General features: G+C 35.6%; 1 protein-coding gene across 2 annotated transcripts; it reads left to right on the forward strand.

The window, feature by feature from the left end:
- The first annotated feature begins 11665 nt into the window (after window positions 1-11665).
- On the forward strand, window positions 11666-116798 carry Irbp (Inverted repeat-binding protein). Of its 2 annotated transcripts, none has more exons than XM_081735500.1 (13): window positions 11666-11863; window positions 35751-35931; window positions 58968-59145; window positions 61379-61475; window positions 66385-66577; window positions 82201-82391; window positions 83519-83600; window positions 91817-91894; window positions 99069-99204; window positions 101981-102169; window positions 106011-106208; window positions 113297-113490; window positions 115942-116798. In XM_081735500.1, exons 2-13 carry the CDS (start codon window positions 35761-35763, stop codon window positions 116068-116070), a joined length of 1836 nt encoding a protein of 611 aa, XP_081591626.1. In that variant the 5' UTR covers window positions 11666-11863; window positions 35751-35760; the 3' UTR covers window positions 116071-116798. The 2 variants fall into 2 exon arrangements, with proteins under 2 accessions (XP_081591626.1, XP_081591625.1); XM_081735499.1 differs by having other exon boundaries at window positions 11669-11833.
- The last annotated feature ends 2018 nt before the right edge of the window (window positions 116799-118816 follow it).

Raw genomic sequence — 118816 nt, forward strand, 5'->3', positions numbered from 1 at the left:
AGAACGGGTATTCTGCTAGTCTGTAATAATAACTAACGGAAGTTTCACATACTCAACCCTTTAATATATTTCTCGCTGCTCAAATTTACTTACTTGTGTGTACAGTAGAATTAAAACCTGTTGCTTTAAGTATTTTACCGTTAGCGAAATACATTGTATATACAGTAGGACGTCGATAATCCTAACGTAAAAAATCCGAACGCGCTACCTAGAAGCTTTTTACATTTTGTCTTACCGCTAGCGATAAACAAACAATAGCGTGTCCGTCGACGTTATGTGAAGTCAATGTTTTTAGAAAAGTTCATTTATATGTAATTGTTTGTCATACATACTTTTATTTTTATTTTTTCTTAGGCCTATAAGTTTTAAGTGTGACTTACAAGATCAGTGTTATTTAGAGTACAAGCAGGTTCTTCAGAAACATTAAATGTAAGTAGCATTACGTATGGTATTGTAATTACTGTATGTACTGAATAACCACTGTATCGATAGAACAACATACCGTACAGATATGTAAGCCTAAATGGCATTTTCTTGGCCATTTTCGAAAATCGGAACTACCTGTGGTCCCAATTAGTTCGGATTTTCGACTTCCCACTGTATATGTTGCAGACATGTTACAGCAAATAAGATTACTAGCATCAGGCCAAGAAATAGTTTTTAAACTATATTTTCTTGTTTTTGCCAATACTTCCGAACAAATTATTTTTTTCTAATGGTTTCAAAATTTCCGGAATTTTACATAGAACAATGAAGATATCTCTATGAAATATATGTTTGATTTAATATATTAATTAGAATGATTCTGTGATTAACTAAAATGATTATTCTGATAATACCCAAATTTTCCGTTTTTTTTTCCTAGCTCGGGAAAACCGTAAAAAAACTGTTTTTTACCCAAAATTTTCGTTTTTTTCACAGGCCTTCACAACACTAGTCTGAACACACAGTGCACCGAACACTCCTAACGATGGGCCTCCGCAGCCGACGACCCATTCATGTGCGAATGTAACACCACGACATCGGCAACTACGACTGAAATGAACACGTGACTATCGCCACTGGACCTTGGCACTATGGCAGAGCGTTGCATTGTCTGATGAATCCCGATATCTTCTTCATTATGACGATGGGAAGGTGCGAATTCGTCGTGTTCCAAGGGAACAGCTCCTTGACATCTGTACTGCGGGACGGAGACAAGCTGACTGCGGTTTAATTATTATCCGGGGAACATTCAGGTGAGCATCCGTGTGTCTAGTGGAGCTCGAGCAAGGCACCATGACGGCCGTGGCGTATCGCACGCTGCTTGCAGACTACGTACACCCATTCATGATGGCCATGTTTCCCATCGGTAGTGGCATTTTTCGACACCATGTCACAAGGCCAGAAGTGTGATACAGTGGTTCGAGGAACGCAGGAGCGAGTTCCAAGTGATGTGCTGGCCCCTAAACTCTCCGTATCTGAACCCAATCGATCACATCTGGGATATGATTGAATGTGACGTGAGAGCGCATCACCCCCTCTCCGGAATTTACGGGAATTAAATGACCTGTGTGTGCATATGTTATGCCAACTCTCTCCAGCGACCCACCAAGGACCATTGCGACCATGCCAAGACGAGTCGCCGTTGTTATCCGTGCCAAAAGGTGGACATACTAACAATTAGGTAGGTCGTCATAATATCTGGCTGATGTGTATGTATATATTTCAACTCGTATATTTTGTCTCGACTCGAATTTCGAGACGTCTCGACTCGAATTCGATACGTGTCGAGACAGAAACGTATTTTCGAGTCGAGACAACATTTTCTCGAGACGAGTCGAGACAGGCTTAAATCTCGACAAGACTCAACTCGTGCGCATCCGTACCCAAGTATAGTAATGTAAAAATCCATAATTTTTGAAAGTTAACAAGTTATTAGATCTCCATGCAAGCGTAACTAATTGAAATTGAACCAGATTGTTTATCGATGTTTGATCGCGTTCAATTACCGAGAATCATTGTTTCACCACCACACATAATGACCTCACAAGCATAAATTTGTAGAAGGAATTAATAAGTTCACTAGTAAGCTACAATGGAATCAAAATTGTTCGGAATTAGGCAAGAACGGTTGACTGTCGTTTCATAGTCAATAATTGTCGTTTGATTGCCGGCATAATGCGTACAATTCAGTAGGAGGCTAACAAGTTAACCTGTTAGCTCTCTTCCACAATGAATGAAAATGTTAATGAAGTTAATGAAAAATGTGCTGCATCGTTCCATTCTGTGTGTGAACCTGGCAGAACCCATTTTCTGAAATAAAAAATAAACCATGTAGGTAGTTTGTTCGCGAATGTTCGCACAAAATTTTCGTTTGTTAACGATTTATAAACAATTTATACGAAAAACAAAATGGGCGGTGTCAACTCACGCACCTGAAAAATTATCGGAAATCGAAAAGAAACCATGCAGATCGTTTGTTCACGATTGTTCACATAAAATTTTCGTTTGTTCACGATTCATAAACAATTCACACGAAAAACAAAATGGACGGTGCCAAGTTCACGCAGAAGAACCCATTTTCGGAAATCAAAAATAAACCTTGTAGGACGTTTGTTCACGAATGTTCATACAAAATTTTCGTTTGTTCACGATTTATGAACAATTTATACGAAAAAGCAAAAATGGCGTGGGACTGAATCTGGCAGAACCCGTTGCCGGAAATCAAAAATAAACCATGCAGATCTTTTGTTCATCGTTTGTTCACGAATGTTCTCACAAAAGCTTCTTTATAGACAACTTATAGAAAAACAAAGTGGGAGGTGCCAACTTCACGTACCTGAAAAATTTCGGATATCGGAAACAGACCATGCAGATCGTTTGTTCACGATTGTTCACATAAAATTTTCGTTTGTTTACGATTTAAAATCAATTTATACGAAAATCAAAATAGGCAGTGCCAACTTCACGTACCTGAAGGATTTCGGAAATAAAAAACGAACGGATATCAGAAACGGATAAGATGCAGATCGTTTGTTTATCGCTTGTTCACGATAGTTCAATAAAATTTTCGTTTGTTCGCGATATATACACGATGTATACGAAAAACAAAATGGGCGATGTCAACTTCACGCACCGGAAAAATTATCGGAAATAAAAAAGAAACCATGCAGAATGTTTGTTCATCGTTTCTACACGATTGTTCATATAAAATTTTCGTTTGCTCAGATTAATAAACAACTTATACGAAAAAACAAAAATAGTGTGTGCGTGAACCTGGCAGAACCCATTATCGGAAATCGAAAATAAACCATGCAAATCGTTTGTTCATAGTTTGTTCACGATTGTTCGCACAAAATTATCCTTTGTTCACGATTTATAAACAATTTATACGATAAACAAAATTTTTAGGTGCAACTTCACGTACCTGAAAAATATTATAAATAAAAAATAAAAGATGCTGATCGTTTATTCATCGTTTGTTCACGATTGTTCACACAAAATTTTCATTTGGTCACGATTTATAAAAAAAAAAAATATATATATAAGAAAAAATAAAAATGGCGTGTGCTTGAACCTGGCAGAACCCATTTTCGGAAATCAAAAATAAACCATGCAGATCTTTTGTTCATCGTTTTTCCGATTATTCACATAAAATTTTCGTTTTTCACGATTTATAAACAACTTATACTAAAAACAAAATGGGCGGTGCCAACTTCAACTACTTAAAATGTGTCTGATATGGAAAATAAACCACGCAGATCGTTTGTTCACAATTATTCACATAAAATTTTTGTTTGTTCACGATTTATAAACAATTTATACGAAAAACAAAATGTGCAGTGATAACTTCACGTACCTGAAAAGTGTCGGATATCGAAAATAAACTATGCAGATCCTTTGTTTATCGTTTGTTCACGATTGTTCACGTAAAATTTTTGTTTCTTCACGATTTGTAAACAATTTATACGAAAAAACAAAAATGACGTATGCGTGAACATGGCAGAATCGATTTTCAGAAATCGAAAACAAAGCATGTAGATTGTTTGTTTATCGTTTGTTTACGATTGTTCAGATAAAATTTTCGTTCGTTCACCATTTATAAACAATTTATACGAAAAACAAAATGGTTGATGCCAACTTTACGTACCTGAAAAATATTAGAAATAAAAAATAAAAGATGCAGATCGTTTGTTCATCGTTTGTTCACGATAGTTCACATAAAAGTTTCGTTTGTTAACGATTTGTAATCAACGTACACACACACACACACAAAAAAAAAGAACAATAATGGCGTGTGCGTGAACCTGGCAGAACCCATTTTCGGAAATCGAAAACAAACCATTGCAGATTGTTTCTATATCGTTTGTTCACGATTGCTCACGTAAAATTTTCGTTTGTTCACGATTGATAAACAATTTATACGAAAAACAAAATGGACGGTGCCAACTTCACTTACCTGAAAAATGTCGGATATCGTAAATAAACTATGCAGATCGTTTGTTCAATGTTTGTTCACGATTGTTCATATAAAATGTTTGTTCACGATTTATAAACAATTTATACAAAAAAACAAAAATGGCATGTGCGTGAACCTGGCAGAAATCATTTTCGGAAGTCGAAAATAAATCATGTATATCGTTTGTTTATGATTGTTCATATAAAACATAAAGGGAAAATAAAGTAGAAATTATTTTAAAATGAATATGGGCTGTGCCAACTTGAGTGAAATGGAACTTATTAGAAAATGAATAGTAAACCATGCTGATCGGTTGTGGAGATTATTTTTTGTTTTGGTCGCCAAGGAGAATTTAAAATTGTTTTGTGGGTACCCTTATAAACAATGTTATATTCCGATTTTGACGGTAAATTTTAAAACAGTCACATAATGTAGCAGAAGACATTAGGCCTTATTACACATTTATATTTACTTGAAGAAGCCATGCTCCAATTTGAAGACTAGAAAAAGAAACCGTGTTAAGGGCATATACAGACGATTCTTAAAAAAAGAAAAAAGAAAGAAAAATCTTTCTTAGCTCTCTTGTCAATCTGTACATCTTTATTATACGATTTAGTTTTTCTCCTGAATTCTATTTTGAAAAAACACAGAAACAAACACTATGTGGCAAATATCAGATGCATTTGATAAAGAAAAAAAAATCCTTCCTAGTTAACGTCAATAAGTTACTTGAACCATTATAGGCGTTATTATTATTATTATTATTGTAGTAGCAGTAATAGTTATTGTTATTCTTGACTGGTAAGAGCAATAGCAGGATTACTTGAGATTACGTTACAAATTAAAAAATTACTGCAACATAAAACAGGTAAAAACAACTGCGAGGCATGCCAAAGCTTTTTGGGTAAGATTACGAGTTTAAAATTGCATGAAAATTTCATCATTACAAGAAACGAATTTTATATTTGAAATGACCGATAACAATACATGTAGAAACAATTGAAGAATATGCAACACAAAAAGAGATTGAAAATATTTCCCTGTGCAGATTTTATGTTCTTTGTGGAAGAATTCGGTTAGAATTCTAATTGCACTGTAAGTTAACCTCTCACTGAACCTCGGAGTAGAAAAGGGAAGTTATATTCGAAATGATAATAATTGCAATAATGAAAATATACGAGTAACCCATCTAAAATATTTTGATTTAAGTCTTTTTCACCAGTAAAGCTACATGAGATTTGAATCTACGGCTTTACGTGAGATCCAAACCACATGAACTACCGCCGGAAATGGAACACGGGTCTCCCATGAGAGAGGAGAGTTTAGCCTTGCGTTACAAAGTATGACATGAGGGAGGAAGCAGTTAACGTCTTCGTTTCGTAACGTGTTTTTTTCTGTAATATTTCTTTCTATTCATAGATTTATATACAATCTTTTAAACAAATAATTTTATTGTTTTTTTCTTCATTTTTATAAATATTTATATTGTTTTGGAAAATTGAGTACATACTACCTAACTAACTACCTAACTCTATGGCTTATGGAACACAAAGGTTCAATGCCGCGTTCACAAAAGCTCTCCACTGACTTCTATCCTTAGCTAACTTCATCTAGTTTCTACATTGTATTCCAATCTCTGCGAGATCCATCTTAATATTGTCCTCCCATCTGCACCTAGGTCTTCCTAATAGTCTTTTTCCGATTGGTCTTCCAGTCAAGACTTTGAAAGCGTTTCTACTTTCTTCCATTCTAGCTACATGACCTACCCATCTAAGCCTCCTAGACTTGACAACCCTAACAATGTTGGGTAAACCGTATACATTATGTAGTTCCTTGTTATGAAGTTTCCGCCATTCCCCATTCCCGTTCCTCTTGGGTCCGAATATTCGTCTCAGGATCCTGTTCTCAAATACTTTCAGTCTATGTTCTTCCCTCAGACTAAGCGACCATGTTTCGCAACCATATAGAATAACAAGCATAATTATCGTTTTGTATATTTTAAGCTTCGAATTCCTCGACAGAATTCGCGACAAGAGATTTTGAACCGAATAGTAACACGAATTCCCTGCTTTCAGTCGACATTTAATTTCTTCGTGAATATGATTTTCGTCTGTTAATATTGATCCTAGATATTTGAAACTATCCACTTTATATCAAAAGTATTATTTAATATTTTAACGCATCCATAATTTGCTGTATTACGGTCCCGACGCACTTTCATGTATTTAGTTTTCTCTGTATTTACTTCTAAACCCATGTCCCTGCAAGCGTTTAGTAAGATCTCTGCATTTCTTTCTATTCTTCTCCTATCATCCCCTATATAATTTACATCATCAGCATATGCCATAACCTGGTGAATACCGTTCAACTGTAGGCCCTGGTTGCTATCTTTGATTTTCCTTATAGCGTATTCCAGACCGAAGTTGAATAATAATGGCGACAACGCATCTCCTTGTTTCAGGCCATTTTCGACGTGAAAGCTCGTGGACAAAAATTTTCCTTCCCGGACTTTACTTTGGGATTCATTTAAACATATCTTAATTAATCTAATTAGCTTTCTCGGTATTCCAAGTTCCGTAAGAACGTTGTATAATGTTTCTCTCCTAACCGAGTTGTACGCCTTTCTAACATCAATAAATAGTTGATGTACCGGGGTATTGTATTCCTACTTTTTTCGAGTATTTGGCGAATGTTAATATTTGGTCGATAGTTGATCGATTTCGTCTAAATCCACACTGATAATCTACAATAATTTCATCTGCGTATGGGGTCAATCTTGCTAATAGAATATTTGAAAGGATTTTATAGGATGTTGACAGAAGAGAAATGCCTCGATAATTATTAGTCAGTTTTGTCGCCTTTCTTGTGAATTGGAACAATGATTGATTCTTTCCACTCTTGTGGCAATTCTTCCTTGTTCCAGATAAGGAGAATGAGTTTGTGTATCTTGTTCCACAATTTTTCGCCTCCAGCTAAAATTAAGTCAACCGGAATTTCATCTACACCCGGAGATTTGTGTTTCTTTAATTTCTTTATAGCGGTTTCTACTTCTATTCTGTTGGGTTTTGGAATATACGGTTCTGCGGTGTGTATCTCCTTTTCTCCACGCACACTAGCTTTTGGTTGCGTGTTAAGCAAATCGTCAAAGAAATCTTTCTATCTATTTAAGATGCTATCCGCATCAGTGAGAACTGTACCGTCAGATTTCTTTAATATATAAGCACGAGATTGATAGCCTTTCTTAAATTCACTGATCCCGTTATACATGTCCCGGATGTTTTTACTTTTAGTATTATTTTCAAGCTCCTTAATTTTAGCTTTAAGAAAATCGCGTTTCTTTGTTCTAAAAGTTTTGGAAGTTTCCCGCCTGATATCTGCGAAATTTTGTGTAGTTATTTCATTCGAATTTTGTAGCCAGTGAAATTTTGCCTGTTTTCTTTTCTCTGCTAGCTTAATGCATTCCTGGTCGAACCATGGTTTGTTCCTACGTATTTTCGCGTGTCCCAACTTTTCTTTTGATGAAATTTTAATGCTATCTCTAATTTCAATCCAGGTGTCCTCAACACTAGTGCACTCCGAATCTTCTAAAGCCGGGAATCTATTCGAAACTTCAATCTGGTATTCCTATCTTACCTGGCTCTCTTCTAATTTCTTTAAATTAAATCTCTCCGTTTTCGGACATTGAACCTTACCACTATTCAACGATAATCTCTCTCGTATTTTCGCTGCTACCAGGTAGTAATCAGTGTCACAATCAGCCCCTCTAAACGACCGGACATCAATTATGCTAGATTGCCTTCTTGTATCTACTAAAACGTGATCAATTTCATTATGTGTTTTTCCGTCTGGTGATATCCAAGTGTATTTATAAACGTCGCGATGTGGGAGTTTTGTACTCTTCAGGATTAGGTTCTTGGATGTTGCAAAATTCACGAGTCTAACACCGTTGTCATTACTTTCCATATGCAGACTTTCCTTCCCTATAATCGGTTTGAAAATATCCTCTCGTCCTACCTTCGCATTGAAATCCCCTAATAGAATTTTCATGTGGTGTCGCAGGAGTTGGTCAAATATCCGTTCCACTTCTTCGTAAAAACTGTCTTTTATATCGTCATCCTTATCTTCAGTTGGGCATGTACATTTAAAACAATAATATCACACCACCGTCCCTTAAGAGTAATAAAAGAAAGTCTGTCAGTAACAAATTCAACCCGTTTATTTGCTGGTAGTATTCGTTTGTGAACGAAAACCCTGTTCCTAACTGGTGATTTTTATTTCCTTCCCCGTAAAAGAACGTAAAATTTCCGGAAGTCACAGATCCATTTCCTTCCCACCTAACTTCCAGAACTCTTACTAGGTCCATCCTGTATTTCTGTAACTAATTCGTTACGGATTTTAACGCGCCTGCCCTATAAAGACTTCTAGTACTCCATGTTCCAAATCTCATGTCCATTTTCTTTTGCTGAGGTCGGGCCAAGTTATGAGTCGTTGTTCGAGGCTTTTGTGAATATTTCTGAACAATTTTTTTTTTTTTTTTTTTTTTTTTTTTTACAGGATGAGGTTGTTAGCCTTACCCAAACCCCCAAGTTGGAAGACCACTCCTAGTGGGTTGTCCGCGACTGCTTATTCAATATATTCGCAGCTAACATCTATATCTAGAGTCCTTCTCCTGGATCCGCAACCTGAGGACGCGCCATGCCGTGGTGACAGGAATCCACGTTACACGGAAATTGAGAACATACAGCCTGTATAAATTTCAATCATGCAGAAGGTATTTGAAGTCGATACTATACACCAGGATGACTGGTAACGAACCCTGCGTGTATTACAATACAATAAAGGTCTGTTTTGTGGCTATCGCCGCAATGCATTTACAGTACACGATTTTCTGGAGTTAGTTGTTAGCGATCGTAACTACAGCTTAAAAATGCCCTCGTATCACTATTAGTGAGAATAGATTTGAATAGAACTTTTGATTTGATTCATTACCCACTCCATTCTTCCAAGGGGTTTTGCATGTGAAACATAATAAACCCTTTTTCGTGAAATAATATTTTCCGCGACAGAACTATCCAAGCAAAATAAGGTATTAAAAACTGAATTCGTCGGATATTCATCTCATACTGATTATTTTATCATTAGATTTCAATATTCCAAAAGAAATCGAGTTTATTCGCATTCTGGCACTGATTTAGGACAAGAAGAATTTGAAAAGGGGTAAACTGAAGTCCAAAGAAAATAGCCAAAAGCTTGTTCACAAACAAGATGTCCCTGTTCCTTCACGTGTGCAGGCACGTCGAATCCGTGATCTACGGGGAAGAGAACTTCTTTGTATCGTCGGCACTGGGAAACTTCAAATACAAGAAGCATCCTGGATTCCAGAAAAAAGAGGTCAATGTCAATTCTCTAGATCCTGTTTCACCTGCATCTTTCTGCAGCACTTTCTTCTTGCCAAACATCGGTGACCTAAGATGTTGGGTGCGATCTCCTTGGGAAAACGACAGTATGGAATTTCGAAAAAATAAGACTGGTTAACTAATCAATCTTATGCACTAAGAAAAATGATTGGGTTAAAACGTGACCACGCGGTGTGGTTAAAAAATGTTAAACCAAATTGGGTTGTTTGTCAACGATGGGTGATCACTTGCAACCCAATTGTATTAACCGTTGGGTCAACAAAATGACTATGTCACTGAAGAGTATTTTAAACCAACACTTTCGTCATACCTTTGTTAACGGAAAGTTTCATGATGTGTGAAACATATAGTCTAAAGGTAGCTGATTAACGTGGACAATGTAATACTACAAAAATTACAACATATACTATGTTTGTTATTTGCTATCTATTTAGTCGAAATTATACAGAGTTATATCTTGGAAGAGCACGATTACTATAGCAACGTTAGCTCCGGCGCAAGCAGAAGAATACAGACGAATAAAATCGCACACACACACACACACACACACACACACACACACACACACACACACACACACACACACACACACACACACACACACACACACACAAAAGAAAGAAATTGCATCGAAGCCACAATGCATGAACAGCAGTGCTGTCATCTTTTTTCCTTATGTTATTCTTACGTCCTAGCACATAAGAACAACGGATGGCACGACTATTATTCATGTAACTGTTGTTAGACTATTCACAAGTTTGAAAAACTATTGTTGTGATCAATTGCAGAAAACATAGAACATTTTTTACTTTGCATAAATGCAAAATATACTGCGAAAAGCTTTGATATACTACTGTGAGCAATGCAAATACTCAAAGCCAGTAAATAATTATATCTGATATGCTCAGGAGGCGATATCGCTCGTGTTGAATAAAGCCCAAGTGACACGCTTAATGAGTAGTCGTTTAGTGTTCGCTCATCTTTCTAACCAACTGACAGTTTAGCATTAACCGCATGTTGCGTTACTTCCCGTAATGGCGAATGTGACTTTGACTTTTTTAAACCCATTATTTGGTCACGTTTTAACTCCACCGTGGTCAATTTTACCTCATGGTTGGGTTATTTGTATTCTCTCCCTTCTATAAGCGACCCATGAATGTGGTAATTTCTTACCGCACGCTTGTTCAACTTTTAACTACTTATTTCAAGTTATTTCAATTATACTGTATCTTTCAGTGGGATGCCATCTCAGTCAGTACAAGATTATGATCTTTGCATTTCTCTCTTATTATTGCCATTCAACAATCTTGTTTTGACATGGCAATAATATCCTTTAGCAGAATTCATTGATGGTAGTCTCTCTTTTCTCTTGTTTTACTTCAATTATACCACGGCACTCAGAAGACGAGTTTCACAGTATTTATATAATGTAATACTCGCACTACTACTCAACAATGCCATTTATATGTTTCTCCTATTTCTTTACTTCTTCCGTTTAAGTATTTTCAGCCGTCATCTATTTCCTCTGCTATAAAAAAAATTTTTTTTGGGGGGGGGTACGCGTCCCCTTGTTCCCCCCGCCCGTATATGTTACTTCCTACGTGCGAGAAAAGGTTCATCTACTTTCACGGTCCTTCGGGGTCCTCCTATTTGGATGTTTTTAAAACTTAATTTTTAAAAAGAGCATTTTCTTGATTTGGACTATTGGAAGAGGGGAGAGTGTTCTAGAACTTCACCTCTTTTAGTTTCGTGTTAGGGAGACATGTATCACACTGGCAGAGCGGTTTGAACACTGGTATAATGAATTCAGCCCCTTCTGATTCAATTTGGTACTATTTTTCAACCCACTCCAGACTCCAGAGCTAGGACTGTGGCAACACTGTAAGAAGTTGAAATAATCTCGTGTGCGGGAGCAAACAAATTTTATAGCAGAAGCATTAATAATATTTTTCAAAAACACGAACTCCAGTGAATAGTGAGTAAACTAAATTAATAATATCATAGGGTAAATATATTCCTGATTATTAATAATTATTATTAATATTAAAGAAAGATAGCTTTCCAGTCTGACAGCTATAGAAGATGTAAGTACAAGGGAAATTTTACAATTGAGTACTTGCAGTAAGAAAATTAATGGTCATGCAAATAAAGGAAGTGCTATTCCAGTTTAGGGGAACGTAAATTTAATAATGTACAGTAGAAATATCTAATGTTATTTCAAAAGAAGAATATGCAAGTAATCAAGGTAAATGGGAATCTTATCTGTGACATCCGTAATAATGTTGAAAAATGTAACGTACAGGCCAAGTTTAGGCACACTACTATAAATAATTGTTGAAAATATAATTCTTTTACTAATTACCTTCTTATGTACTCCAAGGTCGACATGACACTACTCCCTTTTCTCAGATGAAATTCAAGCTGGCTACTGGAAGTAGTTACTGGAAAATTGGGTTAACTGCCGCAGATGGCGACCCCGAAATACAAAATTTACGGAGAAATGAACAGAATCAGACAAAATGCGATAATGAGAGTAACAAACATTAGAAAGGTCATTACTGTAAGGCAATTAGTAAGAAAGGAAATGTAAGTTAAATTGTGGACTGTATTTGTTCGCGGATTGATGCGATATGAGATGAGGAGACAGTAGAACATAACCTGAAAGTGGTTTTACGGGTGGTATAATAAGGTAGAAGTACGAAATGGAAAGTGTGCTGTGCAAAACGTTGCGACACAATGAATATGTGTTATGTCGTATGAAGTATTTTTCCAATATTCTCATTTATAGGTATACCCACCGTGACTCACGCGCCTCCTCCCTCCAGATGAAACCCCTATTTGCCTCCCCTGTTGCGCTCTTGCCCTGACTCAGTTACATACCATTCGTGCTCTTTTGGTGGCCATCTAGCACAAGCAAGGTTGTTTTGTTATAACGAATGATTAAAAACTTTTTTAAACATTTCTTTTGTTTAAAATAAATTTAGTATACGTTTTAAACATTTTGTTTTAAACACGTGTATTTTTTAAAAGTTGTTTTAAACATATGTTTATTTCTATTTTATTTTATTATTGTGAAAAAAGAAAACTCTGCCAGAGAAAGAAAATTGTCTGAAGTATTCCCCATTCAGACGAATCTTTTCTTCCCATGTAAATGTTTTGATTTCCCGTGGCTACAGCAGGTCAATGTGATGATCTACAGCTTATTTTGTTTCTTTTCCCTCTTGCTTTTAACGTTTATTGTATTGTTTAAATGCTTATTAGTTAACTTGCGAGAAAGTGTCGTAGTCGAGAGTTGAACTACTTGTAGAACTGATATTAAAATAAATAAATAAAAGAATTATCATCAGGGGTGTAGCCACGGGGGCCCTATCGGGGCCAGGCCCCCCAAATAATTTCCTGCCCCCCCCCCCAAATGACCAGCTTTTAAAACATCATTGTAGGATTACCTCGCTTCAGTCACTTAAAAATAACAAAGTTTACATATAATTAATAATTTACGGTAAAAAAGAAAGTATGAAAAAATACTATTTTAGCATACCAATCGAAAAATAGTATTGTATCTCCTCCTTATACCAATCAGAAAACAGTATGGTTTATTTTTATTTTTTACAGCAGATTACACAATTTACTGCAATTCATATTTGACACTTTGAAGACAAGCGTTTCAAAAAGGTACTTTAAATACTACAATAAAACAATGGTACTAAACTGATTTGTAAGTAGGCCTTCATTACATTTTTTATATGCTGTAACTAGTATTTAAAAATATATATATCAGATGAAAAATTTGGTGAAAAACAACGTTTTTCAGTATGGATTTCAATTAATCGGTAATTTTCAATTATTTTTACATGTCAGCATCCCCCTTAGGAGAACTAATGGGGATTGAATTTGGATTTAAACGGTATCGGAAGTCGCATGGGATTCCCCAAAGGAACGAAGTGATTCCCGGACATGCTGTAAAGGAAAGAAGTGCTAATACCGTGCGCACACGTAACCTAGCTACGTTTTCAAATATGCATTTTTCAATAGAGTAGGTATGACTTTCTAAGTGACGTTTCTAACGGCATTCTCCACGATGTATTGCTTTTAAGTTGTTGGCCTCTGAAGTTCCTGTTCCAACGCTTTTAACACTCTGTCATTCCTAAACGGAACGGAATTTCCCCCATGTTCACTAGGATTTTTATGCATTTTTTAAGGTGTACTATCACACGTCCAAGTACGTCAACGTGGTTACCGTTTACCCTGTATATATAGATAGATAAATAAATAATTACATTATTTCGGAAAGTTGCGAACTATAGTCTATATAAATTGAATCATACAGAAGTTATTCGAAGACGCACTAGACACCAGCATGACTGGTGAAGAACCCTTGTGTATTACAATACAATAAAACTCGGTTTTGCGGCTATCGCAGCATTTCATTTACGTCACACGATTTTGTGAAGTTAATTGTTAGTGATCGTAACCAGCGCTTTAAAATTCCTTCGCATTCTCACTTGTATCGCTATTTCTGAGAATATTATTTAAAATTTCTGATTCGAATCATTACCCACTCTTTTCTTAGAAGAAATTTCTCTTGTGAAACAAAAGAAACTTTTTTTTTCGTGAAGTATTTTCCGCGACGGAACAATGCATGATTTGCAGACCTAAAGATATTAAAAACCTAATTCGTCGGATATTAATGTCGTACTACTTTATTATTATTATTATTATTATTATTATTATTTTAATATTTCTGAAGAAATCAAGTTTATTCGCGTTCTCGCACTGATTTGGGAAAAAAAGAATTTGTAAAGTGGTAAACTGAAGACCGAAGTCCAAAGAAGATGCTCAAAAGCTTGTTTACGAACGAGATGTCCCTGCTCCTTCACGTGTGCAGCCACTTCGAATTTGTGGTCGACGAGGAACAGAACTCTGCATCGTCAACACTGGCGAACTTCAAATGCAAGGAGGATCCTGGATCTCGGAACAAGAGGTCGATGTTATTTCTTTAAATCCTGTTTTAACTGCATCTTCCGCAGTACTTTCTTCTTGCCAATCACCAGTGACCTAAAATGATGGGTGCGATCTCCTTGAGGAAACGAAAGTAGTTTTGAAGAATTAGGATTGGTAAATTAAACTACCTTATGGGGATAAAAAATTATTACGAGTCTACCATTTTCTAATACTTTGATTTGTTGGCGAAAAACGCTACAAATATATTCGCAATAACATAAGCACTTTGTAATAACCCCTAAAATAATCGAAATAATGAAAAAACAAAGATCGAAAATTTTCGTAACAAAGGGGAGGGGTTCGGCCTTGCGTTACGAAGTGTGACAAGCAGGAGGAAGGGGGTAAAAATTGGTCAAAAATAGCGTTACGTAATATGTGGACGGCCCCTAAAACAGGAAATGAGACATAGATGTAAATAAAATAATTATGTTTTTCTTTTAGTCACGAATAATAAATTATTATTTTTGTCAGGAAATCTTAAAGAAAATAAGTGAAATTTAAAGAAAATCAGCCTTATGTAGATAGGTTATGTGTACAACGGCTTAAACTAAAATAGTTACTCACAAAGGTATAACGTTTGGTCCGGGACAGTAATTATTGGTTAAACATAATAAAAACTACCTGGAATATAATTTATGACCAAAAAGCAGGGTGGATTGATTTAAATCACTTGATTTTTTAAATAAAAATCGTTGATTTAAATCAGATTCCGAAATAATTTAATTTCAAGTGAAAATAAGTAAAATCCAGCCTCTGTTGTGTTATATCAATTATAGAAGATAATCATAATACAATAAGATGCAAATGTATGTACAGCACAGTATGAAAACGAGTGTTTCATGCAGAGGATGATTAGGGAAAATCCCGTTTTGAACGGGTAACGGAGGAATTCTGCTTTCTTAACTTCGTAACATAAGGTTTTTAAATCGTTAACTATTCCAACGAGAAAATCACCATGGACATTTAAGACGAAAATTCTTTTGTATGCGCGTCTGTTCATTTGTTCCCAGATAATAGGGGCGTATTTATAAAGGGGTCCGATTCCCTCTCCGAAACTTATTTATTTTTTTTTTTTTTTTTATAACTTTAGACGAAATTTGCGTATTTTATATGTATTTCGTGCCGCAAGGTAGGTTTTTTTTATGTATGCCCCTGCCAAATATGAGTAACTTTTGTGAAAAAAGTATCATGTTGATAAATGTCGCCGTGCTTTTTCATTAGTACTTCAGAAACATTGTTTGGGATTAGAGATGCAAAATAGCCGGCTTTATTTATTATTATTATTATTATTATTATTATTTTACGCTAGAAGCCTGCTTTTAGGAAAAAAACGGAAATTTTGGCTTCTTTCATAGTTTTAGCTTTCTTATAGTATACTCTATAGTTAAACAAGATTTCATGACCTAAATGCTATATTTCCCTCTAGAATTCACCATCATGATGAATGGAGCACATGCTTTATGTATTAAACATTAAGTACGTAGTATTTAAGAGCAATTTTAGAGGCTATATAACTTTATTTTAACTTCTGAGTTATCGATATTTTTTTTTCTTCTTTGGATCATTTCATTTTAGTTATTCGTGTTTCATTTATTAGAGCTTAATACTCTAGTTTCTAGCACATAGTTAAACTTATGTTTTTCAATATATCCGTCAGAGCATACTTCCACATTTCTGTTATACTGTAGCTGTGTAATGATGTAGCAATTATCTTCCGGATGCCACCTTGAATACCATTTTATACAAATAATCAGTACGGATTTAGAAAAGTGTTTTGGGAGGGTTTTTTTCTTATTAATGGTTAGTTTTTTCTAAAGCCTGATTTTCATTTGAGGGGAGCTTGAAGTTTATGAGTAAAAACATTACGGAATTTCTAAAACAAACGAAATTTTAGTTATTTCGGAGAACAGGCTTCAGTCCGAAAGACACCCTCCTCACCCTAACCCCTTTCGCAAATCCGTCATTGCAGGTAATTAGTAATAGTAACAATTTAAAACATAAGAAATGAAATCAGCCAGGAATCACAGTACATGCACTATCTCTACATTCACAGATGAAGTTAAGGACTTTTGTCGGAATGGTCGAATGCGGGACTGAAACCCGGATTTCCCAATACAAGTGGGAAAGCTAACAACTCACTTATGTTCGTTGTGCTTGACTTAAATGTATTTCGTAGTTTTTTTTTTTTTTTTGGGGGGGGGGGGGCAAGTTCCGTAATGATGTGTTGAATTCTTGTCAAAAAATTCAGAAACCTTCAGGACTGGGTAAACCGTGATGGTGGTTATATATTCCAGAGCCTTGGAAACCAAACGCTCAGATGAACAGTATTACGCATATAATAATTCATGAACAGAAAATTCTGTACTTTCCTGATAAAGATGCTTAAGGAACAGTCAGTGCATTACAGAATTTGGGACTTTACCGATTTTGCAGGTCCGAAACACCTGATAGGTAATAATAGATTGTTACGTGTGTAATAAATGAATAGAAAATACATTTTCAACATTTCTGTTCCACTTCAAAGAAGTTTCTGTAGGGGTATCAAAGGCGGAAGCAAGAGGTGCATTAACAAATTAGGTGATTTTTGAGCATCCCATACAAAGATTGCATTTTTTCAGTCTTTTAAAGTAATACGTTGAATTATAATAAAATAATGATTATTTTTCATTGTTACTCTAGTACTCTAGTAATCTAGTAGGTTTTGTATTATGAAAGTCTCGGAAGTCAGACATAATAAACTTATAGGCTATAACAGATTAACGAGGGAATGATATTTATTTAACAATCAACAGATGCAGCTCAGAGGCTATTTTATACTGGATATCTAACATGGAAAGGATTTGGGAAGGTATCGGCCAGGGCCTGTTTTAGTAGGTACCATCCCGGCATTTTCCTGGTAGGACTGAGGGAAACACTGGAAAACTCCAGTCAGGATGATCGGCAGCGTGAATCGAACCCATGACCTCCCGAATGCGAAGCCTACGTTGTACCACTTGAGCCACTTGATATATGTAATGAACAAAGAGAATAACATGCTATTTTTGAGAAAGCTACGGTGTCGAAACTTAAATTTGTTTTGTGCGTTTGTTCAGTGAATATATTATTGACTGAACAAACAGGCCCATCTTCCCGACGTGTTATTTGTTTGAACTCACACACATAGTATAATAAATTCTGTATGTCATGTAACAGTTTTTGTATTTTTAATTCACAATAAAAAAGATATCGTTTATAATGCATATGAAAGTTAAAACTTAACTGTAACTTATTATATACATGAATTATTTTTTTGGGACTCATAATAAAAATGTGTCAAGAATTAAAATTGTTTGAAATATGTTTTCCAAATACATGTTTATTTTCGAGGTTTTGTATTATTATCTGCATCCACTACTACTTAAATGAGTTTTTGTATTGTAGAGAAGCGAAACAAAACCTGCTTTATCAATTTAAAGCAGAATTTGAAAAAAAAGCCCAAAATTTTCCAAGCAAAAAAGCGAAGCAGAAAAAAAAACGAGTCCCCCTCCAAAAAAGACTTTTTTTTCGAACCCTTGCATCTCTATTTGGGATTGAAATTAGTTAACGACTGGCGATCAATTCAAAATTCAAGCCCAATACTTTCACTTAAATGGCATATTAATATTTAATATTAATTCCTAATGTTTTGTCTTTAGTTCGTGACTTGTATTACACGAGAAGAAAGATTTGATTTAAATCAAAAAAATCGATTTAAATCAAAAAGATCAACAAAAATGATTTTTTTAAAAAAATCATGATTTTTTTCCACCGTGCCAAAAAGCAAATAATAATAATAATAATAATAATAAGCTAGAAACCAGTGTTTTTAATTTCCCGGAAGGAAACCAAAATTTGCCGGTTTTTTTTTTTTTCAGGCCTCAAAAATACTAGCTGCAACATAATTTCTTTTGGCTTTGTAACTGCCCCCCCCCTAAAAAACGACGGGCCCCTCCTATATAAAGCTGCTGGCTACACCCCTGATTATGATGGAAACAAGTTTTGTATTTTGAAAACAAACAAAGGATTCTGCTAAATTGCGATTCTGAAATTAAATATCACAGGCATTTGTTGATACAGCATATGTTGGTTCTCAGTCTCCGTACAACTTGGAATTGTTTAAATGAATTTTACGGAAAGAAAAAGGCATTATTTGGGGCAAATTTATTAAAGTAACTCAACCTCCATCAGATAAGAAAACGACCATACGAGCTCGTTGGAAAGAAATGGTTGATTTAGTTCAAAGAATGAAGAATCATTATGAAAAATGCAATGCTGTGAAAAAACTAGAAACCCAAACAAATGGTAAAAGTGTTGTCCCGAAAATTCCTTCTGATGATTCTAACGTCAGTGATGTGTTTGAGATGCAACTGGAAACTTCAAGAAAGAATTAATTTTTTATCGACATTATCTTTTTCATTACATTTTGAAAATTTTATTTCGTCCCTCATCCCCACTTCAGTTCTAAATTTTCGTTAAAAATACTTTACACCTTGGCATAGCTTATATCAAGGGATGAGGCGAGAAAGCGCAAGGTATGGTAGTCACCTGCATAACTAGCCATTAAAGCGTGATACGTATTGTAACATCAGTGACGAACGTCAGTGTCTGGGACAATTTGATCTCAATTTGTTCGTCTGTCGGTATGTATGCACCACGCTACAGGGCGCAATTTTCGGTCTTTTAACATTAAATTTTGGGGGTAGAGGCACGAGATATCGGAATTTGTTGTATAGATTTTAGCTGCGATCCGACGTAAAATTTCAAAATTAGTGATTCGGATCCCACTTTAAACAAAAAGCCCTCTCTCATATAGCCTTGCTACTGGTGCAAGACTGTAATCAATCAAACCAAACAAACTAGTTTTATGCGTTTCGAACAAACTTGGGTTGCAGGATAAATTTAGCTCCAACTCAGCTTTTATAAAATATGTTTAGATATGGGGCGTTCAGAGCACAAGTGATCCAAGTCCATTTTCAGAAAGGTTCACTTTTGCTCAGCGAGCGTAGTATCTTTGCTGGGCACGAAATAAATGAAACAAAAGCCACGTGAGTGGGTGTGGACTAGAGTTTCATATGACAACCGCTAGACAAGGGCGTTGATGGAATGGGGGAGGAGGGTTAATTTCCCCTTCCTTTCTCATAAATTTAAGATATTAACATTATATTGTGTACGCTGCAGCGTGATAATCATTAACAAGTCAAGCTCCGAATGCCATAGTCAATGATGCATAATTACGTTATATAAATGCAGGGTGTGTCCAAAAGTATACACGGACGGAAAACGTCATATTTTCACAACCACGAATCAGAAATGAAAGAAAGAAAAGCTACATGAAAGATTCAATCTAGAATTTTATATAATTGCCGCTAGAGAGGGGTGTTCTTTAGAGGTCATTCGCCCCTATCTCACGCCATTGGCATGGTTTTAGTTACATTTGTTTTCGACTTTGGCTGAGAAGATATTATGTTTTGAAATAAAATTCATTTGCTGAGCAAAACTGAACTTTATTGAAAATGGATTTGGATCCATTGTGCTCTGAACGCCCCTAAAGGCATAACTAGAAAAGTTTTTAAAAGCGGTAACTCTGAAATTACTTGCTTTAGAGCTAAAATATGCGCACAACCGTATTTCTGGTAAAATCCTAGCCTTAAAAACATGTAACATGACTCCCTTTGCATTTGAAATTTCAAATACCGATCAAAGATGTCCGCCATGATGCTTGATAGCACCATCTGATGTGTCAGACCACTTCCAAGTTTCATCATTCTCCCTCAACCCGTCCTGAATGCACGATGATGGTAAGGACTTTTGTTTGCCACGTATATTAATAGATTGTGTGAAATCTCTATAGTAGATAGATTTTAAAATCTACCTAAAAAGCTTATTACAACCAAGAAAGCACTTACGAGAGTCACTGGCAAGAGGGTGTAATAGAAGGGGGTCGTAATATAGGTAACATTCATAAGTCCTAAAAATATAGGCACTGGACCTAAATTTTAGGTCTTGTGCCGTTTAGGACTAGTGCCGCGAAATGATTTTTAGGTCTTATGCTTTTTTCATTCACCTGCTTTAGTTTTGAAATTCGAGACCACCACACGAAATTGCGACGATGCTGTAATTAGTTAGCAATAATGTTACGAACGTAGCTAATTCTAACGGTAACAGCTATATTTGTACTACTAAAATTATTATTTATCATTATCTGTTCTGCAGTTATATATAAATTACATTATATAACTTATTTCATTCTAAGAATTAATTGTATAATTGATTAAGAAATTCGTTTCTTTCAAATGGAGATACGAGAATCCCATGACAAATTCCTAAAAGAGAATTAAATAAAAATATTTAAAAAGCATATTTTACCATACTTTTCGGAAGCCAAACAAGCATTCAGAATTGCAATATTGGAATGTATTTTATTAAGAGTAGGACAAAAATCCATCAAAGTCTGCTTAATGAGGAAAAAAGTCCACAAGTGAACACTAAATACCGACTATTAAGAACGCAGACAGTTACTGTAATTCACAGGTGTTTTGTTTTGATAGAGTTGATATGTATAAACCAGAAAAAATCAACGACTAACGCTAAATTACTAATGTAATATGCAACACAATATGTTTGAAGAAACCAATACATAGTCATTTAGGGGTGTAGCCTGTAAACATTTCTAGGGTAGTGAGCTTTTTAACATATGAAGCAAACCAAAGGTATATTTCCAATTTACGAAAGCTTCAATAAGACAATAAATATATACATATTACACACGTACATAAATACATACATATATTATTATTATACTTTCAGTCAAGGGCGCCGATCCTGGAGGGGGGGCCGGGCCCCCCAAAGCTCATGTGGGCCCCTGTGTTGTATTTACGAATATACAATATTTTGCATAATTTGAATGTAATTTGTCTTAAAATTCTCATATATATTCCTTCTGTATCTGAATGAACCCCCCCCCCCCAAATTTACAAAGAAATCGGCGCCCTTGCTTTCAGTTTGTTACCTTTTTGAAACCTTGACAGTGCGTGAATTTAAAACTACAGCTTGTGGAAAATGTACGAATAATTTAAGTCAAAAGAAATCGGAAACTGTTTATGAAAGTCAATGAGTTTGACTGTGTTTATCTTCTGTACTCTTATAAAAGAGTTAAAATAAGTGACTTTCTGGGCATACTACAAGTACAGTCGTTAAATTTTAATTTTAAAAATTATATTCTTACGAAAGCAGGATATAAGAAAGAATTTTTGGAGATAAGTATCGTAAAAATGGTGGGGTAAGAGTTTTTTAAACGAGTAGTGTATCTCGTAAATCTCTGAAGCTAGTAAAATGAAACTTGGCATATAAACTTTCCACTGTAAAACAAACAAACAAAAAACAAAAGAAACTGATTATTCAACACATAAAAGGGAATGAACAAAGGGTGAACTTTCTTTAATTTTCGAATTTTCCAATACTTATTCAGAAAATATTTATAAAGTAAAGAAGGATTTGCTTAAGCTGGATGCGTGAAACTCGGTATTTCAACTTTTAACTAAAAGTAATAAAATATATGTTATGATTATTTCTGGCACTAGTAGTAGAAGAATAAGAAGAGGCAGAAAATTTCCCCAAATCTGAAGAGAGAAGAAAAGAACAATTTTATAATATTCAAATTTCCAGCTTTGATTTTTTTTTATTTATTTATTTATTTATTTTTTTTTTACACAATGATTTCCCTTGCCTGCAGTTGGTTACTTCAGGTTTTGCATTGGACGGTTGAGAAGACTCCGATGTCCATAGTGTTTCATTATTTCATTAGTATATTATTGATTTAACTATATATACGTCAAACTCAGCTTGGGGAATTTTCACTTGGTCTCCCGAAATGACGGCCTTGCATGCACAAAATATTAATGAATTAGTTTCTCGGATAACCATCTTTTTCATATTGCTTTCTATTTAGTTTGTGCTATATTGGAGTTTTAACATCCTTTTCGACACCAAAATTACACGAGATCTGAACCAGGGGCGAACTGGCCATAGTGGAGTTGTGGAACTTTCCACAGGGGCCGGTCCAATACAATTTTAAGGGGTCGGTAGATCTAGAATACTTTCAAATAGTACAAATGACCATATCAAAAGATGTAGGCTATATCTGTAAAACATTTCAAAAATGAAAGTCTATTGAACAGTCAAAATAATTAACTTCTTAATTTCCAATTCAAAAATTGATTCCTTTCCGGAGATAATAACCTCGAAAACAACCCGAAACAACAATCTAATGCCACCAGACACTAGACGAAAAGTAGCATCACATAAAGAGTACCTACTCAAATTTGAAAATATTTTGGCGGCGCTTAGTTTTTATTTATTTTATTTTATTTTTATTTATTTATTTATTTTGTACATTTTTGACAACACATCAACTCTGTCTAAATATTTACAAACAAATAGTTTGAATATAATGAAAGCATTCAACATGGTGAAAATGGCTTCCAAAAAGTTACAGGAACTGAGAGAATGTTTTGAAACAATCAAGAACGAAGCGAAATAATTCATCGAATGGACATAAGCTAAGTTACTTGAAGATGATCTGATCATTGATGTTACTACTATTGTCCCACAGAAAAGACGAAGGAAATGAAAATGATGCCTGGAGAATTAGCACCTGATGAACTTCTATCCGATCCAGAAGACGCCTAAAAATATCAAGTTTTTAATGTTATTGTAGACTCAGTAAACACAAGCTTGTCAAGGCGGTTTGATACGAACAATAGTGCTTTCTTTTGCTGATCTAAAATGTTATTAGAAGCAGAGGACTTCAACCACCTGCACTTGAACATTTAGCTAAGACATTGGCATATTTTAAGTCGTATATCACAGCAGATCTATTAAGAACGGAACTGACCAGTCTAGCTAATCATTGGGAGATACTGAAACAGTCCTCTTTAGATGAGTATGATGTAATGGAATTAGAAGAGGAGGTTGAAACTACACATGTCTCCGGATGACTTTATTTTGAAGAAAAAGTGTATTCGTTCATGTTAGGAATGTTGTGTATGGATAATCTTTTGACAGGAACTTATTGTAACATAGGATTTGCCTACAAGTACATGCCATACTTTTACACAGGTTGGAATATTTTGCACTTTGCGAGTACAGGTGCGGCATCATGAAGATAGCACAGCAAAGAAACATGGGTAATAGAATAAGCTTTACAGAACTAGGGAAAGGAAAGCACAGAAACTGAAAAATGTAAAATAATGTGAATAAAATTGAACTGGGAATTTAGAAAGTAAAATTCAGTAAAGACAGGAACTATACAATGGACGTAATGGGGCCTCGACGTTCCCCACATAGAAATATCTAAATATGTAGCAAGTCACTGTCCAATGATTGAAGAATATGATTAATTATACTAGTAGAGGTGAAACTCTAACCCGCTGAGTCAAATAGCTTCCCATTTAGCTCACGATTTTGATAGAAATTTAGTTGGAGTATGAAAGCATTCTTTGTTCTAGTCGGTCCCCCTCAAATTTTGTTTTGTATGAAGTTGAAAATAAAAAAGCTAAATACACAAAAATCTTTCTCTTGAAACAGTGGAATACCTATAGTATTGTGACGATTGTGTGCTAAAGAAACATTGAGAATACTAAGCACAAAGTAGACCTATCTCGAATTGAATATAATTTCATTTACAAGAGCACATATTCCGTTGCATACAGTTCCGACGAAACAATCCCAACTACAAAAGTAGACCTAGCGTATATAGTGAAAGTGAACGATAGAATCTGGAGTAATTGTTTCTATGGCATATCAATTTGCATCCATATTGTATATTACCGTGCAATTGATAGGAAGGCGCAAGAGAATAAGGCTGTAGAATGCAGTATAACATTATTCATATCAAGATATGTGATTGAAAGTATTTTATCGTGTAGAGAATCTGTGCAAGAATAAAATCTCTTTCTCGTTCAGATGTAGTATTTTCTGTCAAACATTGCGTTCTTGAGTGGAGATTTTTGTTAGAACGTCAGATGCATAATTTCGTTAAATAAAGTGTTCTAGGTTCAAAATTTGTATCAAAAAAGATTTGCCTAAAAGCTGTGTTATCCACTTTTAGAAGGATGCTGCACCGAGGAGAGTAGGAGTCTGATAGAGCTAAATGAGTCGAATAGCGGAAAGGGACGAGGGCGCTACTTCCAACCAACTTTACGTACAATGCCTTATGTGTGTAGGTTTCGTTACTACACTACGTATCTTATTATTAGCTCACTCGTAAGTTTGTTGCCTTCCCTGGTGGTCTAGTGACTGGTAAATGTGCCATTGTTGCACGGGGTTTCGGTTTCTATTCCAAGGCTTGAAATTTAAACGCAAAGTGGTGGTTCGAATTCCACTCTAAACCTTAGATTCAAGTCTCATATAGCCTTGGTGTTGGAAAGCGACACTAAACTCCAATGAACCAAACTAATTGTATGTTGTAAAGATTTTGTTCTGAAACTTTCCCATTTTTTGTACTCTATTTTCCTGTGAGATATTTTATTATTGTGCTCCCATAATGCCACCCTAAAATATCAGTTCTTCTCGTCAGTGTTATACATATAGTATATTCAGTACGTATGTTACATTTTACACTATCTTTCATTAAATTCCACTAAACTCAAACTTCAATATATCCAATTTCCCCTGGAGGGGAGGGGGGGGGCTTGCGTGCTATAATGATCCCAAGAGCTATGCCGGAGATAACTTTGCTATCAGAAGGCTTCCCATGCCGTACAGGTCTTTAGTGTTAGGAGGCAGATGAAGAGAGATATTATGGTAGTGGCCAGCAGAACTACCATTACCACATTGAGGCTGAAGATGAGTGACATCGGCAGGGCTCAGATGGCCAAAAGCAGGCAGGGACAGGATGTCTTCTATGGCTGTTTCACTCCGAGGTGGAAGAACTTTGGACACCACCACCTTCCTCAGTCCCTAGAAAACTTGCTTCCACACAAAATTTGAAGAGAGAACTATATTCATATTAATTATAAAGATCAGTTTTCTTATTCGAAGCTTTTATCAATGTATTTCCGCAAATTGTGAGTGCCTTGTAAACGGTGCTGGATTTTCGTATAAGTTGAACAAGCAATAGCTTAGACAGAGCCCTACTCTCTTAGGAACCCAAAACTTTAAACGAAAAAAAAAAAAAAAAAAAAAGAATGCACACCTCCAAAAATAAGATAGAAATTAAAATGTATGTACAATAACTCTGCGTTTCTATGATGTAAGTAATGGAGGCCCTCCTGCTAACATTCTCCCTAAATTGTCAATTTGACAAAGGGCATCTGGACATCTGGACATAGAAAAGCCCCGATTACCTTCAATAACTTACAGCCTTATCAAACTAAATCCGATTCCGGTCACTCACTTGTTTCTCGGTGCGAATCAGAAGGCTGCACCGCCAAACGAACTGCATGATAACGTATTCTTTCACCCGGCTGATCTTGAAGTTTATTTGCAAGAAAACGATGGTTTAATATTGTTTATATGTTCTCTAGTAAGACACTGACGGTTCCGGTAGTGTGCCAACAGAATTAATCACACTAGACTAACAATTCTCTGCGGCGCAGAAGACTCGGGTTCGAATCTCCTTGGGAACTCAGTTGTCGCTGCCTAAATTAATTTGTAGGGCCACATCTAATAGCCTTGGTGTTGAAAGTGACGCTAAAATCCAATTCAATCAACCAACCAACCAATAAAGTAATAAGCTCGTAGCCTTCTTTATTATAACTAACTATATTACCATTTGTTTGAGAATCTGTCAAGTGAAATGCTGTCCTAAAATTCCCTCCGTTGATTCAAAAAAAAAAAAAAACTTTCTCGTTCTTATAGCAGTTACAGTTATTTGTAACGGCATATACGGGGCATTTCACATGTCCTTGTACATTTTATACGATTGAGAAAAAAAGTTGCAATTTTATACGGTGCATGTATCTACAGGGAGATTATTTAGGGTTATTTGATGTCAAATCAACAGAAAGTTTCCATTGAACCTTTACAGATTTCAATGAGATTTTGTATTTTAACCGCTATCACCAATGTACGAAAAGCTCAACTTGATTTATAAACTAGTTTTGAATTCAGACCTCCAGAGTTCTCACAAATGATTAATTTTGCGTGAATGACATTTGTTCGATTGGCATTTGTGGCTGACCTAAAGGCCTTAGGACGTTGGTTAACATAATTCCAAAGCTTATGGAAAAGAGCTTTCAGATGGTATGTAACACTATAGATTTTACTTGGGAAAAATCAAAATTTTAAATCTCATTTTCTCAAATAATAATAATAATAATAATAATAATAATAATAATAATAATAATAATAATAATAAAATAAAATCTGAAAAAAGTTCAAAAAATTATTAAAGAAATATTCGGACTATTACGAATATATCTCCAAGTTCTGTCATTTGTTACAAGAGTTTCCATTTCCAGATATTAACTTGAAAGTCACTTTAATTTCGGTTCTAAGTTTGAACAAAAGAAGTAAGGATATATTAAAGTCAAATTAATAACATATCACAGTGTTAATAAAAAAGAGCATTGACCAGATTTTGTCCATATTTAAACGTTTAGGTCTTCTCTGGATCCTGCTTACAATTTAGTTTTGAGTGAAGAAAGAGTTTTTTTAGTTGTGACTTCATCTTTGTCAGGCAAGCTGTGTAGCCGGCCTGTTGGCATCATTGGATCCATTTTACGTAGTACATCCATTCGATAAATTCATGGAACATCTGGCTTCCCAGTATATGCAAAAGATGGTATGAACCAGCTGGATAAAGAAACGTCAGTATTGGGCAAACTCAATTGAAATCAATTGAAAGTAATTGCTCTGTAAATTAATAGCAATTGATTTCAATTTGTCCTTTGCAATTAATTTCAATTGCCATTGAATTCAATCGTAAAATTTTCCATTAAATTTTCGTCAGTTGTTAATTAATCACCAGAAAATTGAAACTTGTAATTGTTACTTGTTAAACGCAAAGGGTACAATTGAAACTTCTAATTGTTAATTGCAATTGACAATTTAAACTTGTAATTGTTAATTGTAATTGAAATCAGCAATTAAAACTGAAGATAAGATGTGTGTGTATATTGTGTTGTCCACTTGTTACTAGTTTACACATTTCAAATAAGGTACTTATAAGAAATGCTGGATAACTACCATCCCTTCGCCCCCCTGGGAAGAAAGCCGTGAAACTCAGCATTTTTTAAATGTATTATGTTTATGGTTCTATCCCCCTCGAAAGAACTCTATATGCCCGTCATGCATACAATTTTCGGACAAAACATTGACTGTTAAAACAACGGCCGAGAAAAACAGCGACTACCGGCAAAATCAGCGATTAGGAAAACAGATCCTATCATTAGAAAAGTCTAAAAACTAGGAGGTAATTGGGAAGAATACTGTTTCCGGGGGTGGAATATTTCCAATCATTACACACATGCAATATATATATCAATCAACTTGGCTTGACGAAAGAAAGCGATCGATACCGGAATTGGTCACTTGCGTCAACCACTTCCGGTACACGGTACCTAAAGCAGTTTCCAAGAATGAGGTGTTTCTAGCTTTTGCACACGTGCAACATATACATCAATCAACTTGGCTTGACGAAAGAAAGCGGTCGGTACTTGAGCTACTCACTGCCAGTACACAGTACCTAACACATCTTCCGGGTGTTCTCAAAGAATGCACACATGTAAAATAATTATTAATCAATTTACCTTAACAGAAGAAAACTGTCGGTTGCTTCTGGTCGGCCACTTCCGGTATCTAATACAGTTTACAGGATTGGAGTACTTCTAGCGTTTGCACACGTGCAACATTATTATAAATTAACTCGTGTAGACGAAGAAAAGCGGTCGGTACCTGAATTGCTAACTTCCAGCCAACTACTTCCGGAACACAGTACCTAATACATTTTCCGGGGGTGAGGTATTTTCAACGAATGCACACATGCAACATAATTATTAATCAATTTACCTTGACCAAAGAAAGCGATCGGTATTGAAATTGATTACTTCTGAGTTGGCCACTTCCGGTGCATGGCACCTAATACAGTTTACAGAATTGGGGTATTTTTAGCGTTTGCATACATGGAATGTATATATCAATCAACTTGTGTTGATGAACAAAAGAGGTCAGTACCTGTATTACTCACTTCCAGCCAACTACTTCCGGTACGTAATACCTAATACATTTTCCGGGGGTGAGATATTTCAAGCGATTTCACACATGCAACATATATCTGTCAATCAATTTGCATTGACGAAAGAAAACGATCAGTATTGAATTTGTTCACTTCCAGTCAGCCAGTTTCGGTACACACTTACCTAATACAGAATCCAGCGGTGGGGTGTTTCAAGCGTTCGCACATATACAGTGTATATATATATACTCGTCTTGACGAACGAAAACGGTCGCTACCGGAAGGGGTTTCTTCCGGCCAAGTACTTTCCGTATAGGGATGAGCAGGAGCGAGTTCGAGCGAGTTTTCTTTAAAACATAACTCGACTGGAAGAAGAAATCTTTGAGCTTTACTCGAGAAGTCGGCTCGAAAAACTTCCCCCAACTTGACTCGAATTCGGGTCGAGTTTCAAGTCGAGTCGAACCAAATCTTTTGTGCAGTTCCAAGTACTACTCTTCAAGTACCCTTCATAAACAATATAATTATCAATGATACTACTACTACTATAACATTATTATTATTATTATTATTATTATAACAACGTGTATAAACATGAAATACGAGGGTCACTACGAAAGTTTTGAGATACGCATTGTTGTGGCACAGTATTTGAATTCCAACAATTGCGTTTGGTAGTGGTATCCAAAGCGAAGAAGCGAAGCAAGTTTCAACTCGCCTCGCTTATCGGCGTGGCTCTATCGCCTTCACTTGTTTGTTGATGTGAGCAGTATTCGGCTGTCTAGAATGGAGCGCGAAAGGGAACATTTTCGGGCAATGATCCATTACGATTTCAAAAGTGGTTTGAACGAGACACAAGCCTTGACCGTTTACAGGGTGCATCTGGGGACCTTGCTCCTTCCCGTGCTACAATTTTTCGGTGGTTTGCTGAATTCAGAAGAGGCCGAACATCACTTAAAGATGAAGAGAGAGCTGGACGTTCGGCAACAGCTGTGTCAGATGAAAACATTGCCGCTGTGGAACAAATGATTCGAGAAAATCCTCGAACAACTTTCAAGGACATTGAATCTACAGTGAACATTGGATCGCCAGCAGTGACAAAAATTCTTCATGATCATCTTCGGTTCAGGAAGGTTTCGTCTCGTTGGGTGCCTCACACTGACTGAACAGCAGAAGCGCATACGTGTGGAATGGTGTGAAGAAATGCTTGCAAGATTTGATGGAGGCAATTCTCGACGCGTCTCTGACGTTGTTACTAGTGATGAGACTTGGATCTATCCATTTGACCCTGAAAATAAACGCCAGTCTACAGTTTGGATCTTTCCAGACTAAAAACCACCCACGAAAGTGAAGCGACCGCGAAGTGTGGGGAAGAAGATGGTCGCAACTTCTCCAAATCTGGCCATGTTGCAACTGTTCCACTTGAAGAACAAAGGACTGTTACTGCTCAGTGGTACACCACTGTTTGCCTAACAAAAGTGTTCCAGAAGCTTCGGGAACGGCGTCCAAGAACTGGATTGCGTGGGATCCTGCTTCATCATGACAACGCGTCCGCACACATGGCCAACATCACAATTCAGTTTTTAGAATCTACGGAGGTCAAACTTATGACTCATCCGCCGTATAGCCCTGACCTGGCTCCGTGTGATTTTTTCCTGTTCCCCAGGATCAAAGATCGCATGCGTGGGAAGAGATTTTGCAGCCCTGAAGAAGCTGTAGTGGCTTACGAGAATGAACTTTCAACATTTGAAGAAAATGACTGGCAACACTGCCTCCAAAAGTGGTTTTTGAGGATGCAAAACTGTATACAGTGTAATGGTGAATACTTTGAGAAAATGTGTCAAATTGATTTTAAGTATGTAAATTATTTCACATCTCAAAACTTTCGTAGTGACCCTCGTATAGGCGGTTTGTATCTGATTACTAAAAAACTAGTTGAGTGTCGATCTCGGTCGTCGAGAAATCTTCAGGAGGCAAGGACATCGGTCACGAGGTTCTGGATTTGAGTTCAGGAGGAGCAGGTATTAGGGTCGAGCCAAAAATTGTTAAAAGTTACAGGGCACAGGCCAAACATGTTCAAAACCGCTTGACTCGGGTTTAGGGTTGTCAACGAAATGAAATGAAATGAAATCTTTGAATTTTACGTCCCACGGTTATGCCGGTTAGGCTAAAGGAGACGGTGATGATGAATAATGAATGAAATGGTGGAATGAAGAAAGTGGGAGGAAACGGGAGAACCCCGAGAAAACCCACGCACACGGTGTTTGTCCATCACAAAGTTCACTTGGCAGGGTTGTCAACGACTCAAGCGGCTCAGCTCACAGCTCATTCACTATCGAGCCGAACCGAGAAGTGAGCCGAGTCAACAGCTCACCCAACCGAGCGAGCTCGAGCCGATGGTTTACCTGAGCCAAACCGAACCGAGCTGATTGCTCACCCCAACCGAGCCGGTTCGAGACATTGTCTCAGTTGAGCTGACTCGAACCGAGCCGATGGACTCGTTTCAACAGAGGTGGCTCGAGCCATCGGCTCCAATTGAGCCGAGTCGATGACTCGTCCCTACTGAGCTGGCTCAAGCCATCGGTTCAATTGAGCCCAGCCGATGGCTCATCCCAACCGATCCAGCTCAAGCTGTTTGCTCAAATGAACCGAGATGAGCCGATGGACATGACTCTCCCGGTTGGGCTTGTGCTTTGGCTAAAAAATTGGACCGTGCAGTTCTCAACCGTGATGATAAGAACTACAGTATATACTTATATTTGGTGCTTACGTCATTTGAGGCTGTCTCGTTATAAAAATCTATCGTCGTCTCGTTATCGTAGAAAAGTATCTCTCGAGATGCACTAAAGTATGAGAGAAGATGCATCCCTGTTGTCAGCAACACTAAAAGTATTCCACATTACTGCTTACATTTCTCATGGCTTTCGCTTTCCAGATTAATCAGACTATTATTTCAAAACTAGCTCAACGAGGGAGCTATTTATCAAACTCGACTCGACTCGAAACTCGACTTCAATTTAGGGAGCAAAAAATAAATAGAACGTGTCTAGCATTTTTTTCAAAATCCCTTTTATACGGGGGAACTTTCTACATATGGGAAATTGGTAGCGGGTTGATTTGTAACCGCAAACGATCGATATTAGTTGAGAAACAAAAAATACAGTGCTTTGCATCCACTGCTTTCTATTATAGTAATTGCTGAAGCTTGTGTTTAGCTTTCAGAGCACAAGGAAGTCAAACCCTAAGGTTGTGAGAAAAATAGACTTAAAGTTTTAATGTAAGCTTAATTACTTGGAAATTTTAAGTTTGTACGGTACGCTTAATTATATGGACAATTTTACACTTTTTTCCTTTACGTTAGTCTACCTTACCTTGATTTGAGGTTTTGACAAACTTCATTCTTTTTTCCACTTAAAAGTATCTATAATTCAACAAGGGAATAATTATCTATGATAATTTAATTGAATTCATCGTAATTTGGCCCATGACAAACACTTTACCATTTTATTTCGTAAAGATCAGATCCACCGTTATTGTAATAGAGCGGCGCTTGAGCGATTGACCGTAGAAATTCAATTGCCGATGAGTGATAATTTCATAGCCTTGTTTTATTACAAGTGTAAACTCTTTAGTCAGTGGAGAGGAGGGCGTGGATCATGGGTTAGAGTTGATGATGGGTTTTGGTGGATCCGTGGGTCATAGTGGGTGAGAGTGGTTCATGGTGGGTGATGGGTCAGAGTGGATCACGATGGGTGGTGGGTCAGTTAGCCGTTGACAGCTTGACGAATTGATGTATCTGTTCCAATGAAATCAGGCATTACGAAAATATACCCTGTTTCAAAAAGAATATACGTATTACGAAGAATTATTTTGTCCAAACTATATATCGCTGCGCCTCGGCTCGGCCATTGGAGAAACGAATACATAGTCTGGTTTATATTAATAGTCGCCAGATGTCAGTTGTCTTCTGTTTTGCTTGGTAACCGTCATATGTTTAAAATGGTTACTCCGCAGCAGAAATAATTTTGTGTTCTCGAGTTTGCGAAGTGCAATTCCGTGATTACAGTGCAAAGACATTTCAGGTTGAGGTACCAAATTGATCCTCCGAATGGGTGGAACATTCGCAGATGGTATTGACAGTTTGTAGATACAGGATATGTATGTAAAGGAAAGAGTCCTGGCCGCCCTTGTGTTCCTGAAGAAAATGTTGCACGAATTCAAACTGCTTTCCAACGTAGTCCTTCAAAATTAACTCGTCGTGCCAGTCAGTAGTTACAAGTGCCGACAACAATTTGGCGTGTTTTGAGACGTCGGTTGGTTATGAATCCGTATAAGTTACAGTTGTTACAAGCTCTGCGTCCTGATGACAAACGCAAACGTGTGGCATTTTGTAACGAGATTCTGGATGCTATTGACAATGATAACACTTTTGCACAACGCATCGTGTTCAGTGATGAAGCGACTTCGAATTTGGTGCCTATAGAACCCACATGCATTCATTGAACATGTACGAGATTCGTCCAGAGTCAATGTGTTTTGTGCGATATTCCGATCATCTGTTTACGGCCCATTCTTCTTTAATGAAAACACGGTTAACAGTCAGCAGTATCTCGCTATGTTACAAAACTAGTTGTTTCCGAGGCTGCACGAAGACAACTTCATTTTTCAACAAGACGGGGCACCCACTCACTGGAGCCGCCATTTGCGTGAATATCTGAATGAAACTCTACCGAACCGTTGGATTGGTCGTCAAGGAGCTGGCGACTTAGCGTGTCTCAGCAGGTCTCGATGGTCCCCGGATTTAACACCCTGTGACTTCTTTCTTTGGGGTTTCGTTAAAGACAACGTTTATGTACCACCACTCCCACAGAACCTGGAAGAGTTGAAGAACCGGATCCGTACTGCCATAACATAAGTGACGCAGGACATGCTTGCCCGAGTATTGGAGGAATTTGAGTATCGATGTGATATTGTTCCTGTTGCTGATGGAGGAAATATTGAACATCTGTAATTTGAACTTTGAACTGTAATCTGAACTTGAGAGGTTCGTAAATATGTGTGTAAAATTTAATATTTGTATGTTTTAAAGTTTAATAAATATGTGCATTCGAAATATGTATATTCTTTTTGAAACCGGGTGTACTTTGACGAAAAGTTTGAGAGTATCTAAAGCTGCCGGAAGAAATGCGAGAAATTGCTTTGTCCCAGGAAGAGTCTGTGCTTTGTTGAAGCAATCTAATGGCAATATTGCTTACTCAGTGAACTCTTCTTGATACATAAATATAAAATGCATTCCAGTTGAGTTTGCTACTTTCCAGTCGAGGAATTCTTGTTTGGAAAAATGCTAGTATTTGGGTGTGGCAAACTTGCTCGGGCTGCCAACCTCTGGATTATGCCACCAACCCCATTACAAGATCTATTTCCATGAGCTGTTGCAGCAAAATGCCATTCATCTTCAATGCCAGAATCAGTTTTCAGTACTTCGGTGCCAATTGTTCGATACATGTCTGAACATGTCTGTGTACATGCATCTGTATGAATTGCCAGGTTGAGTTCTACTTCCACGTACAAGACATGAGTAATGCTTCACAGTAAGGTAACCCACCATGTTTTTCAAGCACTTGCGTACTTGTTGGAATTTCTGGAAGAGCATAAAAGTAATTATTTCCATCACTTTTACCACAGAAACCTAAATTAACGCAATTTCCACTCCACATTTGAAGTGGAAATTTTTGTAACAGACGATCCTGTGCTGATTGCTGTGCTTTGGGGATATCAGTCCGAGTATGTTTTTATACATTTTTTTTTTTTTTTTTTTTTTTTTAGGAATTTTGGAATATGTCTTTTTGAGAAAGTCAAATTCAAAACTTTGATTTTTTTTTCGAAAATATTATTTAGAAAAAATATTCTATAGTGTTATTATGCCATCTGAAAGCTCTTTTGACCAGCTTTGTAATGACATAGTAACAAACGTTCTAGTTCTGGGTTCTTTAGGTCATTCGCAAATGCCAATCAAGCAAATCTCACTCACGCGATTTTTGGTAAATCTTGAGAACTTTGGAAACCTTTAATTTTGAAACCAATATCAACGTGAAGTTTTAGGGTTTATTATTTTCTACTGGTGCAAACAACTGCACCAAACATCATCAAAATTTGGCAAGGAAAGGTAGAATTTGTTTGAAAATTGTGTTGATTTGACATAGAATGGTTCTCCCAGCAAAGTCTGCAATACCACCAGGTGAGCAATGTAGCCAACCCACAATAAAGTTACATTCTTTTTACGTCAGGGTATTTCATATTTCAAATCTCGATATCAAACGAAGACTTCGAATATTACATTTATTATTCAGTGCTGCAATACCATAAGAATCTAAATTTTGGAAGTCTTTACATCAGTAACAACGCAAGTTAGACGGACATTGTACCTTATCGTCGAATACTATGATCATGATATGCTATACCGGTATTTCGAATGAATAGGAGTTACAAGAAACGGAAAATTTGACTTCTTTCGAAAAGCCTTATTTTGAATGCTTTCCTTTGCTGCTGTAACATTACAAGAACAGTTTTTGGTGGTTATAATTACAAGTTCTCACAATTACGTGATTTAAAACAATTTTGTAACACTGTTGTATTTGGAAAAAGGTTAAAATGAATTGACATGGTAATCTTTTTATTTATTTATTTATTTATACTTCAGACAATTCATAATGTCTACTCCAGCTTGGATGAATGCAGAGGACGAAGAAGAATCCGAAGAAAATGAGGAACAAAAGACTCCTTGGGGAGGAAAGCACGGAATCATCTTTCTGATTGATTCTACAGAACCTATGTTTCAGGAAGATGGTCTGAGTGAAACCCCTTTCAGAATGGCGCTTAAGGTACGTGTATGTCTTGTCAATTTATATTGATTAAGGAAATTCGGTTGAATTACAAGTTAGAGTTTGAGAGATGAAACGTCTTTATTTTAATATTGACATACATCTAAATTAATGCTGGTGTCAGTTATATTGCTTACATTGTTATTGTATGCAATTTACTATTTTAACTTTTTTTAAAATAGTTTTATTTGCGTACAACTACATAGTTCATATAATTATTAGTCTTTATTATAAAATTCGTGTGGATTCTGGAAATTGAATACTTTAAAATTCTTTATTCTCTTCTCATGAAGACTACAATAATTTGAGTGCTGATTTGAATTAAACTTGTAAATCGCATACTCAAGGAGATCATATTTTAATAAATAGAAGAAGACGGTGTAGCATAATTGATGCTCGGTCGTTCAAAGGACCTGAGTGTGACACTGATCACTACCTGGTGGCAGCAATAATAAGAGAGATTATTGTTGAATAAAGGAAACGTTCAGCTGAAACTGAGAAGTTTAATTTAAAGAAACCAGAGGAGAATCAGTTGAGAGAGGAATACCAGATTGAAGTGTCGAATAGATTCTCGGGTTTTAGTACACTGGTGTTGAAGATGCTTGGTTTTAAATTAAGGGTAGCATTAAAATTTCAGTAAAATTAAAAATGGGCCACGCGGAAATTCATAGAAACAAACCATGGTTCGACCAGGAATGCATTCAACTAGCGGAGAAGAGAAAACAGGCAAAACTGCGATGGTTACAAATTCCGAACGATATAACTACACAAAATTTTGTTGACATCAGGCGAGAAACTTCCAAAACTATGAAAACAAAGAAAAGCGATTTGTTGAAAGCTAAAATTAATTAACTTGAAGATAATAGTAAAAACAAAAACATTCGGGATATGATAAGGGTATCAACGACTTTAAGAAAGGCTATCAACCTCGCACTTATATATTAAAGAAAGCCGACGGAACAATTGTCACTATACAGATAGCATTTTGAATAAATGGAGAGATTTCTTTGACGATTTACTTAACACACAGACAAAAACTAATGTTCGTAGAGAAACTGAAATGCATACAGCAGAACCATATACTCAGAACCTAACTGAACAGAAATAGTAATCACTATTTAAAAATTAAAGAAACACAAATCTCCGAGTGTAGACGAAATTCCAGCTGAGGTAACTTGAAATGGAGGAGGAAAATGGTGAAAATTATGGAAGAAACTCATTCTCCTTACCTGGAACAAGCAGGAATTGTCACAAGAGTGAAAAGAATCAATCATTGTTCCAATTCACAAGAAAGGCGATAAAACTGATCGTAATAATTATCGAGGCATTTCTCTTCTGTCAACATCCTCTAAAATCCTCTCAAATATTCTAGCAAGATGACCCCATACGCGGATGAAATTATTTAAGATTATCAGTGCAGATTTAGGCAAAGTCGATCAACTATCAACCAGATATTTACCATTCGACAAATACTTGAAAAGAAATGGGAATATAATACCATTATTTATTGATTTTAAAAAAGCCTACGATCGGTTAGGAGGGAAATATTGTATAACATTCTTACAGAATTTGTAATACCGGAAGAGCTAGTTAGATTAATTATCATCATCATCATCATCATCATAGGTATTCTGCCTTTATTGGCAGGTCACTTGCCGCAGCTGAGAAGCTTCCATGCTCCACGGTCCTCCGCTAACCTTTTCGTCTTCGCGTACGACCTTTCTGTTTTAATATCATCCATTAATTGTAGTCTCCTTCGCCCCCTCTCTCTTTCCCGCCACCATACCCTCTAGGACGTCCCTCATGATACAATCTCTTCTTAGGCAATGTCCCAACTAGTTTCTTTTCCTCTTCCTAATAATGTCTAAAAGTGTTCTTTTCTCACCCACCATTTCTAACACTCTCTCATTCGTTTTCCGCTCGACCCAACTAATTCTTTCCATTCTTCTCCACACCCACATTTCGAAGGCTTCCAGTCGATTTTCGTCACCTCTACGTAATGTCCACGTTTCCACCCCATACAGTACAACACTCCACACGAAGCATTTTATGAGTCTTTTTTTCAACTCTTTATTCAAGGTCCCACAAAACAGACTTTTCTTCCTCCTAAAGGCTTCTTTCGCCATTCCTATCCTTGCTTTTATTTCACGTTCGCATTTCATGTTATTACTAAGAATACTATCCAGATATCGAAAACTATTCACTTGTTCTATTTTCTCCCCTCCTACTTTTATATTTGACACAGACCCCTTCGTTCCAATCACCATAGCTTTTGTCTTTCTAACATTTATTTTCATCCCATATTCTTCAAAGCCCTTTCTCATTTTTTCTAACATTTTATTGATTTCTTTTCAGATTCAGCAACAAGCCCCATATCGTCTGCAAATCTTATGCATCTAATCACTCTACCTCCTACCGAAATGCCATCATCATCATGTAGGCTCTTTTTCATTATCTCTTCTAGATAGACATTAAATAGTGTTGGCGAGAGGCAGCATCCTTGTCGAATCCCCTTCCAATTGCACTCTCTTCCGTCAGTTCTTCCCCTATCCTAACACTTACTTGTTGGTTCATGTATAAGTTTCTTATGAGTCTTCCATCTTTCTATTCCAACCCTATCTTTGTTAGAACTCCCAACAACAATTTCCAATTCACGCGGTCAAAAGCCTTTTCTAGATTAATAAATACAACATACACCTCTTTCCGTTTTTCTATAAATCTTTCACCGATCGCCCTTAATAGTCCAATAGTATCTCTTGTGCCCTTGCCTCTTCTGAACCCGAACTGCTTCTCCTCAACATCTTTATTTTTTCCCCCATATAACCTTCTGTTCAGTATTCGGAGCAGAATTTTAGCTGCACGAGATATGAGACTAATAGTTCTATAATCCTCACATCTCTTTGGGTTCGATTTCTTAGCCATCGGTATCATGATCGTTTTCAGAAAGTCTTTTGGCCATTCTCCTCTTTCATATATTTCATTGCATAGTCGCACAATAGATTAATTAAGATGTGTTTAAATGAATCCCAAAGTAACGTACGAGTATAAAAATTCTTGTCCACGAGCTTTCACGTCGAGAATGGCCTAAAACAAGAAGATCGTGGTCGCCGTTATTATTCAACTTTGTTCTGGACTATGCTATAAGGAACATAAAAGACAGCAACCAGAGCCTAGCTGAATGGTGGTCACCAGGTTATGGCGTATGCTCATAATGTAAATATAATAGAAGATGATAGGAAAACAATAGAAAGCAATGCAGAGGTCTTATTAAACGTAGGCAGAGACATGGGTTAGAGGTAAATGCAGAGAAAAATAAGTACATTGAAATACTGCAAATTATGGATGCGTGAAAATATCAAATAATGCTTTCGACAAAGTAGATACTTTCAGATATCTCGGATCAATAGTAACAGACCAATCCACGAAGAATTAAATGTCGACTGAAAACAGGGAATTCGTGTTATTATTAAGTTCAAAATCTCTTGTCGTCGTGAATTCTGTCGAGGAAAAATTATGATCATGCCTATTGTGCTGTAATGGTTGCAAAACATGGTCGCTTACTTTAAGGAAAGAACGCAGACTGAAAGTATTCAAAAATAAATTCCTGAGACCAATATTTAGACCAAAGAGGAACAAGAATGAGAAATGAGGAAAACTTCGTAACGAGGAACTGCATAGTTTATACCGTTTACGAAACATTGTTAGAGTCATGAAGTCTAGAAGGTTCAGGTGGGCAGGTCATACAGCTAGAATGGAAGAATGTAGGAACGCTTTCAGTCTTAACTGGAAATTCGATTGGAAAACGACCATTAGGAAAACCTAGGCGCAGGTGGGAGGACAATATTAAGATGAATCTCGCAGGAAGAGGAATACAAAGTAGAAACCGGATCCAGTTAGTTAAGGACAGAAGTTAATGAAGAGATTTTGTAAACACGACATTGACTCTCCTGGTTTCATAGGCCATAGAGTTAGTTTTATTTAGTTAGTTAGATGCACAGATAGTCCTTTACATGGTTTTAGAAAAAACTGATTTGTTAAAGTAAGGTTTTTCTCAAGTTGTTATAACCCGTGTGAGTAAATTTATACGACAGTAAAATACTACTATTTAACTGAAGATCTATTTTTTACACTAATTTTGATCTTGAAGTTTTGTTCTTTCCGTATCATCAGTGTTTTGCTTTTGTTTTATCATTTTATTGGTATTGCCAGATAGTGAGCTGTTTTAACGACCAAACTGAAATTTTAAATAAACCAACTTGGTAAGGATAAAGATGACTAATTATAAGCCATTGAAATTATCAGCAAGAAAAATATTGAAAAAGAATACTACTAAGTGAATTTATGTTGCTTTCTTATGAATCTCAATTAGCTAAACACTACAACTGTGCGAAGACTCGAAACTGCGTCTCCTACTGCCTATTCATGCGCTCAGTTCTTCAACAAAAAATTAGCCACATACTTGTACTTTTGGGGTTGGTGTTTGGCCATAGGGTCAATCCATTTCAAATGATCCAGAAAAAAAATAATTGGTTGCTTGACCACTTTTTTTCTTTCTTTCTTGTACAGTGACCTTAACATGTTGGTAGTTCAAAATTAACATTACTTAAATTTTATTGCTTTTGGTTTCCACGTGGCAGCCATTTTTGTTTTACAATGCTTTTTTTGTATATGTGTGTGTGTGTGTGTGTAAGGGTTTGCGTTAACTTATATTACTCGGAATTTGTCAACCTTAGGTTGATGAAACAAACACCATTTTATTTAGAAACAACCTAAATATTATTTCTGGTACATTTAATGAAAAGTGTGTCCTAAGGGGTCCAAAGCCCTCTAAGCATTTGACATCGAAAATGGGAAATTTGCAGTTTTGAAAGGCTTGTTATCCAAAGAAGGAATGTAATCTCAAAGTTTATTTTTTGAGGGTTTGTAACTACCGAAATGTGCTTTATTGGAAAAAAAAAATCATGAGATTTTCTCCCTTTTCAAATTTCAATTTTTGAAAAATTGAAAATCTTGAAAAACTCCAAACTTCGATGCCTTGTATCTTTGTTGGAATAACGTTTAAAAATCTGAAATTCTTACAGGTAAACCCTGTACTGTGTGTTATACTGCTGTATCTACAAGTCAAGTTACAGGACCTTAAAAATCGCACAACATGTGTAGTTATCGTTACAATTTGATCTAAACGAAGATTTATTATATATATATATATATATATATATATATATATATTTACATATGAAGTAGCTCGCATACTAAATAATCGCAAATGACAATTCCAAATTTTTCATAATTGTTCTTGAAACCGTTTTTCCTTTCTTTCTTCAAATAGCCAACTCATTTTCTCTGAGCGTAATTTTCTTATTTGTTTAGCAGGAGAAGATGGAACATGCAGAATCAATTTTATTGAGAACCTCTGATGGCTCACATAATTCTGTATCGTGTACGTCCTCTGCTGTTTCTTCCTTTTTGAGAACAAAGATCTTGGTGTAACATGTAGGACAAAATGACTTCCAGAAATAGGCCTAAGTTAAGCATTTTCAATATTTCTTTCCTTTAATAAATGTTCAGCTGTTATATGTCTGAATCCTTTTGTTACACGTTTTTTGTGTTGCTGAAGTGGATGAGAACACATCCAAGAGTATATATAGCTGAATTTAATTTTAAAAAATGATGTCATGGTACTTACAAAGCGTTGTTACTTCAGAGCCAACTCTACTAATGAACAAAAATTGGTCCTTTCCAGAATAGCTATTTAATGGTGGAATTATCATAGACACAACACCATAGACACTGTTATGGCACTTATCTTTTGATACATAGAATTCCAGTAGAACACTGAGTTTCTATATTTGTGAATCACATAAAACTTCACACAAAACCACACTGAACAAAAGCGTATGCTCAACTGCAGCATTCCATCTGTATTGCTGTTGAACCTGTAATATTTGTAACAAGTCTGAACATGCACACATTTTGTTGACTATATCTCTTATATGACATAATATAATTGTACCTGAAGTGACTTTAATATAAATTAACTAATTCATGTGATGATAAATTAATTACGCTAATTATAAGTACATGCTAAACATGGGATTTTTGTGTGACTTTTAAGATCCTGTAAAGTGACTTATAGATATATATCAAAGATGAAATTTATACAGCAGTGTAATACATAGTAGAGAGTTTATCTGTGAAAATTTCAGATTTTTAAATTTAGTTCCAACAAAGATACAAGGCATCGAAATTTGGATTTTTTCAAAAAAAGTAATTTGAAAAAAGAGCAAATCTCAGGGTTGCATTTTGTTTTCAATAAAGCATATTTTCGAAGCTACAAACTCTCAAAAAATTAAGCTTCAAATAAGTCTTTCAAAACTGCAAATATGCCATTTTCGATGTCAAATATTTAGAGGGCTTTGGACCTCTTAGAATACACATTTTACTAAATGTGCTTGTCATAATATTTGCGTTGTTTCTTTGTGATTTTTGTCCACCGACCTAGGGTTAACCAATTCTGCGTAATATAAGTTGACGCAACCCTTTCAAATGCAAAAATCAGCGCGCATTCTAAAATAAAAATGACTGTCATGTGAAAACCAGAAGTAATAAAATTTAAATAATGTTGAACTACTAACATATTAAGATAAGTGCATATGAAATATAATTTGTTTTAAAAATGTTCGAGCGACCATTGTTGGCCACTTGATATGGATTGAGTCCATTGAGACCATCCAAATTTCGACCCGCTCTGAATCTCGGTACGTGCAATTCCGTGAGACAATTATTGCATAACAAATACAGTTATGTACACGCATGCGCAGGAAAAAAGCCCCATATTGCAAGGTTGTAAAAAGAAACGTTTTATTTAAAAAACAGAAAGAACGTTTTTTGTGTAAAACATTTTTTTAAACTTTTTTAATGTTTAAAACAAATTACTTTGTTTTAAACAAAAAAACATTTAAAATGTTTATTTTGTTTAAAACAATAACCTAAATAGACATATATATATATATATATATATATATATATATATATATATATATATATATTATGTTTTTACGCGGTTACAAATATTACTTGCCATCTAACCGCTACATCAAACTTCGGGAATTTCCCTAATTTCGATCCGCCCAAATGTTCAGTTCCGTCTGAAGTTTCCCGATCTCCGTTCATGGAATGTGTAGTTTAGTTTCTCTGTGTTACGTTCTATTGGTTGTCTGGGGCTTTAAACCTCAATAGCTCAGCCCCTAATAAAGGTAGGAAGATGATTTTGGTACCAATTTATTCCTGAAGGATGCAGCTTTCCGCCGGTGAGCATTTTATGTATGCTGAGGGTACCAGGGCGGGGGTAGAGTAGGAGGAGGGTAAAGGTTGTGTTTTTGAACAGGTTTCTTTTGGGGCCATTCCCCCTTTGGGGTTACACTCGTAAAAACTGGTATGTGAAGCATTGAAGTAGACCACTATATGGTAATATCTTGTATTTGTTCTTCTTGCTTATATGGGGGAAGTGGTGAGGGGGCAAATTTGATCAATGTTTGGAATTTGTTTTTTGACGTAAATTACATTTATTTTTAAAACAAACATCAATAGTTCAGCTCCTAATTAAGCTAGAAAGATGATTTGGTACCAAATTACTGAGGGATGAAGCTTTCCGCCAGCATGCATTTTATGTACGTGGGGGTACTACGGCCTAGGGAAGAGGATGAAGTTCGTTTTTTTTTTTTTCATCAGGTTTTGGGATACTATACCTTTCCCTTTTGTGGTACACCCATAAAAATTGGTATGAGAAGCAATGAAGTAGTCCTCCACATCAGGGCCGGCCTTAAGCCGATTGGACCGATTGCACTCAATTGGGCCCCGCGTTAGTGCCGTCTGCTCTACTCTCCAGTGTCGTTTTAACAGCATATTGGGCCTCAGAGCAAACAAATGTGTTGTGGTCCCTATGACGAAACTTTGCTCCTAATAGATGTACTTAATACTTGCCATTCTGCTCGTGGGACCCCTGGCCAAGTGGCTAGGGTACCGCTAGGATGGCTCTGTCATTCTCGATTGTCAAGTACAATCAACATATTGCAATACAGGTACATCCATGGAGTCCACGAGAGAGGGTATGGCCATACACTAACAAGTAAATGAATAGTTTGCATTAGGTTTCCGAGTATAAGCAAATATTTTCTGAATTTAATGCTACAATAGTTTTTTTTTCCTTTTTTTTTTTTTTTTTTTTTACGTTTACAACTTCTATTGTAAAAATAGATAGTATGTCCAGGGAGTATTCTGCACACCCCCAACACTCTTAACATTCCCTCAAATTTCCTTACACACACCCCTGGGCGTAAAAGCTGTTTTCTTTGAGTTTGTTTAAAAATGTATATCATTATTCTCGGTGCACACCCTCTTTTAGTTTGAACACCCCACTAAGTAAAAGTGATACAACCATGAATACCGAGATAGTATCAAGTAAATCAGCCTCAATGCGACTTCTTTGCATATCCTTTCTGTTATTATCTATATATTAAAATGCTAGAAAAGTTTATGTTCGTGGCCAATTGTTTCGACAGTGAGTTCTCGTTAACCATAAGCTCTAGAAAGATGCTGTTTTCACTGATAAATTGCAAATTGTGTGTAGATCGTTCAGTTCTAATTGGATATTTAAAAATAATGCCGTTATTTCTTTATTACATTTTTAGGAGTACATTGGAAGTGTTGACATTTTAAAAAAGTAAAGCATCATATCCTACGAGCTATATATTCCAACACTACATATAGGGGTTGTGTATCTCTCAGGCGTTTGTTTCATGGCCAAATGGTAATGAAAAACGAAGGATAACCATTTCTCCAGTCTAGGGGTGTTTTGCCCAATGAACAGCATATATCACTGACATTATATGTATTTAATGTATTTGCTTATTATATACTGCATGCAGTAAGAAAGAAAACGCTGATCATACATAAATTAGAAACTCCGACCGGAAGTAGGCTCAAATCTTGCAAGCGGTGAGAGATATTGAAAAAATCGAAAAAAATCTCTCCTTTATGGTACCCCTTACCGATATTTTTTTTTTTTTTTATCAAGACGTCTTTCATTTTTGTCTGTAAAGAAACATGTACAGATGTTGCGAAAAATGACAAGAAGATTCGTGCTCATATGTGAATGATGCGCTGTGTGGAGAACGCAGGTTCAGCTAGTAGATATTTTATAAATACAAAAACCAGACTACAAACTGCCTCTTCTGAAAAAATTCCGTGGACGTATTTTCTTTTTAAATCAAGTTAAGAAAACCGAATGCATACTAGTGCGTACTGAATAGGTGGCTGCTTATGAAGATTTGTCTTCTAACTCGAATAACCGAATGGAATATATGTCATCCATCTTCCATCAGTTCCTTAAAGTTTGTGTTCGTCTCATCACCATTTCATTTTGTCTGTAGTTGACAACGATTTCAAGCTAATTATACCTTTCATACCATAGCTACCTACGATGTTCTCACTAGCGTACATTAGGTTTTCCTGACGAATTCTTTTCAAAAAGATACAGCTGTTAAGAAATCTTTGAACCAACGAATTCATATGAGTGTTCATTTCATTATGTCTTACAAATAAAACTTATGGAAGCATAGACTTCACCATTGTACTTCTAGTAAAATTCTAGCCCAATTTAATATATGACCCTTCGAGCAAGATACTAGATGGCCGACTTCAAGACGGCGGCAATGATAAGCATACCCTCAAATAGATGTCTACTTTCTCCCGGTGTCGGTTAATGTGTTTTTGGTTTTCATCCCTTTACCCGGTTTACAAATAAAATGAAATTTTCAAACTTGAAACACATTGTTATTGCTTATTCTGATCAATCAGGTTTTTGGCCACTGCGGCCGTCTCTATGAACTGAAGCATTTTAAATTTTGCTTACATCGTTTCTTGATATTCCACATATCTCTGCCAAGTTTGTTTAAGAAACTAGATTCGACATCGATAGGTCTACTTGTTAGAGAAGAAAACTATGAAATAGTGGTACAGAACCTTCTTGAAAAATAGCGAGACTCAAAGGTGAAATATATATTTTAAAATTCATTCACTGTCTGCATTTCTATTTCAGTTATTTCTCTGAAAAATTAGCTGCTATAAGCAATGAACATAGTGAGCGTTTTCACCAGAACATTTTGCAGAAGGAAAAATGTTATGAAGGGAAATGGGACTCATCCATGATGAGAGATTACTGTTAGTTCCTGCTGAAAAAGGGCTCCACATCATAGAAACGGAAAAATGTTTCGAAACTGTCTTTGCCATTAATCATTTTTCTTAATCAAGCTTATAAGTAAACATGCAGGGTGTTTCGGGGATAAACTGACAAAATTATCATGTGTTCAGGATCTCAATACAAGAGATGTTTTTCTGCGACTTTGGTCGGTAGCATTTAATTACGGAGAGAGAGTTAATTAAAAGTAATTATTGGAACTGGTCATTTCTCTTACCCTTTTATTAACCCTATCTTCGTAATTAAGCGTTTTCGATCAAAGTTGCAGATTTTTTCTTGTATTGAAATTCTCAACACATATGCGAAGTTTGTTGGCTTTTCCGGGAACACACTGTATATGAATATGTAATAACGATATACACATAAGTTTGTAAATGATGTGTTTGTAATGTTTATTATCATATACATGTATTTCTTTCATTAGTGCTTTGTATTTCTTCATCAGTGCTACAAAGTTTATTAATAAAACTGTATGTAAAAATAAATAATATACACATAGGTAAAAAGCATCAGGTTATAAATGGGGATGAAGATTGTTGTCATATCTATAATAATAGCTATCCTGATTATAAAACTAAAAGAACTAACATGTCTAACCGCAATAAAGGCACACAGGATTTGACGTTGTCTAACTCGGGCAAAATACTAATATCGTTAAGATCTTCAACACATATTTTAAGACGTGTCCCTCGAGGTGCTCGAGCTGCAGTTGCTGATGCACTTGCCGATGTGTTACTTCAACTAACCATTTCAAATGACGAAAGAGATTGGATCAACATGTTTCTATTTCCATTAGTTGCACTAACTGCTCCCAAAAAATCTGAAAATGTATAAAAAATCTTACCTCGTGGGTAAAACAAAGAGTTCGTCTTTGGTGTGATGTAGGTATTGACGCCTTAACCTGGCATCCAACAAAGATCAGGAAATCTCTTCTTCCAAAACAGAATGTTTCCAATCTTAAGATTGTACAAAACAAACTTGCAGATGGTGACATCCGTGAAGCAGTCCGTCTACTAATGTCAGATGATACTGTTGCAGCCCCCGACATTTCTGTGTTTGAGACGCTATTGGAGAAGCATCCAGCCCATCCTGGTGAATTTACTTTACCGAATTTTCCAGATGACCCAAACAACTGTGAAGGAGTTTCGATTAATGAAGTTAAGGTAGCTAGTAATTCCTTTCCATCTGGAAGCGCGGGAGGTCTCGATGGTCTTCGCCCTTCGATTTTCAAAGTTCTCCTATCCTGTCAAGTACTTGAATCGAAGGAAAAGCTCTTAAAATCATTATGCGATCTGTTTAATTTAATTATTTCAGGAAAAGTTTCCTTGGAAGTTCGGCCATTGTTTTTCGGAGCCAAACTTACTGCTCTAAAAAAGAAATCTGGTGGAATTAGACCTATTGCCGTTGGTAATGTCTGGCGCAGAATATCAGCAAAAATTATATGCTTCAGAACACGGGAGCATTTTAAGAACTTTTTGTCTCCCCATCAACTTGGTGTTTGTACTCCCAACGGAGCCGAAACAGCTGTACATGCAACCCGGGTTTATTTTTCCTCCATTCACAATGCTCCTAAGTCTATCTTAAAGCTGGATTTTCGCAACGCATTTAACGAGCTTCGCCGGGACTCCATGCTCACTACAGTGTTGAATGAATTTTCTTCAATCTGTCCATATGTTTACCAATGTTACGCTCAACCCAGTGATCTATTCTTAGGTCAAGACACTATTTCATCCCAGAGAGGAGTACAACAAGGCGATCCCCTGGGCCCAGCACTTTTTGCTATAACCATTCATTCCTTAGTGAAATCAATCAACACTGAATTAAACATTTGATATTTGGATGATGGAACTATCGCTTATGAACCTGAAGTAGTTCTTTCAACTCTAGCACAAATAAATGAGAAGGCATCTGCACTTGGCCTATTTTTAAAATTTTCAAAGTGTGAAGTTGGTTTTCTTGGGTCAGACGAAGCCAAGTTCGACCTATTATTTTAAAAAAAATGACGAAACTGCCCCAGGAATACGTCTCCTAACTAACCAGGATGCTTGTCTTCTAGGCGCCGCTCTCACAAAGGAAGCTTTTACCAATGTCCTGTTAAGCAAAATATCGAAGTTAGAATATTTTTTGTCTCGACTCGCCTCGATTTCTGTCCATGCAGCTTTCTTTCTTCTACGTGCCTGTTTGTCGATCCCTCGTTTAAACTGCTTCTTACGATGCTTTCCATCTTGGAATGAGACTCCACTACTGGAGAAATACGATCATATCCTTAAAATGGGTCTGGAGTCAATTTTAAACTGCTCCTTAAGCGACGTATCTTGGATTCAAGCATCCTTACCTGTGAGATTAGGGGGTCTTGGTATTCGACGATCCGTGGATATGGCGATTCCTTCCTTTTTAGCGTCCTACCACGGATCTCTTCGTTTAGTCGAGGCTCTTCTTCTGCAAGGTTACCACCTAGACCCAGATGGCACAGTTCAAGGAGGCTCTACCAAATGGAAAAATTTAACAGATATAGATCTTCCAGAAATTAACAAAATAGGTTCTCAGGCATCTTGGTACACACCAATTGCAGCGCATTTTCATGAACTTCTCTTACAGTCAGTTATTGCTCCAGAGGGGAGGATTCGTGCTGCCTCATTCCTACATGCTGGGGCATGGTTGAATGCAATACCCTCCCCACCATTAGGTCTTCATATGACTAATGAGGCATTTCGAATCTCTGTCGCCTTAAGATTAGGTGCAGATATTTGTGAGTCACATCGCTGTCCAGCTTGCGGGGATCAAGTTAACCAACGTGGCCTGCATGGCCTTTCATGCATGAAGAGCATGGGTAGACACGCTAGACATTCCTCTGTGAATGATATCATTTTACGAGCCCTTACCACAGCTGGAATTCCTTCCATACGTGAACCTTCAGGATGATGTAGTTCAGATGATAAACGACCTGATGGCATGACATTAATTCCTTGGTTGAAAGGCAAATCACTAGTATGGGACTTTACGTGTTCAAATACATTTGCCCATTCAAGTCTCCCTTTAGCTGTTATGAATGCTGGAGCTGTTGCTAGTCGTAGAGAAGTAAAAAAGCAAAGGAAATATAACAACCTCCTTGATAAATTTATTTTTGTTCCAATTGCCATCGAGACTAGTGGTGCTTGGGGATCTGCAAGCCTTGATTTTATTAGAGAAGTAGGCAGACGCATTTCTATCGTTACTGGAGATATTCGTTCAACATCTTTCCTAATTCAACGCATATCTATTGCTATCCAACGTGACAACGTGTCGTCGGTTCTTGGCACCTTACCACATGGAAAAGAACTAGATGAGGTATTTCTTCTCTAACACAAAGGACAACACTGAACATTTATACAACTGGACGACATACTATACAAATAAGGTGTAATATCATTGGATGGCGTAGAAAAGCAGACAGTAACATTATATATGATGCCGTTGATAGGTGGTTTTCTACCCCTTCCTTTGGTTCGACTATCGAAATATATTTCCTGTTGACAATTATTTTTACTTAATTGTTTCGTAAATTTATTTAATGCAATTGTTACAATTTTATTCAAATTATTATATTTTTCTGTTATTCTGTTAGCAGTTATTGTTCCATTCCTCATTTATGCCTGTTGTTATTTTAGTTGAATGTCAAATAATTTTGAATTGTAATAAATTTGTTGGTACCGTAATTAATCTAAAATAATTGAGTAAATTTAGATTTTATTTTAACAACTCTTCAAAATTTCGGAGAGGGGGTCACTAAAATAAGTAGTATTATGACTATGTCCTTTTCAAATATGATATACTAATATTGCTAGTATATTAGTATAAATATACATATGAATAATTTTATACTGAAATGTACCTTATATATTTTTAGTCTCTTAACTTTCACGCACTATTTAAGCACACATTTTGATTGCCATCCATTCTGACTCCAAAATATCTATTAAACTTTTAAAATGAAATGAAAATTACATATCTTTTATTTGACGTCCCAGAATTTGTTCTTAAGTAGATGGATGATTAATGAAAGGGAGTGAATATGAAATTAAATTTTGTATTCTCCCACCCTGGAATCGGGCTCGAGACTATGTACACCACAGGCGCACGCGCTAACCACTAGACCAACAGGGATAGCGCATATATATATATATATATATATATATATATATATATATATAGTGTTTCAAAGCAGCACCGACCACGTTTGGGAGGCGATTCCTGACATTAAGATAAGACAAAAAGTATAGACCAACATGGGTGCACAAATACTTCCGTTTGGAGTTACAGGCTGCCGAAAACCTGAAAAGATGAACTCTAAAGGTCTATAGCTCGAATACTGTGAGACCTACCGTAGACTTCCGCTATCTAAAAGCAGATGTTTAAGAATCCTGCGGTACTCACGCAACAATTTTTTAGAGGGAGTTTGGCTACGGGCATATAATATGAAGTACTCACCAAGTACCTCTATAAAAATTGTTGCGGAAGTACCGCAGGATTCTGAAACGTGGATATTTGACTAGTGCACATACTAGTTCCTAAGTAAAGTCTTGACCCGACTACGGTAGATACCATAGTATTGGAGCTATGGACCTTTCAAGTTCAGTTTTCCATGTTTTCGGCAGCCTATAACTCCGAAATGACGGATTTCTGCACCAAATTGGTGTATACTTTTTGTCTTATCTTGGTGTCAGGAATCACCTCTCAAACGTTGTCGGTGTTGTTTTGAAACACCATATATATATATATATATATATATATATATATAGTGAAACCTGTCTTTAGCGGAATCGAGCGAGACTCGTAAAAATTTCCGTTAAAGTCAGGTTTCCGTTTAATGGAGTTAGACCTTTCCTTTAAAAAAACCATGCTTACAACGGACATATTGAGAAAATATATTTCTGTACGTTACTTGTTCAATTGCAGCACTTCCTTCTTGTGCGAATTAATACACAAAAGATTAAAATGTACACAAAATATGCTACACACACCATGTGGAGAATATCATATTTACCATTAGTTAAGCAGGGTTTTCTGTATACATTGCTCCTTGGCTGCTCGATTTTCTGCACACACTTTAGCCTGAGATATTGCACTAAGTAAATCAGAGTCCGTTTTCTGTAAGGCAAATTGTCCAAAAGATTTGACAAAAGAACGAAGAATTTATCGCAGACAATGTGATGTATAGTGTTTGCCCCTCACAGGATGTCTAAAAATTTTCTAAACGCTGTAGTCCGGAACTTAGAATTTTTCGTTAAAGGTTTATTTTGCTTTCCGTTGTCCGCTTAATGAGGAAACTTTTACACGATTTTTGCTCCAAAATTCACGGGACCGTGAAATATTTCCGTTTAAGACGGTTTTCTATTTAATAAAGGATCCGTTGAAGGCAGGTTTTGCTATATATATATTGGTTCTAAAGACCTTGGTGCAAGTTAGTTGTAAACCTGGAGCCCCGCAAAATGTTCCCAATCGGGCCCCGCACCACCTAAGGTCGGCCCTGCCCCTGCATGTGTATTTGTTGCTTATAGGGGGGGGGGGGGAATTTGTGAAATTTGGCTAATTTACATTTATTTTCGGAACGATTCCATATAAGACAAGAATTGTTCTAGAAGCACTGAATTGGTCTAGAAACAATTCTTGTTCCTATACATGATGTGTGTAGCAAAAATGATTTACATATGAACATGATACTATGGCGGGGAGGGAAGAGAATATCATTCAATGATTTTTTTCTGATCATAACATTTTTTTTAAGAATCTTTTCTACATAAAACGATTTCATTACGCTTTGTATTGCAACAGTGGCTACCACTTTTTGTATTATTGTCATAATTGCCTGGCCTACACATTAGTATCATTTTGTCAGCGTAGGGTGACTGCAAGGGTTGCCAAGCCTCACAAAGTCATTTTTTTTTCATATTTTTTTTTCATTTTTTTGTGTTTCTTCTTATTCTTCTACGAACATGGCGGGAATTGCATGAATGTTTCTATGTTAGAATCTGTGGTCTATAAGCTTTCCGACGATTTAAGAATCATGACTCTCTGATTGATACCTAGAGGATCACCAGAGTCCCCAACGTAAGAGTCTACGATTTTGTTAAAATCCCTGGCGATCGTGTAAAGGTTAATTATGTTTTTATCCCGTAGACACTAATTATTGTTAGTTATCCATGTTGCAGATAGAGATGTATCTTGAAAACTGTTTAGTTAAAATATGTCACTTGCTCCTTGTAGGTTAGTCACTGCTCTTTTCTTTCAGTTGTATTGTATTGTATTTGTCAAATATTGAAATGATAGTGACGAAAAAATACCGAATTTTTGAATTTGTGAATTTGAATTTTAGAATAGTGTGTTTAATCTTAGTTATTCTTGGATTTTAAGAAATGTTAAAATACTTCACTTGAATTTCTGTTGGTTTAGTTATACGCACATTGTTGTGCAGAATTTCGTTCAGTAATCGCTGTTGTAATAAGAATGTAACTCTGCTTGTAATTTACTCCATTCACAAATCCTGCGGAGGATGGGTTGTTTGTTAGAAAATTAAATTAGCTTCTTCAATCTGATATTTTAGTTGTTTTAAACATGTCCAACCACCAGCGAAAAAAAAAGTGTGTTTAAAAAGTTTAAAACAAACTGAATAAAACAACAGCCCTCGTGTTAAACATGTTTTAAACATTTGTTTTATACATTTTATTTTAAACATATCAACCCTGGTATATAGTAGTTGACGATTTCTCGGATTTATTACATTTTAACTTCCGTCTTTGTCTAAAGTTGAGTGATTTAGTAATTGGAGATGATAGATAGCATTCAATGTAGGAAAGTATCCCCTAAAAATATTAGGAAGTAATAATAAATTATAAGTAAAATAGAAAATTAAGATTACCTGAATGGAGTGTATCTTGGCAAACATGCTTTCGAGAGATTTTGATCCTTTCGCACCACGTTTGCAAAGGAAAATTGATTATGTGCAGTTAACGAGCAGGATAAGGAATGCAAGTGGAGTAAAATGTTTAATTTATTGGTTTAAATCTAATGTCTAAATTGTTTGCCAAGCATATATTGACTTCTGTGATCAAGATTTCATAAGCTAATTTAGAAACAAACGGGAATACCCTTCTCTTAATGCTCGAAGCGACAGGTTGAAAATGAAATGATAAATAAATATAAAAAAAATTAAATTAAATTTTAAAAAGTAAATAAAGGACATTCTTTTAATTTATCTCCGTAGGTGAATGAGTAGAGTGAGAAACAACACATTCGCAGAACGTTTTGACACAGGATCGAATAACATTCGCTTTATATCAGTTTCATATCAATAAGAATGGAAACAATATAATAACGTGAACTGTTTTGTATTCTTTCGAACCCAGAGAAAGATAGAATGTGAGGAAGAGACACATTCACATCATACAAAATCGTTTTTACATTCTCAGTACAAACCTGATATGCAGTGAATGAAATAGAAAAGGTTGTTATTAAACCAGTCGATGGCAAATTATTGTAGTTGAATTTTTAACTTTTCATCTTTTTTGAGAGCATACTAAGAAGTGTAATCATAGCCACAAGTTTGGGTAGAAATTGAAGGGTTAATTTTTAAACACAAATAAATTGTATAAGTTTAGGGACGTGAAACACGAGTACTTGTAAATTATGGCATAGTATGTACCGAAGCCATACCATTCTAAAATAAACAGTAGAATGAAATACTGACATTAAATGGTTTTCTTTTTTTCCGCGTTAGAACCCATTAACAATATTTCATTTAACTTCTTGAGTTGCGGATTATCATCTGATGCGACGGTGCCAATCCGTTTTGAAATATATTTTAAAAGGTTGCTCTTATTTCTAATCTTACTAACGAAATCGAAAGAAAAAATATCCCTCTTTGGTACCAACGTCGCGTGGGGCTCCGATTCATGGTGGGAGCTAATGTTTTATCCAGCGTTAAGACGTAGGTATCACGTGCACGCAGAAGAGGAGTGTTAAACAAACCAAATCAAACTAATCAGTCAAACGAAAAATACAATGCTACGATGATAGTTATTATGATGGTTTTTGTGTGACTGAAATGTCTATTTGAAATGTGTGACTTTCAGTGGTGAAAGGAATGAAAGCTGCACTATCAGGCTAGAGCTACTAATTTTTACCAACACACAACCAACGACTAGGTTTCATAACGATAAGACTGGAGACTACGATGCGAAGAAGTTGTCAACACCACCTTGCCAAGAAGTGATGAAGATATCAAAAGATGTGGTAATCGATGTAAGAGAGATCACAGGATTCTGTCGGTGAGAAAGGGTTTTATGCTTCACATCATAAGCCATGATTAATTGGGTCTTACTACCTATGCTATCTTAAATAACTTAAACTATAAATACAAATCACTGAGCAAAATAACGTTTATTTAAAAATAATAAATGTGTAACAGTTTCGCCAACTAACTGAAAATTTATATTTATCAGACACTATAACCTACTATCACTCAACAGTAACTTACCGTGTCTGATGAAGTCAATATTTTCAGTTAGTTGGCGAAACTGTTTTACATTTATTATTATTATTAAACGTTGCTTTACTCAGCGATTTGTATTCCTAATTTAAACCATGATGTGAAGATGAAACAAAAAAGTCCACCTGGGCTCATTTGGACCTTTTCAAGTTTTTACAGGTTTGGTCGGGTTTAGTTGTTTTCTTCAGCATTCTTAAGCTCTTTTCGGGCAAAAGTGTTCATAATTGAAGGTGACGTCATTGCCATCCTTTACAACAGTTTTCTGTGCACTGATTGATAAAAACTTTTTCAAGATTTTCCATTATTAAAACTCCTTTATAATAATAATAAATTTTATTCTCGAATCAGCTACATAGCCATAGACAACGTCAAATTATAACTTACTACAATAATGTACAGCAATAGTGATTGTTCATTATCTACAATAAGTGCTAAAGTATTAAAGTTCACCACAATAACATAACTTAAATATGTAAACATAACAATAACCTTACAAAAATTAAATATTATCGTATTCAAAAAACTCATCTATTGAATAAAATGGTGTTTTTACTAACCAAGAATATAATCTATTTTTGAAGCTACCCAAAGGTAGTTGTGTCAGTTCTATAGGTAATTTATTATACAATTTCACACTCGTGGCTTCATAGCTATTTTGTGATTTTGTTAATCTCAAATATGGTACGTTGACACGTCTATTATTTCTACTGTTGTATGAGTACATGTTTACCTTGTGTGTGCGTTGTGTATATGTGTCAAGGAGACAAAAAATGTCAAGAACTAGTTGATGGATAATCAGTTTTGGCCACGATGTAGGAGGTCAACATTTACGAATTGAGTTCGTTGATGGAAAAATGAACCATTACCAGTTTTGACGTTGATAACTATAGAACAACAACAGTCATAGATAGGGTCATACTAGCAGTTTCCTGTAATCGATTAAGTGTCCTAACAACACATTCCGACTTCCTCTGTAAAGCTCTACTAAAACCGAAATTGATAGAACTCCACTACAATTTCCGCTTTCAATATTGATTTACGTAGAGGAAAACTGAAAAGAAATAGCGATTTTTTAAAAATCGATTAGCGTTACAAAAATATTTATCATCTCCTCTATTAACCCTCTATTTAAACTGAAAGTGGCAGAAATCAACCACTTGCAGTTCTAACTTCGATTTCTATAGAGTTAAAACGGTAATAGTTGTCGAGAAGCTATTTTTTGCAATCAGTTAAGCGTCCCGAGAATATATTCCATCTCCACCCTCATCTCTCTACTAATATTAGACGGTAGAAATGTACTAGACTTCAGGTTTCAATACTAATTGAGAAAATATTATTTCATATATGCCGAGCTCCTTCACGTAGTGTACATACCACGCTGCTATTTGTTGTATTCTAATGATTAAATTCCGTGCTTCTCTTGTGTTCAGCGTTTGTTTATTTAGGAAAGACTAGTGATACCTTTCCAAGAACAGGAACGAGTCACTTGCTCCTAGGAACTTTTGACCCTGTACCACGAAAACTTAAATTTTTTTTTTTTAAATTTTATTTTTTAACAGACGAATAACTCAGGATGAAACGTGAGTTCTTAACGATCCAGAGACTAAGGCTCAGCAATGGAAGCATGCATACTTACCGACTTCAAAGAGGACGACGTCAAAGAGGTTTCGTGACACCACTATGGAGTAATGATGATGGATTTCTTGGCGAAGGATACCACAATTACAGGGACATACTACGCTTCACTACTGCAAAAATTACAGGATTCGATCAAAACCAAAAGGTGTGGAACGCTGATCAAAAGTGTCTGCATCCTTCAAGACAGTGCTTCAGGTCTCAACTCGGGTATTGCCCAGACAGAAGCGTGATCCTGCGGGTATGTAATCTTCCCGATCCCCATACCCCCTAACCATCTCATTTCACCTCTTTCCAACCATGAAGTTATTTTCGAAGGGACTGAATTTCCAGGACGATGAAACACTGATTCCTGAGGACAAGTCATGGCTTCTGGAACATTACGGACTCTACAAACATGGTCTCTACAAGAGCATAAAGCGATGACAAAAATATGTAGCCATTGGAGGTTCCTATATAGAGAAGTACTAATGTCTGTACCAAATTTCGTTTATCTCCGTCAACTGTAAGCGAGTCAGGGGAAATTTCAATAAGCACCTCTCGTGCATTTCAGACCGCTATGTTCTCTAAATTTTGTTTTGCAGATCTTTTTAAATGTTAAATTAAGTTCGTCATTTCAAATATAAACATAATTCATCTATAATTTTTTCTTTAATCATGTCTAATGAGAGGGTATTACAAATAGTGGAGGAGAAAAGAACAATTTAGATATTATTAAAAAAAAGGAAGAGAAACTTCTTGGAACATTGGCTAAGAAGGAACTGTATCGTGAGAAACGTGCTAGATTGTATGGTGGCAGGAAAAAGAGTGAGGGTCGAAGGAGACTACAATTAATGGACAATATCAAAACAGAAAAGTCATACATGAAGACGAAGAGGTTAGCAGAAGACTATGGAGCATGGAGGCTTTTCAGTTGCGGCAAGTGACCTCCCAATAATGGCAGAATTACTATGATGATTCTAACACGAAAAAGCAAAAACAGTTGACCGAATTAATATATATATATATATATATATATATATTGCATAATCAGGAGTATACTGTATAAGTTAAAAATGTTTGTTTTACATTCTTTTGATATGCAGATTCATCGTTTTCTTTTTCCTCAACTGTCGCCATTAAGTACGATTATTTCTTTAATTAAAATTTTTATTTGCATATTTAATAACAATTTTCATAGCATCAGTTTCGAAAGGTTACTCTTTAATGTGAATTTGTAGTTGTATTTTTAAAAGCCATTGATATCCTGCTATTTTTAATTTTTTGTTTGTTTGTTTGTTTGTTTTTACTATAGAGGGTTATACCTGTATAATAGTATTACCTTTTAGATATCACTCGAATTTGTTTCATTAATAGGTCTTTGGCCTGTAGTCTTTCTCAAAAAAGTTTACAGCATTCTAAGATCAATTTACACTCACAAGATCACTTATCTTTAAGTTTCTTTTATTAATATTATTTATTGTTTAGTACTAATAGGCTCATAAGTTGTTGCTCATACATGACTTTATTTTGTGGGTGTAACTATTTGATTTTTCTGCACTACTTTGCTCAAGCACCTACAAGTTAACTATGCTATCTCCTCTATGAACCACAATACTTTGCAAACCCTTGACTTGCTTACAGTTCTGTTGTGCGAGTTGGTTATCCACATAGAATATAACACTTTCCATTATTAAAAACGCAAAGGATCCAGATATGATAATTCTTCAATGAATGTATGAATGTGTAATATATCTTCTTTATTGAATACAGTTTTTAATAACAATAATAAATAAACAAATCAAAATAAAAAATCTAAAAAATAATATATATATATATATATATATATATATATATATATATATATATATATATATATATATATATATATATATATATATATATATATATATATATATATATATATATGTTATCCGCTGCAAAATTACACTTCCTTATCTGAAAAATTATTGTGGTACTCAGCGTTACACTGTTCGAATTGAGAGTAAATGTTCTCATCGCAAAATTCCCTCGTTTGCTGTGGAATTCTAGAAGAGACTTAGAAACTCCCCGCGCATTAGCAAAGAAGGTTGCTAACCAGCAACACCTAGGAACAAGAAGTATTCCATAGGTTGCTTCAAAATCGTTATCGACGCAGTCCTAAACAAAAACGCATACCCATCGTCAGGTATATTTCCAAGTTATTAATTTAAAAAGTTATCCGTACACAATGTTCTTGTGGTAGATCTCCGTAAGAAACAGAAGTACGTTGAGTATACAGAAAGAAAGTAATTACTCGTTCAGAAATAATGTAATATTGTATATATTAAATTTCTCTCTCTCTCTCTTACTCTGTTCGTTTTAAAATGCAGTCTTTATATTATGATTCCTAGAGTTTAATATACACTACTTGATATATTTAGATGTCTGGCTTATGAATTTCATACCCATAAACTTCATTTCCAAAGTTGATGCAACATACGGATAGGTAAGTCTGTTTTAGGATGTATTAAACTTTGTTCCGTATATCAAAAGTGATGTGGAAATGTGCTTGAAGGTACAGAACCGAAATTTCTTAACAACATGAGTAATTCTCTAAATATTGGTAGACTTTTAAGAATCTATATGCATTTGTTTCAGTGTTGCCGAGATGTGATGCTCAATAGAATAGTGACATCAGATAGTGATTTAATGGGAATTGTATTGTTTGGTACAGAAAAGACAGAAAATCCAAATAACTTCAACCACATTACTTTGTTACAAGAATTAGAGAGACCAGGAGCAGAAAAAATAAAGCAGCTGGAACAAATGATTGAATGTAAGTGCTCTTTAACATCGGAGTATTCATTAAACTATGTATGACTTTGATAAATATTACGGTATTGATGAACATTGTGTAAACAGTTTTAAAAGAAAATGTCAGTTTTTATTCCAGGATAGGCTTCTAGAAACTGATAAACTACTGAGAAGCTGTGTATAGTTTTACATAAAGAAAATCTTGTAAGTGAGACTGCATCAGCTGCCAAATTTAACGAGTTACATATCTGCGATTCTAGCATGCTATCTTTTTTCCTCTTTCGAATACCAATGATACACAAAATTTTGAGTGTTAGCATATCGACATTGGGAAATGAGAGCTATTTAAATTAAGAAGTAGTAAACGATAGTCTCGAGAACCAGATATAGTGATGATTGTATCACTCATAACCCAACTTATAAACTGTTGGAACTTGGAAATATTTAATATACTCCAAAAATTCCCTAATTTAAAACTTGTTTACTTTTAGTAACATTAAATATTTAAACTAATAATTTCCACGTTAGTTCACACTTATGTTAGTTTACGTTCTACGGTGAGAGCGATTATTAATGTATTCCCACTAGAACTAAATTTCGTTATACAGCTAAACACAAGAGCAGAAACACTCCATATACAATAATTACCAGGATGCTGCTATAAAAGCAAATGTAAGTACGCAAGGATACCCAAAAGTAATCGAAATTGTAACACACCACGTATGTGTTTTGTGATTACGGAGCGTGCGTTTGTAGTTTATTCGTTTGGAATTTTCCGTGCCAATGTGTCAAATGGCGTCAGTTAGTATGGAGTGGTGTATCATTCTTCGTATTTCTTTGTGTGTGTTCATATTTGCAACGTTACCTATTATTGTGATATGACCACAAGAAACAGAGTCTTCGTGAAATATTTTCACTTTTATTCGTGCGACTGAATTAATTATAACATTCTCTGACGCTTTTGTCTTTAAATGTCTGGTTTCGTTGTATTGTACTTTTCTTTTGTAATTATTATTTTTTATTTTTTATTTATTTTTTTAACTTTTTTATTTTAACTTTTTATAATTTATTTTTCAAGTTAAAAAATGATGATAGAATACAAAATTGTATTTCGGTAACTTGTAAAACATTCCGATCCGATTTACTCCGATGAAGGAGCAAGGCTGGAGAATTACTCTTAAAATTTGCAATACTGTTGCGTATTATACTTATTTTGTTTTCCATATTTATTTGCTCTACTTATATGTCTAAAAGAACAAAATGGAGTATTCGGATACATCGTAACAAAGGAAATGAAGTAACTAGAGACTTAATTTCAGAACATAAACCTTGTTATTATCAGATCCGGTAAACTACCAACGCATTGATTGATATTGGATTACGGAATGCTTTCTTCCATTCCTGTGTCACGGAAAAGCATCACAGTGTCTCCTTTCTGATTTATTAACTTTACTATGGAATGATGACATTTGAGAACAAAACCTACGAAAATACTTCAGTATACAAAAACTGTAACTCCTTGGAAGTTCCACAGCTACTATGTAGGTTTTAATGCGATATCAAGGGTAAATATGTGTATGTCATGAAGCGCATTGCCGACTTCAGTAAGTCGTTCGCAGTAAGAAATTCGGTATAAAATATATCAATGTAAAGGAAAGTTTTTGCTTTCGTGTACATCGAATCACCTTGTGCTTTTCAGCTCTTACTTGCATACATCCAGACTTTACACCAGTGCATTGCTTCACTATTTGACACCTAAGAACGTAGTACGTAACGTTTCTGGGTATTGCTTACTTCGTCATTTGAACACTGTAATGTGTAACTCTTATCAAGAGACGGATTTTATGTTGTACCTTGTTTAAAATTTAACATACATTATACCTTTAGTTACATATCAGTGTACCAAAGTTCTTACTTCAACATTATTATTTTCTTCAAACTTTTATTTAGCATTTTTCTTAAATCTTTATTGTGCCATAACTTCATTATTTATTTCCATTAGCATCTATAATTTTGAAATATGTTACACTTTCGAAGATCATTTATTAATCAAGAAGAAATTATTTCTCTAAATAAGTAAGAAACCCGCCTTAGGAAAAGGAACCTCTTTTCAAATTAATTTAGGGAACTTCTATTAAAGCAGTGCTGTGTAAAATGAGTGATTTAAAACGATGTTTCATGTTGAAAAGTGGTGCAGAACGAACAATATTTAATAAACTGTTTTAATCCTAAGCTTCTTTTTTCCTTATTTGCAGCACCTACCTATGATGACTTTGACAGCAAGTATGGACACAGTAATAATTATGCCCTTTCGGAAGCTCTTTGGCTCTGTCAATCAATGTTTTCAAAAAGGTTTGTTAGTTGAACTTTTCGTATTTACTGTAATACGCAATTATTTATAATAAATATTAAATTCCACGTACCATTGCGTATTTTTATTTTTAGAAACCTTATTTCAATACCTTATAAAATCCTGGTATCTTTGTCAGTGTGGGCGTCACACCGGAAGATTAGCAGTTTTTCATAAGTGCAAGAAATGTATTAATACAGTGACTGGCTACTCTTATTTATAATGACAATATTTTGTATATACTGCACGTTTATAGGAAAATACTTTTATTATTTCCTTAAGCAGTTTACCAGTGTATTTTTCTAGTGAGTAGTTGAGTTCTTGGGAATATTTACAAAGTCGTTAAGAAGTTGAAAAGTCTAATATCTGTGATGAAGATATTCGAGAAGTAGCATGTAATTATTCACTCGGTTAACTGCTCAAAAGGTAACATCTGCTCTGTTGAAGATATCAGGATTGTATGAGATATTGAAATTATACGGATTCTGAAAATAAAAATACACAAAGGTACGTGAAAATTATTTAATTTCAGTTAGTTAATTTAATTAACGTTTCTCTGTGTAACTCATATATCACGTTAAAATTATGTCTATTTTGTAAAGCTATCAAATAAAATGTGAATGAAAGTAATTTCTGCGTAAAATAAGGTGATGAGTGAAGGCAGCAAATACTCGTTTAAATGAGAGAGCAAATAAGAAGGTAAAGAGTTTCGAAGAATTCGAAACTTGAATAGATAAAATTGAATGAAATACAGTACAAGTATAAAAATAAATCCTGAATGTCGGAGCAGAAAGTATAAGAGGAATATTTACAACACGACATACATACAGATGTATTTGTAGCACGGGATAATTCAAAAGTCGCTATTTCATAAGGATTCAGAAACCAAAGTAGGCTTGTTAGAAACAAGTTTTCAAAAGATGTTCAATATATCATCCGTTGTGGCAAATGCATATGTAAATGCATTTAATCTTTCCAGCCTGTACTGCATGCAGTATTTGAAAACACACACTAACACGACTTTTCAGGTAGCCAACGTAAGTAACTTTTTGTTTATATATATATATATATATATATATATATATATATATATATATATAAATTCAAGTGATCCTACTGATGTTAAATCCAAGAAACCTGGTGCTATTTAGTTGGTCCACGGCGTCATCTTCTATAATCGTTTTCCTATGCGGATGTTCTCTATTGTAATCCTCCTGGATCTTTGTACACTTCTGGTCACAAAAACCTAAACTGCCTTCCAGAGTCTTATCAACTTTCTCTCTATTCTGTTAGAGAGCAGCATCCGTATTCTCTAACAGAAATAGACTATAATGGACATTGCCTCCAAGTAAATATTCAAGTAACATGTGAAAAACAATCGTAAAATATGACAAAAAATAAATAAGTAAATGAAATAAAATAAAATAAGTCAAAAAATGATATACTACACGATACGATATTGAAGCTTATGGAAAGACACCGTTAACAAAATAGTAACAGAAACAAACGGAAGAGGCTAATAGACATGCGCTCTTGTGTTAGTGGATAACGTAACGAATTCGCGTACCAGTGGGTTCAAATCCTATTCACGCAAACTTTTTAAAAAAATAAAAATAAAAAATTGCTTTTTACTGACAAAGAGCATTCATGTTTGAATACAAGAATTTTATAAATATTTCACAGCTATGTAATATATAGTACATTGCAACTTCTTTTGAAGTGCTGAATCAAGTATTTTTAATGAACAGATTGTATACTGAAGAGCACATCTCCAACTTAAGCTATCCTAATAAAGAAAGAGAAATATAAATATTCTAGCAATTCTCCCCTTTTCCTCTTTAGAAACGGAATTTCAAAATCTCTGAAACATGTATTCCCTACTTTCAATCAAAAGTTTTATGCCGAATTTCACATCTTCAACTTCAGAATCCTTCCATTGGGCATTGTCTGAATAAAGAAAGAAAATTTCGATATGGAAATGATCTCCTTTTCATCCTTAGGGACAAAAGTTTTAGGGACAAACTGAAATATGTATTCGCTTATTTTTATTTTTTTTTTTATTTTTTTTAACGGAATGTCACATCTCCATCCTAAACAAATTCTTTCATTTAGTACTTCCAAATAAAGAAGAGAAAGGGAAAATTGCGTATAAAAATTGGCCCTTGATGAGCTGATTTTGTAAAAATAATTTTTAGTTTTTAAAACCGTGAAGCAAATTTCCTTACTTTCATTTAAGAGCTTACATCCCAAATTCCACACCTCCAACTTAAACAAACCTTTACATTCGTCACTTTCTGAATAAAGAGAGAAGTTTGAATACTATAGAAACGATACCCCTCTCCCCCATAAGAGCGAAGTTTCGAAAGTGCTAAAAGGGATATTTCCTGGTTTTTAATGAAGAGTCTGTATGCCGAATTTCATCTCTTAAATTAAGGGATTCGTGAAATATTGAATTCTTGGCAGAAAGCTTAAGACCCCGTAGGATAAAGCCCTTTTATGATGTCTCTAGATTTTGTAAAAAAAAAAAGTATTCTGTCTGAATTTCAGCCCACACACTGTTTCGTATGACACATCGACAATAGCGCAATGTTGTTGATTGTTCTGCGACAATCCTCATGAACAAATTTCCGAATGGTTTCATCATTTTTGGGTGTTATGCTCGTTGAAGGTTGTCGTGTTCCAGTGATATTCTGCTCTAGATGCGCACGTGTCATTCAAAACACCTAGCACGACTCATTGCAGCATCGCCGGACACTTACAGAAACATGTCAAGCGTCTCTGTATCGGATTTGCCTAGTTTGACACAATTTCCCGTTCGCTCGTTGTTCTAACTTGTTCTCCATGATGAAATCGCAGACGTGGTAACGCACTGCGAGAGCTCTCGATGTACACAGGATAATCTCTTGGCACACTAACTTATGAAGATCGGTGCTTTCTATGCCTGTACGGAAAGCCTTGCGCTGCCATCTGTTGATGTGTTACAGAACTAATCTCGAAACGTTTTGATAATATAAACGGCGCACATAGGATATTATGTTATCTCACCCTTCGAAAGTATGTCCTGGCTAGACGTTTTACAGTAAAGAAAATAGGACGACATTCTGTAAACTTCCTTCTTTCTATATTTTGAAAACAACGATCAATTTCAAAGTCTGTGAGTCATTTTACTGAAATTTTAAGAAGGCATGGTTTTAGAAGAATTAATATGAGAATCTCTCTTTCAGTTCTAAAAAATATTATTACTTTAAAATGAGTAAGGATTATTTGAATATTATGAAACAACCCAACATCCCCAACATTGCATTAAATTAAATTGCTCGTCTTACAAGAAAGTAGTGTTGCTATGAAATTTTTCTTTCTTTCTTTTCAACCTCCCACGAATATGCTTCGAAATTAAGGAAGTCCGTGATGATAATGAAAGAAATGGTAGAACTGAAGAAGGTAGGAGGAAACGGCAAAATCCCGATAAATTCCACGCAAAAGGTGATTGTCCACCATAAGCCCACCTGAAGCAAGCGGAGATCTAACCAAGAATTCACAACAGAGGCGAGCACTCTACCACTGAGCTACTATGGCTCCCTAAAATAGTCTGTTGGGGTCTTAATTTAAAAATAGATGTTATGAAATATATTTAATACAACTTTTAATTTAAGTTTCCTTCACATCAGTATTTGCATTTTATTTTTATCAACTGGATAGTTAACTTGCAATAGATTTTCTCAAGAATTAATTGAAGTTACTCTAATATATATATATATATATATATATATATATATATATATATATATATAACAGAAAATAAGTAATAAACTACTTTATTCGCTGAAAAGAATGATTATTTTAAGGGCCCGGAAAGGAGGAAAAACGTCGCGGTATGTGCAACAAAATATGCCTATATCGGTCATTCAAATTTTGATTTAGGTTCCTGTTCTTTTATCTTCTAACATACAACTTTACAGTGTTAAGGTACTGATACTGCAAGTAAACATCATTTTAATTCCTTGAGACAGAAGTTCTGGAAATAAATACCCACTTTCCTCTCTATCTCCTATGCAACAGATGAACAGTAGGAATCACATCTTCCCAAGAAAGCAAAGAATATTTTAAAATTTTATTGCTTGTACCGTTCTAATTTCAATGGACTTGTGATAAAATACTCCTTGGTTTTGGCTCCAAGAAGGATCACCAGACAAGGACATGTTACAAGAATTCTCGGATTGTCAGTGAAACAATTAGCAAAACACACGAAATAGATGGTTAGTCATCATAGTCATTGGCAGTTATGATATTGCTCCTCATTCCATTTCTCTCCTTTTCTTAAGTCGTTCTAGCGTGATTTGACATCTACCAAATTTGCGATTTAATATTACATTATTTCCAATATAGTTGCTATGTTTTGGTTATGCAGTCAACTAAATTACGGTATGCATACAGTAATACTATCGTTCAATTTCTAGCCCTGTCTGCGATAAAATGGAGGGTAATGAGTTAGACCTAAGAGAATTGGTAAGGATCTAGAGTCATTTCTTCGGACTTAGCCTTACGAAGGCAGTCTCAGTTTTTGTTACCAAAACTATACAACAACCAGAGTGGTTGATTTGGGGTCAGCATTTCGTTCAGCAGTTATGCTATATGAGACATGGACTACAGCTTAACGTGAATTTCAAACTAGATGAGCTTCTGCCGGAAATCGAACCCGGGTCTACTACTAGATCTAGCTCAGAGGATTATCTGAAATGGATTCGATTTTCGTCAAAATCATTCTGTACCTCTATCTGACAGAATAGAGCAAGGTTATTTTCTTTGTGTGACGATTTTTAAGACATTCTAGTTGTTAGATAATAAGTTTTTTTTTTTTTTTTTTTTTTTCATTCATCGTGTTTGAACTAATATTATTTTCTACTTTTACAGCCAGTTCAAATATAGTACTTGGAAAATCATGCTGTTCACCAACAGAGATAACCCTCATAGTGATGCAAAACCCAAAGATAGACAGAAGCTAGATGCTCAAGCCAGACAGAAAGCATCTGATATAGCTCAGAATGGGATTAGTCTTGACCTGATGCATATTGGGAAGAACTTTGATTCGTCAGTTTTTTATCAGGTCAGAAAGTAAAATAATAATCGATAATTGTAATCTCAAAATTTGATTAGGAAGGAGAATCCCTGTTTCTGCTTCTCAAACTTCTTATATATGGATGAAATTGTTTATGTATTTTCATAGAACTCAGTGCTGTAGATCAATTTTCACATGTAACTTTTTAGTTTCCCTCTTTTTCTTTCTCTGTCTCTCACATAATCTAGAAATTACACGTCAGCTTTTAGCTACGAAGGAGAACCACTATAAAGTGTAAGCAATCCTATAGCTACAACTGGGATACAAGAGGAATTCTGGTGCCCGTAATAGTGTCTTTAGTTGATTTAATATTTATTGTTAAAAAAAGTTGTTGCATGGAAGTAGTTCAAAAACTCAGCACAAAATTCGTAATTCAATTTATCTTTGCAGAGAACAATTTCATATTTGAAATTAACATTATCTTCAAACCAGAGCACTCATATGGCCCACTCATGACACAACTGAAATAACCAATGCTCAGCGTCGTCGCGCCTTCCTCTGATGTTGATTTATAGACATTTTCCCAATATGTGTCCAAAGCCAAGTAGCAACGGAACAGATAATTCAATTTCTAAACAACAAGTTTCCAGTCAGATTCACCTGCTCCTTTTCCAACCACATAATCATCGTTCTGGAGGTCGATAACAGAGTTTGATAATGGACGTCTCGAGATTGATATACATTAAATCTAGCAAAGTATGTAATATCTCAACTTCAGCTCCCACCTTCACCACATCAAAGGTTCCTATCATATGCCATAGCCATTCTGGGAATTTATATCATGTTCCACCACATTGTCCCGCAACAACTAACTCAACATCCCATCATCAGCATTCTCCAACCGGGAATATCTTTTCCAGGTTCCTGTGACGTTCGTTGGTGAGGGACATTGTCGAATGTACCAGGGGTCCCATATCATCCCACGTGAACAGTCGCCATACGAGGATACCACTGCCACCGGCCTGAACTGTATCCTTCTGGCAAGAGGGATTCATTGCCTCATGTGGTTGTCAACGCACTCGTACCTCGATTCGTCTGTCCAGGTGTCCTTTTTCCATGCTTTGACCGTCCAATGGCAGTGTTCCTTTACCCGCGTCAGTCGTGTACCTTGTGTGCTGCCACGTATTGAGCAGAGGTACGCTCTGAAATGTTTGCTTCTGTAATCCATGCCGAAGAGATGGTTTGGATAGTTTGGCTGTTCACACGTCGTTGTTGTTCAGCATTGTTTTGACGAGTGATCTACTGCACTGTGGCCACCTATGCGCTTTTACTTCTGAGGAAGCCGACGGTGATCTCTAACGTGTCATACACCTCGACAGTTGACCCTTGCGGTCCGAATCCACATACTCATGGTACACTCTTGATCGGTGGGTTTTGGAAAGCACACGATTTCAGAGAAGGAGTGGCCCCACAATCTGGTCGTGATCAAATGTACCGAGGTCTCATATATTACTCATCCTCTTATCATACAACTCGCACGAGATCTGACGTCCTCGCTGTTACATGCAACGCCCTCCTATTACATTCACGAGATGACTACAGGACCATTTTACCAGAATTCTCACAGTGCAGCTGGCTCTAATTTAATTGCTCATAAGTATATACTGTATAAAGTACGTAAAATATACATATATATAAAGTGCGTAAAGAAACGCACCGCTATAAAATCCTTAACTCCAAACTTCCTGTCCTAGTACTATCCCTGCCTTCATTTCCTACAAAAAATAATGACTTTTACTTATCCCGTACTTACCAGCTCATCTGAAACCGAAAAGGCTTTCCGGACTTGCCCAAGAATCATTTATAAAGTGCCTCTCTAACCGTCAAACGCTATTTCGAGAACTGGTAACTCGAAAGATTCTACACCTCCACCGAAGAAACTCAGAAACCCAGTTGTATAACCTGTTCTATATTGGATCTAATTCGACCTTTCAGCACGCTATGATAAAGATAACATACACTTCGGTGAATCTGGTAGTTACCTCCTTAAATGCACCCGTTTTCTAGACTTCTATATTGGCAGAACTCTTAATTCCTCCCTCGATTCGCTACCGGTACTTTTGCAGCGGTCAAATTTTTCAGGATGTTCGAAAACATACAATCCATCTCAGCTGTACAGTTTGACAACACTCTTCGATAACATTCTCAGAATCCTTCTCCCAAGCTTTTCTGTGCTCCTCAGGAAAGGAAGGGAATACACATTATCATCTGCCCCCTAACCAACTTCCGAGTATTTTAATTGTTTTTCAATCTTTTTTTCCTTTTTTTCTTTTATCATTATTATTTTTATTTACTTCTTCCAAATACATGTTATTCTACCTTATCTCATATTATTTTATTTATTATGTTCTTCGTTAATTTCTTCATCAATATTTATTCTACAATTCTTTTCTTCTTATTTTATAGAATGTTTTCTCTTCCTGTACTGTTTCTTTTCACGTTTACACTCTGACTGATTTATCGGTCTTATTAGTTTCACTTTTTCTCTACAAAACTCGATGTAGTTTCAGCCTGGTATCGCTAGCACGGAACGTATTTCAATAATTTTTTGTTTGTTTCTTCCCTACTTTATGTTCCTGTCTGATGCATTTTATCGAAAGGACTCACATTATATTTTTCTAAAGTATGTGATTTTTATTTCATTGCAAAATTTTTTACAAATACATAATTTATCTTAATACGCCCTTGTCACTTTTAAACTAATAAATACAAAACGCTGAAATATCGTACTATGCAAATATCGACAGAGGCACATTGTATGACATACTCAGCCACGAGATTAACAGTGTTGTCAACTCTACATAAAATTGTATTTTTTCAAATGCCACTACGACAAATTATTACATATTTCAAGCCTACATGCAAAACAAAGTCATAAAATTTCACACTCATTATGCAGTGTTGCAAACTAAGGACGCGACAATATCGCAGACATTAAAAAGCAACCAAATTTTAGTTGGCTCTACTACAGTAATTACGCAAGTGACAAGACGGCATAACGCACATCCAAATTCCTTAGTACTCCCTTCATCATATGACTTGTTTCGATGAAGTAGCAATAAAGGTACAAGAAACTGAAACTTTGACCTTTCTTTAATGGGCTTTATTTCAAAAAAATGTTTAGATAAGTATCACATCTAGCGTAGAAATTATAATGCCGTTTACAGCAATTTGATATTACAAACCATGTTGGAGACATGAAAAAAAAATGTTAATTTGCTATATTACTTAAAATGATGTATTTGTAAAAGAATTTTTTAAAACACTCGTTGATTTACTTTGCTCTTATGACCAGGGTTGAAAAAAAAACGTTAAAAAAAACAAAAAGAACGTTTTTTTATGTTTAAAACATGTTTTTTTTGTTTAAAACGTTTTAAACGTGTAAAACAAAGTACTTTGTTTTAAACACACACACACACACAAAAAATGTTTAAAATGTTTATTTTGTTTAAAACAATAATCTAAATACGCATATATATATATTTCATTTTTACACTCTTGGGTATTGCTTGCCATCTATATTCAACCGCTAGATCAAATTTCGGGAACTTCCCTAATCTCGATCCGCCCAAATGTTCAATTCCGGAGAAAGAAATCGGGATTTTCCCGATCTCCGTTCACGGAATATGTAGTTTAGTTTCTTTGTGTTACGTTCTACTGGTCGTCTGCGTTCTTAATCTTTAAACGCTCATTGACGCAACTGCTGTGTCAGGGCTTTAAACCTCAAATTAAGGCTGGAAGATGGTTTTGGTACCAATTTATTCCTGAAAGATGCAGCTTTGCTGGTGTGCATTTTATGTATATGGGAGGAGGGTAAATATCGTGTTTTTCTTTCGACAGTTTTTTTTTTTTGGAGGGGGGGGGCATTCCCACTTTTGGGGGATAGATTCATAAATATTGTTACGTGAAGCAATGAAGTAGGCCACTACATGGTAATATCGTGTATTTGCACTTCTTGCTTATATGGGAGAGAAGGGAGGGGCAAAGTTAGCCAATTTTTGGAGTTTAAGTTTTTTGACAAATTAGATTTATTTTTACAACAAACATCAATAGCTCAGCCTCTAATTAAGCTAGAAAGATGATTTGGTACTAGGGATGTAAAATACCTGGGTATTTATTTCAGCGGGTAAATACCCTGGGTAAATACCCGGGTATTTACCCAAAATGGGTATTTTATGTTTCTCTTACCAATAAATGGATTTTATTATTGTCAATGAAAAATATAATGGGCATTTGTATCACCTGCAACAGGAGCACTAAATAACCATCTAATTAATCATTTTTTCTAGTAATTAAAGAATGAATTTTATGTTTGTTAAGTAACACAGTGCAGATTTCCTAGCTACTCAACATTATTTCTCTTTCGACTTACACTAAATTTTCTTCTATTACCCTTGGCGGAAAATTATTGTCCATTCTATGCCGTGAATTCTTACTTTAGTGTGCCCCTGAGGCGTCCAATCAGCTGCACATTAGAATTCGATAGTGGATCAAACCAACACGAAAATAAAAATAAAAAAAATATTACAGAACAGGACGATGACTAAAGAAACTGCAGTCAGTTGTCACCAAACTAATCATACACTATTATTAAGTATTCTGTCTGTCACCAGCTCCTGGTATTAATGACACGGAATTTAAGTTCTGCCTTAGGTTCGTGTCTGACGAAACTGCTTTCTCCATTTTTCTCGATCAGGCGCATCTTCTTTAATCTTCCAATACCTTCTCCAGATTTCCAAATCACCGATGAACATACTACCTAAACTATTTAAGTTACAGCAGGATCTCTATAACTAAAATGAACAACCACTTTTTCTTTTGGTTTACCAAATTTATTAATCGCGGAAAATGAATTATTAATAATTACTTTCCTATTTTAAGGATTTAAAGTTTACATTACCTTAAAAAATTTAATAGTACTTATGACAGACAACTTTTTAATAATTAGAAAACTGAACTGATATTCCAAATACAGATGGTTACTTTCTTCACTCAAAAGAATGTTATTTTTGTTATTTTATCTATAGACAATGAGATGTCCTGAATTGTCAATTATGCAAAAAAAAAAAAAAAAAAAAAAAAAAAAAAAAAAGGACCAATAAGTTTCTTATATTTTACTCCTGATTTACTGAATTAATAAATTAATACTGTTTAAGAAACTACATTGTAACAACTAAGTTGTTGATACAGTTATATCAAAGTAAAGAAATAAGACTTTAGTAAGTAGCCTAGCCTAATAACCTAGAAAATACTTAGAAACTAAATATTTACCTAATTTGCCATTCTGTAGAAGTAATTGTACGAGTTTAGATTACAAAAGTTGTAGAATAATCAAAGTAACTAAATTTAATAAATTGGTAGATCAAATTATTTACTAAATATGCCGTTGAAAGAAAATTATAAATAAAATAAGGAATAACAGTTCATAAAACACTTAAGTAACTATTTCCTGATGTTTAGAAGTGTTCATTAATTGGAGTTTAAGAATAATGCTTTGTGAAAGTATTTATTGGAATAGCATACTAATAATGCTATTGCAATAAATACTTTTAAAATATTAATGTGATAATCAACGTTAATCTAATAGGAAATCAGTGAAGGAAATATATATACCTTAAATTATTCAGTACAGAACAGCAATTAATCTGTACCATTTTTGGAGCACTATAAATAAAACGACCACAAATTTTACCGTCCTATTCAGAATCAACCGTAAGATCAAAGTCGGAATTATCACACAATTCTTCAGTATCAACATCACTATCACTCGTTTCTTCATTTTCTTCTGTCACTCATTTCTTCTGTATCCTCTTCCAATGTGTCTGGTGTTTTGTTCTGTTCCATGCCAACAGCCGGTGACGTTTTCCTTGATGACCCTGGTCCTGAGTGTTGCATCCGTGAAACTTCAGGTAATTTCTTATTGAAAAGCTTCCAGTTATATGAAAGATATTTTAGTTTTCCTGTCCTCTTCGATGATAAACGATTTCTGGTTTTACTGTAGATCCATTAAATGTAGAGAAAGTTCTTTCTGTGGCAGCAGATGTAACCGGAGTACTAAGGATTCGAATGGCGACATCAACAAATTCAGTGATGCTTCGAAACCCTCTCCACCAAAGCAGTGTGCTCATTTGTTCCACTCCGTCCCACAAAACTTCCTTGCCAAAAGTCCTTTCTTGTCCCTACAGTCAGTCAAATGTGCTCTCAGTAAAACAGAATTAAATCCCATTTGTTTTCCAACTTCACAAACGAAGTTTACTTCATCAAGCAATTCTTCAGAGGTCAATTTGCAGCCCTGGAAAGTGGGACTGGGATCTCAGTCAGATAACTTGGACCCAAGCCGAATTAACTTCTTTCTTTAAATTTTTCCATGATTGAGTGCTCTTTTGTTTTCAAAAGGATTGATGATGGTAACTGTTCTACCAGAGTTTGATGAAGGCTCTGGAATTTTGAGTGCACAGTGTCTATCTGAGGTTCATTTTACTCGAAGAAATTAATCAAATCCACTATAGGTTTCAAAATGGCTACAAGGTTTTCAATACAAACCGAGAATACATCATCAAGAAGTCTCTTCTTGATTTCTGAAGGTAATGACAATTCCTCGCTCACAGCGAGCGCCTGAAGTCCAGTTTTATTGACAAGCAAACTTTGGAGGCAGTGCAAATGGCTTCCCCATCTTGTTTCTCCAAGCAACTTTAACGAAATTGTAACCCATTTCTCCTTTGAGATTTGTGCAAATAGTGCTTGCAAGTGATGGCTAAGTTGGATTGTTTTAACAACATCAATTACACTTCTCAGTAATGTCTTTACCAATGGACATCCGATGATGTCAGAACAAAGCAAATGGAGAAGATGAACAAGACGACCCAAAGATACTATACTAGGGTACTTCTGTTTTACTAATTTAAAAGCTGTTCTCACGTTGGACGCGTTGTCTCCTATGATTACTAAAAATTTTTCAGGGTTATATTTTTACAGAAGTTTCATAATCTCTTCAGACAAGTAATGTGCATCGTGTTTATTTTCTTTCGACAACACGAAATCAACAAAAACAGGTTCAGGCTTTGAAATGACGAAATAAATGATAGATTTATTTCTCAAGTTACTCCCAACCGTCACACTGTAAATGTAGGTTTCTTGATTCCTCTAACTTCCTTTTAACTTCCCCTTGCATTTCACTGTATTGAGCGTCCAAGTAACTCGTAGTCAAGCGATACCTTGATGGGAGAACATACGAAGGAAGAGTTTTCTTTAAAATTTCAATCCACAAAGGGTGATCAACAAGTGACAGGGGACACCCACTAACGAAGATCGCTTTGGGAAGGCTTTCGTTCAACACTTCCTGTAAGACTTCGTTATCGTTCAATACGTTGGTATTTGTTTTAAGAAACATCAAGATTTTATCAAAAGTCCTAAATAGTAACGTTGAACCTAAGAAACCATAAAAAAATAAGAAATGCCTGTGTTTGATGAAAAATTAATGTAATGTTTTTTTTTTCTTCAGCATTTCTTCTTATAATAAATGCGACTACACCAAATATATCGAACTCACTTTCTCCTTTCATGAAAAAAACTACTCTAAAATGCCCTTTTAAGTTCGAAACTAGTAGACATAAGGCACAATCTTTTCATGATTAATTTTAACTCCATAATGTTCGACTTGGAAAGATTTTGATAATTTTGGTCATTTTATACAACTAGTTGTAGCCTCTGATATGTAATGCTTTAGATACATGATCCAGCTTTAGTTTATCTTTTATTTGTGTGTCGGGTGTCTGAGTTGTTTTATGAGAATTTTAAAATTTCAAAATTTCACATTTCGTGAAAAATTGTTGGATTGAAGGAGTCTCGAAACATCTGTTCTCAAATAAAAATACACAATAACTTGATAGGGTTCTTGAAAATCGGTGGCGTATCGAGACTTTATGTAAAATTGGGGCTGTCTCCCAAAGATTCAACAAAGAGGGTTTATATATGATTTCTATGTTTGGACAATCTCAAGCTTGAAGTCATAATACACTTTTTTCCTTTTTTTTAGTCTTGGTGAAACTAATTCAAGTTTAAAAGCCGTTCACACTTCGGTGAAGAAAGGATTAGTAAAATAGCCCCAGATCAAATCTTGAGACGACAAGTGGGTGGTAATGAAGGTACCCCGAGGAGACATTAATCCCTCAAGTTTCAACTCTGACTGATTCTCAACTCTGATTTGCACGTAAGCAATGACGTAAAATCGGAAAAGTTTTGTGAATTATTTCTCAAGATTGGCTTTATCGATGTTGTTCAAACTTAGATATATGTATAGGTGTACACGAGGACATCGTCTGTAAATTGTAACAGCTCACCCCCACTATTTCCTCCTTTCAAAAAATTCGTTTCAATATTTTGATCTCATCTTTACTTATGATGATTACCTTCGAGAAAAAAAAAAAAAAAAAAAAAAATAGGTTTTAGATGTCGCTTTAATCTAGAATAGCATATCCAAAATTGTATCGCGGGTGCGCCATGGTCAAAATTGCCTGCAAAACCGCACCGCACTTGAACGGGGTCAATTTATTATTATTTTGCATATTTATAGTGAATTAAAGGGAAATCACGCTTGAGAGACCCTAAAATCCAGAAAAACTTCACCGGTATGGTTAACAATTCTTAAAACTTTATAATAGTTGAACTTTCGTAAAATACCCAATTTTTGGGTAGGTAAATACAAAAGGGGTAAATACCCGGGTAAATACCCATTTTTTATTTACCCGACCCACATCTCTATTTGGTACCAAAGTATTTTTGAGGGATGAAGCCTTCCGTCAGTTGCATTTTATGTATATAGGGGGTACGTATGTACGGCCGAGAAAGGAAGGATGAAGTTCGTTTTTTTAATGTTTCATCAATTTTTTTTCATCAGGTTTTGGCGGGTATTCCTCCCCCCTTTGTGGTACATCCATAAAAATTGGCATGTGAAGCAATGAGGTAGTCCCCTACATGATAGTAACCTGTATGTGTACTTGTTGTTTATAGAGGAAGATGGGGTCAAATTTGATTAATGTACATTTATTTTCAGGATGGCCCCATATAACACAAGATATATTTCACTCAAGTGATCTAGAAGCATAATTCTTGTTCGCATACATGATGTGTGCAGCAAAAATGATTTGCATATGGACGTGGTACTAGTGGGGGAGGGGAGAAAATGTCTAATTCAATGAATGTTTTCTGCGCGTATTTTTTTTTTAAATATATTTCCTACATAAAACGAATTCATTACGCAATGGCAGCAATGGCTACCATTTCTTATATTATTGTCACAAGTATGTGGCCTACACATTAGCATCATTGCTGCAAGGGTTGCCAGGGCCCCCAAAGTCAATATTTTCATATTTTAATGATTTTTTATGTCTGTTCTTTTTCTACGAATACGGCGGGAATTTCACGAATGTTAACTCGTTGGAATTTGTGGTCTGTAAGCTTTCCAATGATGTATATCTCATGACTCTGTGATAATTAGGGGGTCACCAGAACCCCGAACGTGAGATTCTACCATTTTGTTAAAATCCCTGTAGGGTATCTAGAGTTAATTGTGTTGTTATGCCGTAGACACTAATCATTATTAGCTATTCATGTTGCAGATAGAGAGGTATCTTGAAAACTGTTTAGTTAAAATGTCATTTGCTCCTTGTAGGCTAGTCACTGCTCTTTTCTATGAGTTGTATTGTATTTGTCAGAGCATTTCTTCTAGCTTATGACGTGAGAACTGTCATTATTATGGAAATGATAATGATCAAAAAATACCCAAGTTTTGAATTTGTGAATTTGGATCTTAGAATAGTGTATAGTGTGTTTAACCTCCGTTATTCTTGGAAATTAAGAAATGTTCAAATACTTCACTTAAATTTCTGTTGGTTTAGTTATACGCACACTGATGTGCAGAATTTCGTTCAGTAATTGCTGTTATAATAAGAATATAACTCTGCTTGTAATTTACTCCACGCACAAATCCTGCGGAGGATGGGTTGTTTGTTAGAAAATTAAATTAACTTGTTCAATCTGATATTTTAGCTGTTTCAAACATGTCCAACCAGCATCGAAAAAAAAAAACACGTTTAAAACAATTTGTTTAAAACAAACTGAATAAAACAACAGCCCTCGTTTTAAACATGTTTTAAACACTTGTTTTAAACATATCAACCCTGCTTATGACATTACAACAATGCTTTTTAATAAGTGTAATTATAAGAAGTTGTCGGAATTACATAATTTTAAGCAGTTTTGCCAACTTTATCAATATTTATCATATCTCCAGAACGCTTTAAGATATCAAGTTGCTCTAAACGGCTTTGTGGTCCACACATCTATTGAAAACCATTCTCGCAATTGGACGAGGCACTTACGTAAGCAATTTTTCGAAATAAAGGTTTGTGAAAAATGTCAAATCCCTTGTATCTTTGTTCCTACTGTTTATTATTTCTGTTCCTATTAATCCCTTGATAGCTCCGTCATATCACGATCATAGTATTAGACACTAAAGTACTTAGGATGTGCGTTACCCCGCCCATCTTACTTGTGATGTTACTGCTATAAAACCCACCAAAATCTAGATGTTTGTGATACTGTAGTCCCCTTAGTTTGCAGCATTGGATAATAAGTGTGATATTATAAATTCCCGTTTAACATGTAGATTTGGAATATGCAATAATCTGACATAGTGTCATTTAAAAAAAATATATAAGTTTATGTTGTGTTGGCAACACTGCTATCCTGTTGGTATCACAGAATATATCAATGTTCCCCTACCGATATTTACATGGTACAACACTCCAATGTTTTTGTCTTCTAGTTTAAAAGTTGCAAGATTGTATCAATATAAATTGTTCCAACCTGTATAAATGGTCCAGTTAGGAAGCGCAGATGTTTTGGAGGCGATAGGAAAGATAAGGCTAGGCAAAAAAGCGTAAGTATGGGGTCTATTCCTCTTGCTTTTCAAGTGGGGAAGTGTCTTCTTTGAGCGCCGAAAACCTGCTAAGTTACAATTAAGAAATTATACTACATCCTGTAGTATAGTTGATATATCATTCAAAAGATTATACAGTAGTATTTCAGACGGTACATCTTTATCATCATCTTAGTGTAATATCCACCAATATGTTCCTGTTTGCCTAGTAGCAGTTTCGCAACTCAATAATAGGGATCATGTTAAAACAAGGACATTTTGGAGGGAAAATTCTAAAATTTCCTTCAGTTATTTTCCTTCCTGTGGCATTACGGGTAATCGATATACCGTCTGAAATACTACTGTGTAACGTTTTGAATAAGGTATAATTTTCGTCGATACTGTACTACAGGGCATACTATAATTTCTTAATTGCAATCAGCAGGTTTCTGGGCCTCGAAGGAGATCGCCCCTTCCGCACACACTCCTATTTCGGAAACCAAGTGTAATATACCATATACTCATATACGTTTTTTTTGTTCAGATTGACTTCCCCTATCACTCCCATTATATCTGTAGTTCGTCACCAGACACCGTGTGTGTATATACATAAGGTGTACCAATTATCTGGAAACGCTCTTGCAGCTTTCAAACTAGTAGATAACAAACAATGAAAGTTTGAACAATGCAAATATCTACAGGGAGTTTTTCTCACATGCTTTGTAATACCACCAACGATTAACAGTGTTGCCAACTCAACATAAGATTTTTTTTTCAAATGGTACTACGTAAGGACATAAAATATTTCAAATTTACATATTAAACACAAACTTTCAATACAACATTTATTATTCAATGTTACGAGTTAGGAACGTTATAGTATCAGCAATATTTTTTGAAAAACAAATTTTGGAATCTTCTAGAACAGTAATACTTCAAAGGAGACGGGCGGAACAACGCAGCCCAACGTAACTTACTGTCGAATACTATACTCATAATATGGTTTATTTAGAATAAATGAGAACAAAGTTACAAGGAATTCAAAATTATACATTTTTCAAAGGTTTTGTTCCGAAAATTTGTATGCATAATAATTATATCCAATCACGAAGATGGTTTTCAATAGACATAAAGATCATAATGCATTTAAATCTGTTTATTATCTCAAACCGTTTCAGAAATATGAAGAAATTGATAAAGTTTGCAAAACTGTTTAAATTATGTAATTCCGAAAACATATTATTACAATTAACAGAAACTGTTGTTATGATGTTATGGAAGCAAAAGAAAACTACAATCATTTTAAGAAATCTCACCAATACATCATTTTAAGCAGTGTAGCAATCGACAACATCGTTAATGTGCAATACTGAATAATACGAGGCCTGTCGGAAAAATATCCGACCATGTTCCTGAAAAACCAATACACTCACATGATATTTTCGTTATCCTAATCCCCTTCAAACTAGTTTCCTCCTGCTTCCACGCACCGAGTTTGATGGTCTCTCCAGTGGTAGAAAGAAACCTGAAACCCTTTATCGGAAATTCCTATGACATTAGTGTGTTGCACTAATTTCCTCTCGGGTGCGAAAGCGAGTTTCTGTCTGGTACTTTTTGATTTTTGCGAACACAAGTCTCACGACGCTATGTCCAGAGATTAGGGAACTTGACAAAACAGTGACATAGAAATCTTGTGTTTTGCTGAAAAGGACAACCACATGAGCTGCATGAATGGAATCATTATTCTAGTGCAATCTTCGGGGTTTGAAGTCCACAGATCTGGTCGTTTCGGGCAAAGAGCATCATGCAAACGACGAAAAATGTCTAAAGAGAAGTTCTTTGTACGTACTCATAGCGTATATTGCCACAGCAATCGAAGAACACAATCAACATTAGTTTGATATTACTACGCACCTGGTGATCTTCTCTGGGTGACGATCTGTGTCAGGCTTTGGCAAGGTCGATGTATCCACGGTGTCTGTTGTGACCTCGTCAGGCCCTATCCATATATTTTATGTCTATCATTTTAGCCGCGCTGAGACTACAGAAGAGCACCCGACATAATCACTTCTCCACAATAACACATGAAGATGAAAATAACACCATCTGCAGGCTAAAGGCATCATGTAGCTCTCTTCCATCATGCAAAATTTGGCTAAGCTACGCCATGAAATTTTCCCAAAAACTAAGTTGGATACTTTCTCCACAAGCCTTATAAATGTGATGTTTTAAGTTTTCATTTAATATGTTGATTTGAAATGTATAATAATCTGACGTACAACTCTTTGAGAATATTATAGAGTATGTAAAACATTGTCCTTCTGTTGATATTTGCATCATACAAAACTTAAACGATTTTTCTTAATTAGTTTAAACAGGGTGTCTATCGGTCACGAAAGTCACGAAATCAGAAAACGGTCATGAAAGTCAAGAAATTTTGCTTTTGGGCCTTTTTTTATTTTATTTTATTTATAAATCTGTACAGATATAAGCACAGACTGGAAAATTTTGTTCTATAAAACGTCAAAATACACCACCAAAAATGTCTATGGTCGACTTTAGACGCTACTAAATCGCAAGCAAAGCATTCTTCTATCACATGCATAAAAATTCGGCATAATTTGCACCCAAATTCGCTCTTGAGAATGTTAGGAAATTTTATGGTTTGGTAAGAAAAAGGTCACGAAATTTCATTTTGAAATTTGAGTAGACAGCCTGTTAAAAGTTACAAGGACTTAACTGATTAATACGGCATTGAACCACTCCTCTCATGGAATGTTTTGAAAGAAATACTGACTATTTTTCATATAGCGCAGCACTCAATTATGTCAGCGATTATGGAAGAGGAAATTTACACAGGATTCGCTGCTCTAAAATTGAGTATCGATATTCGGTGATGTTCATATTGGGAGAATTGAGGGTGCCAGGGGAGTTCACTCGTAGTATTTCTCAATCCATGCCAGACGTGTATGTATTGACTAATTGTCTTCTTGGAAGGTTATTCGTTATTAGGGAGCAATATATGTAACTTAGGTGCAGGAGGTCATTTATAAGGCCTGCATAATCACCAGCAATAATTCATGCTTTAATTGTTTAAGTGGATTTTAGCTCCCTTTGAGCACCGAGGCTATATGAGGCATGGACCCACAACTTAACATAGGGTTCGATCGCTGACAATCAAACTCGGGTCTTCCGTCCCAATGGCGCGTGCGTTAACTATATAACCTCACGAGAGGCAATTCGCGCTTTGAGTAGCAATAGGACAACGAAATTTCGTGAAATAGCAGTCCACAGCAGCACAGAGCCGAAGCCATGTTTAATGGTAGGAAGCGTGCAGTCTTTTGGGCGTCCACCACATAATGCAGTCTATCGTTGGGGTTAAGGAGAAAGATGACTCATCGGAACATATTACTCCTTTCCAGTTATTGGCAGTCCATGTTGTATTTCCTCGGCACCATTTTCGGACTAGCGCGGTGGTGGATGCCATCAGAGGTTTCGAAATCGCATTGCAACCGTAAATGTTGGGGTTATGGAGCTCTTGTTGGTTGATTGAGTTATACAGTTTTACGGTTCTTTGTGCCCATCTTCTTCAATATTCAGAATGGAAAGTAATTTTGTATTTCACTTTCTGAAATGCCATCCATTAGCATGCAGAAAGCAGAGGAGATCAGCTGCTTGGCCAAAACTAGAGCATATCAATATCCAAATATAACTTACCCAAATCTGTCCATTCACTCTGATTGTGTAAAATAAATATGACAACGATGAGAATATTCTGGGATTGTTAGTTACACGAATTGAACACCTGCATTCCAGTAATTGTTTCTAGTTTTTTTTGTGTGTTTGTTTGTTTAACGAAATATGTCTGAGGATATAGCAGAACGTGTATTAAAATATCGTAGAAGTTTGTGTTCATATATGACATGTATGATACTCTTTTTAGGTGTTCTCGCTACTTGTAAACGTACCTTATGTAGATGTCACTTTGCCTTTTGAATGTAACGCTAATGAATAGATAAAGCTATTTGGATCTCTAAAAGAGTAGGCAAAAACCCACAAAACTTTAAATAGCCAAAATGCTGTAGAAGAAATTATCACCACGTATTTTATTGTTGAAAGGATGAAACCATTTGAATTATCTTTGCGATTTGCCGCTCTATTTTGAATTCGATGCTTTCAAAATAGGTCGAATACTTTTTAGTAGTTACTGCGCAAACTATTAGGATCTTTCTTCGTATCAACTCTCTGTATGTGAACTTCTGCTTCTCGGGAACAGCTTGAGTGGTTTGGAGGAGAATTGGCATGAAGGGAATTGGTAGTCTGCCAAATTGGGCTGAGATCGGTACAGACCAAAAGCCGAAACCAAGAAATGTCTCACAAATGACTTAAAGATAATCAGAAAGGATTGGACGAAATTGCGACATATTTCTAGCAATAAGGGAGAAAAAAACGAATTCCTCTAAAAAAGGTAATTGATAGTCATGATGACACACCAAGTAACTAAGTCTGAAGAACACTTTTTTAAGAAAAGCATACATGAAATCTGCCCACGCCTAATCTTTTTTATTTTTATTTATTTATTTTTACCGGTAATAGTCCATGTAAGCCTGAGAATAATACTTCAAATATAAAACTCTTAACTAAGTATTGTAACATCCGTATATATATTTTACGCAATGTAAATCCATTTCAGGAACTTATTGAACGTATGAGAGATGGTGATGATGATGATGAAGATTGCAGACTTCCTTCACCCTCAACTTCTTTCGAAGAGCTGATTGCCCATGTGAATCAAAGAGATCACAAGAAGAGAAGCGTTGGACGGATTCATTTATTTTTAGGTCCAGATTTGAAGATAGCAGTTGGAATTTATAATTTAGTAAGGTAGTGTCCTCTTACATACAGTGACTTTTCCTACAATTGTTAATTATTAGAAAAAAGAGAAAAAAAGAAAAAAGAAAACAAAAAAGTCGACTTGAATACAAATAAAATAAATGTATACTATGTGACCCAAACTATCTCGAAGATTGCATCCTTTCTTGATCTAGTTATGAAACTTTGCTTAGTATACTTTCCTTCAAGTTTGTTGATATTTTTGGATTCTGTCATTCCTTTCAGCACCGAGGCTACATGAGATATATAGATGGTGGACCTACAGCTTCACGAGTTCCAAACCACATGAACTCTTACAGGAAATGGAACAAAAATCTTCCGCATGAAAAGCAGGCGCGCTAAGCATATACATATTTCTTCAAGCTTATAAGTAAATAAAATATGTAAGTGTTAATAGTATTAAGTAATAATATTAATTTCAAATGTTAGAGTTCGTGCAAGAATTTTCGAGTATTACACGGAATTTATATGAATAAACATTTTTTTTTTAAACTTGCCCTGTAATTGTGCTATTTGGTTTATAGATTGCAATTTGTGAGTTGGAAGTGTGATAAATCGAAACTGGAATTTGCTAACGGAGAGATGAAAATTACTTTCACAATAATCGTATTCTATATCTACTTTTCAAATATGTTTTCCAACTAATAATAATTAAAAGATACATATAGTGAATACTTAGGTAGAATGATTTATATTGCTAATATAGATAGTCATATGTTCTTTATAACTTTCTTATTTTCAGCGTGTTTCCTCGAAATTCTTTGTTCGAGGAAAAACGAAAGTATCACTTATCTCGTTCTAGGCGTATAGCGGAAACATTTAATAGTGTAGTAAAAGGTACGCCTCCCGTTTGGGACCGGCGAATGATGCTAACAGGCAGCGTGAAGGTATGCTCAGACTCGATCGCATAGAAGAGGTTAATTGCTTCTTATGTTTCCTCAGAGGCATTGGAACGAATAGAATGAGAAATAAATGCTACCAGTACTGGGGATCGAACCCGGGCAGGTCCTGTTGATCTACCTAGATGTCTTAGCGACTATGCTACCGCAGCTTATATTACGTTCATTGAGTTTTAAAAATGTGTGTTAAATACTGAGTTTTTTTCCTTCTTTCTGTAGAAGAGCGACTGTACCATCTTCAGTACGTCTAGACAAAGCTACGAATGAGGAACTTCAGGTTTCCAGAGAAGTATTCCATAGTGTAAGTATTATATGATAAGATCGAAATGTTTTCGCAATCTTCAAAAAGACTGACATCATTTTGAACGATATCGTATGTGTGTCAGTTAAAGAAGCAAACAGGTGAAAACTTTGAAAAGTGTTTAATAGAGCTTTCGCAGGAACAAGAAAGCTCTCCGTGGGTGGTTTCGGCAATGTCCGAACACTCGTATCCCCTTACTAGTGACATTGTAAGTAAATGTGTATCCACCAACGTTGCCATAGTTTTGGTCTCTGTTATACTCTGATTTATGACTTACACATGTGGGTTTAAGAGGTCACTTTCCTCTCTTTTTCCCCCTTGCCGTGGGTTTAGGATTCCACTTTGCTCTTTTCTCCCCCTCGCCAACGAAAGGTACATGTTCTATTTTGTGTTAATGATAGTAAAAAAAATAAATAAAATAAATAAATAAAAAGATTTTTAAGTACACGACCACATCAATATTTTAATATTTCAGAGTACACCATATTTTTATTGTCTGATATATCTATAGCAAGAAATCAGTGTAATATTCACTATTTAATGCAAATGTCATAATTTATTCTTTCAACTATTAAGGAGAATGAATTCTGTTATTATTTATTTATTTTGCTTATCTCAGCTTTGTTTCGATAAAATTAAGAATATTAATTAAATAATGAGTAAAATATTTGCTTTTAAATGAGTAAAACAAGAAACGGCTTTTTGCAATCGATTTAATGTCCCAAGAATACGTTTTAATCTCCTTCTTGAATTCGCATAGTTTGAAAGTTTTAATTACAGTAAAACGATACTCGTTATGTCATGAAAATGTATATGCTAAGGTGGAGGAATAGGGTTTAAAATGTGTCAAGAATAAGATATTTCGCGACATGTTAGGGAGATGAAACAGTATATAAACTCATTATTAAAAGTAAGTGAACACTTGCTCCAGCATTTTGTGAAATTTCATTCGAGGAAAATTACCTACATGAACTTTTTTATAAGAAGTGACAAATGGAACCCTCGTATATCAGGGTTATTAATTAAATATTTATTTATGAGGTGTCAACGAAATGATTTACGCAACATTACAGAATTTTTGATGATATATAAACAAAATCGATTGAGTTGCTTTTGAGAATATCATCCAATAATAAACTCACTCCTATTAAGAAACTACCCCTTGCGGATTTATTCGGGAGAAATTACTTAACCCTATTATAGGGTTATTAATCAAAGTATTATATATCGCCTGTTTCGCATTTGAAAAAAAAAATCGTCCGAAAAAAAAAAAACACTCCAAAAGTGAACTACCCCTTGCCGATTTTTCAGGATAAATGAGTTATCCCATATTATCATAATGTTACGAATCATGTATTTATGAAACATGAAAAAATCGTTAGAGGCGTTTACGAGAAAATCACAAATTTTTATTTTCATGTTCAGTAAACTACTCGTAGTTTTGGCAGTAGTAAAAAAAATTCGAAAAAAGCCGATAGAGAATCTTATAAAAACCTTAAATTTAAAATTACGTCTCGATACGTTGAACCGTAGTTATGCCTTCTAGGCGACCAAACATATTTTCATTGGGACGAACAAACGTCCAGAACTTCGTTTCGAGGCATGTAGAGGCGATCCAACTTACAAATTCTTTTAAATCTCGATTTTTCCATTATATTACTATACTTTCTTATCTCCTATCGTTGCTCGAAAGTAAAAATAAAATTTTTGGAAAGAAGACAATCGAGACTGTCTTGTCTCATCATCACTAGAAAACTGGTGAACCATTTGAAAAAAAAAAATTGAAACCGCACTTGGCTGGAGCTGGATTTTTCATATCCCTTTCATCATAATGAATATCCTAAGAGGTATTTTTCTCCACATTCAAACTCATCTGTTATTTATCCCATCATCATGAGAAAAACTTATATACTCTTTCAAATGGATTTTGCAATGTAGGTAGCAGTTGACTCGAGTCGGGTTTCTTTCATGTCACTTTCATTAAAGATATATTCTAGGGGGAAAGGGTTAAAAAATAGAATATATTGAAAGCTGCTAAACCCTTCAAAATCAAGTTTTGAAAATAGCACTGGGTCACCTAAGCTTTTATCATTTAATTTTTCTCGTCGGTACTTAAATAGCGTACACACCTCCGGTGTGGGATTCCTGGCGGGAGCTCATCTGCGGATCCCACACTAAGCTGTACATTCATGTTTCATATAGTCTTTCTGCCGAAAGCGACGCTAATCTCAAATCTAACTAATTAACAATTTCTGCAAAATTTTCTGATTTTCATGAAACATGTTTTATGTATGAGTCTGTGCTTGTATGTTGCATTTGAAATTTAAGAACTATTCATATAGCTTGGAATTGAGATCAGTCAAGGATTAGGGTTAAATTTACTCTATTATTTTTTTAAAGCATACTCTCGCTTACTTTATCTCTTCTTCTTCTTGTCATACCCTCTGTTGTATTCATTATAATACAACTTCTGCAGAGCGCACTTAACATTCTTCTTCTTCTTCTCTTCCCTATATTAGCTCGAGCGGCTGGATGGAATTCTCTTCGTTTTACTCTTTCATTTTCAGACTAACTTTCCGTCAACCATGGCTTGAACACAGCACTAGGCATCTTTCTTATCTTTATCGAATAAAGAAGAGAAAGAAGAAAATTTAATACTATAGTAATGTTCTGGTGTCACAAGGAAAATCAGTTAAAGAAAACTAATTAGGACGACCTGTGCTCTGGTATAGAATTTTATAAAAATAATCGATGTAATACGCGTATAATGTAATTATGTAATAAAGTAATTAAATATAATGTAATGAAATGCAAAATATAATTAAAATACATTATTCATAAATTTCTGATCTCATGTTGCCCAGTGGCTTAGGAAAGGGGGGCATAGGGGCCTCTCCCCCCAAAGAGGTCCGGCAATGTACTTTGATGTTTGTAATTTTTTATATATATTTTATGTTTATATATTTTTTGTTTGTAATTCCTCTATATGTACCTATAACAGCACTTGCCCCCTTCCCCCAAACACACATCCTGGCTACGCTATTGATGTTGCCTTATCTATTATGTTAATGAGAAAGTTAGATACTTCTACATTATACATTCAGATATTGTTTGATTAGATTTCAAGAGTATTTTGTATAGATTAAAATCCCATCCTTCTTTCTCAATAGATGTATTCATGTTTATAACTTTAAAAGAATGCACACTCCAAAGTAGGGAAGGGAAAAATAAACATATTAACCAATATTCCTGTATATGGTTCATTCCTCTCCAAAGGAAGAAGAAAGATTTTTCCACTCAAAGTGTCAAATAACAACACAAACCATTCGGAGTTTCTACGCTACTTTTTTTTTTCTTTTTCGCCAAAATCTTTCTCAAGTGACAGAGAAGAATACTCACCCCTCTGGCCGAAAATTGTCAGCTAGCTTGAATTTCTTGGCAACACCGGATTTCGAAAAAAATATCGGTTTCACTACCATGTAATAGGAGGAGAAGGTGAATAGGTCAATTTTCCATACCTCCCCCCAAGGTTTTTAAGACGTTTCTAAAGCTGTACAGTGTAACAAGAATTTTAGGAATGATCCAAAAAATGCGTCATAAGATTGCAATCTTGGCCAATAATTAGCTTTTGGATCAGGGGTCACAACATTTTTGAATGGCCTCTAAATCGAGTTTTCGTTTTTTTTACAGAATAACATCATACTGAGTTAAGTGATAGTTTGGATTTGGTTACACTATATGTAGTTCTCCAGATATAAGGGTACAAGGAAATTTTTTATTAAAATATATTGGATCTTTTGATCCAAAAATTCACAGAATAGTGGAGTGTAGTATGGACCTGTTTAACAAAACTTACAAATGCAAATACACAAGTAAAATATAATTAAGGAGGCACATTTGCAAATATTAGTGCTCCTGTTTGTCATAATTGCAAGATACATATAATTGAGAAAAAGGAAGTGTTTCATTAGTTCTACACTAGTGTTAGGAGGCAAATACCTTTTGTGAACTACACCTAAAATCACCTGCTTTTGAATATATATATATATATATATATACGGTACCGGGTGAGGCATGTAAAACTTTTTTTTTTTTTTTTTTTGAATATCTGGAAAACTACAAATCGGATTTTGAAAAAGTTGTTTGTCTCGAAGGGGGACATCCAATGATACCACGTTCGACCCCTGCCCCCACCCCTCTGGGGCGGGAGGGGGGTCAACTTTGAAATCTTAAATAGGAGCCCCCATTTTTTATTCCATATTCTTATTCTCCGTGAAAAAATACGTAACTTTTGTATTGAACGTTTTTTTCCTTGCGTGATAGATGGCGCTGTAATCGACAAAAATCAAAATGGCTTACAAACATTTGAAAAATGAGGCATTTAAAACTTTTTTTTAAAAATATCTGGAAAACTAAAAATCGGATTTAAAAAAAAAAACTTGTAACAAAAGTTGCTCATCTCGAAGGGGAACATCTAACAATATCACACTCGACCCCTGCCCAACCCCCGGGGGCGGGAGGGGGTCAACTTTGAAATATTAAACGAGAACCTCTATTTTTTAATAAAGGTTCGGATTCTCTAGGAACAAATACGTAACTTTTGTATTGAACAATTTTTTCGTTTCGTGATAGGTGGCGCTGTAATCGACAAAAATTTGTTACGAACAGTTTAAAAATATCCAAGAAATACGCATCAGATTAAGAAAATTAAAGTAGATAGTTTTGATATCTTTGCAAATGCTATCAAATGACACCATAGTTGACTACCCCAACGCTATCTAAGTTATTCTGAAAGGTGGTTATTCTCAAATCTGTAATGAGAAACTGTAATGTTTTAAGCAAAACACTTGATTCTCCAGAACATAATTCATTACTTTGCCCAAATTTTTGGTGTAATTTCTGTTACCGATGTAGGTGAAATTTACTTCAGTTGGACTACGTGGACGTAGTATCTATTAGTTTGTTGCTTTCGGTTTGCTGATTTAATGTGAGTCCCCTTGCCTCTCACTAAGGAGATGCTTGTTTCAGGTAAGTCCCCTTGAGTCTCATCATCGAGGTGTTTGTTTTAGGTGAGCCCCTTGCATCCTACCATTCGGGTGCTTGTTTTGGGGTTGTCTCTTTGCGTCTCACACATCTCCATTGTTTACTGAAACAAACGTTCGAAATGGTCCCTCCTTTTCTGGAATACACATTGCAAGTAGGGATAGGCGCCAGTCGAACTTAAACTCGACTCGAGTTGAATTCGAGTCGAGTCAAAGGTAACTTTCTCGAGTCGAGTTCCAATGCAATATGCAATAAAAAAAATGGGAGTTCCTATTTAAGATTTCAAAGTTGACCCCCTCCCTCCCCCGGATGGTGGGGGCAGGAGGTCGAGCGTGGTATCATTGAATGTCCCCCTTCGAGGCGAACAACTTTTATTACAACTTTTTCAAAATCCGGTTTGTAGTTTTCCAGATATTAAAAAAAAAAGTTTTAAATGTCTCATTTTTCGTGTTTGTAAGCCATTTTCATTTTTGTCGATTACAGCGCCATCTATCACGCAACGAAAAAAATGTTCAATACAAAAGTTACGTATTTTTTCACGGAGAATCAGAATATGCAATAAATAATGGGGGTTCTTATTTAAGATTTCAAAGTTGACCCCTCCCGCCCCAGGGGGTAGGAGCAGGGGGTTGAGTTTGGTATCATTGGATGTCCCCCTTCGAGGCAAACAACTTTAATTCCAACTTTTTAAAATCCGATTTGTAGTTTTCCAGATATTCAAAAAAACAGTTTTAAATGCCTCACCCGGTATATACAGTGAAACCTCCCTTAACGGACATCTCTATAATACGGACAGATTTTTTTGTCCCTGCAAAAATATATGTTCTCTTATGGAACAAAGCCCTCCCTTTTACGGACACTCTCAGATACGGACGCGGACAGTCTTTTTTTCCCAAACGTTTCAATAACCTCTTCATAACGGACAGCAATTGTTCTCGGTTCTGCGATATATCACAGTCTTTTCTCCATAAGTGTATCTCCCATGAGTGAACCATCAAACAGAACAGCTGAACTTGCATTTTTTTTCCCGCAATAAACTGCTTTCTGGCGGAAATCCTAGAAAATTTTGAATAAGCAATAACACTCATGCAGGGTTAGTCGTAAGACTAGGAATTCTATGCGAAAGATCTTCCCTTCCCTAATAAATGTAATCCTTTTCGTCTGGACCTTTCATCTTTACCGGCATTTTCATAGATAACAAAACAAACATTGTTTGTTTTACAATAACATTTTCAACGAACTTTTTACGAACATTTCCTCTCTTACTTTTTCGGAAAAGAAACATTTTTCTTTTACTCATGATACTGGAACAAGTGTGGGTTGGAGTTTTCCCGGCTTCCTTTTTCATTTTCTCTAAAAGGATATTCTTTGTGGTTGGGCCTGGGTCAATAAACATATGCACCCCCAATAGCTTGCTTTTTCATCCATTCTGTCAACGAAGATGCCGCGCCATTACACAAACACACACACACTCACACGTTTCTTCTGCAATCGTACTGAGGATTTTTAGAGGACACTTGCTAATGAGTTTTATTAGCGTTGTAGAGGAAAAAGCATGCCTTTTTCGTTAAACATTGCCCAGCAATAATATGATTTAACAGAAATGAATTTCTCCTTCATCCCTCCCAGTAATTCAAATGTGTACTAAATAAGAGTATTTTCATATTGAATTTTACGTATTTACGCTAATACAAAATGTATTTACTATATATTACAGCATACAATTACCGTTATGAGAAATTAAACTTCTGTAACCTCTCTATAACGGACACCTCTCAGTAACGGACAAAACTTCATGTCCCATTGGTGTCCGCTATTGAGAGGTTTCACTGTATTTAGTTTGTGTGTGTAGAAACGAACTAGTAGATTTAGTTTCAAGACCAATTTACACTGGAGTCTTGAACTATCAACAATATCGTAAAAATAAGTGAGAGGAAATCGACGAGAAACTATATTGTAAAGTATCATACCGGTATTCACATAGTGAAAATAAGAACAAACTGAGAAACTCAGTCAGGATGGACGGCTCGTTGATTGCGAAGCAATACCGCTAACCACTAGAAAGGCCAAGTTTGGAAGCTTGAAGAATTTGGTTAAATGCAGGCTGTGACTAGTTGCATGAATCCTGAGACAATCTCGTTGATTACTTTGTAAGTTGCTTGATGGAAGGGAAAGACTTAAGAGGGAGAAATAAATTGCTTGAAGGAAAGAATAGACTCCAAAATGCGAGAAACAACACATCACTGCACCTAGGACAACGTGCCAATACAAAGGAAGGCAACTTGTAAATGTGTGTGTATGATTCCTTTCGTACTCGTTATCTGAATTCTCAAGTTTTGTCTTATTGTCAAAGCTCACAATTTGTTTTTATCTTTTACCAGGATGTTCGCCGTCTTATTTAACTGGGTTTAAAAGTTTCTATCTGTTCTTAAATTTGTTCTTCTAAATTATTATTTGTACTTTTGTAGAACGTACTATATGTCCGTAATGATGTGTAATTTCTTTATTTATTTGTTAATGCTTAGAAAGACCTGAGACTTCATTTTTTTTTAACATTTCCATGATGTTTATGAAGGCTTATATAAATAGTGGCAAATCTTTAAGAACATGCTCTTTTTCGTCGCACCGACATTACTTTATATTTATTTTCTATTACCTTGTTTAAAATCGAAAGAAATTTTTCAGTTTGATTTTAAAATGCTTTTTGTTTAGCGCAATATTACAAATACGAATACTTTGTAAATAATTTAAATTCTGATGGATGAGGTGTTTATACTCTAATAAGATTAGTTTTATATATATTAGTCCCTGGACAATAGTTTTTTTCTTTTGACGTTACAATTTAAATTAAATTATATTTAAATTGTAATTTAAATGAATGCAAACTCAGTGTAATTACTTCATTTCGGCTTTGTTTAATAATGCTTTGTTATAATTGTGTATGGAATTTTTTTAAATAAATTTTTAGCTTGTTATTTGGTTTAGTACTTATCCGTTGTCTTTTCCACAACTCCTAAAGTATTATGTAGATAGAAATTTAATGTATATAAACTGTGATATTAATTCTCGTAAACGGTACAATATATAAAGAAAAAAATTAAATTCCTTATTTAAATATTCTACAAAGCTAATTATGAACAGATTGATGATATTATTTTCTTTTCTTTTCCTAGGCAACAGGAGAAGTGCTAACATCATCAGACATTAATAAGTATCAAGAGTGGGGTAGAAGAAAAATAATATTTTCAGCTGTAAGTTTTTCTGCAGACATTTCTAATTTATATATATGTATATATTGATAGATAGTTATAGATATATCCTGGATTAACTTCGTGTGTAATTATCATGCTAATCTAAACGATTATACCGTTTTCGTTAAACAAAATTAGTACAGTATTATAAAGAGTATTTTCAAAGTTTTCTCCCATAGCTGAGCGGTCTGTAAGAATGGAAAGTGTCTATCATAGTACCAGGTAGGAGATAACGGATTGCGTACTCATCGTGCAGTTCCATTACTGGCAACGAGTTACATATTCGCATGCAAATATTCTTGTTGCGTGGTCTTATGTTGATGAGATAATTAGAGACCATCGATGTAGCTTTAGGTGAATTGAAGTAATTGGATATGTTTAGCCTCAATTGGTCGACATTAGACTAGATATTCTCTATCTGACAAGCATTAGAGAAAAAGTGGAATTTGACGATACATTTCATTAATTATTCAAGAAATTTAGGATAACGTACAACTTGGTTCAAAGAGAAACGCTTGGAGGAATATGGAAATCTCTAGAAACCTGTAAGATTAGTAAAAAGTTTGTCGTATGGAACCAATAATAAGGTACGAATAGGAAGAACTTTATTAAATTTTCAAAGTTCAGAAAGGTTTGAAACAAGGGTTAGGGGGCATTACTACCATTACTATTCAATTTTACTACAAAATACATTATAATGCAGGTATTGTGATTGGTTAATAAGGTTGAGCAAGTGAATTGATTTAAACATTTAGGGGTAGTTGTAAACGTAAAAATGGAATTAAAAGTAGATTGACGGTGAGAAATGGACAAAATGTACAAAAGCCCCTTATTGGTGCTATACTATCGAGGAAGTTGAAAATCTATAAGAGTGTAGATTCCACCTGCATTAATCTGTGGCTTCGAATGTTAGTCATTAATATAAGATGAACATCAGCTGAGCGTTCACATATGCAAAGGTAAAAATCTCGAAGAAAGTGTTGGAGCAAAAACAGACGAACGCACGGATGAATAGATAAAATTGCGTAACGAAGTACTAGGTACTTGCTAAGGTTTTCTGTTAATTGTATTTGTAAGTTTCAAATTAGCAAAATGTATTGTTTTTTTCTCTTGTTGTTTCGTGGTCAAGTAGTATGAAACATTACAACCAGTGAGATGCCATGGCAATTGTGTTGTGACTAAGGGCATGAATTGAATGCGATACGAACATCCAAGTTCATATTTTTTCGTATTCATTCTAATTGACTTTTCTCCCAATAACACTTTTATTTTGTTATTGATTCTTTCAGAGTTTATTATGAAAAGAAGTTAATAACTAATAATTACTTTAAAATTCGTGCGAAAATATTCCAAAGTGTAAAAATCTAAATGGATATTAACTTTGTACTCCTGCCAACATTGTGTTATATGTGTAGAGAAATAAAAAGATACAATCCCTGCAGCATAGGGAACTGGAGTCCTGAAAGGTAATATTGTTTTTGCAGAAAGGAGCCGCGGTGGCTCAGTGGTAGAACGTTACCTCTGGTGCTTGCGGTCCCGGGTTCGATCTCAGCCCCCGCCAAGTGAACTTTGTGGTGGACAAACACCGTGTGCGTGGGTTTTCTCGGGGTTCTCCCGTTTCCTCCCACTTTCTTCATTCCACCATTTCATTCATCACTCATCATCACCGTCTCCTTTAGCCTAACCGGCATAACCGTGGGACGTAAAACTCAAAGGTTTTATTTCATTTCACTTTTGTTTTTGCATAAAGAATGAAGTAAGTATGCATATTTTATTCAGGATATTAATGTACATATTTGGGCCAGTGATAGAACGCTCGCATCTGATACGAGGATCATTAATTCATTCCTGCCAAGGGAGTTTGTAGTGGACAACATCTTGTCCTCGTTCTGGTGAAGTTCTCTCACATTTTCATTGTACCAATTTTTTCATAATTTATTTTCATTAATCACCCATCTTTAGCCTAAAGAACATAATCGTGTGACGTGAAACTAGATTTTTTTTAATATCATTTCATTTCCTGTTGTGTATATTAGTTACTATTTTACATATAAATTAATAAAACAGCATTTGATAACCCCAAATGGCAACCTAGGTCTAGGGCACGTACATAAAGGTGTATCGCATCACCTATCAATTCAATTGCAAGTTCAAGATGTGCTTCGGCCACTTTGCATTAGCAATTATTTTTGCATGTACTAAAACAATATAACGCGAAGAAAATATAGGCCCAAGCCACACGTCTTTCTCCGAAACGGAGGAGATGTCGGCTATTCCGAGTTCACAAGTGTACATCGGTATAAGGATCCTATATTTGAAAGTATTTCCAATTCATCAGTGCCATATGGGATTGAAGTCAGGATTGTGTATCAAGGGGAAGGGAGACGGTGATGGTGATAATGATAACGATAGAATAGAAAAAGTGTGAGGAAACCGGAGAACCCCCAAGAAAACCCCTGCACAGACTACAAATCTAAGAGGAGGGTTTGTTAAAATAGATGACTGTTTAATAACATGCAAATGTTATTGTATGAATTAATGAAATATCTTTAATCTTTTTAAATCAGTAAAGTTCATATGGTGCTTGCTAATGAGACCAATATTGTATTATTCTATTGGAGATGATACAGGTAATAATTATTCAAGTGTTCTTCATTTAGCAAATGACATAGAGAAGGGAAATAGAATGGAAAATACTAACACCACCATGGTGAGATAATTAATGATACATTTGCTCATCTGAAGTTAAAGAAATTTTTGCGATAAATGAGAAAGCTAATTCACTAATCAAACACTTGAAAAATACAAGAGGTGTTTAAAAATAATATCAATAAACCGATAAAGAAAATAAAAGTAGCATACAATGAGACCAAACTCGCTAGTATTTTTTCGAAAACTGTATGAAATTCGATATGCAGACAAGATATGGTACTGTTAGATTTAGGAAGGTTGTGTAACATCAATATTTAATTAAAAAAAAAAAAAAAAGCATTGTAGGATCATTCCATATGAAGTCACCCAGGCCATGATAACTATCAATTGAGATTTTCATACCACTTGGTACAGATCAGCAAGTTACTAACCGATATAAAGGTTTGCTTCTTTAGCTCTTATAGCTTCAAAGATACAAGTTGTCAAAGTTTCAGAAAAATCACTTGTAAGTATTGTTTACAAGCGCCTGATTGAAGCCACAATATTAAAGGGAAAACGTCATAACTCAGCGAATAATCAATTTTTTATCAAAAATCAACCAAAGTATATAGGTTATAAATAAAACTATTTCATCAACCTTGTGCATCTGGTAGAGCTACTAAAAAAAAAAAAAAAAAAAAAAAAAAAAAAAAAAAAAAAAAAAAAAATCAGATTTTGCTTCAAATTATTATTGAGCAGATCGTTGATAATGTAACAATATTAACAGACAAAAACCATATTCACGAAGAAATTAAATGTCGACTAAAAGCAGGGAATTCGTGTTATTATTCAGTTCAAAATCTCTTGTCGTCGCGAATTCTGTCGAAGAATTTGAAGCTTAAAATATATAAAACGATAATCATGCCTACTGTTCTGTATGGTTGCGAAACATGGTTACTTACTCTGAGGGAAGAACATAGACTGAAAGTATTTGAAAACAAGATTCTGAAACGAATATTCGGACCCAAGAGGAACGGGAATTTGGAATGGCGGAAACTTCATAACGAGGAACTACATAATTTATACGGTTTTCCGAACATTGTTAGGGTCATCAGATCTAGGAGGCTCAGGTGGGCGAGTCATGTAGCCAGAATGGAAGAAAGTAGGAACGCTTTCAGTCTTAACTGGAAAACCAATCGGAAACGACCATTAGGAAGACGTAGGCGTAGATGGGAGGACAATATTAAGATGGATCTCGCAGAGATAGGAATACAAAATAAAAACTGGATCCAGTTGGCTGAGGATAGAAGTCAGTGGAGAGCTTTTGTGAACGCGGCATTGAACCTCCGGGTTCCATAGGTCATAGATTTAGTTAGTTGTCAATGTAACTAATTATAGGCTGCTAGGCACTCGAAAACCCACTACTTTTATTTCACAGGGTTCTCAGGCAACTTTCAGGTTCGTTATGAAGCAAAAAGACGAGAGAACAATCTTATACGTTTTAATAATAAAGTTCTTGTGGCGCTCTCAAAAATTTCTCTTGATTGAAAAATATTTATTTGTTTAATAAACCTTCCAGATAGGCAAGGTTGACAAAACAATTTCCCTTATAACCTACATACTTTTGTTGGTTTTTTGGTAAAAAGTTGATTATTCAGTGAGTTATGACGTTTTCCCTCTAACATTGTACCTTCAAGCAGGCGCTTGTAAACAATATTTACAAGTGATTTTCTCAAACTTGGAAGCTTTTCGGTTGTCTTGAAACCTGTATTTTTGAAGGTATAAGAGCTAGAAGAGAAAAGTTTTACAGTTACTAACTTGTTGACCATAACAACTGTACGAAGTGGCACGAAAATCTGAGTTGGTGGGTGTCATTTTCACGTTCTGCTGGGGGATTTGACATGAAATGGACCTGTAGAAAAGAAGAAACACGGAAAGCTTATGTTTCGTTTGTAAACAAACAAGAAATTTTCATTCGACGATTGCTGGAAAAGTCTGTGCAAACTACTGCTAACAGTGGGGCTAGTATTCCGCTATTATAAAATTCGGAAGAAAGTGTCTAAATTATCTTTGATTGTTTCTTCAAATCTACTCATTTACTTTCCACAGCAATTTGAAGACTATCTCAGAAACCGCTGTTCGAAATGCGTGAACAGCTGATTTAGGCGACACAAATGTCCCACCACACATCTTATTTTCCAAATGTGGAAGATTAATTCTACATTTTTACTGGACAGAATTTCAACAGTTTTTTGTGCTGAGTGTTAGTTGGCGTTGTGGTGATGAAGAAGATGCGACAATCTAGCTTTGTTTTCGCAATTTGTTGCTGACTTCTGGGAAACAAATTGTTGTATACCACTCAGCATTTACATCCTTCGATCTTGTAAAACTGTCTCTCCTACGAATCATTTGCTTGGCAGAACTCCTCGAGCGAACAACTTGAGTTGTTTTCATTAAAATTATATGGGCGCTTGAGAGGATGATTCAAATTAACAAAAAATTGGCTACTTACCAATGAAGCCCTGGGAAGCCTTAATATTTTTCATACGTTTCGGGAAGCCACGTTGGTTCCTTATTCAATGGCAAGGTAACAAGGATAAAAACAGATAGGAGATAAAAGGTGTAAAAGAAGGAATACATACCACTAAATAAATGTAACGTAAAGAATGGATCCTGAAATGCCATGAACAGAGCAAAGCACAAACAGAGTGAACTGACTCGAAGGAAGCGCTGTGTCTATGTTACGTCACTATTGACAGATTCAAAATATGCATCAAAGGTACGTAACCAAATTATATCAATATTGCCAGTATCCAGATTTAAAGCAGGTTTATGTTTATGAATAAAGAATGATTCTTTAATCTCCCGTTGTTTCTTTGTAAGAAAGATTAAAGAATTATTCTTTATTCATAAATATAAACCTGCGTTAAATTTGAATCCTGTCAATGTTGATTTGGTTACGTGTCTTTGATGCATATTTTGAATCTGGCAATAGTGACGTAACATAGATACCGAGCTTCCTTCGATTCAGTTCACTCTTTTTGCGCTTTGCTCTGCTCATGGCATTTCAGGATCCATTCTTTACGTTACATTTATTTAGTGGTATGTATTCCTTGTTTTACACCTTTTGTCTCCTATCCGCTTTTATCCTTGTTATCTTGCCACTGAAAAAGGAACCAGCGTGGCGTGGCGTTCCTAAACTTATGAAAAACATTTAGGCTTCCCAAGGGAGGATTCATTGGTAAGTAGCCAATTTTTGTTAATTTGAGTTGTTTTCAGCTCACTTCGAAACACCCAAACAGCGAATTACTGTTTAGTTTCAGGTACGTATGAATATCCAAGTTTCGTTGGTGTAGTACATCAAATTTGCTTACCTCGTTTATTTATTTATTTATTTATTTTTTTTTTTTATTTTTTTTTTAAATTTATTTTTCGTATTTTTATAGATTCAATCAAGTTGTGTGAACCCAGCGGCTTCGAAGTTCCCGTACGCTCAGGTGACCATGCAAAATCGTATGTATTGCGTTCATTTCAAAGTTCAATGATGCCTGAATTTTACAGAATGTTACATGCTGATCTCTCTCAATGATTCCACGCACATAATTAAAATTGTTAATAATAACAAATGTTGATTAGTGGCCTTCACGAAGGTGAATTACTAAGAATTGTGCGACCACGCTGGAATTCGGAAAACCAATTGTACACAGTCCTATTTGGTGATGCTTCATCCTTTAAAACCAAATTAATTGCCTGGATACATTGTTGAAGTACATTTGAAGTTTTTTTTTTTTTTTTTTTTTTTTTTAGGGTCATCGTTCAAATGTTCACGATGAATTTTCATTTCTCATAAAATTACTTTTTCAAATTGCTGTAAAAAGTAAACGAATATGCTTAAACAAGCAATCAAAGATAATTTAAACACATTCTGAATCTTACAATAGCAGAACACTAGCGTCACTGTTAGTAGTAATTTGCAGAAACTTTTCCAGCAGCCCTCGAATGGAAATTTCTTGGTTGTGTGTTTGCTGTGCATAGTGGCTGAATTCTTGGAGGAAAAGGATATTCGATTGATTTCATAACTTTAACATTCCCCACACTTCAGCCCTATTGAACAGGGGTAGGGCGCTTTGGGAAAGAGGTTTGCAGCTCGTCAACCCCCGTCCAGCCCGCCACAAACGTTCCCAGTCCTTAAAACTGCTCCGCTGATGCACACTCATAGTTAGCATAGGAATCTGTCTTACAGCTACAGTTCCAGGAGGCCACATTAATTATTAGTGGATATACAAGAACATTTGAATCCAATCCACTCCTATTGTGTAGTATAGAGATCATTACACGTCTTGGTCCCTATCGGATCTTTCATTTGTTGATTGTGTACTCTGCTACACATTCGTGGACTGTGATTGCGCTCTTACGTCTCTTAGCATCTTAGATTCTCCGTTTGTCGCTTCAATTTTAGACATATGTGTATATTGATAGTAGGTATAATGGAGTCAGAAAGGAAAAGGTTTATTTACTTTATAGATATTTTCTTTCATTTCAGGAAGAAATTAGTAGCATTCGTGGAATGCTTCCAGTTAACCTTACTTTACTGGGATTTAAACCTGCAACACGAGTAAAAATTCATGAGCACTTGAGGCCAGCCTCTTTTATTTATCCCGATGAGAAAATGATTAAAGGTAATTTTAAATTATTTTGTATTTGCTTTCATCTTTTTTTACTGAAAGATGACTGTTCTACAGGCCAAAATAAAGTGAAAATGTTACATGATAGTATGCCCTCCGGGGCCTCCTTCAGCCGCTATGGGGGCGAATCAAAATTTCACAATGTGGCAGCGTCGCAGATTTAGCATTACTCTACGAATACTACAACGAGTTGAATCGATTTCTACACTAATAAGTGATGTTAGTGTCAATCAATATCGACTTTAGCTGCCATCTGGAAAGAATCGATGTAACTATTTGATAGGTTGGTAGGTCTAATCTGTGGTTCTTTATTTGCGAGGTTGCCTCATAGTGCAATTTGTGTGTCCAGACGAGGACTAAAAAGGTATACTAATGTATATATTTTTTGCTTTATTTTGACGTGTAGAATAATGCTCTGTGGGAGCCATTTTTAGAACTCCCGATATATATATATGATGTATGTATTATCAATAAATCATATTAAGAGAGAATAATTTTATTAATCCGATGTAAATAATTTTCATTTCTGAGATTTAAGTTTAATCTATTGTTTAATCTATTTTTGGAAACACTTCAGATTAAGTTAACATAGAATAATGTATTAGAGATAATTATTATCTATTTAAGCCGGAAACAGCAGCAGTCAAATAGATGTTATCATTTCAAAGATATTTATGTTACAATTTAACTAAGGGTTATACACAGCGTCAAAATTTTCCCACTGTGTAAAGAAATTTTTGTTGAAAAAATATTTTTTGCTGTAGAAATCTAACTCAGGGTAGCTGAACAAACTGGATATACAGTGGACTTCCGAGTATCCGGCGTAATGTGGCGGAAGGGCAGGCCAGATAACAGAAAAGCCAGATAGAATTCATTTCTCTGCCCCACCAATACCAGAAGACAAAATTTTTAATACCAAAACTCACTGTTATAATAGAGTACGTATTTTCTCACTTCTTATTTAGCTCTGTGCTGGTAGTTTGTAAATGTTTATGTACTGCACTGCACGTTTCAAGAATTTATTGGAGAAAAAGTAAGTTAAAGAATACGTACAGTATATGTAAACTGTTCACATTTTAACATAAATTCTGTAATGCCAACTTAAATGCAGGATACAAACAAAACATTAACGTACTGTAAATCGTAGGCCTAATTCTTAAGAAAATTGATTCAAACTGATTTACAGTACACAGATATGAAGAGGTAGCCCTAATATAAGAGTCAAAACTTATAGTTCTTAGTTTTTGAAAAAGTCCTTAATAGATGTCTGCTTCTGCATTTTAGTTCTCTTCCGCGACACAATGTCCCTCCACTTACGCAAACAGATTATGTTAGCTGGCATCGCTTCCTTCTACTGATTGATATACTACAATGTTGCCAATGTAGGATGTGTTGCCTTCCTTATTTAATTAGGATAAAAGGAAACTAGGCCGGATACTCGGGAGTCTAGTGTACTGTATTTGCTTATCTTATTTCGGGTTTACGCTATTAACTTCATGCAAATACTTCTAATAACTGTTATACCTAATATTAAATTCTACTTAAACCACGAAACCAAGTCATACAATAGTTATTTCACTTGTTTTCTTTCTTCAGTTGACATGGTTCTGAGAAATCAGGGAAAACAAAATGATATGAAGAAGGAGGGGAAAATGGTACTTAATCTGGAAATCAGGGTAAATTGAGGGTTTTAGTTGGAAAATGATTTTAGTTTTTCGTTTTGCTTATTTGTTGAGACGAACTAATAATTCAAACACGGAAGTTCAGTGAAGCAAATGGAACAGATTTTAATTACTCATTCTAACTAATTGTGTTTCTTAGTAATATTATTGTTTAACGTTTCTTTTATACTTTAACGTTTTGTACAATGTAAATTTGGTTATAGATTTAAGGTATTTATAAGAAAGTTAATAGTTTAATAACTTTAAAACAATAAGTAGATAAACATAATTATTACTGTTGGTAGCATTGATGCAGTGCCACTTAGATATTACTGTTATTTAATATAATTTATCTTTTTTTTTATCTTGGAACATTTTGTACAATATAATTTTCGTGCATTTAACATAAATAATAACTTTATACAGGTACAAAAAATGAAGGTTAGAGAATTGGCGGGGTCAATTATAATGTACTCTGCCCCGAACCTTTATTAACGTCATACCTTTAAATACTTGCGTATTTGGTGCTAACGTCCCATTAAACGTGAACCAAACAACTTCCATGTAAAAATTCTTTCAGTATTCCTATTCCTATGGAATTTAAGGAAAATTGAGATATCTTATTAAAGTAATTAATTGTATTTTTCTTTGTTTATTAAACTTTTAGGAGCTCATCTGATTTTCTTTGACATTGACTCGAGCAGTATCTTCAAACTTCTCTGAAAATCCTAATGTCACAGGTGCTTGTTGAGTAAAAGAGAAAGTGTTACATTGATTTGTATGTACTGAAAGATTCATAGAAATTGTTCGTAGCTGAAATAGCATGGTTTTGGTTAATTTACTTGTCTGCATATCGACTGTAATTACCCAAACCTTCATTTAGCTTTTACAGGCGTTCTTCATTAATACACCTTTATCTCATTTAGTGCCGCGAGTTGCGGGAAGTAGTTGGTCTGGCACTTGGAGATCAAGGAAAAAGATAAAAATTTCTTTCTAAGAGCCCTGAATCAAAACAGACAGACTAAGGTTTACAGTTTTTATTTCTTAAAATCGGTTATTAATATATAAGCTTGTTTCTAAATTTGGTTTATGTATTATTTTGTTTATAGGTAGTCGGAAGCTATTTGCTGCCTTGCTTCAAAAGTGTTTGGAGAGAGATGTGGTTCCTATATGTCGGTTTGTTCCTCGCCGAGACTCTCCTCCGCGCCTCGTTGCACTTCTTCCACAGCAGGAGGTAATAGAGGAAAGGATGCAAGTTGTACCACCAGGATTTCACGTCATATTTTTACCCTTTGCAGGTATTTTTTAGTCTGTCTAATTAACTTTGTAATTATTATTTTTCATTGGAACTTGGACTAATTATAATTATGATTTGATTTTAAACATAAAACGTAATTTTCATTTTATAAAGGGAACCAAGAAAGTTCTGTCGCTTTTTCACCCATCACCTTCGAACATCGATTTGTCACCTAATACGTACCTGGAAGATCAAAAACAGTCCCCATCAGCATCGACGACCTTCTGCCAACGTTCTGGAAGGCCATGGATTCCATCGCGGTAGAACTTGGAGGGCCGTGAAGCGAAGAAGGTATCAAGTGCATTTTGCTCCTCTACTAGCGATTTGAACTGGTGTCCTCCAAGGTGATTTTGCAAGGAATGGAACAGATGATAATCGGACGGTACAATGTCCAGGGAGCATGGCAGATGCAATAGTGTTTCCCATCCAAGGCGTAGAATTGTGTCCCGGGTCATCCTAGCCACATGGGGCTTAGCATTGTCCTATAACAAAAGGACCTCTTTGCAATTCAGAAATGCTGGCTCCAGAGTTTTGAGTTTTTGCTGAGCACGGCTCAACTGCTGACAGTACACAGTTGCACTGATGCTCTGACTAGCAAGTAGCAGTTCCCGATGCACGAAGCCGCGAGCAGTCAACCAAACACGCAGTAGGACCTTTTTCTGGCTGTTTTGGAACCGGTTCGTGGGATGCTAACCAATAATGACGGTGCCGTGGAGCTTCGTACAGGACCCACTTGTCATCACATGTCAACACCCTGTCCAGAAATGCCTCCTTCCTCAGACGAGACAGCAAAGAAACACAGGTGTCTGCTCGTGTTGCCTTCTGGCCCGGAGTCAAATCATGGGGGACCCATCGACCCAATTTTATAGTAGTTCCCAAGTGCTACCGAATTGATTGTCCACTCACACTGGATTGTAGTCCCAGTTTTTCACATGTCTTGCCACTGTTCGCCTCAATTGTTGTCTGAAAATCTTCATTTTGGTCTTCTGGCACGTTGTGCTACGAGGTTTTCATCACGTCCTTAACCTTGTTAAACCTGCAGTGCCCGCGTAGTCACGACACCCTCACCAAAGGCCTGGCATATCTTCCGCTGCAGCGGCGTTTGACCCCAGTTTGAACTCGTACAGCATACACGCCCTTATGACGCTCTGTGGAGGTCCGATGTTCACTCTGTCCTTACTCAAGTTCACGGCGTAACTGAACTGCCACAACCAAGTAGTATGTTTTATATACTCACACCAACAACTGATCTTCGCCTTATCTCCATTCGCTTCAACTCAGGGTGTGAGGGCTAATGGAACACACCTCCACAGAAAACGACAAAACTTTCTTGATTACATTTATAGTAGTTCTCTTGATTGAATATGAGGACAGACAGGGTTGAATAATTGGCACCGTGGTTTAAACCAGTTAAATTTTTAAATATGTATATGTTTATATATTATATATATATTATTGTTTTTGAACACCTTTTGCCTGCTGTCCAAGGCGTTCCTAGATGTGGTAGGAAGCTTGACATGATCGTTAACTTCAAAATTTTCCTTTTCAGTGGTCATATATGTTGTGATAGACACAACATAACAAATCAAGCAATTCTTTGGAAACCAATCGTTCCTGTCTTACTATTTTCCAGTTCAACCTTTTTAGACAAGAATGTTCAGACGTTATATGGTATGGCTTATTTCAACCGCATAAACCAATCGTTAAATTCTGTAAAATAATAATATATTAAGCAATCTCCATATTCATTTTCATTTAGTGATAATGATTTCATGCCTTGGTTACAGATTCGTGAGTGTATTCTTTCATTTATTAAATGGTGCGGATAATGCCAACTTTTAACTTACTAGTATTAAACATCTATCTTCATTAAAAACAAACCGAGTCACTCAGAATCAACATGTAAAGTGAATCTTGTAGATCCACTGAGTCTATGAGTAGTTATTTTTAAAATGTCACTTTAGGTTATAACTGTCGCTGTTCCAAAAATTGGTTAAGTGCCATGCAGTGATAATTGAGTCAATTTTTGGGCACTAATTTGTTTCACAAACTCAACTCTTGAAACTAGTCTATCTATTATTGTATGGTTTGTGGTTCGATTCTCTTACGTTTAATCAGAGGATGAAAAAACAAACAAACATACGTGTAGATCCCATGTACACTGTACCCCCAAGTAGCTCGAACCATATTGAGTAATTGATTACCTGATTCGATCCCCATTGGTTTGTGGTGGACAAACACCGTGTGCGTGGGTTTCCTCGGGGTTCTCCCGTTTCCTCCCACTTTCTTCATGTCACCATTTCATTCATTTCTCATAATCACTGTCTCCTTTAGCCTAACCGGCATAACCGTGGGACGTAAAACTCAAAAATTTCATTTCATTTTTTTCGATCCCCATTGGTCTGAGGTCAAGTTCCAATAATAGCATACTACAATTACAGCAAGGCGATGATTCGATCCCGGTACTATATTTAGGTTGCTCCAGCACCAGTCGATAGAACATGATAGTAAGGGATCGTTAGAAGTAGCATACACTTATCATTATGACGAAGAAGATGTGACTTTAACGAATCATGAATAGACAACACAAAAGCAAAATGTTGCCATTGTAATTTAACTTATTTTAAACATGCAAGAAAACACTCCAATATTATCTGTGAATTTACTTCAAATGATTTTACTGGTAAACGATTTTCTGAAAGTATTATTCGTGGATTTTGAAAAAGGTAAGATATGCTGAAGTGAAAAAGTACATACCAGTATGTTTATTATATTGTACTTAGTGCAAGTCACAATTATGTGTAATTACATTTTATATGATTTTATCACACACAAAAGACATAAACATCAAACACTATTTAAAAAAAAAAATCAAATCACAAAATCATTGTATAAGAATATGATTTATATTTCTATATTAGTAGATGCATCGATTTTTTTGGGATAGCCCCAGCTATATAAACGCAGTTGCAAATTCCCAGGAGCACGGATACGTCACTGATTTTTACTTCCACCAAATCTGGTAACAGTCCATTTACATACTTTGATATGAATTTGCAAAATATAATCCATGTAGAAAAGTTCATTTTATATCGTCCATAAAGCTTTCTGTCAAGATCCAAGATCATTAAAATACGTTTTTGTGTATAACAACATTAAAAATATTAATTGCTCAGAGAAGTAATTGGATCTTTCTCTATGATAGTTTTCACTCTTTTCGGTTTAATTTTAAAATTTGTGAAATTCTCCCTCCCTCGCCTCACACACACATTTTTTGTTTCTGACCATTGTATATAAATGTTTGATTCGTTTGTCTAAAGTTTTAATTATCCTTTTGTCTGAGACTTGATAACTACTGGTCTTTGACAGTCATTTACTAGTTTTGAAAGTTTATATACTCCATGATTTGTGAGAGCAATTGCTCACCTAACTAGACAATACTAAATAAGGTAAATGACGAAACTGGAAATAACAAGAACATGAAAATTCATTATAGATTGTGTAAAAAAGCAAATAAAACATGAACACCGCCATGCTTTCAAGGATACACAGAGGAAAGAATAAGCTAGCGAGTAAGCAAATTGCAATATCGTTCTTTTCTCCAGCAATTCACGGGAAAGACGACCCTGGAACTGGAGAAACACTTTTCTACTATCCCTTTTCATCTTTCGATAGAACTAACTTCAGTTATCTCATTGGTGTGCCACTTCCTTTCACGTCGCTTGAAGATGGTTTGGCTGTAGCGACTTGATAATGCATATGAATATAGCGAATGCACAGATTGATTTATTTTATTTTATTTTATTTTTTATTTTTTTTTTATTTTTTTTTTTTTTTTTCAGATGATATTCGAAGTTTGGACTTATCTAATCCACGTGCTAATCCAGAACAAGTGGAGAAGGCAAAAACAGTTATAAAAAAATTGCGGTTTAAATATACTCCAGATGCATTTGACAATCCCAAATTACAGACTCATTGGAGTAATATTGAAGCTCTTGCACTGGATTACGATGAGAAAAGAGAAGTTATAGATCACACGAGTAAGTAGAACTTATACATTCTATATGTCTTTTATTGTATAATTATATGCTTCCATATCACATTTAGAAAAGGCTATAGAATAAGGTATCATGGGGAAAAGTAGTCCAAGGAACAAACAAAACAAAATACAACTAGAAGCCAGAGATCAGAATTAAAAGTTCCATTTAGAAACTAATTATTTTGTTCAAAACTTAACATTTTCCACGATTGTGTTGTTGAGAGTCAGATATGCACAAAAGTGAAAAAATATATCAAAGAAACGATTAATGTGAATTAGTAGTATTTGTCTCATTGGTTAGACCATTGACATATTATTGCGTACAATTGTGCCCATGAGGTGGACAAAACCATGTACGTGGACTTTTTCGGGGTTTTCTCCCACGTTCTTCGTTTTGCCATTTCGTTCATTATCATCGCCGCCTTCTCCTTTAGTCTCGGAGCTAATCATAGGACATAAAACTTGAAAAATAGGCTGCTGTTAGTGCATTTTATTAGTAACAGTTCACCTGAATACAACTAACGAAATATAAAGAAAATTCAAGAGTACTAACTAATGAAATGGAAATTGAATTTGAGGATCAGTATTACAGACCTTGAAATATGCTATGGATGCCACATTAGCTTCATTTCGAGACGGTGGCACAGGAAGTAGATACGCTTACTGAAATATAAAGAGTCTTATCACATACCATTGCACTTCAATCAAACAGCCTCATTGTGCGCTGACACCTTTGTTAATTACGTTACGTCACAAGTTGTGCAACCGGAAACATATGTGAAGATTCCTACCTTTCTGTGGAACGACTTCGCCTCCCAAAACTTAATAAACTCTGCCTCTTGAAAAAGGTATGATGCATAGTTACCACTGATCAGCTTATTACTGATTTTAATTTGTTACTCTTCGTGTAAGACAAAATTGTAGCAAGTTTTACTTTTCAGTCAGTTGTAGAATCTAAACACACAAATCTATGAAAAGTATAAAGTTGACATGAAACTTACTTTTTTTAATTGACAATATGGGAATGGACAAAAGAAACGCAGCCCTCACAATGAGCTAGTTTTTATTTTGTTGATATATACGATAGGACTTGTAGAGAATGTTCAGCTGTAAAAAATAAAAATAAATAAATAAAAATAACAGTAATGAAAAGTGTAATAAAGTTACCACTAGTTGTTAAACTTGTGTTTCCCTGAAATTGAAAATAATGCCATCCCAACTGTGCTCTTAATTTCCTCTTGTCCCGATTTAACCTTGTCCATAGTGTGAGGTTTTCTAATGAAAAACAATTCAAACACAGACTGACGGTAAGTTTAAGTATGTGTTTATGAGCTCTGTGTAAACTAACTAATCGCGGTGGCTACTTTTTTGTTCACCAGCACATTGATGTAGATTGGAAAGATAAATTCCATGTCAACTTTATACTCTTCACACATTTTCGTGTTTAGGTTCTACTGTTTGTTGAAAAGTAAACTACAGTTATTTGGAAATTCATTCAAATTTTTACTGATAAGAAAGATAACAAATTAAAATTAACGATAAGTTTATAAACTGTGTATCGTACTTTTTTCTTTATCAAAAAGCAAAGTTCATTACAATTTTGAGAAGTGAGATTGTTTACTTTTTCTCTCAGAAAGCTTCCAGAGGAAGGCAGAAACTTCCACATAAGTTTCCAGTTGAACAACTTTTAGAAATGATCGACAGTATCAGCACACATTGGAGCTGTTTGATTCAAGTGCAGCTCTCCGATTTTATCGAGGTTTCCTTTCCAGTATTAAGTGAAGGTAGCTTATAACACAAATGAAATGATTTTGGAAAACACTAATATTGGAGTTTCTGTGTTTTCATTGTGATGTATTTTAATTCCCAAACGTTTATTTCGGAAGTCCTTATGAGTACGAAGAATGCTAATAAAATTGCACATCAGTGTATGTATTGGGTCAATACTTAGTGCATTGCCAGATTCACTTCATCGGACCCTTTATCCTTTACTATGGGATATGCTTACAGATATCCAAGTATACTTTCTATTTTATACTAATAATGCAATATTTGTTAATTGTTATACGTTTTGTAGGTACATATTTAATGATTCTCCATCAATAATTATTTGTCTGTAGTGATTTATTAATGGTCTTATAAATTGAAAAAAAAAAAAAAAAAACTCATTTTAAAATTATTCTGATATTAAAAATGATGCAGCAGTTTGCGAACAATATCTATGATACTTGAATTCAAATTAAGTTTCATCCTCCTCTCAAATCATTCTTTCAGTTAAATTTTTGTATGTTTTTTCAATGCCGAAATAAAGTGGCTAGCTAGAGTTTCATAAAACAAATATTCTTTCAAACAAGACGTGTAAAAGATATTTTGTGACTGGAATGCAAGTTTTGAGAAGGGAATACAGAAACTGTTTTGCAATTTGGAGGGCGTGCTCCATACGATACCACAGCTAGCATCCCTGTCCAAAAATATGTAACAAAGACTGGCTTTCTTATCTAATAATTCGCAGAGAAATAAAAAAAAAAAAAAAATAAAATAAAAAAGAAAGAAAGAGAGAGAGAGAGAGAGAAAGGAATGGTTAGAATTTGCATTCAAATTATTGTAAAATAATATTCATTTGTTTCCAGTATACTGTGTTAGTAACATAGTTTCATATATATCATAAACGGGATTTCCATTATGTTCATATGATACTGTTTTATATCTGGGTTTTCGCCAAATTGGGAATTACGAAAGCAAACACGTTTATTTCTTGCAGATTATTCATTATCATGTGGTACATTGAATGAAGGAAACTAAAATCCAAGGGATTGATCATATTTTAAATGTTATACAGGTTTGAAATATTTTTCTCGTGTTGATGCAAGCGTAGACACAAATTCCATGACGTAGTCGGTACATTGCTCACTTCTTTCGCCATAGTTTCTGTGTACAAACAACGAGTGCGTGATGTAGGTATTGTGGTAAATAAACACCGAGTAGGCGGGTTTTCTCGGATTTCTCCTGTTTTCTGCCCTATTCGTATTCATTTCGTTTTTACATCATTAACTCAGTAATTATCGTCTCGTTTGTGGGACGTTAAACTGAAGGCAATATGAAATATAAATGTTAAGCAACGAACTTCCGTCTGTCAATAACAATAAGGAATTGCGAAGTTGTAGTGATGGACTTATTTCATCCGTGTAAATAATGTTCCGGGACACGATTTTATTTTTTCCAGGAGTAAGCTGTTCTGTTATCGCTTTCTGACAGATCATTATTATTTCTTTAAACTGCAGTTAAATGAAGCTTTAATTTCCAAGTTCTGTAAATGGTATATAATGATATTGACTGTTCCTATTTTAATCGTGTTTCATAATCACCTTAAATCTTGTAATTTGAATATATCAACCTTCTGACAAGGGCCTTAACCTACTAATATTCATTCTATACTACAAATTTTGTGGTCTGTTTTAAATGATTGTATAATGGTTTTAACATAGTGTTGTATTTTTGCCAATGAGCTGTTCACAGCACTAATAATAATAATAATAATAATAATAATAATAATACACCAGTTTCGGGAAGAAAGTCGGATCCCACGTGAAACCGTGGTTCAGTTATGATCTTCATCTTCTTCCTCTTTCGTCATTAAGTAGAATACTGAGCTTTACTTCACGTTGAGCTCAAGGTCTTTCCTCCGAAGCACTTCCACTGCAGTGTCGAGCAGCAGCTGCATGCCTGGCGTTGTAGGTGATATAAGCACCAAGTGATTTGCAAAGGCTAGAGCGTTCACCCTTGCAGATGCGTTGCGATCAAAACCAACTTCTGATGGTAGAGCACGCAGCACGCTGTCAATCACTAGATTGAATAGCAGTGGAGAGAGGAGGTTACTTTGTCTAACACCTCGATTACCAAATTAGTTTCAAAGACCTTTGCAAGCTCCAAGATAAGCTCAGAGCCGGTGTACAACGCATCAGCGTAATCCATGAAACGACGTGGTGTGTCAGTACGGACGATAGCGGCAAGAATGACATACTTTAACACGGAGTCAAAAGCCTTGGAGACGTCCAGTGTGACAAGATGACATTGCCTCAACCGCTGGTTCGCAATGAAGATAACTGTGTTCAGGACAGAAATGTTCTCCAAGATGCGATCGATAGGCAGAAATGGTCGTTGTCGACTATTGAATACCAGGGGGCCTTGACTAGCCGGACAGCTGGTCTGGTAATCACAGACCCAATGGAAATTGGTCTGTAGTCGGACGGCACCAAAGGTCACTGTCTTCGGAATAAAGACCGTCCGCGACAATCTGAGGTGCTCAGGCAGAGCGCCACTCAAGAGGAAAAATGTTGTACAGCTTCAGACGAAGTCGGACCGTAATTTCTAACAGTTCATTCACGGTCAAACCGTCAGGTCCAGGGCCAGTTCCACGACTGACCGGAGCCCCAGTAACTTCTGTGATCGGTACCAGAACCCACAAGCGGCTCAGAAGGGAGCTTTCGGAAGGGATCGGTCCCTCTGGATAAGAAACTTACTTCTTACCGAAGTGACTGCTCCAAAAATCCCTCATGGCGTCAAGTAAAGGACGCCTTGAGAGGTCTTCGGGGTCATCTAACACCTCCTTATCGGATAGGTATCTACGCTTTCGAAAGAGCCTCTGGACCCGCGCGTATTCGTGCCTGCGCTGGTTACTCTTGCGTAGGACCTAGTCTGGAAAATCTACATTGTAGCCAAAGTTTGATGGAGACCTGGGTGACCACAATATGGCTTTAAGATATGAGAAAAATCTAAGCATAACTTCATTACCCAGGGGCGCCTTTATGATATCATCGAGATGATACTCCTGATACTTTTTTACGTCGGGCTGCAGCGACTTAGTGGTCTGCCCAACTAGTTCTCTCAACTTACCCGTGACTGCTGCTCTTCAGCCAAGAGAACCCCGCGTCGAACGTGATGGAGGTGCCGGAGAAGAAGAGGAAGGAAAAGAGAACCGGATGTAGGCACCATCATCGCTACTTACCAACTCAGTTTCTTTGTAGACTGGGGATGGCTTAGATGCAGTATCAGGGACCAGCTGAGAACCCGTAATAAGTTCCTTCGGAATCGCAGGTAGCCCCGAATAACACTATCCAACAAATTTATACTGATATTACCTAATTTCGACCTCCTGAGTCCGCCAATATAGTCAAAAATGTTCCATCACTTCACATTTTGTTACTACAAAGTATTCAAAAATAAAATGACATACATTCTAACCATAGTGTATATTCCAATAGAATATCCAGGTTCCATAGTGTATATTCCAATAGATCTTCCCATGGAACGTATCCCTCTCTGTCTGGCTAATCCTTTATTTTATAGTACTTGTCGGTAGCACGACTGACGCACAAATTACCTTGTGGAAAAAAAAAAAAAAAAAAAAAAAAAACCTGTTTGCTGGAATCTTTTTGCATTGTTTCCAGCTCTCAGAGCGTGGTAGCGAATAAGAAATACCCATTTCGCTCACTCGAGGATGGGCTTCTTCAGAGGCTATTTCAAGCATCTTCCAGATGAGCCGTTAATAAGCCCGTGACTTGTGATGGCTTCTAATGGACTCAAACGAGCGCCCTGAGATGACTTCTACCAAGCCCTGATTAAGAAACCGGCATCCAGCTCGGATTAAGCGGAGCTATCAAGCTGCTCTTCTTCGGGTGTCCATCTAGCTTTGACATGATCGGTGCTGATTCTGCGATTAGTCTCTTCAGGTTGCGCATGCCTAACTTGTATACCCAGGCACGAGAAAAAGTTCTCGAACATCCCGACACAGTACAGCGATTTTCACAACCTTCATGCAGTGCCGAAGTATGGGAGTCCCTGTATTTGCGGCGGCGCTCATCGACTGCAATCGGTGAGTGGGGCTGTATCTGGTTTCTGTTTGTAGCGGCCGACGTAAGGTGGACAAGGGATAATAACTCCTGCCTCCTGAGCCCCTAGACGATAATCACACGAATTGATCGGTTGACCCCACCCACCGCCGCGAAAGGCAGACAGCGCACCGTGGTATAGAGTAGAGAACTACTATTAGAATGACCCGTTGAGTATGCATACCAGTCGGTGACCGAGGAGGGAAATTGGGGACAGCAGATCTCACCCGGATCAGGGATTCCCAGACAGGCCGGCCAGTCCCCTGCCTGGCGAGGGTCAGCCAGATGGCTCCAATGTAATAGAGTCTCAAACCAGAAATTTGCTGTCACAGTGTCCAGAATTTTGGGTAGGAAAAGAGGTCTCAAATTCCAGGAGGTGTCCTGTTCTGGAGCAAGTCAGACAAACTAAATTGGTCAGGGAAGCACCCAGCACCAGTAGCAGCCCTCAACTGCTCCACCAAACAAGAGTAAGACTGAGAGCGACCATCAGCAACGAACGCACCTTGAACCACGCAAACATTTTGGTCCACACACAAGGGAGAGATGGACAGGACAGCTCCTGAAAGACTGGCATGGGACGTAAGAGGCACCCAACCGCCATTACTTGTTTGCGTTCAGCTGTACCCTCATAGGAAAACCCCTGCGGAGAGCTGGTCTCGCATGACCACGCACCACGGTCCTGGCAAGGACACCACCTCAACAGGCTACCGGTCCTGCTGGACCATCTTTTCTTCTCCTCGAGGTGAGAAGCCTCACTTCCTCTCTCTGATGTTCCGCCATAAAAGGTCGAGGATATGATCCTACAAACATACTCAACTGGTTCGATGTTATTGAACCCGTGGTCTATCTTAGCGCTCGCTAGGCCCCACATTGACGGATGGAGCTCCACTGATATGATCCGGGTACTCCATCTGCCACGACGGGTGAAATGTACTTTAGACTGTTGCCGCGTGTTGTTCTGGCCATCCTGACGATCCCTTTGTCAGGGCAAACATCACAAGAGCGCAGCTTGACATGCAAAGGAAGAAAAAAGGAGATCCGCAAGAAAACCCGCTTAATTTGTGTTTCGCATCAAGCTCATGTGGGTAAAGATCAAACCAGAAACTACACCAGAAAGGACTACTAAGCTATTGTACCCCTTCATAGAAAAACATTTTACTATACTATATTATTTTTTTTTTTAACTCTAATTTTATTAAAGTTCCAGATTATGCTAGCATGGACGAAAAGCTAGGTACTGCAGCGGCTGAATTTATGCGTATGATGTTCAGCGGCGCTCCTCGTACGAAAACAGCTAATAAGAGAAATGCTGCAAGTACCGATCGTAAACCAGCAAAACAGGTGAAATCTGATGCTGATCCGCAGGACATGGAAAATGTATCTCGACAAGGAAGGGTAAGTATTCAGTTATTACCTCTAATAATGAAGATAAAATGGTACACTAAGTAGATTGAACAGACTGTGCGAATGACTTTTTAATAAAGTAGTTTATTTCTGTTTTGTATGTTAATTTTATTCTTATATCTTTACTTTCCAAACCTATTGTGAGGTAAGTTTCTAATGTAAACATGTAATGGACAGTGTGTAATGAAAAATTATGTAAATAGGGAGAGCGTTAACCTCCAGTTAAACCTGGTGTAGAAGTAAAGTACGCAATTTAGAATTTGATTTATATCCTTCTTCTTGAAAGTGTTTGTCAGTAGAAACTCTGGCATGTATAGTGCAGCAGCATACATACAAGGTGTTTCAGGTAAAAACCTCCAATACTTACAAACTACAAATAGTTCAAGGTAAAGAGGTAAAAGTGAAGCAGCCAAATGTCATAGGGCGCATTGAATGAAATGAGCTGTTTGTCCCAAGATTAATTTCAAGACAATTCAAGTACCAAATCATGATGAGGAGGTTAGAGAAATAAGGGTCAGACGCCACTGGGGCTCAGCTGAAAATTTTAAACAGGAAAGTGTCATTTATATATCATTGAAAAGATCATAATAAATAACAAATAATAATAATAATAATAATAATAATAATAATAATAATAATAATAATACTAATAATAATAATAATAATAATAATAAAACTTTAGTGTTACGAAATGTTTTCGTGTGGGATGTCGTTCACAAAATGGTGACCATTGGAATGAGTTCTTGCAGTCTATAAAATATAGTGCAGTGCTCATAAATGTAAATGCCAGAAGACAATAATAATAATAATAATAATAATAAAGCGAAATAGGAAAATACCATAGGACGCATTGAATGGAACGTGCTGCTTGCCCCACAGAGCCTCTTGTCATGGGGCACTGGAAATCGATTTTAAACTGGGAGGTATGTGATATGTTACATCATTAAAATGATCATGAAAAAAACAACTTTTGTACAATTCTTTTTCTTTAAGCGGGGGAGGGAGGAGAGTGAAATGGCCACCATTAAAAAGAAAGTTCTTGCACAGTAGTTACTAATAGATGGTGAGGGAAAAGCTACAAAACTAAGGCTGACATCACAACAGAATTCAAACGATCACGCACAAGTGTTCAGTCTAGAAGTGAATTTCGCGAAGTAAAATACAAATCAATGTTTGTATTTCCAGACTTTCATGTATCATGTATCAAATGACATACGTTCCCGTGTAAAATATCCGAATGCTCCTTCCCCCTCCCCAATGCCCCATGGTAGGAACCATGTGACAAACATCACACTCCATTCCATGTGCGCTATGACGTTTCGTAAACTGACTCTTAATTTCATCTTTATCTTCAGTATGATTTATAAACCTGGATACCTTATCTTACAGTGGTAGCACTCACATTTAAATGGTGATCATTTCGTTAACGGTGGCTAACATATGTGTGTGTGTTAAAAAAAAAAAAAAAAAGATATATATATAATAATAATAATAAAAAGTAAGTTTGTTTTTTCATGGTCTTTTCAGTCATGTGCCAAATGATATACCTTCCAATTTAAAATTTTCGAGTGACTCCGCAGTACCCCATGATTGAAAACCCTGTGGGACAAACAGCAAGCATTGATTTTTTATTCCATCTTTTTATCTTCAGCCGTTTTTCATTTATGAACTTTATGAACTTGGAAGTTTTATGAACTTTACCGTCCAAAAATTTTTGAAAACATTGAGCAATGGAAACAAAAATACGAAAAAATCAGTATCAAAATTATTAATAAATTAGAAGCTTAATCAATTTTTCTCATATTTAACTTTGGTTTCTTAGCGGCTACACAACCTCCTGAACCAACCTATACCATGCTCGTCTATATGTCATTTTAAATGTCCACAGTCTTTTTCGACGCCTCTAAACGCAATTTATCTTTGTCAAAGTCTTTCAACAAAGAGTATATTGCTGCTATGAACAGATATAAATGACCTGCAAGACAGATGCCGAGGTCGACCTAAGTTTTGTTGTAGATGGACAAATTTCATACCAAGTTAAAAATCATGTTAACTATTGTACTGTAAGTTAGACATTACAGTGCAATTAAGATGTGAAGATCAGTATCTTTCTCAAGCCTCTATGTTGACCAACTGGCATAGTATAATCAGTAAAACTGATGACAATGTAAGGGAGGAACCTCATCACCCCTAGCGCTAAGTTCTGTGTGTGCATTGTATCCCGACTATTCTGTGTTGGAAGCCAAATAGCTCACTTCAGGTATACATTTTTGACTAAACGGGTTCTTCCAAGGTGTCACCAAATGTTTTTTTTTTTTTTTCTCTCTCTCTTTTTATTATCGAGCACAAGCCCGCGGTAGACTAGACATTTGCAAAGTATTCCATGAAATATGATCGTGAACATATATTTCCGTACTAATTGTACTAATATTATTCTTTCAGGTTGAGAAATTGAAAGTAGACGAGTTGAAAACTTTCTTACAAACCGTTGGAGTGAAAGTGACAGGAAAGAAGAAAGCCGATTTAGTGAGTGACGTGTATAAACATTTCGGAATCGACGCTCCAGAGTAAAATACTATACCGTTTATAGTCTGTATATGTATTATGAATTAAATTGTATATGTATTATGCGGATATTTAAGCACTTAATACATTCTCGTTTTAATGTGATTTTTTACACTTTCCATAGTAGTATTTATAAATTCAGTTAATTTCTGCTTTATCTAGAAAAACACGTTTTGCTTCTAAAATGTCAATTTTGATTTTTAACATTCCCTTTATATATATATATATATATATATATATATATAATATGTGTGTGTGTGTTCAATTTAATGTTATGTTTTAGAGCTACTATGTGTATTTTTTTATACAGCAGTACCAGACCTTTTAATATTAAATTCAGTCAGTACCTCGATTTTTCCATCGTAATTAAAAGTAAATAAATAATAATGTTATGTTATTCCTATATTCACTTAATATTCTTCATGGCCCTATTTGTATATGAAATACATTTGAAAGAAGAAGTTTATTTACTTATTTTGATTAAAGATTGTGATATGTTTTGTTGTTTTGACATATGTATCTTGTGATTCGCTAATGTATTCTGTGTGTTAAGTGCTAAATATCTTAAAGATAAAAAGGTCAATTGTTATAGTACCAGTGAAAAATTTGCACAAGCGTTTTATTTGTGGTTTTGATACCTAATCATGAGTTTATTTTTATAATCTCATACTACGCTGAAACATTGTATGAAACAAGTGTATTTAATGAAAAATATATATATATTTAGTAAAGAATATGTGTAGTTTCAAATTTATTGCATATTAATTTGGAAGCCGAACGTTTTCATGTTTTGGAATGCTTATAAATTTATTTTCGAAAAACTAATAAATGAAACTTAAAAAATCATAAGGAAATACATGAAGCTAAATTAGGATCTTACAAATAACCGATTTTATCTAACACTATATCTGTATGTGTAAATTTAATGAAATCCAAAGAACGAAAAATAATGTTCTGGGTCGAGAATCGACCCTGAATCTCCGGCTTACAGTACCTCTGCGGTAAACAGTACGATACCCAATCCATTCCCCAACCAGTCAAAGATTATACAGGGTGTCCCATTTAAAACTCCACTTGGAATCAGGTTTAGGCTAACTTTTGAACGGAATGAGGTACACATATAAATGATACACCAATTTTTAGCTTGATCCATGTAGATATTTTTAAACATAAAAGCAACTAATGAAGTCCACGTGTGTACATGCAGTGTTGCTAAATGTAAGTGAAAGTGTAAAAAAAAAACATTACAAAACATGGTAAATCACATGTCACATGTGCATGGACATGCAGCCCATAAATTTCAACGCGGATTTGTGGGTTGGATCGATAGTTACCGTAGTCGAAGAAGAACGGTTCATTTTCACCATCAAGTTGTCCAGAATTCTGCCATTAACGGCGTACCTGCGAAAACGTGGTTTTTGAAATTTTACGCTACGTACTGGCAACACTGCCTGTGTTTAAGTACAACAGCATGTGTGTTTAGGTACTGTTTATCACATGGAATCATTAAAAACACTAAATAAAAACATTGAAAAAGTAGGAAAAATTGCGTAACTTACATCCACCCTGCAACCCTATAAGAAGAGCCTAAATATAGGCAAGGAAGAAGTAAACAGTCAATGTGGAGTTCATCGTCTTACTTGGTGTGGTGTGTTTCGTGTTGTGTGGTAGTGAGAGGTTTGTTTGTTATCATAAGGTACTCCACAGAGAAGAGGGTGTTTATTGTTGATTTTTTTTTTTTAAGAATCAAAGTCGTGTGCTAATGTGATAGCATTGTTTCAGGAAAAATTTCCAAATAGCGGTGTGTCGGAAATATCAACAATTCAGCGATTAGTAACAAAATTTCGCGAAACAGGATATGTACGTGATAGACCACGCAACAGACAACCGCATGTTCTTACAGAAGAGATGATTCAAAACGTTGAGCATCACATTTCGCAATTACCTAGAAAGTCAGTTCGTAAACTTGCTGCACAAGCAAGTTTATCAAAAGCAGCACACAAAGTCTTAACTCTCATCCGGGCAAGCGGGGCCTCCCAGGCCCAGTAGCTTCATATTTATTTTTTCGAATTTCTCAATAACCATAAATATTTCGACGACACAAAATTCTGAATTCTTCTATCTTTAGTCGATGAACATATCGAGTTGGTAAGGCTAATAGAGTTGGTAAGGCCCCAGTTGCCGTCTACGTTACAAAAATAGCTTGCCCGGACAAGGGTTAAAAAAAAAGCTGCACCTACATGCATTTAAGATAAAGACTGTGCAAGAATTGAAGCAGATAGACAAAGTCGCACGTATCAGATACCGTCGTTGGTATTATCATTCATCAGGAAGCAAGAAATGGATATATTGGATAAAATTTTCTTTAGTGTTGAAGCATGGTTCCATTTAGACGGGTATGTGAATAGCCAAAATTCACGACATTGGTCAAATGATAATCCTCATGTGTTACACGAGCAACCACTTCATCCAGGGAAGATAGGTGTGTGGTGTGCTATTTCACGACGTCGAATAATTGCGCCTATGTTTTTCAACCCCACAGTTGACGGTACCGTGTATCGTGACATAATCACCCAATTTATTTCCATGCTTGAACCTGATGAACGCGATTGTTGGTTACAAGAAGACAGGGCTACATGTTACACGTCAAATGAAACTATGGATATGTTGAGTGAGTTTTTCGGTGACAGAGTAATAAGTAAAAATTTGTGACCCAGTCGCTCCCCGGACTTGACATCTCCAGACTTTTTCT

Source organism: Thermobia domestica, chromosome 13, assembly GCF_964235325.1.
Source record: "Thermobia domestica chromosome 13, izTheDome1.hap1.1, whole genome shotgun sequence".
Taxonomy (NCBI): Eukaryota; Metazoa; Arthropoda; class Insecta; order Zygentoma; family Lepismatidae; genus Thermobia; species Thermobia domestica.

Coding starts and splice junctions, on each gene's coding strand:
- Irbp (XM_081735500.1), top strand. CDS start 35,761: ATGTCTACTCCAGCTTGGATGAATGCAGAGGACGAAGAAGAATCCGAA. Junction 59,146..61,378: donor GCTGGAACAAATGATTGAAT/GTAAGTGCTCTT, acceptor CCTTATTTGCAG/CACCTACCTATGATGACTTT. Junction 91,895..99,068: donor GAAAAATAATATTTTCAGCT/GTAAGTTTTTCT, acceptor CTTTCATTTCAG/GAAGAAATTAGTAGCATTCG.